This window comes from Arvicanthis niloticus, chromosome 5, assembly GCF_011762505.2.
Source record: "Arvicanthis niloticus isolate mArvNil1 chromosome 5, mArvNil1.pat.X, whole genome shotgun sequence".
In the NCBI taxonomy this organism is placed as follows: domain Eukaryota; kingdom Metazoa; phylum Chordata; class Mammalia; order Rodentia; family Muridae; genus Arvicanthis; species Arvicanthis niloticus.
In genome coordinates, this window is record NC_047662.1 from 13,159,957 (window position 1) to 13,271,761 (window position 111,805).

Sequence of the window (111,805 nt, forward strand, 5' to 3'; positions counted from 1 at the left end):
TTTTTGAGTTTTAGAGCAGAGCTTTCTGTGTAATAGCCCTGGCTGTTCTGGACTCAAATTATAGACCAGGTTAGCTTCAAAGTCACATAGTTCCGCCTGGTTGCAGTCATTTCTAGTCATGTATAAAACTTGTAAAATTGGACAGACCAGCTCTGTTCTCTTGTTTCTGGAAGGAGTCAGTTTTGAAGAATGACCTCTTGCCCCTATCACCACAGACTTGGGAGCAGAATGACAGTGAATGGTCAGAGTGGCTTGTGTAAATGCTGTCAGTATGGTCACTCTGTGCCCAGGAACTTTGCTAAGAGCGTGTGGATGGATCGGGGAGGCCTGGTGGTAGGGCTCAGTGGTAGACAGGCTGCCTACCAGGTACAAGGCCCTGGGCTTAGCGTGGAAAAAGAACTAGAAGGGACATCTGTTGTGATCAGTCCTGGTGGCCTGCTGGACACAAGAAATTTGACTCTTGGCCCACCTAGTGACAGGGCCCCTCCCAGAGTTCCTGGCTGAGTTAATACCCAGCTCAGGTTGCTCAGTTAGCTTGTGGCCCAATGCAGACTCTGCTCAGGGAACAAGCTGTGGCTCAGGCCCCAGTCTGCTCTGTGGACTACATGATGGCATAGCGACCACCTCACATCACAGCCTTATGTGGCTAAGTCGGTGTACTGCTCTGTGTTCTGTCTCTTCTCCCTGTTCTGCTGTTGTGTTAGACATAAAGTATTTCTGTTAATAGTACTTAGCTCACATGTTTTCTTTCCTATTTATATTTCGTTCACAAGCACGAGAGCAGAAAGTCTTTAGGGATGAAGAGAAAGGCCTGCGATACGAATGTGCATCTCACCTAAGTGCTACCATGGTTAGGGGTTGTTGTTAGTTTTTTTTTTTTTTTTTTTTTTTTTTTTTTTAAAGATTTATTTATTTATTTATTTATTTCATGTATGTGAGTATACTGTAGCACTCTTCAGACATACTGTAAGAGGGCATCAGATTCCATTACAGATGGTTGTGAGCCACCATGTGGTTGCTGGGAATTGAACTCAGGACCTCTGGAAGAGCAGTCAGTGCTCTTAACTGCTGAGCCATCTCTCCAGTCTGGGTTGGTTGTTTTTCAGTTGAAAAACACGATTATCTTTTAATTCTGAATTTATAATCCTTTGTCAGATGCTTTGTTTTTTAATTAATTAATTAATTAATTTATTTATTTATTGAGAACTTGATCCTTGAGTACTGTGCTTCATCATTTCTTTCCCCTCCACAATTCATGACCTGTTTTATAATTATTGTTATTGTATGTGTACTGCATTTTAGTAGCTGTGCCTGGCCTAGTATGTTTTTCTGCCTTGGCCTCCTAGTATTGCATGTTCCTTCATGGGTAGTTCACCTTGTAGTGAACATACCCAGAATATGTCATTCCTGTTTTCCTGGTTGCTCAGAATGAAAGCTAAGTAAGATTACCTGAGAAGACTTCTGGACATTCCTTCTATAGCCCTCTCTGATGGGCGGCTGAACCCAATTTTGGTTCCATGCAGCCTACATTTCAGTTGAGCAGAGAGACTAAGAAGCTTGTAGCATATTAGATGAAAAAAGTAGAGTTTGCTTCAAAGTACCTTGTGTTGTTAGGGATGGAACCCAGGGTTTGGGTGTAAGAGAAACGCTGTGTCATTGAACAGCACCCACAGCCCATGTCCAGGGCACACTTTACATGTGGCTTTAAAGAAGAGCACTTAAGGGTAATGCTTAACTAGAGACCTAAACAAAGTGACAGGAGAAAGAAACAAACCACCTGAGAGAATGTGTGTCTCATTGGGACAACAGTAGGTTGAGGTCAGAAGCAGTTATCAGCCAGATCCTTTGGGTTTAGTGGAAGGAAGACCTCAGATTCAGACAGCATGCAAAGAAAGACAAAGAGTGTTTATTCTGCAGAAACAACCAGCATGGGGGGTGGGGGGGAGCTTTCAACCATTCTTGGAAGTAGCAACCCCAGACAAAGGCCTGAAGTCTTTCTTATAGGGAACAGGGGTTGGGGGTGGGCATGGGGCCTGCAGGGGGAACACTCTAGAGGGATTAGGTAATCTAAAATTTAATTGATGGGTGCTAGGGGGTCAGAGGTAGTCAGTGGTCAGCATTCCTATGTCATACACGTTTAACCATAGGATGAGATGGGGCTGCCCACCACAGATGGCCCATTCTGAGATAAGATATTTCCCCAGTTTTGTGATTACCCCCAGGCTGTTCATTGAGAGGGGTTTTTATGATCTTGTTCTGGATTTTATGGTCTGTCCCTAGAGCTGATGTCTTATGGCCTAGTTTCTGGGACTTATGGTCTGTTCCTGGAACTGGTGCTTTACAGCCTTTCCTTAAATGGAGACAAATGGGGTTTATGTTGTCATTTCATAGTAGGAGACGGGCAGGACTTTGAATTTCCTTCTAGGCATGATCGGAACCCAGGAGAGGGTCTTGCACAGGAAACATGATGAAAAGGAAAAGTGTTGCCATGTTACTTCTCCATACTTGATACTGCTGGATCTTCCCTTGCAGATTGTCTACGCAGAAAGACCTCTCACCGACAACCACAGATCACTGGCTTCTTACGGTTTAAAAGATGGTGATGTTGTAATTCTACGACAGAAGGAGAATGCAGACCCTCGACCTGCAGTGCAATTCTCAAGTAAGAGCAATACTCGCCACATTCTTTCTAATACAAACATCAGTAGGTAGAGCAGAGAGGTTCTCTGTGTTAGAATCAGACTAACAGTGTAGACCTGACTGACTGACTGCCTGTTGTGTAGCCTTGGGCAAGTCATTGGACTTCTCAATCAATCACTTCTGTAGTAAAGTAGCTGTCATGATTAACTTAGAGCTGGCACATTGTAAGCCCTTAGTCAAGATTAGCCTATGCTGTCCTCAGTGATGGTTCCATGGTAACATTTGTCCCCAGGAAGATCTTGGAGGCTTGGGTTATTAGCCTGTGCTTCTTGACTGACTTACAACAGTGTATCAGCCACTTGGGCCCATATGTCACTGGTCTCCTTCCTTGGTTGTGGGGAATGTAATTCATTCCTCTTTACCTCAGCAAGTTTAAGTGATGTCATCAGTTATACAACTATACAGCGATTGAAATGTTGCTTTCTGTTAGTCTTTTCTTTTTTTAAGCTCCACCTATCTATCTATTTGTCTATCTATCTATCTATCTATCTATCTATCCATCCATCCATCTATCTATCTATCGTGTATGAGTTCACTGTCTTCAGACACATCAGAAGGCATTGGATCCCATTACAAATGGTTGTGAGCCACCATGTGGTTGCTGGGAATTGAACTTAGGTGATCTTAACCGCTGAGCCATCTCTCCAGCCCTCTTTCTGTTATTTCAAACTTGGCAGATTTAAGTGGTTGGAATACCATGTTTGGGACTCTCCTCCTGATACTACTAATCTTGGGTGCACCATTCATATTGGAGAATTTCCTTCCCTTTGTAAAGGTTTTTTTTTTTTTTTTTTTTTTTTGGCTTTTCGAGACAGGGTTTCTCTGTGTAGCCCTGGCTGTCCTGGAACTCACTCTGTAGACCAGGCTGGCCTCGAACTCAGAAATCCGCCTGCCTCTGCCTCCCAAGTGCTGGATTAAAGGTGTGCGCCACCATTGTCCAGTGAGATTTTTTTTTAATGATTTTTTTTTGCATGGATGTTTTGCTTCTTGTTATGTATACTGTGTGCATTCAGTTCCTGTGGAGGCCAGAAGGGGTATCAGTTCTTCTAGAATTAGATTTATTAGTTTTAATTATGTGTGTGTGTGTGTTTGGAGGTTTGTAATCATGGGTGTAGGTGCCCACAGAGATCAGAGGTATCAGTGCCCCACAGAATTGGAGTTATAGGTGGTTATGAACTTATGTGGCCTGGAAGCATCAGGAATCATTCTTAACCACTGAGCTACTGCTCCAGACCCCCTGTTTTGTTTTGTTTTGTTTTAAAGACAGGTTTCCATAAACCAGTGTGGCCTAGGAGCTTCCCCTGACATCTTTTTGTGAAAAATTTCAAATAGTATTTAGGTCTCCTGCCTTTTAAAGTTTATGGTAAGAGGCTGATGGGTGTGTTAGGTGATCCATACTGTGTGTCCTAGAGCACAGTGCTTCCATTCAGACAACATGACCTTCTTCAGGCAGTCACTGTATTCGTTCTGGATTTTGATCCATCCCATGGGCTCCTGCTTTAGAAAGAGTAGCCATTTGAGTTTGTCAGTCCGTAAAACCAAATACTCCCTGTGTACCTTGTGAGGTGGTGCTTGAGAGTCTGTGTTAGCTTTGTTTTGTTTGTATGTTGGTTTTAGTTTTTGTTTTGTTGTTTCTGTATGGACAACATAGTCAGTAGTTGCTGTGAGGGGAATAATTTATGTGGAGATCTGGTTTATTAAGTAAACAATTTTCCAGAATTACTCTGAAGTGACTGGACTGTCAAGATGGATGTTTGGGTAGAGCTAAGTCTCTCTACCTGCAGAGACCTCCCCACCCATGTGCTTTTGGCAGTTGGTAAAGGCAGCAGTTCCCCAGGGAGCTTGCTGTTCACTGGTCTTTCCCTTGTTTGACTGTTTTGTCCTATTCTTGTCTCCATCTCCTGAGACCAGGTTACAGATGTCCAGTATCACACATGGTTGATGTGGTGCCTCGTATTGCAGGGTATATGATCACACTGTGAAACTGTGTCATTTACTGTTGTGTGGCTCAGCCTTTAGTGCACACCTTTAATCCCAAACAATGAAGGGAAAGTTAGTTGGTAGAAAGAAACCCATGTTTGAAAGTGATGGGTAAAAAGAAATGAGAAAAGAAAAAAGAAAAAAAAAGGAAAAAAACAACAAAAAAAACAACAATTAAAAAAAAAGTTAAAAAAAGTGATGGAAAGTGATGGATAATTGAGTGGCAGACAAAGTGATGAATCAGAGAAAGACTTGACAGAGTAAGATCTGCCTAACTCTAACGAGAAGAGAGAGGAAAGGGAAACTACTTGAGGGGCAGTGCAGAGACAGAGAGAAGAGGCAGTTTTACTGGAAAAATTGTACAGAGACGGGTTGGAGAGAATAAGCTAAACACAGGTGAAGATAGAAGGAGCCAGAAGATTAGAACAGATTGTTAAAGTTCGTATGAGGCCAAGCAGAAGAATTCAGTAAGAAACTGAGAGAAGCTAGATTGAACCAAGAGAAGCTCGGAGAGAAGTTGGAGCCAGAACAGCTGTGTTGAACAGCCAGCAAGAGCTTAGAACTAGAGCTAGAAAGGGTGTTTATTCAGCAGTGAGTCTCAGAGGCTGAAAACATTCTAGGCCTAGATTAGATTGTACAGTGGCTAGAAGCTTTCAGGATTAGGCCTGGGCTAGCAGACTGAGGCAGTAAGCCTCAGAGATGACAATTATTCAGGTGAATAGAAGTTATATTAACAGCTGCAGAGTGAATCCAGGGCTTTGGCATTCTGGGCAGCCTGACCACCCAAGTTAGACCCAGAAGCTAGCATGATGGGGGGGGGGGGGAGGCAGGGCGAGAACTGACTCTTACAGTTGCCCTCTGACTTCACAGCCCCTTCCCAACACAAATCAAATACATGTGATTTACAGTTTTGTCTCCTTTTCCTTTCCTTTCCCTTCCCTTCCCTTCCTTTCCCTTCCCTTTCTCCTTCCCCCTTCCCCCTTTTCGTCCCCTTCCCCCTTCTCCCTTTCCCCTTCCCCTTCCCCCTATCTTCTTCCCCCTTCCCCATGGTCAGCCTAGAACTCAGGATGTAGACCAGGTTGGCCTGGAATTCATGGAAATCTATCTTTTTACCTCCCAAGTACTGGGGTTAAAGAGATGCACTACCGCATCCAGCTAAATTTTTTTCAGAAACCCTTCATTTGTTCTGGAACATTTTGTAGATTCAAACTTGGAATTACCATTGCCTGATACTGAATTCTTTGTAAATTTTTTAAAAAGAATTATTTATTTTATATATATGAATGGGTACACTGTAGCTGCCCTCAGACACACCAGAAGAAGGCATCGAAATCCATTACAGATGGTTGTGAGCCACCATGTGGTTGCTGGAAATTGAACTCAGGACCTCTGGAAGAGCAGTCAGTGCTTCTAACTACTGAGCCATCTCTCCAGCTCCCTCGTTTTATTTTTTTTATTTTTTTATTTTTTTTAAGATTTAGAAAAATAATTAATGTGTGCGACTGTTTTGCTTGTTTTAGTGATTTGTATGTGCGCTGTCTGTGTGCCTGTTGCTGATGGAGGTCAGAAGACGGTATGGGTGCTCTGGAACTGGAGTTACAGGTCGTTGTGAGCCACCATATGGGTACTGAGAACTGAATCCTGGTCCTCTGCAAGAGCAGCCAGTGTTTCAGTCTCTGAGCCATCTCTCCAGTGTACCCCTTCCCTCTCACATTCTTTTTATCAGCCTCCTCTTGGGATACCATCTTGGAGGAAGAGCAAGGGGAGCCACACAATGTCTATAGCTATCGTTCACTGCTTCTCTGTGATGGATGAGTGTGCGTTTCTTTCCGTGCTTGTTTTTATGGCATGCATCATTTGGAACATTTTGATTGATTGATCTCAACAGACTTACCCCGGATTGACTTCAGTAGCATAGCTGTGCCTGGCACATCAAACCCCCAACAGCGCCAGCTGCCCAGAACACAGGCTCAGCACTCACCTGCTGGGGAAGTAGCATCATCTCCTCAAGGCTTGGACAACCCAGCCCTGCTCCGAGACATGCTGCTGGCCAACCCGCATGAGTTGTCCTTGCTGAAGGAGCGTAATCCACCCTTGGCAGAAGCTCTGCTCAGTGGAGATCTTGGTAAGCTCACCCATGTGCAGGCATGTCAGGCTGACCTGAGGGGAAGTAGTTGTGTCAGAGCAAATGTACAAGACCTAGGCAACTGTCTCAGGCCATTGGCTCTCTGTGGTGATTCTTGGATGGTCTACTTGTTGATGAGAGCTGAATTAACACAATCTCAAAGACTGGGTTGATTGGCAATAGTGTTTGTATTTAATTGAGATCATATTAATTCTGGGAGAGGGATCTTTTAGATCACCAGGGCTTCTGGCCTCCCAAGTACTGTCATTAAGGGCATGTGCCCAGCTTCTTATTTAAATTTTAAAATTTTCTGTGTATCTGCACATGTGGCCACAGCTTACATATAGAGGTCAAAGGACAGCCTCGGGGTTGGTCCCCATCTTCCACCTTGTTCTTTAGAGCAGCATCTCTGAATGTGCCAGTGTCGTCGATACACCAAGCTAGCTGCTGTGTGAGCATCTGGGGACTCTCTCACCGTAGGAGCACTGGCATAGTGTGTGACTGTCCCAGCTTCTACATGGGCTCTGGAAGTCTCCACAGCACACACCATAGCCATAGTGAAGACAGCTCTTCAAGAGCTGCTTCTCCCCTGTCCCCTTCTGTGAGCAAGAGACTGAGTTCAGATAATCAGACTGGTTCACAAATCCCTCTTCTTCCTGAGTGCTGGTATTAAAAGCTTATGCCACCAAGACCATATGGCAGCCTAGGGTATCACCATGAAGAATGTCATCCACCTATTATTGCTGTCTCTCCCTGTTTGTTCAGCAGTTAGGGTAGGCGAGCTGGCCAAGAGGCCCCAGAGAGCCTCTGTCTATCTCCTAGGCACTGCAATACAAGTATACACTGTCCTTTACAGCAGGTTCATTTCGGTTCTGGGTTTCAAACTTTACTTCTCATGCTTGCAAGTTCAGCATGTTGGCCATTGAAGCCATCTCAGCAGAAAGTTCCCTGTGCTTCTTGCACTCAGTGTCCTGTGATAGTCTAGCGCTGTCCTGGCAGTCACAGAGCACACTCTATGTCAGGATTCCTTTCAATTCACCTTTAGGCACATAGTGTTGGGAAGGTAGTCCACCTGACATGGCTTTGCTATCCCTCGTTTCTTTTCTTTTGAGACGGTCAATATTAAAGCCTTGACAGCCTCAGACCTACAGAGATCTTCCTGCCACCACCTCCTAACTTTTTTTATGTGTACACAAATAAATACATATTTATTTATTTATTTTTCTTTTTTCTTTTTTTTATATTTTATTTACATTTCAGATACCATCCCCTTTCCCCATTTCCCCTCCCTAGAAAACCCCTATCTCATGCCCCCTTTTCCTTTTTGCTTTTATACATTTTTTTAAAATGTTAATCAAAGGCTTTATAAGTCTGGTAATGCTCAGTCAGAAGTGTAACCCAATACCCAACCTAGATATATAAAACATCTTTCACTGGTGGAGACACGTGAACATTTGCTTCCATGCCCCCCCCCTCCTAACTTTAAAGGTGTGCACAACCAGTAGTTTGGATGTATCTACATACATTTAAGATTGATTTATTTTATTTATATAAGTACACTGCAGCTGTCTTCAGACACACCAGAAGACGGCATCGGGTCCCCTTGCAGATGTTGTGAGCCACCATGTGGTTGCTGGGAATTGAACTCAGGACCTCTGGAAGAGCAGTCAGTGAGTGTTCTTAACTGCTGAGCCACCCTTCCAGCCTTCTATACTGGTTTTTGTTGTAATTGCATCCTATAGTAATAGCAGCCAGTGCTCTCTGTCACCTTTCCTGCATGCTTTCCATCAAGACCATGACAGTTTGGCAGACTGTCATTTATACCTAATAACAAAGGGAGTGAGCCCAGGTGAGAAAGGGATGGCACACTGCTCCACTTGGTTCCTGGTGGGTAATAAATGTCAAAGGGGAGTGGAGAAGAGGCCTCTCTGCTATACATGGCCTTGCCACACTTGGCCATAGAGGGAAGCTGTTGACTGACTAGAAACGACGTAATGGGGACTTCTGATAATAGTAGACGGTGGCTGCTCTGGCGAGGATGAGGGGGCAGATTTGAACCAAGTCTGACAATCCAGGTTCAGCTCTTGGAACCCCATAGAGTAGAAGGAGGGAGCTAACTCTCACAGATGACCTCTTCTCACCACCACTTGCTGGACATGCTGCACAGACTTATACATTGCTACACACACACACAAATGTATAAGGAGAAAACCATTAAGCTCACTGTTGTGGTCCACACCAGTTACTCTTAGCACTAAGGAAGCTGGAGCAGAAGTTTGAGGTCAGAATGTTAAGAAATGGAGACTCATTCTTGTCTTCTGACTTTTAAGCTAAGGAGTACAAGGTTGTGGCTGTGAAGAATTTGTTCATGTATACGTCTAAAATAAAAGGTTTTTGTATTTGTTGATTTTGGAGTCTGTTGAAAAAAAGCTTTTTTAAAATTATGAATTAAAAAAAAGAAAGTGTAAAACTTAATATGTGCCCCTTCACCCCCTATTTTTGTAGAGAAATTCTCTAGGGTCCTGGTGGAGCAGCAGCAGGACAGAGCCCGGAGAGAGCAAGAACGGATTCGTCTGTTTTCTGCTGACCCCTTTGACCTTGAAGCTCAGGCTAAGATAGAAGAAGATATAAGGTAAGATTGTCGATCTAATGAGGGAGCTCACAGCGTCCAGGTCGTCAGGCTTTAGCTGGGCATCGGCTTGAAGTAGGTTCCCTGTCTCCAAGTTGAGATAATAACCTCAGTCTTTTCAGGTAGCTCTCTGCTTTGTTGTCCCCTCATTTTGTTCCAGTATTTCAAAAATACTTATGGCTTCCTGCTCTCAAGTTTTGTGAACTCTTCTGGTTAGCAGACAAAACAGCTTGTTCGAGGCCGGATGGAGGAGAAACCCCATCTGCTGAAATCAGTACACTGGCTATGACAGCTGATTTCAATCCTGATTAAACCAGAGCTTGAAGATTATGATTGGATTAGAGAGCTCTGCACAAGTGGCGTCTGGTAGTCCAGAGTCTGATGTCTTTCTGCTCTCCTTTGCTGTCTCAGTTGGTGGATAAGCTCTTTGCATGGCCCGTTTCTGACTCTGAGCCTCTGATGCAGTGGTTCTCTGCTGGGGCTGTATTAAAAGCATGCAGTACGCTTTTAAAACTGCAGATGCTTGAGTCAGGATCTCCTAGGCAAGTGTGGTGGTGCTGACAGCAGGGCTGGCCACATCACTAGTCATTAGCAAGATGCTGTCTGAGTAAAATGGCATCTGTTCCCCAACCCCAAGTCATGTTTAGTTGCTGATTGTGAAAACCCTGTAACTAAAAGGAGCAGTTCTTTCATTATGAGTAGGGCAGGAGCTGTACCTGTAGCTACCTAATTTGCTTGCTTTATTATACTCACTGGCTCTCCCCACCCTATTGCTTCCATTTTGAACCTTGTCATTCATCTCTGCATCTCTGACCCTCTGACTGTATCAAAATCGAAGAAATACAAATTATATTCTAGAATTAATTGAAAGCCCTAAGCTGTTTGCTCATGCCTGTGGTTAAGTGTTCTCTTTACTTGCATCAAATATTGGTGTTTCCCTCCCACCTCCTTTCTTACACAGTTAGGCAAGTGTTCTGTCTCTGAGTCACAGCTCAGCTCTGCTTTTACACTTTATTTTGAGACTGGATCTCAATAAGTTGCCAAGCTGGCCTTGAACTCAAGTTTCTTGCTTTGGTCTCGATACTAGCTGGGACTGCAGGCCCTAATCAGACACTTTTGACTGTCTGTGGTCCCTAACTAGCTGAGTCTGCCCAGTTTGTTCTCACTGTGTCACATTGCAGCTGTAAAGGAGCCTGCCGTTGATTTGAAGCACAGTTGCATTCATCCTGGGAAAAGAGGTGGGAAGGTGCCATAGACAGACTCTGGAAGTGGAGTGTAGCATATCCAAGCAGGGTCCTTTCCTACAGGGGTGCCCTAAAGGACACTGGGAAGTGTGAGGAAAGCGGATCACCAGATTACTCCATACCCCAAGCTGGCTGGACATTGCTGTGAATCTGGGGCTGCCCTGAAGCTCTGTTCGTTGGTTTGGTTGGTTGCCTCATTGGATTTATTGTTCTTTTGAGATGGGGTCTCACTGTGTAGCCCTGGTTAGCCTTGAACTCAGAGATCCACCTATCTGTGTGTGTGTCACCGTGCATGGTAAATGTTTATTTTAATTTTATTGGTGTGTGTGTGTGTGATATGAGTGTTGGTAGCCTGCTGTATTACCTGGAGCTGGAATCACAGGCAGCTGTGAACTGCCTTATGTGGATGCTGGGAACCAAACTCAGGTCCTCTGGGAAACAGTAGCCACCAAGACCACCAAGTCATCTTTCCAACCCCAGAAATGTAGTCAAGTCTATCTAGAGTTAAAACACAGTTTCATTACATTTATATGTTGGTGTGTGTGTGCAGTGACATATGTGTAACAATCAGAAGACAACTTGCTTAAGTTAGATCTCTCCTTTTTCCTTGGTAGAACCTGGGGACAGAACTCAGGTGTTTAAGCTTAGAGGCCTTTCTTTACGCACTGAGCTGTCTCATAGGCCCATTACCCCAGACAGTTGGTTCTCATTATGGGAGTCAAGACCCCTTTCACAGGGGTCACACACTTACATTACGATCCACAACGGTAGCAAAATTGCACTTGAGACGTATCAGCAGAACAGCTTCATGGCGGGGAAGGTTGAAGCCGCTCTTAAACCCTGTCCAGCTGCCGCCGCCTCTTAAGGTTAAGATTACGAGGGGCACCATCCAGCAATGCAGTGTTTAAAAGAAAATATCAGCTGTGAGTTCTGACACATTTCTTTAATTTCAGAACTCAGAAGGTAGAGGCAGGTATACCTCATGAGTTTGAAGCTAGCCTGGTATTCAGAGCAAGTTCAGAACAGCCAGAGCTATACAGAGAAACCCTGGTTCAAAAAACAAACAAACAAACAAACAAACAAACAAACAAAAAACAAAAACAAAAACAACAACTAAACCAAAACAGCAACAACAACAAAAATCCAGAAATAAAGGAGCATTCTTGCAGGGCATAGTGACATGTATATAATCCCAGCACTGGAGAGGCTGAGATGAGAGGGTCACAAGTTCAAGTACAGCCTGGGCTGTATAGTAAGAACCTGTTTCAAGTAGTATTCATGAAATTTCAATGTTTGGTAAGATACACAGGGCTGTGGCCTTGCTTTCTAGGAGTTTTTCCATTTCTGAGCTTTTTAAAGGAGCATGATTCTTTTACACGAGGATGATTTTATGCTGTCTTAGGTCTTCTCCAGGCCTGTGTCTCATTGTCTACTGCGGAATCACCTAGTCACCTATTGGGAACATAGAACCAATTTTCATTCTGTGACTCTGCTGTTTTAGTTAGTGCAAAACCCATTTACAAATGTGGTCTTGGTGTTCTTTCCTGGAAACGGAACTTTCAGTGTCCTGCTCTGGCTTGTCACAGGCAGCAGAACATCGAGGAGAACATGACCATAGCTATGGAGGAGGCCCCGGAGAGCTTCGGCCAGGTCGCCATGCTCTACATCAACTGCAGAGTGAATGGGCATCCTGTGAAAGCCTTCGTTGACTCAGGTGACAGCGGGGGATGGGAGGCCAGTGACTTAGACACTGGCCCTGTGCTGTGCTGCTGGGGCTGCAGGTTATTCTCATTTTTCAGTCTATGTGTGGATAAAAGAGTCCTTTTCCCAGTCATTTTTTAGCTGGGTTTGTATTTGAGTATCTCTGTCTTCTGCTGTTACTGGTGGTCAGGGTATTTCCAGGTTCTTGGCCACTTAACCAAAGAACTGAAAATAGAGGCTTAAACATTGTTGCAGTTGGGTTGGGTGGGAGAGTGGGCTTAGAGTGAGTACTGCTCTTACAGAGGTGTGGGTTCAGTTCCCAGCACCCACATCACACAGCTGATACCTCTTAATTCCAGCTCTAGGGAATATGGGATCCTCTTCTGGCTTTTGCCTGCACCTGTACTTACATTTCATTCCCCCTCCCCGACATGTAAATATAATTAAAAAGTAAAATCTTTTAAAATAATAAAGTTAGAAGGTTGATAGCAAGTCAAATGTGGAAGTTGGAGTTTGGGCCCCAGTTGTTGCTGGCGGCTACTTTTTGTGAGGCTCCAGAGAAGGAAGGGCTGTGTACTAAGGGGTGGTCTGAGTGCCTCTCTGTTATCATTGAGAAATTATGTTATTTGTGGCTCACAACTGTCTAATCTCAGGATTTGATGCTCTCTTCTGCCTTTTGGTGGGCACCAGGCTTACATGTGTTGCACAGACACGCATGCAAGCAGAACACATAACGTTGAAAAAGACAAGGATGGACCAGAAAGATGAACGTGGTTTGCTACTTAAGCTTCAGGTGGCCCATGTGTTAACTGGCACCATTTTTATTTACTTTTGTTTAGATCTTTTTTTGTTGTTGTTTTTGTTGTTGTTTTGTTTGTTTGGTTGTTTTTGGGGGGTGGGGTTCCGAGACAGAGTTTCTCTGTGTAGCCCTGGCTGTCCTGGAACTCACTCTGTAGACCAGGCTGGCCTCAAACTCAGAAATCCGCCTGCCTCTGCCTCCCAAGTGCTGGGATTAAAGGCCTGCACCACCACTGCCCGGCCAGATTTTTTTTTAAACTATTAATTTATTATGTTTTGCCTACAAGTATATGTAGGCCCACAGAGGCCAGAAGACGGCGTCAGAATCCTAGAGCTGGAATTACAGTAGTAGTGAGCCACACTGTAGTGCTGGGTATTGTGCCTCTGTCCTGCCTGAGAGCAACAAATAACTGAACTGTGGAGCCTCTCTCCAGCCCCGAGGCTGCTTTTTTTTTTTTTTTTTTTTTTTTTTTTTTTTTTTTAACTTATTTATGTAACTGAGTGCTGTGTTTGCACATATGCCTGCATGGCAGAAGAAGGCATCAGATCCCATTAGAGATGGTTGTGAGCCACCATGTAGGTGTTGAGAATTGAACCCAGGTCCTCTGGGAGAGCAGCCTGTGCTCTCCACTGAGCCATCTCTTTAGCTCCCAACTCTGCTTTTTAAATCCTCCAGTGTCATGCCCATCAGTCTGGCCATCTCTCTGAGACTGTGAGCAGCTCGAGTTGCTGGGTGTTGGGAACCTAACATCACAGTCTCAAGGTACAAAGTGAACGTGTGTTCAAGTGTTTGTGGATGTAGTTAGGGAGGTGCCACATTTGAGCACATGTTTAGTTTGTGTCTTGAGACTATGACATTCTCGGAAGTAAATGTGCTCATGAGTCTGTTTAAACAATGTCTACCAAGTGGCTAGAGATGGATGACACAGTGGTTAACACTTGCTGCTGTTCTAGAGAACCAGAGTTAGGTTCCCAGCACCCATTTTAAGCCGCTCACAACTGCCTGTAACTCTAGCTCCAGAGAGCTCCAGTGTCCTCCTCTGGCTTCTTCAGACACCTGAATGTGTTTAACATACATACATACATACATACATACATACAAACAAATATGTCTTCTTTTTTTAAAGTTGTTTATCTAGTTGTATAGCCTTGGGCTGAGTGCTTAATGGTAAATCTTCCTGTTGAGAGCTTCAGGATGTAAATGTGAGAGACAGACAGACGGCTCTTGCTGTACATCAAGCACCATGCTAGATGCTTAGTACATCTTACTGCATTGTTTTTAGTTTTTTGGTTTTTTTTTTTTCCCTGCCCCTCCCCCCCAGACAGGGTTTCTCTCTATAGCCCTGTAGACCAGTCTGGCCTCAAACTCAGAATTCTGCCTGCCTCTGCCTCCCAAGTGCTGGGATTAAAGGTGTGTGCCACCACCGCCTGGCCATCTTACTGCGTTGTGTTTAACCTCAGACCATCACTTTGTGCCATGGTGTGTTCCTGTTTTGTGGGTAAGGACATGAAGGCCTAGAGAAATCAAGTCTTTGGTGCAGTGCCCACAAGGTGCGGGTGCTTCATGCAGTGAAATCTGACAGCAGGATTGGTTGGCAAGTCTCCAGCCAAGCCTAAGCACAGCTGGAACTCAGAAAACAAGAGCAGGGAAGGGATGCTTTCTGGGAGGCTAGAGGGAATAGAGCTTCCTCCCACCTGGAAATGCTGCGTAGATGTGATAAGACTATAAGAGTGGAATGGGGTGTGGGCGGATGTATTGGTAGAGAGGGCCTGGGTTTGATTTAGTACTCTGTAAATTAAGAGATGGCACAGACCTTAATCCCAGCACTTGGGAGGTAGAGGCAGGACAATTAGAAATTTAAGGGTCATCCACATCTTTCAGTGAGTTTGAAGCTAGTCTGGGTACTGAGACCCTGTCTGAAAAAGAGATGTGAATGTAAGGTTGCAGATGGACAGGATGCAGTGGCCTGACACTGGGGCACTGTGGCTCGACAGTCTTATACAGAGTGGGAACCTTTGAGGGTTCTAGAGCAGGTAAGGAAATGGTCTAAAGGTGCTAGTTTGGGATTACTGCAGGCAGAGGCAGAGCTGGAAGAATTCAGTAACTCAGTGGCACACTTGCTTTAAATTACACATGCATGGGACAGATTCAGAGCCAGAGGAGAATCTGCTTAGGAGGGGAGAGGGTTGCAAGACAGACCCACAGCTGTGGTGAGAAGGATGGTCAGACATTACAGAGACAGTGAGGGAAGAGTGAAGATAGCAGGAGTCAACACTGAATTGTGCTCACCACAGTTAGAATGGAGAGAAGTGAGGCTGGGCCTCCATGGAGATTACAGTGTCAGCCGGATACAGCCTAGGACATATCCCCCCAGATAGAAAGTGATCTCAAGGCTAGGAGTGGCCTACTTGTAGCATGCTTGTGTAGCATGCAGCGCCCTGAGTCTGACACCCAGCACTGCATAAAACTTAATAGAGCATAGAGCATAGTGGGCCATGTTTGTAATCCAGCACCTAAGCAAGTAGAAACAAGAGAGTCCTGAGCTGTATGTGAATTTTAGGCTTGAACTGCACTGAGACCTTGTGTCAAAAACAAGAAAAACTATTCTACATGGTCTCAACTTTCAAGGGAAGGGGACTCGTGTGTGTGGGTTCATTTTTTCCTTCCTTCCTTCCTTCCTTCCTTCCTTCCCTCCCTCCCTCCCTCCCTCCCTCCCTCCCTCCCTCCCTCTTTTCTTTTCTTTTCTTTTCTTTTCTTTTTTTCTTTTTTCTTTTTTCTTTTTTTTTGAGACAGGGTTTCTCTGTGTAGCCTGGCTGTCCAGGAATTCACTTTTCTATAGACCAGGCTGGCCTCAAACTCAGAAATCCGCCTGCCTCTGCCTCCCAAGTGCTGGGATTAAAGACATGCGCCACCACTGCCCGGCTGGTTCATTTCTTATTTTAGGGAAAAAAATAAAGGACATTAGATTATTTTTATGTTCTTTTTTAGGGGTGGGGTGTGTTATTTGTTTGTTTGGGATAGGGTCTCATATGTAGCTGTAGATTGTTTTGAGCTAGCTAGCTTTATAGAATATGCTGGCCTCACACTTCACAGAAGGCTTCCTGACTCTGTCTCCTGAGAGCTGGGATGAAGGGTATATGCCATCGCACCTAGCTTTTTTTTCTAAAGTGGTTCTGGTCCCTGTCTGTGTTACGTTAGGTAAGTGGTCTCCCACTGAGCTATAGTGTCCAACACTGGAACAAGAGGATCACATGATCAAGATTACTGTGGACTACACAGGGAGTACAGTAAGATCCTGACTCAACTCACAAACAGATGAAGTGTTCTGAGTGTAAGGTGCTGTGTGACACATTTCTGTCTGTGGACACAGTGGCAACATTGGGATTTAGAAGGCTGCTCCCAGATGGGTTTGTTTCCTGTTGGTGAAGTTTGTAAGTGACCTTCAGTTACTCCATAAACAACACGCTCTTTTCTTTCAGTCATATTTCTGTACTTTGTTAGATTCTGGCGTGGAAACGAAAAGTGAATATAAATATCAGGGCCATCGCTGCACATCTGTCATCCCCGAGTGTGAGGATGGATGCAGGAGGAACAGTCGGAGCTTTACAAAACAAACAAAGAAAAAGCCAAGCAGGACGATGTTACGTGGCTTATGTCTTACAGTCTGGTATTCCTCTCTCCCTCCAGGTGCCCAGATGACTATCATGAGCCAGGCCTGTGCAGAAAGGTGTAACATCATGAGACTGGTGGATCGTCGCTGGGCTGGCATTGCCAAAGGAGTAGGCACACAGAAAATTATTGGAAGGGTTCATCTAGGTGAGTGAAGGTGGGCAGGTTACTGCTTTTTTAAATAAGGATTTTATAGGGTAGTGAGTTCTACAGTTTTTTTCACAGTACCTGATTGACATGGCATGTACCTGAGAGCAAGTGAGTATGTCTTTGGGTACACCTGCTCCTGTGCAGGTCAGAGGACAACGTTGGGATCTGGTGCTCGCCCTTCCACAAGTTCCTGGACTTGATTTCAAGTTGCCAGGCTTTTATGGCAAGAATTTTTTTTTCCTGAGGCATCTTGCTGACTCTGGAGTGTGGCTTCTTTCTCTGTAGCTTGGATTGGTCAAAGGTCATTTCCTTCACAGTGTTAGGTTAGGTACTGCATTTTGATTTCCCTGTGGTCATCGTAGCTGTGTGGATGCTTAGTGTTCTTGGGCTATGTAGCCCCCCTCTCAGCTCCCTGGTAGGTTGGTCCATGTGCTCTCTTTAGTTCTTGTACTTAATCAAGTGTTGGTGGCTTTTTCATTCTGGAAAAGCACCCTTCACTTCCATGATGGAAGCCAGTGCCTTAGCACATGCTAAGTACACTCCACAACCGGGCTGTCCTCCAGCCCCTTGATGGACTCCAATGTGATTCAGTCAAAAGATTCTCCTGTGCTAGGTTTATCTTTCACATTCTGAGGGGTGTCTGCGTGTGAACGAGAAGGGGGCAAGATATTGGTGGATCCTCAGAATGGGTATTCTCTAGAAATAAAAGATCTTTCTAGAAACACTGTAGAGATATAGCAGGTATACTTATTTCCATAGTGATTCTAAAGCCCATCAAGTAGGCTGTAAGACTAACTTCATAGACCTTTTATTGCACAAACTGGCAAGACACAGCAAGGGTAGTTTCCAGCACACAGACTATATGTATTGCAGGGACCCAACTCAAAATGGCAGACTTGCCTACAATGTAAGATATGTCTGTCTGTCTGTCTCTGTCTCTCTGTCTCTGTCTCTGTCTCTCTCTCTCTCTCTGTGTGTGTGTAGTTCTTGCTACTCTTGTTTGTTGTAACTCAACTTTGTGGTTTTGTGTTTTAAAATTTTATTTGTTATATTTTATGTATATGACTGGGTTTTTTAAAAGATATATTTATTTATTTTATGTATGAGTACACTGTAGCTGTCTTCAGACACACCAGAAGAGGGTGTTGGATTCCACTACAGATGGTTGTGAGCCACAATGTGGTTGCTGGGAATTGAACTCAGGACCTCTGGAAGAGCATCCAGTGCTCTTAACCACTGAGCCATCTCTCCAGCCCCTGTTTGTTTGTTTGTTTGTTTGTTTGTTTTTAATACTACTTGTGTCTGATGCTTTTGCAGTTCAGAAGAGTGCATCAGATCCTTTGTAATTAGAATTATGGGTGGTTGTGATCCTCATATAGGTACTAGGACCTAATCTGGGTCCTCTGAAAGAGAAGCAATGTTTAAAAGCTGAACACCCAGGCAGGTCACAGTTAATTGCCTTTTCCAGCTATCATCACCAAATGGGTGATTTCTATGGAAATGAATGTGGAAATCTTAGAGCAAGAGAGGTTTGAGGTGTTCCGGGATAGCTGCATATCTACATAGAGAGAGGAGTTGCAAGTCAGACCAGCTTCACAGCACACATACGTAAATTGTCCAGGTTACAGCCCACATGTGGGTCAGAGGGCGATTGAATTGCCAGAGTGCTGCTGTACAAGTGTAAGACTAGACTGGAAGATCTGGGAGGCTGGTCAGCTGTCCAGCCCAGTGCTGTGAGACCCTGTCTCACAGACTACAGTAGAGAACAAGAGAGAAAAGGGCACTAAGCGTCAACCTCCAGCCTCCACAGGCATGTCTGCCCATGCACACAGCACCTGCACTGCTCTTCAGGCAGATCTTCTCAGCTGGACGTGGTATCACAAACTCCTGTAAGCTACGCATTTGGCAGGTGGAAGCTACACACTTAGGATTTCAAAGCAAGCCTGAATGGACTGCATGAGATTTATTCAAAAATCATTTAAATAAAGAGGTGGCAATCAAGACCAGAAAAGGAAAGATTAAAACTTGCTTCTGTTTTGTTTTTTCTTTTTTCAAGACAGGATCTTTTAAAGTAGCCCTGGACCTTTTTACATAAATCAGGCTAAACTTGGACTCAGCTACATGATACCTAAGAGAGCTAGGCCTGGTGACTCACGCCTTTAATCTCCACACTTGGGAAACGGAGGCAGAGGAATCCCAGTGTTAGAGGCCAGCCTACAGAGCAAGTTCCAGGCCAGCCAGGGCTACACAGAGAAACCCTATCTTTGGAAAAAAGATGTTCGTCTTGAGCCTACGGGGTTGTGTACATCTATAGTTTCAGTTCTTGAAAAGACAGTACTTTAAAGAACAAAATAGATAGTAATGTTTGCTAGAAATGTAAGTGTATACCATGTGTGTGCACATGCCCTTAGAGGCTAACTTGAGTTATAGGCAGTTGTGAACTGCCTGACGTGAGTCCTGAGAACTGAGCTCAGGTTCTTGGGAGAGCAACAAGTAAGTGCTCCCCCCCCCAGGTTTATTTGTTTATCTATTTTATGTTTATGAATGATCATGTCTTTATGTACATCATAAGAGGACATCAAATCACAGATGGCTGTAAGCTACCATGTGGCTGCTGGGAATTGAACTTAGGACCTCTGGAAGACCAGGCAGTTGTTCTTAACCACTGGGCTGTCCCTCATCACTCTTTGGTTTTCTATTTCTTCATTTGGAAACTAAGCACATGATTATTTGGTATGGTTTATTATATTGGGCACATATTTCACACTCTCCAGCCTATATATAAAAACCAGTGGTAACTGCTAGAGAATTAACTTCATTGCTACTGTTTTCTTAATCCTCATAGTGTTTGCTCTTTTCACCTGCTGAGCATGGGTCCTGATCATGTTCATAACGGTAGCTCTGTCCTGTCCACTTCATTTGCTTTTCCGCCTGTCTAATTGTTATGCCTTCCTAGGTTGAGTGAGTCCCAGAAGGCCAGGCAAAGCTCGCCTTGGGCTTGTGAAGCCAATACCAGTAATACCTTTTCTTTGTGTTTTAGCTCAGGTTCAGATTGAAGGTGATTTTCTGGCATGTTCCTTCTCAATTCTGGAAGAACAGCCTATGGACATGCTTCTGGGTCTGGACATGCTTAAACGGCATCAGGTAATTAAGAGCTTTTGTATGTGTGTGTGTATATACATGGACACGTGTGTGAAGGCTAGAGGTTGACAACAGGTGATCTCCTCAGTCTCCACCTACTTGTTTCAGAGAGAGCGTCTCTCACTGAACCCAGAATTCACCAGTTTTGCTACACTGGCTGGGCAGCACCTCCAGGGAGCCTCCTATGTCCATCTCCACAGTGCTAAGGTTATAAATGGGCACTGTTGTACCAGGCTTCCTACATGAGTGTTGGGAAATCTAAACTTAGGTCCTCATGCCTGCACAATAAAGACTACCAAGTAAGACCGCACCCCAGCACTCCCCAGCCTGTTGTTTCATTTTGTGTTTTGTTGTGGTTGTTGTTAAGTTATGTAGCCCTGGCTGGCCTGGAGCTTGCTGTGTAAAGCAGAGTCCCTAGAACTTGCAGTAATACTCTTCCCTCTGCCTCTTGTGCCTGGGTTGACAGGCGTGTACCATCAGGCCTGGGTTGACAGGCGTATATTGTCAGGCCTGAGCGCTCTAGTGTTGCTGTGTCTCTAGGACTCACATCAGTTCTGTCAGTTACATGTATCACAAACCAAGAACCATGGAAATGTCCTTGGTAGGTTCTGTTGTCATAGAGTTGAAACAATTTGTCATTACAAATAGAGTCTGCCAGTTGGGTATGGTGGTGCGTTTATTAATCCAAGCACTTGGAACAGAGAGGTATCAGGCATCTCTGAGACCCTGAGGACAACCAGAGTCACATAGTGAAACCCAGCCTCAAAACAACACCAGGTCGTCTTTGTTAATCCAGCAGTTGGGAAGGAGAGGCAGACAGGTCTTTGAGTTTGAGGACAGCCAGGGCTACACAAAAAATCCCTCTCTGGAAAACAAACAAAAAACCAACAGCACAAATCTCTTTGTAAAACCTCTAGGAATAAGTTAAAGCTTGTCTGCTTTGACATTATTTCAGTTTTATTATTTGTTTTAATCTTTATTTATTTATTTGTTTGTTTGGTTGGTTGGTTTTTCGAGACAAGGTTTCTCTGTGTAGCCCTGGCTGTCCTGGAACTCACTCTGTAGACCAGGCTGGCCTCGAACTCAGAGATCCACCTGCCTCTGCCTCCCAAGTGCTGGGATTAAAGGCGTGCACCACCACTGCCTGGCCTTGTTTTAATCTTTAAAGAATTGGATTTATTTTTATTTTTGTATGTATTTTACTTGTAAGAATGTCTGAGTACTACATGCATGCCTGGTTCACTTCAAGGTAAAAAGAGAGCGTTGAATCCCCTGGGCCTTAGGTTCAGACTGTTAGGAGCCACCTGTTGGAGATAGAAGGTCCTCTGCAAGGACAAGTGTGCCTATTTTTTCTTTTCCATTTACTGAAAATGGTTTTTTTCTCACATAATATATATCCTGATTATGGTTCCCCTTTCTCTACTCTCTCAGTCCCTTCCCATTACCCCCCCATCCAGATCCACCTTTGCGTCTCCTTAGAAAACAAACGGGATTATGATATGATAAGATAAGCTAAAACAAGAGTAGAAAAGCAGACGAGGCACAAGGAACAGAGCTCACTGGTTTGCACACTCAGGAATCCTATAAAACCACTAAACCCAAAGCCATAATATATATGCAAAGGCCCTGGTACAGACCTGTGCAGGTCCTGTGCTTGTCTGTGAGTTCCTGTGAGCTGTAGTCTTAGCACGCCTAGCCCGAGGTAGGGCATGGAGGCAGAGTTGCTTGGAAAGTCCTGGGCCGCTGGCTCGGAGTCCACAACAACAGAAACAGCAGACCAAAAGAGGCAAGAGTCAGAGGTTTAAAACCAGAAAAGTCTAGGGAGATGTAGTAGCACACACCTGGAGACAGGTGGGAGGAGGCCAAGTTGAAGCCTGTTTTAGGTTATGAAGTGCATTGGTGGCCATCCTGGATTACATAGCAAGACTTTGTGTCCAAAGCCAGAAGTATAAAACTGATGCTTTCAGCATGTGCTAACATAACGTTATGTCAGTTTTTATTTTTAAACCATCTCTTTTCCTAGTAGTGTTCTTTACTGGTTGAATGTGGAACCAAGAATTTGTTTCTCTGTAGGATGCTTCATCTGCTGTTGTTCTTTGCTTTTCTCTTCTAAAGTGTTCTATTGACTTGAAGAAAAATGTTCTGGTGATTGGCACCACAGGCTCACAGACTACCTTCCTTCCTGAGGGGGAGTTACCAGAGTGTGCTCGCTTGGCATATGGAACCGGGCGAGAGGACATACGGCCAGAGGAAATTGCAGACCAAGAATTAGCAGAAGCCATTCAAAAATCAGCCGAGGATGCAGGTATTAAACGGACCATTTGTGTAGAGCTGTGTGCTTAGTGAGGGGAAGGCCTTTCTGGTTTATACATAGCTTCACTGGTCAGCAGTAGGCATGTTCACCGTCTTCTCACCTCCTCCCTCATCTCTTGATACCACTGGACAGGAAATACAACTCAATAGTAGAGTGCTTGTTAACACACTCGAAGGAAGCGCTGGGCTTAGTCCCCAGTACCATAGACTGGGTGTGGTGCTGCACACCTGGAATCCAGCACTCAGGAGGACATAATCAGAATGCAAGGCTAGCTTGCAATATTTGAGATGCTGTCTCAAAGAGGAGGAGAGAGAGAGTGGACAGGGCTTTGCATTGCCCTGACTCAGCAGGTAAAGGCGCTTGCCACAGAAGCCTAGAAACCAGAGCCCATGTAAAAGTAGTAGGACAGCACCGACTCCACGGTCACCTTCTGACCAAGGTGTTGCCCACAACATACATACCATCATAATAAAAACTTTAAAGGACTCGTATTGGAACAAATCAAGAAAAAAGGTGTAGTGACACACACCTGTAAAGCAGCATCTGAGACCAAGGCAGAAGGATCCCAAGTTCAGACCCAGCCTAGGCTGAATTTGGAGGTCCAGGCTGGACTGTGTAGACACACCCTGTCCAAAAGGGAAAGAAAAAAAAGGAGCCTGGAATGACTGCACACATCATAATTCCAGCACTCAGTGGACCTCTGTGACTTGAGGCCAGGCTGGTCTACACAGTAATTCCAGGGCACTGGGGCTACACAGTGAGACCTTGTTTCTAACAAACAGAACAAGAGGAACAAGAGGCCAGTGCTATGCTCAGGAGAAGGTTGTTAACTTGCTTGGATGCTTCTACAACATCCTGTCTTCTTCATAAAGAAAACTACAGTAAGCACACACTTTCAAGTCCGGCAGTATTTACCTGGAAATGTTTCGTTTTCTCAGCCTGGATATTGATTTGAAGGAAGGCATTATCACTGTGACTTCATAAGTAAAAATATTTTGGGAAAGGGCCGCCCACGGAGAAGAGTCAGTGGTGAGGGTAGCTTCACATTAATCGAATACAGTGTTTGTGTTCCCTGAGGTAGGAACCTCTGAAAGCAGGCTCCTTAACACGGTCTTCTGAGAGAAATAAATGAAAACAGCTTTGCTGAAACCCCCATCTGTTACAGAACAGGGACTCTGGGGTGCATCTTCTACCAACTGAAAAAATACTAACTTGTAAATGAGTTCTCATGAAATCTTGTTCCAGGATTATTCATCAATGTGACAGTCTCATGCTTTGCTCTTTCTGCTAAAGTGTCTTAGAGAACGAGCTCTTGGGGTAGCTTTCTCCTCAAGACAAAAGACAATATATTTGAATAGCAAACTACAGGGTTTTGTTAGGTTTTTTTGGAGACCCCGCAGGTGTGGCACCCTGAAACTCTGGAATGTGAGCGAGTAGCATCAGCTGTTCAGGTTGCATTTCATGTAATACAGAGTTTTGGTTCTAACTGGGGTGATTTTTTAAAAGGGAGAGTTTTGAATTAGCAGCGATCATTTTAATCTTCTCAAAAGTCAGCTTGAGTAAACTCGTTCACCTCCTGAGCCTGCAGGCGGGGATTCGGCAGCTTAGAAGGATGCCAGTGTTCTGGGATATCTCCCACCACCACCACCCCTCCCATAGCTGTGGCTGACGGCAGCAGTGTTACTAACCCAGTAACAGCTTCCCTCATTGCACAGCTTAAACAAAGTGCAGGTGCTAAGGCGGGAGCAGCAAATGGCCTGGCCAGTTCTCCTGTGGACTTCTGCTGTGGACGTGGGGACCCGTGCTGACGTTTAGTAGTCCAATGAGTCTGCATCAGTAGTGTTTGTTATTTGAGAACTCACTGCTTGGGATCATGAAAATTACACAATTCTGGACATACTATGAAAGTATTTTCAAAAAATTATTTCTTTGGCTAATTAGGGTATCTTCACCCTTTGTATTTGTCTAAAGTCAGTAGTAACACTGTCAACATGTCTGTTGGCTGGCTAACTGTGAAGAAGGCAGCAGCTGGAACTTAAAGGAATCTTTAGATGGTCAGTAGTGACACATACCTTAAATCCCAGCATTCGAGAGACAGAGATGGGCAAATAGATCTCTGAATTCAAGGCCAGCCTGGTCAATAGAACGAGTTCCAGGATAGCCAGGGCTGCACAGAAAGACCCTGTCTTGAAAAACGAAAGAAAGAAGGAAGGAAGGAGGGAAGGAATAAGCCACAAGCTCACATTTGCCTTCAGTATCTGTGCAGAGCTATGGAATACTTCCTTTCCAAGTACAGAAACCTTGCTTGTTATATCTGGAGAGAATGGAAGCACCAAAAAGTCTTTGGGATGCCCACACTGTGGAAACTCCTGGTTTTACGGATGGGAAGAAGCGAGGACTACAGCCCTGCATGCTGTGTGGTTTGGCATTGTTAACCCACGTTTGCTTGTCTGTTTCCTAATCCAAACAGAGCGTCAGAAGCCATGATGCATGTAGTGTGTGTGTGCTGCAGCTGGAGTGGCCCAGACCAGGTATTTATTGACACCACACTAACCTTCCGTCCCGTTGTCATCTGTGCTCTGAAAAATCTATCTGGGATCATTCTGGAAACTTTCTCCCTGTTTAATCTGGTTACAACTAGTCTGTATGTACATTTATATGTATGTTGCCATATACACACATAGGCATAAATTCTTGTTAAAAACTTGACTGGTTATGGGAATGGTCCAAGAAAAAGTCTTAGTAAAAAGTATTATACCTGCTACCTCTGAGAGTTGAAAATACTGGAGAAGAAGAAGAAGAAAAGAATAAATTAAGACTATTGGTGTCGCAGCAATTTGTTGTAGATAACTGAATTTTTTAAGCCTTTTTTCTTTTTTTAAAGCTGGAAGTCCTCATATGTTTGAAGTTTATAAAAGGATAGAATTTTCATTTTATTGAGCAGAAACGGAAAGTTGAACCAAATGGCTTCCCCAGAACCAGTAACAGGCGGGCTGGCGTGTGCGTGTGTTCCTCCAAGCCCACTCAGACGATGACATACAAGGATCCAAGGTTTGAGACCAGGCTGAACTGGAGAGTGAAACTGTCTTTAAAATAAGTATTGCTGACTTTATCTGGCGGTCTGACAAAGGGCGTTAGTAAGGGTCAGAGGCTGGCTGTAATTAAACCTGCAGCATGCCATTCATACTCACTGATGTCCTTTAGTTTAGCTTTTTTTCTAGCCCCCTGTGGTACTAGTATTTTAGTTTCAGAAGGATGACATGCATGCCGCTCTAATAGTAAGTACAAAGTCGACCAGGGCGCCTGCATGTCCCCTGCTTCTTTGGGGTGCGCAGGTCCTTGACAGTGAACCCCAGGTGGTACTTATTCCCTTATGGTGCTAACATGGATATTCCTTTGCAGTATGTTTTTTTATGTTAGCATTAGTCCAAAATTGAACTTATTTCAAAGTCAGCTGATTGATTAGATGGATAAAGCTAAGGATTTTCTAGATTTACAGGGTGTAGTTTAAACAGAGACAAAACATAATCCTGCTTGCCACCAACTATAAGATAAGGTAGTTCTTAAGAAGTCAGTCACTGCACTGGGAAACAGCAGGTGCATCTCTGAGTTCAAGGCCAGCCTGGTCTACACAGTGAGTTCCAGAACAGCCAAAGAAGCTCTCCAAAAACAGAAAGAACATAGGGTACATGAGATCCCATCTCAACCCAAAAAAGGAAAAGCCAACAACTTCCAGCAGGCCCATCCTCTCATGCAACTTAGCAGGGTCTGATTAATTAGAGTGATTTTTACATCATAACTTTTGCTCTTCATGACTCCGCCGGTGGAAATCCAGTGCTCACACTGATGTTAATGCTCAGCATGGAGCATCTGATTTGAATTTAATAACCCAGGAGCCTGTGCTTCCAGCCTTGATAGCAGTCTGTGCCTTTTAATTAAAGACATTATGGGTGGTTACAGGCTGGTTTCTAATAGTGCCAGAGGAGTTGGACCACTTTGGCATCTGCACTGATGCCCCCATCATGTTTGAAGGGCAGTCAGGTTAGGGTACGTCTAAGTTATTGATGCCTATCAAAAAACGATTACACTATTCCTCTACCCTCCCTCTGCTGTATTCAGTAAAGTACTTAAACGTCTTGTTAGTTTTGTTGTACTGTATCAGAGTTACAGCATTGGGAAGCTGGGTATGCGTCTTCATGTTGTAATCCCAGCACTCAGACTAAGGCAGGAAACTCGCCACAAGTTTCAGGCTGAGCAGAGCTGCATTACAGAGCTAGCGATGTGGTTGGATTAGCAGAGCACCTTCTGGTGTATGGTAAGCCCAGGTGTGTTCAGTCCAGAGCACTACAGAACTGAGAACAGTGATACACACTCATTGTCCTTATACATGAAGCCAGCCCGCGGACAGGAGAGGTTGCTGCAGATATGAATACATAATTACAGTGGCTGAGCAGATAAATAAAATTCTGTCTGCTTCATTTTTTGGTTTGTTTTGTTCTTTGAATTGGGTGCTTAGTTTTGTCATGGTTTTTGAAAAGCTTGGCTAGAAATAAAATCCACTGTTTACTTGTCTATCTTCTAGAGATCTCCAGGCATGTAAACCCCACCTCTCTTGGTTGCCCTGCTCTATCCCCAACATGCTTGCTTTGGGACTTCTATGCTCATACTGACACATGAAAAGCGTACTGGAGCCGGGCGGTGGTGGCACACACCTTTAATCCCAGCACTTGGGAGGCAGAGGCAGGCGGATTTCTGAGTTCAAGGCCAGCCTGGTCTACAGAGTGAGTTCCAGGACAGCCAGGACTACACAGAGAAACCCTGTCTCAAAAAAAAAGAAAAAAAAAGAAAAGCGCACTGGAGCCAGCAGTGGTGTCTCATGCTGTAATGCCAGGGCTTAGGAGGCTGACGTACAAGGATTGCTGATAGTTAAAGGATTAGCTGGCCTTACTACAGTGAGTTGGCCAGCCTAGGCTACAGAGTGAGAACCTGTTGTTTTGTTTTGTTTTGTTTTGTTTTGAAGAGGGAGGGAAAAAAAGCCTTGTGAGACTTATCCAGCGAAGATGCAAAAATTCACCAGAAAGTAGCTGCTTGGTGTGCTGTTATGCTCTCACAGTTCAGCATTCAAGAAGCTAGGCAGGAGCCTCCTGACTTTAGGGCCAGCTCTGGCTATGTAGTGAGAGCCTTTCTGGTGTAAATAAATACATCAATAAGTATCTTTTAAATGTTGACCCAACAATTGTGAAGTTCACATTAATAGTGCTTTCTTTACATACGGGATTTTAATGTTTATTAAGGACACACCCATTTCAGCTTCAGTGACAGGTGCTACCTTGTCTACCACAATGAGAAAGATTCTTGTATTTTTTAACATGTTTTCAAGAGAGACCCTAAATAAAAGGCCTGTTTTTATTCTATTGAGAATTCAACTCTATGATAAGTTAGTGGTCTGCTAACTAGTCTTTTTTTCTTTTCCTTTTATTACAGAGAAAAGCAGTAAAGAATCTACCTCACTGGGAATGTCATCATTGCTGACTTCTGATGGATTCAACCATCCAGCTCCTTCAGGGCAGAGTCCTGAGGTTGGTAGCCCTACGAGTCTCGCTCGCTCTGTTTCTGCTTCCGTCTGCGCCATCAAGCCCAGTGACCCCAATAGCATTGAATCTCTAGCTATGGAGGCTATGAAGGCTTCAGCTGAATTTCAGACAAACTCTAAGAAAAAAGACCCTCCTCCTCTGCAGGTTCTTCCTGATCTTGCTTCCTCAGCAGAACAGAATCTAGCTATGCCTTTGCATAATTCATCGGAAGAAGCATTTGTTACAGATAATCTGGAGAAATCTGCTGAAAAAAGAACCCAGGGCCTCAGAGTTTATCTTCATACAAGACAAGATGCTAGTTTATCTCTCACAACTACTGGGATGCAGGAGCCACAGGTATCTGTGGAGGAAAAGAGTTGGCATCCAGAAAATCAGACCCCAAGTCAAGTGAGCAGCCTTCAGCAGCACAGAGAAACAGAGAGAGTGCAGTATGAGTCTGGACCACAGAGAGTTCCACATGACCAGGAGTGTCTTTGTGACACAGAAGACCTTGAGCTTCATGAAGAAGTTGTCAGTTTGGAAGCTGTAATGAAAGTTGATGAGCTACAGAGAAATTCTCATCTTCCCAGTGCAGAAAAAGGTCTTCCAGCTTCAGGACTCTGTAGCTGCTCATGCTCAGAAGCCCTGATGGAAGTAGATATAGCTGAACAGTCTCTGGTTGCTGTGTGCAGCTCAACAGGCAGGAAGGATGCTATCACCAAGAGCCCTGGCGTATCACATCTCGCTTCAGATAATCCCTCTATGGAAGTGGAGACATCACGGTGTAACCCCTCCTGTGACCATGTGGAACATTCCATCTTGACTCGGGATTTGCAGCTCCCAGAAGATAATGTTGAAATGTCTCCAGTGGATAACAAAGATGACAGTTCCTCTTCCCGTCTGAGTGGCCGTAGTCAGCCCTCTCTGGAGTCAGCAGGAGAGTTTTGTTCATCTGTCACAGTGGCCTTGAAAGAGCTGCATGAGCTTCTGGTCATCAGCTGTGAGCCGGCCTCAGAAGATTCTCCTGTGGGTATCGCTTGTCAGTCAGAATTAGGAGCTGAGAGCCAAACAGGCGGGTCAGACCTTACAGAAAGGAGGGCCCAAAGCGAGCATTTGACCCCTAGTGACCAGGCCATCTCTGAATCAGAAAAGACAGAAATCGTAGGACCCACACCTTGTGCTGCAATAGAAGATGAAACATCCACTAGCTTTGGAGGTCTGGGTGATGGCTTGTCACCTGGCCGAGGTCTCCCCAGACCAACAGAATCAGTCAGGAAGAGCTGTTCTGTCACCATAACCTCAGCTAAACTGTCTGAGCAGTTGTCCTGTACCTCAAGTGTAGAAATTTCACCTGAACTTGCCGCAAGTGAGGAGGGTACCAGCAGTCAGCCTTCTGAGCATGTGCAGAATCCAGGCCCAGATAGGCCAGAGACCAGCAATGTCTGCCCTGGAGCTGGGTTGCCCTGCAGTGGATTGGACCAACCTACCACACAGTCCTTGTCCATCCCCTCCGCTCTTCCATCGTTTAACTTCCCTGCGGCAGATGTTGACAGGATTCTGGGTGCCGGCTTCACTCTGCAGGAAGCCCTCGGGGCTCTGCATCGAGTTGGTGGGAATGCAGACCTTGCCCTTCTTGTCTTGTTAGCGAAGAACATTGTGGTCCCTACATAATTGTGGGAAAGTGGGCTAGGCCGCACTTCATTCCTTTTGGAAAAGCCCTTTTCACACAAATATACTCAATACACACACACACACAGAAAATATGTGTAGAAAATCTGCAAGCAAAATGTTGAGCCAGGTTTTTGTTTTTGTTTTTTTTTTGGCCAAAGTAATTTATGATCTTTTGTCTGATGAATTTGTCTATTCTACTTGTTAAAATTTGGGCCTTTTAAATGTATTGGTAGTGTGTGCATACAAAAGCTTTTTATTCTCATTAAGATGATGTACTCCGGAATAAAGCGGATGGTTTTGTGTATAGCATACCATTTTAGAATGAGTGAATGCTTTGAAAGGAGGAGTCATGAGGAGCCTGCTATCTATGGAGCTAGGACAGATCAGCTACCCTTTGTGGCTCTGGCTGTGCTGTGTGCAGGGTATGGCTTATAACAGGAAGCTGGAGAAGATAATAACTTCTAGAGTTGTATGTTTTGATTTGTGTGCTCAGGGTTGACATTTAAATAGAGTGAGCGGGAGGGCTTGAACCTTGGGCTATCTTGTGCATCATAGGCTGCTGCATGGACTGATTGCCAAATACCTTCATGACCATGGGTAGGGTATGGGGAAGTTCACATTAGAGTAAAACACGGTGCTACTTGTATTTAAAAGGGAAGGGAAAAAATCGATCATAATTCCATTTGTAAATGTCAAGATGATGGCTTAGACAAACACTAGCGTGTACTAGAGACAGGGTCGATGTGTCTCGCTGACAACCTGACCCTTGCAGTGGTCACGGGCTGACCACCAGGAGCCTCCTGGCTTTGTAAACTCATCTGTTAGGAAGTTCTTCCCATGCTCAGTCTGAGCCGTGTAAGACAGCACCAGAGAGCCTTTGTCCCTGTCCTCTCAGAGCTTGGACTGATGAGTCTGTGAGCGTCCCTCGTGACAGAGGAAGTATAATGGAAGTTCTGACAACAGTGGCCTTGGTACAGTCTTCATCCCTTTCTTTCCTCAGGAGTTTCTTTTCTAAGCAGGATCCATGTTTGTGTTCATCAGGCTGAGCTGGAGCAAGGCAACTGTGTAACTGCATTTCCTGTGGCCTTTTTAGTGTGAGCTCTCGCCTTGCGAGTTGCTGTCCTGCGGGCCCCACTGTGCAATAATTACTCCAGATAGGTTTGAAAGCATCCTTTCCTGGAACATAAACTCTTGTCTTAGGTGCCTGGCAGGAATCTGGAATCTTGCTTTTCTTGAAAAGGATTTTGAGGATAATTCCTGGTTCCAGGTTGAGAGTTTGCAGTTTATTAAAATGAAAGTGTTGAAATTGAATTCTGAACTTAGCATTAACTGATTTTGTTTAAAAATCACTGCACTACCCATCTCTATCTCTCTGTCTGTCTCTCAAAGCTTGGTCTTATCCATCAAAATTGAAGTCATCAAGCACAGATGGGTTCATATCTCAGGAGTTTTTGAAACTTTGGGGGCACTTACAGGGTTTTCTGTTCTTTTTGCCGCATTGTTTGTGTGCCGAGACTCACTTCAGTGACATGGTGGCAGGTCACACCGCGTATCATGGTCCTTTCTGGAGTTAGGGAATGGTTGCTGGATGGCCGTGTGGTTTCCTGCTCTCCATCAGGTCCTCAGAACACCAGGCTAGCCGAACTGTCCTTGAGAAACTCTTTGTTTCAGATGGGCATGGCCTGTCCACCTTTTGCCTGTTCTACACCAAAGATGTATGTGTGATTCACCAGGAAACTGTTCACAGGACACTGTCACCCAACTTAGAGCAGTGCCTGGGGCATGAGCAGGCAGTGCAGGGAAGCCAGGTATTGGCTTGAAGGGCGGCAAGGTGGGGGTGAATTTGGGGGCCACAAGGTAGGGTGGATAGAAGAAAGTACTGATGACAGACTCCTTCCAGAATGCCTGTGTGAGCAGAAGAAACTGAAAGGCAGAGTCTGGCTGACCACTGAGTTTAAGCTGTGGGTATGTGGGAGGTGGCCCTAGCTGGAGTGTAGAATACCAGTCTGGAAAAGATTTCATTACAATAGCTTTTAATGTATGTGCTTGTATGTTTATTTTTAGAAGCAGCCTGATATGTCGATGATTATACAGGTATTCTTAAGGAATGCTTCGAGCTTGACTCACTTGCCAAATACTTTGTTCCTTTGGTGGTTATTTTCTTTGCAACAGTAATTGCTTTTGATTTTTAAGATCTGTCAAAAATAAATGAAATCAAAGGCCAGGCAAGGTGACATACCTTTCATTCTAGAAGGCAGGTGGATGTCTGAGTTCAAGGACAGCCAGAGCTACATTAGTGAGACCCTGTCTTTTAAACAGTAAATAAAAAATCTTTTGTCTGAAGTTTGGATGATGTTAGGAATTGATTGGCTTAAACTGGGCAAATCTAGAACAGAGGACCTTGAGGAATGTCATTAGTGGGACATCAGAGTCAGCTTCCACTTAGTCATATCGTTGGAAAACCTTGTGTTGAGCCTGTTGGGTCACAACTGTAACAGCAAGAGGCGGCTCCTTCACCAGACTGCTTTCAGGGGGTTCTGTGGCGCCTGCTTACCTCCAGCGGTGGTCTCTATTTGTACACCAAAGGATTTTCTCACACTCAAGCTGAAGGGCTGGAGATAGGGCCCTTTGATTCTATAAAGGGCTGTTTCCAGATGTGCTAGTTCAGCCATCTGCAGCAGCAGAAGCCTTCCTCTGAGCTGAGCATCAGATGTTGACAGGTGAAGATGAGAGTAGGTACTCGGCAAAGGAGGCTTTAGTAAGTGGTCAGTGGTGTGTGAGAACTTCTGCCTTGAGGCCTATTCCCTCTGATCATCTCTAGATGAAGGTGACTACCCAAAACATTTCTTTGGCAAGAGGGTGCCTAGGAATGAGGTAGGGGACCTGGTGTCCTGGATTTTATCTTGTACAGCATCTGCCTTTTCTTTCCTCTCTACAGCTTTCTATCTTTAGCGAAAGCCATAAGAATTTGTTTCAACTTTTCAGCTCATGTCTATAAATAAATACTAAGCTATCTCAAATATAAGGTTATTGATAAATGTTTTACATAGGTTGAAAAGCAGCTTTTATGTCTAAAGAGACCTGCACGTCCGGTGGCTTTTCTTCCTACTATGTATATAATAAACTGCCTTGCAAATAGCAGTACAAGAGTGTCAAGGCAAATTTTTTTTGTTTGTTTTTTGTTTTTGTTTTGTTTTTTTGTTTTGTTTTGTTTTAAGACAGGATCTCGCCATAGCCCAGGATGGCCTCAAACTCATGGCAGTTTTCCAGCCTCAGCCTTTAGAATACAAGGATTACAGGCGCACACACCTATGCCCAGTTCACCCAGCACGGTTCCAGTTCCTGCCTGTGGGGAGCATAGACAAAACTGGCTGGTGTATGTATCACTAGCAATGCCACAGGGCAGAGGGGCATGGTTTGGTGGAACGCCTGCATAGCATTTGAGGTCCTGGGTTTAATCCTTACCATCAAAAAATAAAAGCCAGTCTGTGGCTGACTAGAACCGAGTCATAGCATTTGGTGTTTCCTGTATCCCCTCAGGGCTGGCACTGAGCCCCCATAAGTTACCTGACTCCCCGAGTGTTGGTAGAGCCGCAGTAAGGACTTTGGGTTGAGCCTTCGATGTACTTGCTTTTCTTTCGTGCCTTAATTTTTTTGAATAGCAGAAGCATCACATCTTGGGAGTATCGGGGAAGGTTAGAGGGCGGCGCTCCTGGAGAGGACTGCCACCTGGTGTGGCCCTTGGCTCCTTACCACTTTGACTCACTCTCACCTGCTTCAAACGTTAGGTTCACCGGGATAGGGGTTTCTGCATCCTGTATACCAAAAATGGTTTCTAGATGTTTCTTAGGTTTTCTGTTGCACCTTGTGTGCTGTGGTGGGAAGAGCTAACTTCAGAGCTATGCAGTAGGAGCAAGAAGTCATTGGTTTGTTCATCAGACTTGGGGCACCCCTGAAGCCCGGGAGTTCAGCAGCAGCTAAAGCAGACAGGAGCCTGGCTTTAGCCGCCTTCAGTCTAGGGAAGACGGGGGCAAGTTTTAACTGAGATCTGTTTTTACCTGTTAGCATGCTACCCCACCCCTACCCCAGCATGCTTTTGTTTTTGAGGAGATCTCTTACAGCCCAAGCTGGCCTTGAACTAGCAATCCTAAAGTGGCTGGGTGTATGAAGTTATAGGCACACTCTATAATGTCTGAATAGCATGCTTTCGTTTGGTTGCAGTTTAGAACTGACTATGGGGGAAAAAATCAGGCCGGTGATTTTTTTCAACACTGTAAACCTAGAATTCAACACTGTAAACCTAGAGTTACACTTTAAAGTGTTTAGTTTAAACAACTGGGGGCTGGCGTGTTGGCACACACCTTTCAACCGTAAGTGCAAGGCCAGTCAGGGCTACAGAGAGGAACTGTCTTAAATAGACTTGAAAAAAGTTGAGGGTGTAGGGAAATAGCACAGTGGGAGGCAGACAGCTTGCCTAGCTGCAGGAAGCCCTCAGTCCAGCCCCCAGCACTGTGTAAGCCAGGTGTGGTGTGCATGTGATCCCAGCACTGGAGACCAAGGGGAGAGGATCAGAAGTTCAAGGTCATTCTTGGCTACATAGGGAGTTTCAGGTCAGCTTGGGTTACATTGCCACCCTGCCTCCAAAAGAGTGGATGGAGGGTTACCCACATAGCTCAGTGGTAGTAGAACACTTGCCTGACATGTACAAGGCCCTGGGGTTGACCCCCAACACTGCACACACACACACAAAAAAAAGAATTTTAAATAAAAAGATTTAGTAGAAATAACTGAACAGATCTTGATGAATTGATGTGTAAAGCTGTGGACCAGAAAGGGACAGGCAGAATAGACATCCCGATGAAGAGAAGGGACAGGCAGAATAGACATCCCGGTGAAGAGAGGAGGGACAAGCAGAATAGACATCCCGGTGAAGAGAGGAGGGACAGCTGTTTCCCTTCAGGATGCAGGGTCACATGTGAGTGTGTCCCCTCCACCCTCTGGGGAGCAGAGCTCAGCAGAGGCCTCTGCAGGATGTGCAGTGTGTGGACAAGAGAATCCAGAGCAGAAGTGATTGATGTTGGGATGGGCAGACAGGATTGCTTTGCAGAACTCTGCCCCCTCCACAAGACATTCTTCAATCCTCCATTTAAGATAGAGCCGGGTGTATGCACTCCTGAAGCATAGAAGGAAAATAGGTTCTTAGTGATTTGAGGTTAGGAAATACGTTTAAAAGTTGATCAGTAATTAGATTCGCGGGTCAGGGGCTTGTGAAATGGGGTAAGGGGGCTGCTAAGACAAATTTACCAAGAAAAAAAAAAAATGGCTCAGCACGGGAGTTTGTTTACCTGCCAAGTTTGAACCCCAAATCAGGAGGCCTGTAACATGAGATCAGATTGCTTCTTACAGAGCTGTGTCAGAATAAGCAACTGAAAAAGGTTTTGATTGGCTAACTTGGGTAAGGGGCGTTTCCCCTTCTGCCCTGTCAGGTGATGGGCAGTGATTTGTACTTAAGAGTTTGGTTGCCCGAATCCTGCAAACCTGAATGAGTGTGTCTGTGACCTTCAGAATAGACTTGTGTTCCTACAGTAGCCAGTCAGATGTGTGTCCACAGGCTCCTTGAGCAGTTCTTACAGCCCTGAAGACATGTGGCCTCACTCTCTTCCACCCAAGTACCGAGGCTTGTGTTCTCTCCTCCTCATCCCCTGGGCGTCTGTTCATTCTGGGGAGACATCAGAGGGAATATGTTCTGTTGAGTGAATCTCTACGTGCACCTTCCATGGGAAACTATTAGTGCATCTTTATCCAGATTTCTTCATGGCGAGCTGGGCCCGATGAAAGGCTTCAACCCCCAGTAAAGGTCCCCTGGCTTTCTAGCTGCAGGTGGCAGATCTTAACTAGGAAGCCCTCCCTCTTAGGCTTCCTGAAGTTGCCCGGGTGTCGAGGGTTTCTGGCTTCTCTTTAAGCTTTGACTCAACTTCATCTTTTGAGATCCAGTCTAGTTATCAACATCTGCTTGCCAGTGGCCCGCCCAGGCATGCCCAGATGCTTTGAGAGTTGGGGAAACTGAGGACTGGGAAGCTGCACTCAGGAATCCGAAGTCCGTGGCTTTGTGTGCTGGTTAGGACTGTCTGCAGCTGAATGCACTAGATGCCTTTGAGTTTGATTTTTTTTGTTTTGTTTTGTTTCTTGTCGTATTTTGAAATGTAAGTCAGCCCTGAATAATCCAAACACTTTATTTTATTTTTCTTCTTTAATAGGAACTTTCTGAAGAAAACGTGATGTGTAAAACCTTTGATATTTAAGACAATAAAGTTTTTATCATAAGACTTTCATTTGATCTGCTTCTTCTAACTTAAGATGATTACTTCCTTCAGTTCTTGTTTCTGACTCCCTGGCCCTTTAAATTACTTCTGCCCAGGTATTGGGGCAGCATTGCCTATGTGCCTGAACCCAGAAGGGATGAACACAGCCATGAAACTTGACTTCCAGGTTGCTGGAGACCTCCCTGCAGATGTAAGAGGAACAACACTGGCAGCGAAGCACAGCAGTTAAAGCTGGCCTCTAGAGCCAAGCAGATCTCTGAATCCAAGGCCAGCCTTGTCAACAAAGTGAGTTCTGGAATAGAGCAGCACTTCCCGACTTGTGCGTCTCAACCCCTTTAGGACCAAACAACCCGCCCTTCCACAGGGGTTACCTAAAATCACCAGCAAACACACATACTTACATAATGATCCATGGCGGCAGCAAAATAGCAGTTATGAAGTAACAATGTTATGGTTGGGGTCACCACATGAACTGTAGTAAAAGGTCACAGCATTAGGGAAGTTGAGAGTCACTGCTCTGGAGCCAGGCTTCTGGGTACAGCCCAGCTTTGCCACTGAATAGACTGTCAAGTTTCTTCCTGTGTAAAGTGAGGAAGATCCCGGGGCTGAGGAGATGGCTCCATTTGGTAAAGTGCCGGCCTCACAAGCATGAGACCGGAACAGGTCCCCAGGACCCATCTATTCAGGTGCATGGCATTCAGCAGGGGAGAGACTGGCCAGTCCCCAGAACTCACTGGCTTACCAGACTAACCAGCTGGTGAGGGCTGGCTCCAATGAGAATCTGTCTCATTGTAAAAGATGAGGTAGAGATGGATGAAGGAAGTGTGGATCTCCGTCCTGTACATGCGTGTTCATATGTACACATACCATACAGAAAGTTAGGCAAGGTGAGGCTGACCAGCCAGGTCAGCTCTTCCAGCACGTGGCTCTTCCAGAAGCTGGTGACTTCTTTCAGACTGATACATAGTTATTTCAAGCCAGACTAGAATCTTCTGGAACTGGGTCATATGGCCACACCAGACTCTAAGAGGGGTTATGAAGTATAATTTACTTGTTTGCTTGGTTTGTATGGGGTACAGTCTCTTTAATTCTTCGATTACATTTATTCTGTGTGGTGTGTGTGCTGTGCATTCCAGGGTAAATTACCTGCCACTGCCTCTAAATCCTGGGATTAAAGGCAAGCATGCACCCCCACTGCCTGGCTCACCTTTCTGGCTTTTTCTAATTTCCCTCAGATCTTTATACAAATGTAACCCTTGGCCTGAGACTATGTCAGATTCCTAGCTGCCTCCTCTTCCTGTGCCGTTTCCTTTGCTCTCCTTAGGCCTGACCACTTCTCACACATTCTACAGTCCACTCCTGAATCTTGCTCAGGATGGTTTATTGTTTTTCGAGACAGGGTCTCTCTGTGTAATCCTGAGTGTCCTAGAGTTTGCCTTGTAGATCAGGTTGACCTCAAACTCACAGAGATCCTTCTGCCTCTGCCTTCCGAGTGCTGGAACTGAAGGCCACTGGGCCTAGCCACATTGCCTATGACCTTTTACTCAGAAGCTCTGAGAAGGGAGCACCTACAACCATCCTCCTCACCACAACCCCACGGGCTACAAATGTGCCCCTCCAGTTTTAGCTTTGGTTTCTGAGAGAAGCCAAGAGAGCCTCAAACTTACTATGTAGCTAAGGATGACCTTAAATTATATCCTTCTACCCACCCCCCAAGTGCTGGAATTACAGGTGTGTACCACCACACTCCATTATAGAGGGGGCTGGGGAATCAAACCCAGGGCTTTGCACACAATAAACAAGCACTCTGACCATCTGAACTACATGTTCCGCCCCTGACTGCTGTGTTCCAATGAATAAATTCATGAGCACAGGTATGCTGCCTCATACCTCCTCTCAGAGGCTCCATGGCTTGTGCCATAAGTGGGATGACAAAGCCATTTACAGAAAGGCACCTGTTTGAGATCCTGCCAGGGCTTGGTGTGCAGGTCTAGATATGAGCTCTGGGGAAAAAAAAAGAAAAAAAGAGAAAAGTGTGTGTGTGTGTGTGTGTGTGTGTGTGTGTGTGTGTGTATCAGTCAGGGTTTCTGTTCCTGCACAAACAACATGACCAAGAAGCAAGTTGGAGAGGAAAGGGTTTATTCAACTTACACTTCACATTGTTGTTCATCAGCAAGGAGGTCAGGACAGGAACTCAAGCAGGGCAGGAAGCAGGAGCTGATGCAAAGGCCATGGAGGGATGTTACTGGCTTGCTCAGCTTGCTTTCTTATCGAACCTAAGACTACCAGCCCAGGGATGGCACCACCCACAATGGTCCCACCCACCCTTGATCACTGATTGAGAAGATGCCTTACAGCTGGATCTCATGGAGGCTTCCTCAAGGAAGGCTCCTTTCTCTGTGATAACTCCAGTTTGTGTCAAGTTGACACACAAAACCAGCCAGTACAATTGACCCCTTGTCAATTTGACACACAAACACATCACTATTAAGCCCCAACCCTTACTTGATTATTCAGCCCCAAAATCTAAGTAACTTTAAAAGCCCCACAGTCTTTACAAATTCTTTCATATTAAAATTTCAATTCCTTTAAAATATCCAACCTCAGAGGGTTCGAGGTACTGAGTAACAGAGTTCAGGTTAGCCCAGTGGCCTGGGGCCTGGAATAAACAGATTGTATTGTTCTTTTCTTTTCTTTTCTTTTCTTTTTTTCTTTCTTTCTTTCTTCCTCTTCCTCTTCCTCTTCTTCTTCTCCTCCTCTTCCTCCTCCTCTTCTTCCTCCCCCTCCTCCTCTTCTTTTTCCTCTTCCTCCCCCTCCTCCTCTTCTTTTTCCTCTTCCTCCCTCCTCCTCCTCCTCTTTTTCCTCTTCCTCCCCCTCCTCCTCCTCTTCTTCCTCCTCCTCCTCTTCTTCTTCTTCCTCCCCCCTCCTCCTCTTCTTCCTCTTCTTCCTCCTCCTCCTTCCCCTCCTCTTCTTCCTCCTCTTCTTCCTCTTCCTCCTCCTCCTTCCCTTCCTCCTCCTCTTCTTCCTCCTTTTCTTCCTCTTCCTTCTCCTCCTCCTCCTCTTCTTCCTCCTTCTCTTCTTCTTCCTTCTCCTCCTCCAACTCCCCTTCCTCCTCCTCCTCCTCCTCCTCTTCTTCTCCTCCTCTTCCTTCTCTTGCTCCTCCTCCTCTTCCTCCTTCTCCTCCTCCTCCTCCTCTTCTCCTCCTCTTCCTTCTCTTCCTCCTCCTCCTCTTCCTCCTTCTCCTCCTCTTCCTCCTCCCCTTCCTCCTCCTCCTCCCCTTCCTCCTCTTCCTCCTCCTCTTCCTCCTTCCCCACCCTCCTCCTCCTGCTGGAATTCATTTATGTAGACCAGGCTGGTTTCAAACTCAGAGGTCAGCCAACCTCTGGGATGTGTGTCACCACTACCCAGTGGCTATTTTTTTTTTGTTTGTTTAAGTAGTTTTGCTGTCAGATATTTATTAATAGTGCCACTTAATTTGCCATAAACAGTGATTCTTTAGCAAATATATGTGGCTCTTGTAGGAGAGAACTGTTTGGTCATGTTGTCTGGAATGTAATAGGTAACTTTTTTAATAAAAATTCTTTTTATTGCAAAAAAAAAATCCAACCTCTTTTAAAATTCCAAGTCTTTTTTACAATTCAAAGTCTCTTAATTGTGGGCTCCACTAAAACATTTTTTTTTTCTTCAAGAGGGAAAAATAATCAGGGCACAGTCACAATCAAAATCAAAATCAAAGCCGGGCGGTGGTGGCGCACCCCTTTAATCCCAGCACTTGGGAGGCAGAGGCAGGCGGATTTCTGAGTTCGAGGCCAGCCTGGTCTATTGAGTGAGTTCCAGGACAGCCAAGGCTATACAGAGAAACCCTGTCTCGAAAAACCAAAATAAATAAATAAATAAATAAATAAATAAATAAATCAAAATCAATGTCTGAGATCCACTCACAATCTTCTGTGCTTCTCCAAAGGGCTGTCGTCACTTCTCCAGCTCTGCCCTCTGTAGCACTCTAAGCTCAGGTTGATCCACTCCACTGATGTGGCTGTTCCTGGTGACCATCCCATGGTACTGGCATCTCCGATGTGCCAGGGTCTTCCACTGCAACTAGGCTTCACCAATAGCCTCTCATAGGCTCTCTTCATGGTGCCAAGCCTCAAATCCTTTACAGGACCTTCAGTCCTAGGCTGTCAACTGGAACTGAGGCTGCACCTTCACCATTGCCTTCCTTGGCCTCTCACAGTGCTGAGCCTCAGCTGCTCTTCATGACCCTTTCATGCCTTCAAATCCAGTACCACTTGGGGGGCTCTTACCCGTTACCAAGTCCAGGTGCAGCATAAGGTACACCCTTGACTATCTCTAGAACACAGCATCTTTGTGCTCTCAGAAAACACTTCCCAGAAGATTTCACCTCAGTGATGCCGGTCTCTTCTTAATCACTGCTAATTTCTTAGCTCCAGCTAACCAGCATCAATTGTTACAGTATTCCTTTCTATTCTGGACTCTAAAGCCAGAGTCATGTGGTCAAATCTGCCGAGTTCTGCTGCTTGCAGGAGCTGGATACATGGCCCCTTGTTATATTACATCATCATCAGCTTTCTGTTTTCCAACTCCTTCACTGCCTAAGCTTGGCTGTCCTGGAACTTGCTCTGTAGACTGACTGAACTCAGAGATCTGGATGCCTGTCTCCTAAACACTGGGACTAAAGGTGTGTTTCACCAAGCCTGGATTTAAGTTTTTCTTCACCTAGAACTTGCTTTGTTCTAGGCTAGCCTTGAACTCAGAGATCTGTTTGTCTTTGCCTCCTGGGATTAAAGGCTTATACTACCATGCCTGGACCTAAATTTAGCTGGGTGGGATCTTGCCCCATTTAAAGCATTCCATGGCTTTCCAAATCCAAAACCCCCAAATCCTCATTTTTCCAAATTTTTAAAAGCATGGTCAGTGCTATCACAGCAATACCGTAGTCCCTGGTACCAACTTCTGTCTTAATTAGGATTTTACTGGTGTGAATAGACACCATGACCAAGGCAACTCTTATAAGGACAACATTTAATTGGGACTGTCTTACAGGTTCAGAGGTTCAGTCCACTATCATCAAGGTGGGAACATGGCAGCATACAGGCAGGCATGGTGCAGGAGGAGCTGGGAGTTCTACATTTTTATCTGAAGGCAGCTAGGAGAAGACCGACTTCCAAGCAGCTAGTGTGAGGGTCTTAAAGCTCACACCTACAGTGACACACCCACTCCAATAAGGCCACACCCACTCCAATAAGGCCACACCCACTCCAACAAGACCACGCCTCCTAATAGTTCTAGTCCCTGGGCCAAGGATATACAAACCATCACACCCTGTGTTAAAAAAAAAAAAAAAAGGAAAGAAAGAAAGCCGGGCAGTGGTGGCGTACACCTTTAATCCCAGCACTTAGGAGGCAGAGGCAGGTGGATTTCTGAGTTTGAGGCCAGCCTGGTCTATAGAGTGAGTTCCAGAACAGCCAGGACTACACAGAGAAACCCTGTCTTGAAAAACAAAAAACAAAACAGAAACTAAAATAAAATAAAGTCAAATGCTCCAGATAAAGCTGCCTTGTTTCAGCTTGAACCATCCATGTCTGGGACTTGCGGTACGGTAGATACACAAAACCAGCCCCTCCTGTTGGCTCTCAGATGGGGCTCAACAGTTTCACCTGCCTGCCTGCCGGCCAAGGAAGGAATTCCTCTAAACACAAATATAACTGGCTTGACAGGGGGAGAAAGGGAAGAATTCATCTCTCTCTGTCTCTTAACTTTGTTTATATGGGTGTTTTATCTGCATGTATGTCTGTGTATCACTTGCATGCCTGGTACTTAAAGAGGCCAGAAGAAGGCAGCAGATCCCCTGGGGCTAAAGTTACCTATAGCTATGCTTCTCCATGGGGGGTCCTGTGGGATGGAACCTAGACTGCCAGTGCTCTTAATCTTTGAGCCGTCTTTCCTGCAACCGCACCCCCCACCCCACCACCTTTTTCTTTTTTTTTTTTTTTTCTTTTTTTTTTTTTTTTTGGCTTTTTGGCTTTTTGAGACAGAGTCTTGCCTATCTCAAGTGAACCTCCAATGCTATGTAGCTAAGGATGACCTTGAACTTCCAGACCTTCCCCATCCTGCTTCACAAGTGCTGGGACCACAGACTTGTGTCACTACACCTGGCTTTAAAATCCCTTTTTTTTTTTTCTTTTTCTGTGCCACCAATTAAGAAACCAGCACAAGTGACTTGCCTGAGGGCCTGGCATGAATCAGCAGAGGCTTTTGACTCTTGATGTCTTTTGACTCAGAGTCTCATGAGCGAGTGTCCCACATGATGGGAAGTGTTGCACAATAGACGAATGGCTTTTGACTTCCAGCTTCCTAACTCCCAGCAGTAGAACCGACCCCTGAGTTTCACAGTCACTGTTCTTTACATTGATTTTTGTTTTGTTTTGTTTTGTTTTGTTTTGTTTTGTTTTTCAAGACAGGGTTTCTCTGTGTAGCTCTGGCTGTCCTGGAACTCACTCTTTAGACCAAGCTAGCCTCAAACTCAGAAATCCGCCTGCCTCTGCCTCCCAAGTGCTGGGATTAAAGGGGTGCGCCACCACTGCCCGGCTTGATTTTTTTTTTTTTTTTTAATAATCTTTATATATGTGAATGTTTTGCCTATGTGAATGTTTGTACACTGAGTGCATGCTTGCCGCCCCCAGGGACTAGAAGATGTCAGCTACAGATGTTTGTGAACTACCATGTCAGTGCTGGGATTTGAACCCAGGTCCTCTGGAAGAGCAGTCAGTGATAAGCCATCTCTCCAGGCTTTCACCCTATTTTGACAAACTAGAACCTGCGTTTAAACTCCAAGTGTGATGCAACAGCCTACAAATGGATCCCCCTTCTCGGCAGTAGCTCTTGTCAGACTGAGCGTGTTCCCCTCCCCCTAGACACACACATACTCCTGTACACCTTCGGAAGCTGGTAGGTACTGAAGACATATGTTCCTCCATAAGTTGTAAAAAGGTGATTGGGACCATTATTTCTAACAGGTGCGGATGCAATAACATGGAGGAACAGTCGCCACCTTCCAAATAACAGGAAGTGGACATTCACAGCACATAGCCAAAGAATACAAAACCTGTTGAGAGCTGAATATGGAACTCAGTTGGTAGGATACCTCTGTAGCCTACAAAACCCTGGTTGCTTTGTGTGTTTGTTTGTTGTTTTCTGGAACTCACTCTATAGACCAGGCTGGCCGTGAACTCACAGAGATCCACTTGCCTCTGTGTCCTCTGTGCTGGGATTAAAGGCATAGGCCACCCCTCCTAGTTGGGTTTTGTTTTGTCTTGTTTTTAATTAGTTGTATAGGGGGAGGCCAGAAGAGAGTGTCAGACCTCCTGGAGCTGACATAACCGGAGACTGTAAGCAAATATGGATGCTGGGAACCTGACTCTAGTCCTCTAAGAGAAGTAAGTACTCCTAACTCCTGAACATCTCTCCAGCCCAAAGACTCTCACACATAGTAGCATATAAATTAGATGGTGATGGCGTGTGTCTGCCATCCAGCCCTCCGGAAGATCAGAAGTTAGACGTATTCTGCGGCAACATAGGAAGTTGGAGGAGAGCTTGGGCTGTCAGAAATACTGTTTTCAAACAAACAAAAGGAGGTGGAGCTTGTGGGATGGTGTGGTCAGCCAAGCGCTTGCCTTGTATAGGGACTCTGACCCCTCCCGACCCCCAGTCCCACGATGCATGCTTCCTATCCCAGAGTTGGGAGGCAGAAGTACTTTAGACAATAGGTGAGCACAGGCCAATGAGAGATCTTGCCTCAATCGAGGTGGATAGCATTCCTAAGCATGGCATGGTAAATTGTCTTCACATGCTTGTGTGTACACTTACACACACGCACACACACACACACACACACACACACACACACACACACACACACTTTTTTCTTCATTAATGTGTTTATTCATTTTACATCATGATCAAAACCCACTCTTCCTCCCAGTCCCTGCCTCACATAGCCCTTCCTTTAAGCCCCCTTCCCTTCCTTCTCAAAGGAGAAGGGGGAGCCCCCCTGGGTATCATCCCACCCTGCAGGACTAGGCACATCCTCTCCCACTGAAGCCAGAGTTGGGGGAAGAATTGAAGGACCCAAAGGGGACAGGGACTCCACAAGAAGACCAACAGAGTCAACTAATCTGGACTGAAGCACCTACCAAAAAGCAAGCATGGGCTGGACCCAGCCGCCCCTGGACGCTCACCCACACACATATGTAGCAGATGTGCAGCTTGGTCTTCATGCAGGTCCCCCTACAACTGGAGCAGGGGCTGCCCCTGACGCTTGCCTGCCTGTGGATCCTGTTCCCCTAAGGCACACACACATTTTGAAAAGTTGAATCGGCTTTTAATCCAAAACATGAAGTGGCGTTTGTTAGAACCACGCAGTGCTGAGCAGGCGGCTTGATGTTCAGGAGCAGCAAGTAACCATGTGGCTTGTTGGTTTTATTCGGGGTCTGAGTGTTTGAGCCAGGACTGCATCTCACAGATTGGGGTCTTGTAGGAACCCTGGCTGGGAGGGACTGGGAAGGAAGTCCTTCATTCAGACTGATCTTCCTCCTTGCCACAAACAGCTCCAGGCATATCTCTCTCTCTCTCTCTCTCTCTCTCTCTCTCTCTCTCTCTCTCTCTCTCCCTCTCTCCCTCTCCCTCTCTCTCTCTCTCTCTCTCTCTCTCTCTCTCTCTCGCTCATCATTTAATGCAATGTGTCCTCTGCCCTCAATCTTTTCTTTATCTGGGCAACAAAGGCGACCTTGATCCCCAGCCTCCCTCCCCATACCCTCTACCACAGTTCCATGGTGACTCTTATTTTTCCTGAATTCAATATAAATTGTAAATTAATGGCTTCACTTGCCATAGAGACTCTGCTTTTCTCCCTAAAGGTCAGCTCAAGTCCTTAGGGTGCCCTGCTAGAACAGTCTAGAAAACATAAAATGGGTCCTGGGTTCAGAAGAACCCACGGGCAATTCCTGCAATCGTATGCTGGAGTCTGTGGAGAACACTTGGGTCAAGTTGATCCTGGTGGTGCCTGTCTCAGTACTTGGAGTCTGAGGCAGGAGGATCGCCTCAACTTCAAGGCCAGGAAGGGCTAGAATGAGATCCTGTTTCAAAAACTAGTATGAGACCTAGTGGTGTGATTATACACAGCCTTACTGGGGAAGCCGAGGCAAGCAGATCTCTGTTAAGGCCAACCTGGTCTACATAGTGAGTTCCAGGCCAACCAGGGTCATAGAGTGAGAATTATCTCAAAATAAAATAAAGCAAAGCAAGGCAAAACAAAAACTACTGAAATTATAGGCATGGCTTAATGTTTTTGCTTGGGTTTTGTTGTTGTTTTTTGAGACCAGGGTCTCAGTAGCCCAGGCTGGCCTACAACTCACTGTGTAGCTGAGAATGGCTTGTAAGTCCTCCTGCCTCCACTTCCCAAGTACACTGACTGGCTAACACTTGGCTGTGGTGTGAAGTCCTATGGCCGTTAGGCCCACGTGGTAAGGAATGCAGGAACCCCAGATTCTCTTTCCTTTTCCAGAGTTTGTTTTGTCCCTTATCCAGTCCTAGAGGAACAAAACTTAAAAACTATCAGAGGTCAGGGAAGGGGTGGGATCCTCTGTTCCGTAGGCTGTTAGACAGAATTAGTGCTTCCACGGGGGTGGGGGGGTGGGGAGGACTTCAGATGAGTTCACCTGAGCAGACACAATTGAAGACTAGGGAGCCAGAAGGGAGACTTTTGGTGTCTGAGAATTAAAGACTGGACTTCTTGCTCTGTGCGGTTCTGTTTATTTTGGAAGCAAACTTAGAGAAGTGACCCAGGTAGGAGACTGACCCCCAAGTGTATAGCTGGAGCATTTGGGCAGGGCATGTGTCCAGTGAATTGTTATGCTGGACTTCGGGCTGATGCTAGGATAGGGTGGAGGAAGGTGTGTCTTAGTTGCCTTCCTATCCTTGTGATGAAACGCCATGACCGAAGCCACTTGGGCGTGGGGGAAGGGTTTATTTGGCTTGCACATCCCGAATTACAGTCCATAGAAGGATGCTAAGTCAGGAACTCAAACCAGGCAAGATCCTGGAGGCAGGAGCTGGTGCTCAGACCATGGAGGATGCTGCTTACTGGCCTGCTTTCTTATAGAACCCAGGACCACCAGCCAAGGGATGGCACCATAATAGATACCCCATCAATCACTAAATTAAGAAAATGTCCTACAGTCTTATCTTATGAAGGCATTTTAATCTTAACTGAGTTTCTCTCCTCTCAGATGTGTCCCTGGGTCGAGCTGACACAAAACTAGCCAGGACAGAAGGGTGTGAGGGCCGATAGAGAACAGGGCTTGTTTGGAGGTAGAAGAGGCACCAGGGGTTTGCAATGGCCTGAAGTTAAGGACAGGACGTTGAGAATGGTGGATTGGAGTGTTGGGGGTGGGGGGATGGAGGGCTGAGCTCTGGCATTAGGGCACCTTTGGGTGCTGGAGTCTCTAGGCTCTCCAAACCTCTGAACCCTGGGGTGTGTGTGGAGCGGCTGGATACGAATAGGTAGGTGTCTCTGCCATGCCAGGCCTTGTCTCCAGAGTCTCTCGAGTATTCAGGTATATCTGGGATCCCTCGTGGGCAAGGGTGAGGAATGTCAGATTTGGAATGAGGGAGGGGCCCCGTCTGTCCTGGTCCTGAGTGGGAATGGGGGTCTTTAAAGAGTTTGACAAGTCCTGGACGGAGGGTCTTCGAATATTACAGGAAAACAGCAAAGGGGACTGTGGGCAAGGAGAGAGTGGGCAATGTCTAGGGAGTTGGGCCGTTTTTTTTCAGGCTTGTGCAGGGCCTTGCTGCAAGGGGCTGGGGGACACGGTGTCTCCGAGGAGTTGGGAGGGGGGCCGGGGTCTGTGAGGTTCCGGGGGTCTTTGAGCAGGGTGGCTCTGGAGAGCTATGAAATCCCAGGGTCTCATGAGTTGTTGTGCTGGGCTGGGGAGTGTGGGGCGAAGTCTCTGAATCCCAGGGTGTTTGAGGTCCCGAGGCTCTGCAGCGCCGGATCTACGCGATCCCAGCCGGCTCTGTGAGGTCCCCGGGTCTATGCGATCCGGGCAGTGTGAGTCCCCGGGTCTGCAGGTCCCCGGAGCTCCGGATCTCTGAGCTCACAGGTCTCCGCGGCCCCAGGTCTCCACCGCCCGGGTCTCGGAGGAGGCGGGCCCGCCGGGTCCCCGCCGTCCCTCCCGGCCGGTGCTGGCGCCGCCCCGCCTGACATCAGTTCCTGCGGCCGCGCACGGCCCGCGTCTCCTTCCCGGCTCGGCGCTCGGGAGGCGCCGGCGGCGGCGGCGGAGCGAGGCCCGGGCGAGGCGAGGTGAGGGCGGCGGGCGCCGGGGCCCGCGGCCGGCACGACGGAGCCCCCGCACGGCCGGCGGCAGCGGTTGGCGGCGGCCCCGGGCGCCCGGCGTGGGAAGCGGCGACGGGGCGGCGGCGGAGGCGCCATGGAGCCGCGGGAGGTGAAGGACCGAATCCTGGAGAACATCTCGTTGTCGGTGAAGAAGGTGAGCGGCCTCCTTCGGCCCGGGCCCCCTCCCCGGTCCCCGTCGCTCGCCATCCCTCGGGTCGCCTCTGTGGCCCGGACCCCGGGCCACCGTCCTCCCGGCGACCCCGAGCCTTGCTGGGGAAGCGGGCGGCTCCCGGGAGCGCCGCGGCCTCTGAGCTATTTTTAAAGAACAAAGTTGAGGTCAGCGTCCTCGGAGCTCCCGGTGCCCGACCCGGCCTTGCCTTCCCGAGACTGGCCGGTGACACCTCGGGAAGGCTCCGGGTAGGACCGGGCAGAGAGAGCATCCCTGAGGAATCCACAGCATCCATCCTCCCTCCCTCTCTCGGGGCAAAGGCCGAGGACCAGCACTTGCTGGTCACTCCAGCTGTGCTCAGCGACATTGCCTGGGGACCCGCGGAGTCCCCAAGTCGTCCTATTCCAGGATGGCAGTTTAGAAAAGGCTATTTACAGAGTTCTGATGGAGGACCTGAGGTGTCTAGGGTTGTATTTTTGGATGGTGAGCCGTGGGACAGTGACACTATGACACTTTGTGTTGGGGCTTGTTAGTATTGGTCATTGCCCCAATTCCTGGTGGAAATGATTACCTGTCAAGGGCATGCACAGGGGTGAGGAGACAGGCCAGCCTCAAAAGGCTGGGTGTGGTGATGCATGCCTGTCATCCCAGCACACAGGAGGCCAGAGCAGAATCCTGAGGTAGGTCCAGGCTAGCCTGGCCTACATAGTGAGACCCTGTCTCAAAAACCAAAAACAGAGGTGTGGGAAAGATTGACTAGCCTTCCTTCATGTTCTTTCATGTGTGTGTGTGTGTGTGTGTGTGTGTGTGTGTGTGTGTGAATGGGAGAGTGGAGGTCAGAGGTCAAGTTTTGAGAATTGGTTCTCTCCTACCTTGTGAATTCCAGGAATCAAACTCAGTTTGTAAGTCTAAGCCATTTCTCTGACTTACTTCCTTCCTTCCTTCCTTCCTTCCTTCCTTCCTTCCTTCCTTCCTTCCTTTCTCTCTCTCTCTCTCTCTCTCTCTCTCTCTCTCTCTCTCTCTCTTTCTTTCTAACAGTCTCACTATGTAGACAAGGCTAGCCTCCCTCCAGAGTGCTGGCATGAAAGGTGAGTACCACTATCTGCCTCCTTTAAGATTCGTTGTGCTTCTAACTGGTTATTGAGGGACATGACTTTGATCTCAGCATTTTGAAGGCAGAATCAAATAGATTTCTATGAGTATTAGGCCAGCCTGGTCTACATAGTTCCAGGTTAGCCAGAGCTACACAGTGAGACTCTATCTTGAAAGGAAACAAACAAACAAACAAAAAAGAAAAGAAAAAACAAAAAGGTTTCTGCTTCTAATAAGACTTACTCTGAGACAGGAAGTTAGTTGTGGCTACTTAGTTGGAAGGAAGCTACACAGTACTAATTCTCTCTCAGAATGACTAGCCGGGTGGTGGCTCACACCTTTAATCCCAGCATTCAGGAGCTAGAGGCAAGAGGATCTTTGTGAGTTCAAGGCCAGCCTGGTCTGCAGAGGTGTGTTTCACCACAGTCAGGGAGGGCTAAATGAAGAAACACTGTCTCAACAAAATAAAACCAAACAAAACAAACCACAAAACAACAGCTAGAAAGTTCAGCTCCCACCATAGACACCCAGGCTGAAACAGCCACGGGCTGGTAAGATGGCCGTAGCAGGTAACCTGGATAACAAGCCAAAGTTGGTGTGCAAGCTGGATGACCCAGGTTCAATCCCCAGAACTCATGATGGAAAAAGACAATTAAAGAAAGAAAGAAAGTCGGGCGGTGGTGGCGCATGCCTTTAATCCCAGCACGCAGGAGTTAGAGGCAGGCAGATTGCTGAGTTCGAGGCCAGCCTGGTCTACAAAGTGAGTTTCAGGACAGCCAGGGCTACACAGAGAAACCCTGTCTCGAAAAAAACAAAAAACAAAACAAAACAAACAAACAAACAAAAACCAGCGGTCGTGGTCCTCTGAAAGACTCTGTGTTGGTAGACAGGGAGGCCCTAACTAAGCTTTGACAAACCGAAAAGTGTTCTCAGAGAGAGAAGGCAGCATCCATGCTAGCAGGAACAGCTTTTAACCGAGCGCCCCACCCCCAGGTAGTTTTCTGGAGGTGAGTATCAAGGGCTCTGCTAGATGTGACTAGAATGTGCTCCCCGGGAGAGCCTGGCACAGAGGCCAGTAATGCACAGGCCCAGGCTGGGCTTTAGATTCTGGATCCGTCACTGGTCGTAATGATCCTAGCAGCCAGCAGGGCCTCTGTTGACTTCACCAGACTCTGCTCATAACGTCGTATGAAAATTCGGCTCCGTGAAGAGAGTATACCTACACTGCTCCACACAGTCCCTGCCACACACTTAGGCCCTGTCGCAGCTGCCACGGTCACCTGCACTGTTCTCATGTTCTCCCTGAGGTGGGGCTGGCACCCAGGGCCCTGTCCATGTGCTGTGAGCACTCTACCATGACTCACAACCACGGGCCTTTTTTATTTCATTATTTTATCTTACTTTATTCTTTTAGATAGCCCAGGCTAACAAAATGATCTCTGGGTGATTTTTGATCTCCCCCTCCACCTTGCAAGCGCTGGAGTTACAGGCATGCACCACCACCTCTGGCTTCTGTATGTTGCTAGGGATTGAACCCAGGGCCCCTTGCGTGCTGGGCAGACACTTCACCCACTGAGCTACATCCTGAGTGTCCTGTTTTACTTCTTTTTCTTTTTCTGGTTTTGCAAGGCCAGTGTCTCTCCGTGTAGCCCTGGCTGTCCTGGAACTCTCTCTGTAGACCAGGCTGGCCTCAAACTCACAGAGATCCATCTGCCTCTACCCCCAGATCAAAAGCATTGGACACTCTGCCCTGCCGTTTTTTAGTTTTCTGAGACAGTGTCTAACTTTGTTACCCAGGCTGGTCTTGAACTTATATCCTTTTGCCTTAGCCTCCGAAGTAAGCAAATTATAGACCTGAGGCACCATGCCCTCCTTCCTGAAAACCTTTTCTTAAAGGATCAGGTGGAGAATATTTTTAAGCCATTACAGCCTTGGCTGAAATTAGCCACTTCTTTCCTTTGTACTCCAAAGCAACCACACATTTGTGGGTAACGCTCTAGTCTAGCAAACCTTCATAAACATAGAGTAAACTTTGGCCCAGAGGTAGTAGTTTATATATGGACATCTGGGTACACCCAAAAAAGTTCCTGTCAAGGTGGGCTAGGAGCCCTTTCAGAGAAATGAGGGTGACTAGCCCTGTGGAGAGCCCAGCATGCATGGCAGCTGCATCTTCGTTATATCAGGCTTGGGGGTGAATGTGGGCCCCGTGAATCATAACCAGGGACTCAGTTTCCTGAGTATCCTCCCCAGGTCCTAGGAAGGTGACATGGGACAGGGATAAGGTCGCCGCCCTCCTGGAGGAAGTGTCGGAGTAGAAGATGAGAGATGAGAAATGATGTAATCAGATCTCACCTCCACTCGTTTCACACACTGGCCGTTTCACACACTGGCCGCCCCGCACAGGCTTTAGGCGGAATGTGATGAAGACACAGCGGGGGGCAGGGGGGGTAGCTTCAGCCAAGGACCGCTCCTGAGGAGGAGAAAACCCAAGAGTTATTCTAAGAAAACACATCTTGGGTGAGGAAGAGAGACAGGGTGTCACTCTGTAGCCTGAGCTGGCCTCGAACTCACTGTAGCCTAGGAGGCCAGCCTAGGCTACAGTGCCTCCCTAGAATGACAAACCTGTGACATTATGCTAAACAACAAGGTCTGAAAACCCACACATGTCACACACATACAACCACATGATGATACAAACATGTACCACACATACACAGACTGCACATACATGTACATACATACCATATACTCTCCCTATACACACACATATATACCACACATACATATGCATTGCATACACACCACACATGCACCATACACCACATACACACACACACACACACACACACACACCGCACACACACTACATACATGCACCACACACATACACATACGCTATACATACACCAGTAAACACAAATATAGACAGGGTGTGGCTCCATGGTAGACTGCTTGCCTTAGCATGCACAAGGTCCTGGGCTAGATCTTCAGCATTACATCGGGGTGTTCACCTGTATTCCCAGTGCTAGAAGGTAGAAGCTGTGATCCGGAATTCAAGATCATCCTTGGCTACATTAGAGCGTTCCAAGAAACAAGAGCTGGAGAGACACTCACCAGTTAAGAGCACTAACTGCTCTTCCAGAGGTCCTGAGTTCAGTTCCCAGCAACCATATGATGGCTCACAACCATCTGTAATGGGATCCGATGTCCTCTTCTGGTGTGGCTGAAGACAGCTACAGGGTACTCACATACAATAGATAGATAGATAGATAGATAGATAGATAGATAGATAGATGAAACCAAAACACAAAAAAAGAAACAACAAAAATACGCAAACAGTAGTCAGAAGGCTGGGTAAGAGAATTGTCATACGGTTAAGGCTAGCCTAGGCTTCATAGCCACACTCTGCCTTCAAAAAACCTTATCATTATAATTATTATTAATAATAACAAAGCCACAGGTATCTCAAAAGCTTGCAGGATAAAAAGCAACCATCCTGTGTCGTAGAGGTCGACACTGTCTCCTGCTGAATGAGCCTCAGAGAGGGTCTGTTTCCAGTGCATGGGCCCCGTCAGCCGGAGGCCACCCCCTTCTGGCTCTGGATCCAGAGGCTCCCAGGATCAGGCTGCAGCTGTTGCCCCTCCCAGCTACACATGGCTGCTTCCAAGGCTGTCCTGGGGAGTGGGCTTTTGTTCTTTCAGACAGGCCTCTGATAGCCCTGGTTGTTCTGGTTGCTAAGTAGATCAGGCTGGCCTGGAACTTACAGAGATCCACCTGCCTCTGCCACCTGAGTGCTAGGGTTAAAGGTGTGTGCAGCTATGCCTGGCCTCTCCTTTCAGCTCCTTCAGAGAGCTTAGCCCTGGCAGTGTATTATAAATTAGTGAAAGTCCAGACCCTTTGCCTTTACCTCATTAGTTTTTATTCTCTCTGCTTTCTGGGAAAACATTCTGGAAAAAACCCCAAGGCCTTGAGTCACTGGGGCAAAGATCTAATTAAAATAATAGCCACACACGTATTTTATGAACTAAGGTGCTTCCTTCTTCCTTCTGCTGGGTCGTGGTGGTAATGGCCATGGCTCTTTCTGTTGGGTTTCAGAAGTGGCTGTGAAGGACCCAAGGGCTCCCAAGCAGGAATCACAGTGTGTGTGGCACTGCAGGCTCCGACCCTGCAGGTCACCCCACTGACACGCAGGAACAGGTGTGAGACAAGTGTTGCCTGCTTCTGAGCTCTGCCTGTCTGGCTTACAAAATGCTTCTCTTTTTATACAATGCTTCTCTGACATCATGTCTCTGTTAGAAGCCTCATAACACTGTGGCCTAGTCCAGGCTTGGCTCTAGCTTAGAGCCATTCCCATCGAAAGGCTCTGGGTGATGGTTTGAAGCCAGGCAGAAATTTACCCGATCCTGGGTTGGGCTTAGAGACACAGCCACCCGCTGGCTATCAAGGAGGACCAAGTCTGACTCCCTGTAGCCACAGCTCACACTCAAGGTTGGGTGACTCAGTGGTGACTCTCTGATCTTCCTCAAAACTCAACTCCCTGGAGTCCAGTGTCAAAAGGAGGTCATGAAAAAACTGAAACGTTCTGCTGTCAGCTGTTGGGTCTAGACGCATACTAAATGAAGGTGCAGCCGTCAGGATGCTAAGACAGGAGCCGGGTGTGAGGGTGGTGGGGAAGAGAGGGCTGGCTATCTTAGGTAGCTCGCTGCCCCCATTTCCGGGCAGATCCTTTGTCCTGCTGGCGGGCTTGTCTTGGCCTCAGGAGTCATCACCTTGGTCCGTGTGTGTTGTCCTCAGAGCTGACAGTACCCTGAATTCACAGGAAACACTGGGGCTTTCCTGTGGCAAAGTTCACCCAGGTGGCCTCTTTGGTGGCAAAGGGGCTTCCCAGGATGCTCTGCAGTGTGGATGGAGCAACCCTTGCCCTGAGCTGGCTTCCTGGAGTGTCCAGTCTAGGGAGCACTCCTGGTTGATGTGAACAAATGCTCCCCGTCTGCCCATCAGTCCTCCCACTCAGCCTCTTGGTTGCCTGCTAGGTAGGAGTGTCATGAACTCCCAGATGAGGCAGAAGAGTGATCAGGTTTTAAGCTGGGGCTGGAGGCTCACTGATCTGTTGGGGTTCATAGGCCCTTGGGGTCCTGAGTGCACCTCCTCTCCTGCAGCCAAGTGGTCTTGCTTTCATCTTTTCCGTGTTGTATGTTGTATGATTTCTCTTCTCCCATGCTTGAAAGTGTTAAACATTACAGAAGCACACGGGGAAGCACATCTGTTTCTTATGGTCCATTCTCTTCCCCAGGCAGCTGTTGGGAACTAACAGACTCTAAGTAACCCAGTGGCTTGGGAGAACAAGGAAGGGACGGTGTCCATGTGAAATCCACAAGATCCCCCACCCGAGTTTTTGGAAGTCATAGATCCCTGATCAATCTCAGCACAAGTTGTCTGGGTTTGCTTTTTTTTTTTTTTTTTTTTTCTCCCCTAAGATGGCCTCGAGCTCACTTCCTAGCCAAGGATGACTTTGAACTTCTGATCATCCTGCATCCACATGGAACACCTCAGCCAGTTTCCAGTGTTGCTGGGGATGGAACCCAAGGCTTTGCATATGCTAGGCCAGCTCCCTACCCACGAAGCCACACCCCCCAGCCTCACTCAAACCCTTCATTTCTGGTGTTCCACTGGCTGCCCAGGCTTGAAGCACTGAGAGGAAGCAAGCGGCAGTTCCACAACTGAACTCCTTACTTTTAATCTTCCAGAGCCAGCTCCTACCTCCATAACTTTCCCAGTCAGTAACACTGCACACTGCAGGACAGCCCGTGCAGAGAGGGTAGCTCGGGGAGGCAGCTTGTCCAAAACCGTTAACCTCAGAAGGAGCAAGGTTGACCTTGAAACCATCCTTCTGGCTCCTGCTCTTTCCCTTTCTCCATGGCACCTGCCTTAAGATGATAATCCCATCTCTATAGGTGGATTTTTTAATGTGTACAACACTGGGTTTCATCCCTCCCCCCTTTCCCCTTGGGTCAGCCTATCCATATTTTAGTATTTTAGGCATTTGTTGAGGGACTGCTTTGTGCTGAACGCTCTCGCTAGGAATCAGCCGTGAGCAGATCCTGGGAACGGGGTTCCATTCTAGAGACAAACATGATGCAGACAGCAATGGGGAGTCTGTGGAAGTGGGGGGGGGGTCATCAGAAAAGTGCACAGGGACCTGTGTGCTTGATCACTGGAACCCACTTTAGAAAGCTGCCCATAGCGAACCGTGCTTGGTGACCACGAGACGGTGACAAGCAGGATTCCTGGGGCTTGATGGCCTGCCAGCCTTAGCCCATTCAGTGAATCCCAGGTCAACTGTGAGACCTTATCTCAAAAAACCCAAGGTGGACAGTATTTCTGAGGAACGACATTGGAGGTTGTCCCCCTGTAACATGTCGGCATGTAACACACACACAAACATAAACAGATAAGAATCACAGTGGATAGATGTGTAACTTAAGCCCTCCTTCCTGGCTTTAAGTAGCCATGATTTGGAATCCAGAATGTTCCAGGCAGACTTCCTCACCCTTTGCATTTTCAGCCTGTAATGGATCTGACTGGACCATGGCATTGCATGGGCCACGTCTTCCAGACTGATACTGTATTAGGCGATGACCTTGGTGGCCATTTTCCTTTATCGGCACACTGCTTGGGTGGGGGAAGGACTCGTGAGGTCAAGCAGGCGCTGTGGACTGGGGAAAAGGGAACTAAAAGAGACACAGAGGCAATGAAGGTGCAGCTTGGAAGCCCGGGTTAAAGTTTTGAGCAACCCCTCACCCACACAAGTGTGCCACACAGCACCGGTGACTGAGAAACGGTGACTGGGCAGGGTTCTGCCAGCTCCAGCCTAGAAGGATGGCAGGGAATCTGCTCAGTGTGTTCTTCTAGGCCAGTGCCTGCCTTCTGGGCCTCTGGTGTTTGTCCAGGGCTCCTGGCAGTTTTTCTTACCACTCTGAAAGGCACCCTTGGTTCCTCCAAAAGGGGTCAAGGCCTGCTCCCAAGGCTGAGGAGTACCTTGAGGCTTGGGCAATCTCCTTCCTGGAAGGACAAGTATTTACCTACTTTTAAAAAAAATGTTTTTAGGGCTAGAGAGACCTCACTCGGCTGTTAAGAGCACTGGCTGCTCTTGCAGAGGACTCTCAGCTTGGGTTCCCAGAGGGACGTGGTGGCTCACAACCATCTGTAACTCCAGTTCAAGGGACCCCAATGACCTCTATTGTCCCTGCAGGCTTTCAGCGTGATTATGGCCATATACACAGAAGCAGGTCAAGCAGTTCATGTATAAAACATAACTTTAAAAAAAGAGTAAAAATTTAAATCACATGTAATTATTAGTGGGGAGACAAGCCTGCTAACAGTGCGTATGTGGAGGTCAGAGGACAACTTTCGAGAATCAGTTCTCTCCTTCCACCCTGCGGGACAGAGGAACTGAACTCAGATCATCAGGCTTAGTGGCAAGCCCCTGTACCTGCTAAGCCATCTTGCTGGCCCTTAACAACTTTACAGTTTATTTTTTTAAATTAAAATTTTAGATTTATGCCTCTAATCCCAGCACTTGGGAGGCAGAGGGAGGCCAGCCTGGTCTACAGAGTGAGTTCCAGGATAGCCAGGGCTACCCAGAGAAACCCTGTCTCAAAACAAATAAACAAAAATTTAAATTAAAAAAAAATCAATTTTGCTGGGTGGTGGTGGCACACACCTTAATCCCAGCACTTGGGAGGCAGAGGCAGGCGGATTTCTGAGTTCGAGGCCAGCCTGGTCTACAGAGTGAGTTCCAGGACAGCCAGGGCTACAAAGAAACCCTGTCTCGAAAAAAAAACAAAAACAAAACAAAACAAATCAATTTTATGTATATGGGTGTTTTGCCTGGATGTATGTCTGTGTACCGTGTACATGCCTGGCGCCCCTAGAGGCCAGAAGAGGACATAGGGTCTCCTAGAACAAGAGCTACAGATATTCGTGAGTTACCACGTGCATGCTGGGAACTTAACCTAGGTCCTCTGGAAGAGCGGTCACCCTTAACCACTGACCTGGCTCCAGCCTTTCTGGCCCTTAATTTTTCTTTCTTTCCCTTCCCTTCTCTTCTTTCTTTCTTTGAGATAGGGTCCCATGTAGCCCTGATGTCCTCAGACTCCCCGTGCTGCTGAGAATGACCGAACTTTTGTCCCTGACCACTGTGATTACAGGCGTGTCCTTCTCTCCCGTACCTGGTATCGGAAGTGAAGCCATTGCCTCCTGCATGCTCACCAGATGCTCTACCAACTGAGCCACGTCCCCTCCCAGGGCTTTTAAACCGCATGCTGTCAAATTACTTAAGAGGTCTGTCCTCCTCGCCCACCCAAAGAAGGCACATAGAGAACAACAGAACCTGTTTTCGTTTTTCCTATGGAAGCTTCTTAGTAGATCTGCTATCCCAGTGTGATGTCTGCCACTGTCCTGGGGCTGTCGGCCCTGATTGGGAGGCAGTGGACAGCTGTGGGATCCACTGATGGAGGTCATAGGCTTTAATGTCAGCAGTGTTGAATCATGGATAGTGCAGGCCACAGCAAACAGACTCTGGGACACCTCAGGGACTAGGTAGTGACTGCCGCGCAGAGACGGCCAGAGCTCAAGGATGAGAAAGTCAAGTCCATGAGGGAATGGGTCCAGGTCTCTGTGCTTCATCTCAGGTTGGACGGAGGCAGGGGAGTGCCTCTGGGGACTGAGCAAATATGGTTAAGTGGTATGGGAAATAATGCCTTTGCCTCTCTCGGCCATAAAATGAGGATTTTTTTTTCTGACTTTCCAGCGTGCTTGTGGTTTGCTTGCTGCCACACGCTGCCCCGACTCTCCTGGTCTCTCTCCCTTCATATGCCATTCTGTGCTGACATTCTTACCGAGACCGTGGGAAACTGCTTGATGGTTGTCTTAGAAACACTCAGCTCGGGCAGCATCCGGTCCCGACTGAGATCTTGCTGGGGATTCTCTCCAGAAATGCTGTTGGCACTGTGGTTCTGCTCCTTGGATCACGTGACACGGGCGTTCTTGTTCTTAAGCTTTGTGGGACTGGAGATGCAGCCTGGTTGGTAGACTGCTTGCTTAGCATGCACGAGGCTAGGATTTTGATTTCCAGCACTGCATAAAACCAGATATGATGGTGGATACCTCTAACTTTAGCACTTGGGAGGCTGAGACAGGAGGACCAGAAGTTGAAGGTCACCTTTGGCTATGTAGATAGCCTGGACTACTTGAGACACCCCCTGTCACACAAAAGAAGCTTCGTTAAAATGTATATTTACTATGCACCTATATATGTTTGTTTTTGAGGGAGTAGTGTTTTTGTGGGCACAAGCCTTTCCCGTCAGGTCTCTGGCATCTGTGCCTAAAGATGGTACAGACTTCTGAGCAGTATGAAGCTGGGCCTGGTTGCAAAAGTTTGTCATGCAACTCTTTGGGAAACTGAGGCAGGAGGATCTCAAGTTCAAGGCCGACTTGGGTAATCTAAGTCATCCCATTGCTGTGAAGCGACACCATGACCAAGGCAGCTCTTATAAAGGAAAGTATCTCACTGGGAGCTGGCTTACAGTGTCAGGGCCTTAGTTGGCTGTCATCCTGCTAAGGAGTTCGGTGGCAGGGAGCATGGTGCTGGAGAAGTAGCTGAGAGCTGCATCCTGATCCATAAGCAAAGAGAGAGACTTTTGAAACCTCTAAGCCCTCCCCACAGTGACACACGCCTCCAAGAGGCCACACCTTCTAACCCTTGTAATCCTATCAAGGCGTACCACTCCTGAGCAACCAAACATTCACATATGGGAGCCTGCGGGGGACATTCTTATTCAAACCTCCATATAGTAAAACCTTGTCTCAAGATGAAAAGTTTAAAAGGGGCCAGAATTATGGAGACCCTCCTGAAGGGACATAGTTGTACTGGCTCTTCTTCATTTGTCACTGATTGGACGTGTCATCTTTCGGCCTCTTCCTGAGACATTGACGAATCAGAATTTGAAGATGTCCTGATTCCCAAGTTAATAAATGGTGTCCTGTGTTTCAGTCTCGGCTGTCCCTCCGAGGACCAGCCTCAGATGAGTGTCTGGGGAGGCCTGAGGGGTTGCCTGGGCATGGTGGCATACACAGCAATCCCAGCATTTGAGAGGCTGAGGCAGGAAGATTGCAGATCTGAGGCCAGCCTGGGCTACACAGTGAGTCACCTTGACTCAAAATTATACTAAGTCCAGCATCCTGTCCTGTCAGTGGCCATGCCTGGACTAGAATTCCAACCTACAAGGCAGACATTGCCCTGTCACTTCTGGGACACCTGCAAGGCAGACATTGCCCTGTCACTTCTCCTGGGACATGAGATGGCTCATTCTTCCCTGCTGCCGTTTCTGAGGGAAGCTTCATTTGCTGACCAAGTGAGGATGCTGTGTCTGCTCCATTTATTTGAGCTCACTTAAGTGTGGCGAGTCAACTTAATTATTTAAAGGACTGACTTGAGTGAGCCCATCCTTCCTTTGCTTCGGAGCCTGGACTCCTGAGGGCTTCCTTGGCCATCAGGCATCTGAATACTCCTGTGAGACCAACAGGAGGCTGCTGTTACCAGGTAACCTCTACTCCAGGCAACAGAAGAGAGGCTTGCCTGCCTTCCATGTTGCCAGGCCGTTTCTTTTAGGTTTTAGGTCTGTACATTCTCTGAGTGAGCAGGGCTAAGCACAAGGATGAGACAGGAATAGGGACCAGTCTGCACTGTGACCGGCAGGTGTGGGGATGGGCGTGGGCTACTGTGGCGCCTCGGAGCAGCCAGCTGGTTACAACAGCCATTCACAGCCCTGGATCCATCTTGCCGTGTACACTCTCCTGATATTGTGTACAAAGTGGGATTTATCCTGCCCCGTGAAGACAGGAGTATGACCCACCTTTCCCCCAGGACAGCCTCAGTCAGCAGCAGAGTCTCTATGGTCTGGACAGCATGTGGACAGCAGTCTTCCTGACTGGCCAGGGTAAAACAGAAGATGTCATCTGTCCCCTTCTTTGCATTTGGCCATTTATAATCTCGCACAACCACGTTTAAGTTACCACAGAGGGACCAATTCAGAAGGGCTGATGGGAGCTGCCGTGGGATTAAGTGTTGTTTTGGGTCGCTCGTCCATAGGGGAGACAAGAGCAGCTCTCAGAACAGAGCCTGGGACCAGCCCTGGTCAGAATGGTTTGCGTCAGACATTTCTTGGCTTGGTGGTGAGTGCCACCCACGTTTCCCTGAAGTCACAGGGCTGGTGCAGTCACATGATGGCTAGTCTCCCGGGGCACTTAAGGAGTGAGTGCATCCTCCTGGCTTTAAGGGAGTGGCAAGCTCTTCCTGGGCCTGATACCTAAGCAGGCCCCCCAAAATGGGGGACAAAGTATCAGTTTAGCCAGTCCAGGGTGTGATCTTGGAATAGGCAGACTTTAAAAAAATAAAATAAAAAACAACAAAAAACCAGCTTTACAGAATATTATAATATTCGGGCCCTTTCTTGTCCAGAAGATCTGGATTTTTTCTTTGGTCTTGTTTGTTTTTTTGTTTTTTTCTGTTTTTTTGAGACAGGGTTTCTCTGTGTAGTCCTGGCTGTCCTGGAACTCACTCTGTAGACCAGGCTGGCCTTGAACTCAGAAATCTGTCTGCCTCTGCCTCCCAAGTGTTGGGATTAGATCTTTTGTTTTTGTATTGTTTTATTTCTGCATATGTGTCTATGAGTGTATGGCAGTATGTGCAGGCACCTGCAGAGGTTGCAGTAGTGAGGTTGGATTCCCCTGGAGCTGGAGTTACAGACAATGGTGAGTCGCCTGATGTGGGCACCGTGGATTGAGCTTGGGTCCTCTGGAAGAGCAGCCAGTGCTCTTAGCCACCACGCCCCTTACTCCGATGCTTTTAGATGTCTTCCGATGGGAACTTTCACATCCTTCTGTAGTCAAGCATACCAGCCCACCTGTGTCACAGTGGTTGCCCACCACTCCTGAAACAAGCCTGGCTTTCCTGTTCTACCTGTTTTCCCCAACATCCTTTTAGCAAGCTGGTTAAAGGAGTTTTTAGTATTTGTTCTCTCTCTCTCTCTCTCTCTCTCTCTCTCTCTCTCTCTTTCTCTCTCTCTCTTTTGGTCTTGTCTTTTCCTGGGGCTCCATCTTGCCTTCCTCTCTACCTTTTCTTATGATTCTTTTGAGTATATTCTACTGAGTATACTCTGGCCATCCATAGCTACTTCAGTGGACATATAGACAATTCTTCCTGTGGGACCCAATACCACCGCTACTGTTACCTTTACAATTTAGTGATATAGTGAAGGGGGGGGTGCTGTGGGGAGAGGCACACTACTAATCCCACCACTCAGGGGATGGAGGTGGGCAGATATGAGGCCAGCCTGGTCTACAGAATGAGTTCTAGGACAGCCTGGGCTACACAGAGAAACCATGTCTCACAAGAGGAAAAAAAAAATAGTGATAAATTTCCTTGATGTCATCAGGGCTGACTTGTAGCTCAGCTGGTAGAGTGCATGCTTAGCCCACATGACGCCCTGGCACCGGGTAAGCCAGGCATGGTGGTACATGCCTGTAATCTCAGCACCTGGGAGTTGGAAGCAGGAGGATCAGACGTTTGAGGTCATTCTGTGCTATATAGCAAGTTCAGGGCCAGCCTAGGTTTTACAAGAGACTGTGACTCAATCTGAAGAGATCAAGAATCTTCTGAGTTTCAAGTTCCAGTTATTACAGCCATTTAAAAAAAAATGCCTCACTTCCACTATGTGTTCCATAGAACGTCCCTGCCTTGCGCCCAGGGGCTTCTGTCAAGGTCCTATTGCATCCTTTTAGGTCCTTGGCCACTGTGACCCTAGTAACCCATGGTGCCCTCTCTCTCTGGAAACTCTTACATGGCTTCTGTGACATACACTGTCCTACGTGACTCTCAGCTGCCCTCCTGACCTCATCCTGTATCACCAACCCCTCATCCTCTGGGCTCCAGCCACAGCGGATTGCTTAGTGGTGGCCCTGACTCTGGACCACACCTGCCGATCCCCTAGCATGCTGGCCATGCATGGGGTTTCCTGGGAATGCTGAAAGTAAGGTAGTGTCTGGCCCACACGTGGACTCTGCTGTGTTAGTCTGGGAAGAGGCCTGGGCATGGTTATGGTTCTCAAATACTGTGAGGGCTCCTGTGGAGTCCTTGGTCAAAGGCACTACCTCCTGGGCAGCACTTAGAGGCCCTCTTCCTGACCTCAGCATCCAGCGTCACTGCCTGCTGAGCCTCTCAGCTCATCGCCCCACCACCTCCTGGACAGCAACCCTTTAATGTCTCCTGGCAGAGTGCCGCCTGATCTATAAACGGGACGATTCAGTGGCTGGGACCTGAAAGCCTAGACGCACCACTACTTCCATTTTCTTACACATAGCCTCTCTCTCACTGAAGAACCCCCGACGCTGTTTTCAGATCTGCAGTCTGACCCCCTGTCACTTCCTCCAGCACCACGGCTGCCCTGGAGCCATTGCCCCAGCTCCCCATCTGCACGCACGATTGGGATTCTCCCAACCAAGCTTTCTGCCTCCACTTGGCATCCACAGTCTGGACGTGACACACAAAAGCCTGTGACGTGCACCTGGCCATGCTAGCTCCTGGTGGTTAAACCTTTAGCGGGTTCCTGTTAAACTGGAATGAAGTGTGGAGTCTTTACACGGCCTTACATGGTTTGGCCCTCACCTCCCTTCACGGCCTGTCTTGCTCACATCCTTACGCCTGCGCTCAGCCTTCTCACTGTTGGTCCTGCCTCAGGGCCTTTGCACCTATTCTGAGACACGAACACCCATCCCTGAGAAACCTCCGTAATCATCCTGGGATGGCTCGTCCCTGGCCCAGAGCTGATAGCAGGCCCACGCCCTTCTTTGCTTTAAAATAACACTTATCATCCCTGGTGCCATATCAGATGCGTAGTTGGATATAGTTTATCGCTAGCACTGGAATGTAAGTGTTACAAGCGCCAGGACTATGTAGATTTCTGCGAAGAATGGCAGCGGAGGCGAGGGGCATACTCAGGGTAGTCTGGTTGTTTGGCACACACAAGGCTCTGGGTTTAAGCCCTAAGACTACCAGGCTGAGACACAGAGAGACTTCATACCCATACATACTAGGAGGTTCAGAATATTAATTGAACTATGTAACTCCTGAAGACTTGAACCACCTGCTTCTGGCTTCTGCTGAACTGACCTTAGGAGACACTGCTCCCAGCTCAGCTGTCACAGTGTGCCATTCGCCACCTCTCTTGGGACCTTAGGCCATGGGCCAGCATCCTTTCTCAATACAGAGCCAGATAGAATCTACTTAACTCTGTCACTGTGGCACCAAGGCAGTGTAGATAACACAAGCAGAATGGTGTGTTCTGCCAACTCTGAAATCTGCCTTTTCCCAGAGGCCATCTGAGAAAGTGGGAAAGAAGTGGGTTGCTCCTCTGTGAGTCTCAAAAGGAAAGGCACAAGGAGAGAGTGTCATGGGTCCATCATCTGAGAAATGGGTTCAAATCTAAAGGCTTTTTTTTGTTTGTTTGTTTTTCGAGACAGGGTTTCTCTATGTAGCCCTGGCTGTCTTGGAACTCACTCTGTAGACCAGGCTGGCCTTGAATTCAGAAATCCACCTGCCTCTGCCTCCCAAGTGCTGGGATTAAAGGCGTGTGCCACCACTGCCCAGCAATCTAAAGGCTTTTAAATTTTTATTTTTTTTTTAAAGATTTTTGTGTATACAGTATTTTGCCTGCATATATGCCTGCAGGCCAGAAGGGGGCACCAGATCTCATTATAGATGGTTGTGAGCCACCATGTGGTTGCTGGGAATTGAACTCAGGACCTCTGGAAGAGCAGTCAGTGCTCTTAACTTCTGAGCCACCTCTCCAGCCCTGATTTACTTATTATTGCTTTGTGTGTATGTGAATGTTTTGCCTGCATGCATGTGTGTGGACCATGTGTGAGCCAGGTGCTCTCAGAGGCTAGAAAAGGGCACTGGGTCCCCTGGTACTGGAGTTACAGTTACTAAGTGGGTGCTGGGAACTGAACCTTGGTCCTCAGCAAGAGCCGTCAGTGTTCTCAACCACCGTCAGTGGTCTCAACCACCGAGCCATCTCTCAGGGCCTGCTGTGAACTTTTAAATCTTGCTTGGGAGACACTAAGTGTTTCATTCTTGGTCTCTCCTAAAACATATTAAAAAATAATTTAAACAGTCTAACTTTTGTTGTTGTTCTGTGTTAGTTTTTGAGGTAAGGGCTGGCTATATACCCTAGGCTAGCCTCCTTCCTCAGCCGCTAGAACGCTGGAATTAGAGACGTGCACCATCACATCTGGTAACCCTGACATTCATTCAGGGATTTTGAACCCAGGCATTATAAAAATATTTATTTTTAAAATCTGGCTGTGCCAAATGCTAGCTGTGTGGCCTGAGTCATGGTGTGGCTGTGGCAGTTTAACAGACTCTGAGTGGCATCGCAGCTGCTCAAGCCTTGCAAAGTGTTTATGAGGCCTTTGATTCTTTGTTTAGGTTTTCAAGATGAGGTCTCCCTAGGTAGCTCTGGCTGTCCTGAAACTCACTATGTAGATCACTCTGGCCTTGAACTCATAAAACCTTCCTGCCTCTGCCTCCCAGAGTGGCTGGCCCTTTGATGAATAAGATGTTAACATTACCCAAAGCCTCCTGGAAGCCTTGTGGACACCATGTTTGGAGCAGCTGGGTGACTTGCCCCTGGTCTCCCAGTGAGTAGCAGAGTCAGCATCCAACCCGTGTCTGATCCCAGGACCCACATCTGAGGCACTCGGCAGCCTTCCTGATGCACATGACAAGCACTCAGCATGTGACGGATCTGATCGTAGGTATTAGTGCTATCGGCAGATATCGAATGCAGCCAGCGAGTCATTGGCGTAAAAGATGCTAACCGCACTTCCGGGCTGTGCCCGTTGCATCCTGTCTGCCGGTTTTGTCACTCTGGACTTCTCATCCACCGTTAGCTCTCCCAGTCCTGCGGCTGTGGGAGGTGGCACAGCCTCTCTGTGGCTTACCTCTGCCGTTAGTTTACCTCGATGCCATGGTTTCTGTCCATGCAGCTCCTTGAGCAGAGTCAGGCACATCTCTGGAGCTAGGTCAGCTAGCTTAGCCAATTGGTGGGGTCTCGGTTCAGAGACTGTCTTAGCACAAGCCTTTAATCCTAGCACTTGGGAATCAAATGAATCTCCTTGAGTTTGAGGCCAGCTTGGTCTATATAGCAAGTTTCAGGCCAGTCAGGGCTATACAACAAGGCCCTGTTTCAGAACAAGAAAGGTTTTTTTTTGTTTGTTTGTTTGTTTTTTTTTTGTTTTGTTTTGTTTTTTTTTGTTTTTTTTTTTGGTCTAGAGAAGCAACAATTAAAAAAACTCAGTGTCAAGCTCTGCCTTCCTCCCCATGGACACAGATGAATGTGCATACACATGCACTATGCACACACATGAATATGCACGTACATATACCATGCACATGCACGAATATATACACACATACACCATGCACACACATTCTGCGATAGTTCCTTTTAACTGTCAGTGTAACAGTCTGGAATGACCTGGAAATAGTTTCAGCAAGGGATTTTTCTAGATCAAGGTTGGCCCGTGGGCACATCTGGCTGATTGATTGTTTTGGTTATGTTAATTGATATGGGAAGTCCTAGCCCACCCTGGGCAGCACCATTCCCTAAGCAGGAGGTCCTGGGCTATGTAAGTGTAAAGGGTGGGCTAAGGACACATTAAGACACACACTCATTTGGATCTGCTTGTGACTCTGGATGTGACGTCCCAACTTCCCACTGTTTTTGGTTTCTCCCACCTTGATGGGTTGCCACCTGGAATTATGAGGGAGAACAAACCCTTTCTTCCAAGTTGATTTTCGTCGGGATATTTTATTACAATAACAGAAATGAAACTGGGACACGTGCACACAAATGTAATTGTAAAGGGGTGGGGGGTAGGAACCACTGCTAGTGAAATGTTAGCTACTGAGAGCAGAGTTCACCCTCTTCGCACTGCTGGGTGTCTTCTGCCACAGGCTATGGTGGTGTGCCTGAGGATGCAGGCTTGTGGCTCATCCTCTCCGCTGATGGTTATCTGCTTGATGGTTGGCAGCTCTGCTGAGCTCTCGGATACTTTCTATTACCTGATCCCCTAAACCAGCAGCACCCAGCAGGACAGCCTGCCTGCTGGCAGCGCCCTGTGTCCACACTGCTCAGGACAGAGCTGCTAGCCCCAGGTGGCTGTTTCATTTAAGTTAGTTTAAATTTCCTTTTGTTTTAAAAATGTGCATTGTCTATGGTACTGGGGATTGAGCTCCCGCAGTGTGTGTGTGTGTGTGTGTGTGTGTGTGTGTGTGTGTGTCTATGTGTGCACGCGCACGCTAAGTAAGTACTCCATCACTGCAGACATATCTCCAACCCTAAGTTAACGTCAGATAGTCACTTAAGGCCAGCAGGTACTGGATTGGACTGCCCAGCTCTTTAAAAAACCCTTTCACTATCCCCCACCCCCACCCCACCCAGAGATGGGGTTTTGTTTCAAGATATGGTTTCTCTGGCTGTTTTGGAACTCACTCTGTAGACCAACCAGGCTGGCCTTGAACTCACAGGTACACCTGCCTCTGTCTCCTGAGTTCTGAGATTAAAAGTGTGGGCCACTGGCACCCGACTTCCCCTTTAAGTCATTTTAAAGGAGAGGACAAAATGAGCAGGGAGTCAAGTAACTCTCTGAGGTGTGCCGCTGGCTGTGCGGCAGTGCCAGGCTTACCTCCTGCTTCCTGCCTCAGCCCCCTGCGCCATTGCTGTTATGCTGCCCTGCAATTTCTTAGTTACATGTTTTTATGTATTTTGTAAGTAGGGGAGGGGTATATACATTGCCGTGGCACACATCTAGAGCTCAAAGAACAACTTAAGAGAGTCTGTTCTCTCCACCTACCTTGTGGGTATGGAGGATTGAACTCAGGTCATCAGGCTTGGCTGCAATCTCCTTTGATGCTGAGCCATGGTGTGCTTCCCCTCCAGGCACCCCCCCAAAAATGGTTTTGTGTTGTAGATTGCTCTCTGAGTCATAAAATCAAGTGTAGACTTGCAACTATGTATCTTGGCAATATTTGCATATTTACGGTGTATAGATGTGTGTAAGACATATCTAAAGATTCCTGTCAGATTTCCCAGGAGGTCTCAAGGAAGACCTAACCAAATGGGGACAGGGCTGGGGTTCCTGGGCAGGAAGACTAGATACTGTGAGACATCGTCTCTCCACGTGAATAGTCTCTGGACTCAGCATAATTCTATAATAAATCCAAGATGGGGCTGGAGGGATGGCTCAGCAGTTAAAAGCACTGGTGGCGCCGGGCAGTGGTGGCGCATGCCTTTAATCCCCGCACTTGGGAGGCAGAGGCAGGCGGATTTCTGAGTTCAAGGACAGCCTGGTCTACCGAGTGAGTTTCAGGACAGCCAAGGCTATACAGAGAAACCCTGTCTCGAAAAACCAAAAAAAAAAAAAAAAAAAAAAAAAAAAAAGCACTGGTGACTCTTCCAGAGGGCCCGGGTTCCATTCCCAGTACCCACATGGCATCTCACAACTGTCCGTGTAACTGACATACATGCAGGCAAAACACCCATACACATAAAATAAATTAAAAAAAAAAAAAAACCCAAAATGGAATGGTGATAAACTTTGATGGTGAAAGAATGGCTTGGGGTGAGCAAAGTGGCTCAGGACATAAAGGTGCTTGCCACCAAACCAAGTGACCCGAGTTCAATTCCCCTTATTGGATCCGTAAGGTAAAAGGAGAGAACCAGCTCTAGCAAGTTGGAGATGTGTGCACACGTGTGCCTAGTACGTAAAATGTAAAATGGTGGCTGGAATAACAATTTTGTAAAAGACTAGCTGGGTGGGGGCTAAGTGGACTTCTGCCCATATCCAAGAGCTGAGGAAAGTGGAGATAATTAAATGGGGGTTGATATGAAAACAGACAGCAGACGAACAACACAGAATAATCTAGAAAAGACTTGTGGATCGGATGGAAAGAGGCTGAGCCATTAATAAATATGAAAAAAAAAATGGCTCAGCCATTCAGAACTAGTACAGATGACTCTTAACTCCATACTCAAAGACCTAAACACAGAAGACGAAGGGCTGGAGGGGTGGGGTAGCCTGCAACAGAGCCTCTCAAGTGGCTGTGTCTTGCCTAGCGTGCACTCAGCTTCAGCACCTCTCAATAATAAATGAAAGAGGCTGGAAGAGCGGCTGAGCTGAGCAGCCATGACACCCTGAGCTCAGATCCCAACATCCACTTAATGGGCTGGGCACAGCTGCATGCCACTGTAACCACTGCTGTAAGGACCGGAGGCAGGAGGATGGCTGCCAGCCCAGCCTGAAAACATGAGCGAGGGTTCAGGGAGGGAAAAGGCAGATCGTGGTAGAGGGGAAAACCTCTGTACAGGGGCACTGGCACCCATGTACACCACACCTCCACACACAAAGTAAAACCCCAAATATAACACATGCGGCAGAGCAGGGAAAGGGACAGAACCTTTAAAAGCTACTGACAAATTTGACAGTGTGAAAATGAAGGCTTCCTCAATATGGAAAGAAAGACACTAGAGACATTAAAACGTAATATCAAAGAAGAACAAGAAATCCATCAAAAAGCTGGTGTGGGGTACACACCATTAATCCCAGCACTAGGGGACAGAGGCAGGCTGGGCTCTGTGAGTTCGAAGCCAGGCCAGTCAGAGCTACACCTCCAGACCCTGTCAGTAGTAGCAATATAATAAATGGCAAAACCAGGCAGACCAAGCGTGGCGCTGCACATCCTCAGTCCTAGCACTGGGCAAGCTGAAGCAGGAGGATCACGAGTTTGAGGCTAGCCTAGCTATAGAGTGATACCATGTCTGGGGGTGGAGAGGGAGAGAAGGCACCAAGAGACCAGAACTTGGCACTGGTGTGACAATATGATGTAACACTAACGTGGGCAAAAATGCCTTCAGGGGCTGGAGAGCCGGCTGGGGGCCAGGAGCACTGGCTGCTCTTGCAGAGGCCCTTGGTTTGGTTCCCAGCACCAACATGGTAGCCCACAGCCATCTGTAACTTTGGTTCCAGGGGATCCAACCCCCTCTCCTGTCCACTTTATAGATAAAACGGTCATATATGTTAAATAAATACTAATAAAAAAAATTTTTAAGTAGCCAATTGGGACTCATTTAAAACAAAACAAGACAAAAACCACCTTCAGCCACTGCCAATGTGCCGCACTGTAAATTAGTTCATCCACCCTCTGCCCTTCTGCCTGCCTGAGAGCCGGGCAGACCCTTTGGGACTGAATTCTTTTCCCGTCAGCCGGGCTGCTGTGCTTGTTCCGGGTCCTAGAGAAGAGGCTGCTTTTGTTGTGGAAGTCCAGTGGTTGGCCTCCCTCCAAGAGCATGTGCTCCCTGCTTTGGCCGATCCATCACGGCTGCTGCTTCCAAAAAACATTTGAGAATGGAGCGGTCCCAGGGGCTCAAACCCACCCCACTGTGCGGGGACCTCTGCTCTTTTCTTGCATTTTCTGTCTGGGCCACTGGGAAGGAGACAGGAGTGGACGGCTCTGTTCTGGCTGCACAGAACCCAGGCTCCATGCAGTCTTGCCCATTAGGCTAACCCCTCCCCCACCTGCATCAGCCTCGTGGGCTGGGGTGCTTCAGAGCCCCTTGTCTGCAATTGCAATCTCTTCTCCCTCCCCTTCTTTCTCTCTTTCTCCCTGTCTCTCTTTTCCCCTCCCTCCCACCCTCTCTCTGCCACCCTCTCCAGCCCTGGGAACAGAGTCCTTCTTGGCACAGGGCTTGACACGAATCTGGCACACACCTAGATGTGACCATGTTCCTCGGGTACATCTAATGTCCATGTCAGCCTCTGGCAGGAAAGCCATCAAAGCAGGTGACCCAGCCTTTCAGACCTTGGTGTGTACAGAGGGCAGCTCCTAGCAGGGCCTACACATTAAATAAATGATATATTTTTTAAAGCGATTGGGAATCTTTTTAAAATGCCTTCAGGTATTACCGACAGGCGCTCTGTGTGTGTTTGTGTGTGTGTGTGTCTATGTGTCTATGTGTCTATGTGTATCTGTGTCTGTTTGTTTGACTTATATAGGAACCACTGTGTATGGTGCCAGGCCTATGCCCCTACCCCAAAGCTATCTATGCAAAGCCCTCCTGAGCCCTTGGGAACCTCCTGGGCAAGATCAGCCCTGAGCAGGACAGTTGCAGGCCGACTCTGCTGGCTATCCAGGACACCGAATGCCATGCCTGGAGCCCTCCTCATCAGCACCGTTTTCATCATTTCAGCTGCAGAGCTACTTTGCAGCGTGTGAGGACGAAACGCCTGCCATCCGGAACCACGACAAGGTCCTGCAACGCCTGTGTGAGCACCTGGACCACGCCCTGCTGTACGGGTGAGTGCAGGCTGCTCCGGGTGCTGGGGGAGCCGGGTACTGGGAGGCTTGTCTCACTCAGGCGGGCTGCAGTAAAGCACCTGATTGCCCGAGGCAGCCCAACTCAGGCCCAGCACTGCTGTTCCGTCCTCACAGATTGCAAGACCTGTCCTCTGGCTACTGGGTGCTCGTGGTCCATTTCACCCGCAGAGAGGCCATCAGGCAAATCGAGGTGCTACAGCATGTGGCCACCAACCTGGGGCGAAGTGAGTAGAACCAAGGGCCAGATGTGCTCTCCCTGTGGGGAGCGTGAGGCTCAGGTCCTGCCTGGGTCAGCCTGAGGCAGCTGTCTGCCTTGTAGCAGCGACAGTGGGGACTGACATGTGAACGCCTTCTGCAGAGCCTCATTTTTTCCCCTGCACATGACAGTTTGTGGGCGGATCACTGATGAAGTGAAGGGAAACATGATACATAAGGAAACCTTTGGAGTCCCAGGCCGAGCGTACATGTCAGAAACCATGCTAGCCTGCAGGGTCGGGGCAGCATCCTTGACTCTCTCAGACCATGCTAGCCTGCAGGGTCGGGGCAGTATCTTTGACTCTCTCAGAAAGACACTGACCGCCACCACCACCTCTGCCACCACCAGCGCTCTGACTTTCCCGGCCAACCAACCCCTGGCTGTTGGGTTCCCTAGTTCCTTGCTGGCCTTTCTCTTGCAAATGAAAAGCAGCTGCCCAGCTGCTGAGTCACTCCTGGCTTCTCTGCAGGCCGCGCCTGGCTCTACCTAGCTCTCAATGAGAACTCCTTGGAAAGCTACCTGCGTCTGTTCCAGGAGAACCTGGGCCTGCTACAGAAGTACTATGTCAGGTAAGTGTCTGGACTGCCTGGTCCCCAGGTCCCTAAGCCTCTACCCAAAGCCTCCTGTCACATAGAGGCAGAGGCCTGGTGTCACCCACTGAGGGCAGTGTCTTGCTGGCAGTCTGAGGCCTCCTCCAGAGTCCCAGCAAGGCTCTGAAGAGTCTGGTGTCTGCCCTGGCCTCAGACCATGCCATCGCTTGTCTACCCATTTGCTGGGGACACTTGAGGGACGGAGTGTTGATAGCAGCCACTGAGAACCTGGCAAGCCTTATGCTCTAGGCCCATCTCTGGAGACATCTGCAGGCTTCACAGCCAGTAAGAGAACAGGAGAGACAGAGAGGAATGGGGTGTAGCTGAATGAACTGGGTACCATCCAGGGGTGGGCTGTCATATGTCCAACTTCAACACCGTGGGCTTTCTGGTGAGCGTGAGCCAGGCTGGTGACCAGACTCTGAAGCCCCTGGGTTGTTGTTTTCTGTCTGGCAGGAATGCCCTGGTCTGCAGCCACGATCATCTGACTCTCTTCCTGACCTTGGTGTCTGGGCTGGAGTTCATTCGGTTCGACCTGGATCTGGTGAGATGCCTGTGGGAGATGGGAGGGAGCACAGAACTCCATTTCTAGTCTGGAGCTTGCCCGGTGTGGCTAAGCTTGGCTACACCTGCGTGTTCAGATAAAGAAAGCCTTTAGGACTGGCAGGATTGGATGGAAGAGGGACTCTCTCTTGGCTTACTCTTGGTCTTGCTTCAGTGTCTTCCTGCCACCTGAGCAAATGGCACACTGTCTGAAGTGTCTCACCTCAGAGGGACTTCACTTTTGTGTCTAAGAGGTGAGGACAAGTGTCCTTGGCTCTGTGCTTCTCCACAGAGTGGCCTGAAATACATGGAAATCAAGCAACAGCAGCAACAGAACCAGGGGTCAGGGATCCGACTCAGCAAGGAAAGACACTTGCAACATAAACCTGTCCCCTCAGGGTTTCCTCCCAGAACCCACATAAAAGTGAAAGGAGGGAACCAACTCCACAAAGTTGCCCTCTGACCTCCCCACAAATCCTGTAGCATACGCAGGGCCCCTCCCCCTGCAGCCATCACCACACATACATCATACACACAAAGTAAAAACAAACAAATAAATTTTATTGAGCTAGGATCTTACTAAGTAGCCCAGGCTAGCCTGGAACTCACAGAGACACCTGTCACTACCTCCCAACAGCTGGAATTAAAGGCTTGTACTACATGTTGGAGCGATGGCTCAGTGGTTAAAAGCACTGACTGCTCTTCCAGAGGTCCTGAGTTCAATTCCCAGCAACCACATGGTGGCTCACAACCATCTGTAATGGGATCTGATGCCCTCTTCTGTTGTGTCTGAAGATAGCTACACTGTATTCACATACATAAGATAAGTAATTTCTTTAAAAAAAAAAGTGTCCTACTATGCATGTCTACCTTCCAATTTTTTGAAAACGTATCCATTATTTATTTCTGGAAGTTTCCCTTAAGTATTTCCAGACTACAGTAACAAATCGTAGCAAGCGAGACTGCAAGCCTGAGATGACTTTGAAGACAATGCCGACCCCAAAAAGGCCAGAGCATCTCAGGGACCTGGGTTCCATGATCAGCGTAGAGGCCTTATTCCAGCACACCCCTCCCCGATCCCCATGGCGGGATTCGATAGAAAGCCAAGAGCTATCAAGGGAGTGGTGCTGGCCTAGAGGCTCTCTTTTTTGTGCTGTGATGGTAGAGTCCCCGCCTTGCACACATTCAGGCAGGCAGTGCACTGCTGACACATCAGACACATCTGTGGGACACACCCGTGGCTTTAGGGCTGTTTCTTTATTCCTTGGGGACGGTTATTTTCTAATTAACTCCTGAAGCACATTGATTTCTCTAAGAGCATGGGATATCTGTGTGTGTGTGTATGTGTGGTATGTAGGTGTGTGTGTGTTGTGTGTGTGTGTTGTGTGTGTCTGTCTGTGTGTATGTTGTGTGTATGTGTCTGTGGTGTGTGTGTCTGTGTGTATCATGTGTCTCTGTGAGTGTTTGTATGTCTGTATATGTTGTGTGTGTGGGTTTTTTTTTGTTTTGTTTTTTTTGTTTTTTTGAGACAGGGTTTCTCTGTGTAGCCCTGGCTGTCCTGGAACTCACTCTGTAGATCAGGCTGACCTCGAATTCAGAAATTCACCTGCCTCTGCCTCCCAAGTGCTGGGATTAAAGGCGTGCGCCACCACTATCCAGCTGTTGTGTGTGTTTTATCTGTATATCTGTGTGTGTGGTACATAGGTGTGTGTGTATGTATGCGTCTGTGGTGTCTGTGTGTGTGTCTTTCGTGTGTGTGTGTTTGTGTGTTTTATAAGTCTGTGTGTCTGTGTGGTGCGTAGGGGTATGTGTGTGTCTGGTGTGTATATAGTGCATATGGATTTATGTGTTTCTGTGGTATGTGTTTATCATGTGTATTTCTGTGTATGTTGTGTGTTTTATAAGTCTGTGTGTGTAGTGCATAGGGGTATATGTGTGTCTGTGGTATGTGTATAATGTGTATTTGTGTGCGTGTGTCCATGTCTGTGTGGTTTGTATATATCTCTATGTGTGTTGTCTGTCTATCTGTGTCATATATGTGTGTGTGTCTTGTATGTCTGTTTATGTCATATGTGTGTGTATGTCATATGTATGTCTGTGTGTCTGTATGTGTGTGGTACGTAGAAGTGTGTGTGTCTGGTGTGGTGTATCATGTGTATTTGTGTGTGTGTGTGTCTGTGTGGTATGTACATGTCTGTGTGTATGTATGTCAGGTGTGTGTGTTTACGTTGGGTGTATGTGTGTATGTGTCTGTGTATGTCTCTGTGTGATCCCCATTTCCAATCCTGGTTCTGGTGACTGCTTACTGAGCCTTGTTTGCTGCCTGTCCCCTGGGTTCTAACATCCCTCTCTTCCTCTGTTCTCTCCCAAGGACGCCCCGTACTTAGACCTGGCCCCGTACATGCCTGACTACTATAAACCTCAGTACCTGCTGGACTTTGAAGACCGCCTTCCTAGCTCAGTCCACGGTTCAGACAGCCTGTCTCTTAACTCCTTCAACTCTGTCACCTCCACCAACCTGGAATGGGATGATAGTGCAATTGCCCCATCTAGCGAGGGTAAGCGGCTCCAGGGCGAAGGAACCAGGCCCGTGCCCTGAAGCATACTCTGGACTCTCCTGAGCCTGACTGGGCGTGATGTTTCCCTCCCAGTTGAACAGAGCTGGCCATTTCCAGTATCTTCATTTCCTCAGTTTCTGTGGTAGCTTAAAAAAAGAAAAAGCAGAAATCAGGCTTTATGAACCTTACTACCTTTTCTAGAAGTTTCTAACCTCATGCAAGGAGGGGCAAGGAGAGATTCATAGCAATGTGTCCTGGAACTCTTGCCTGAGCCCCGGCGGAGCATCAGCTGCCTGGGGAGGGTTGTCCTGCTGCAGGTTCTACAGAGAGGCTGTGCAAGCTCAGGGGAGACAGACAGGTGGTCTAAGGGGTCCAGAGTCAGCACAGTTTCTTGGGCAGTCCCTGCTAGTGCCCCCCATGGGTCGGAGAGGGCAACACCTGTCCTGAGACTGAGGAGCCATAGGTGGGTCCCTTCATCTCAGATCAGTTGCTAGAAAACCCTGGCTTTCCTCAGACCTTAGGCCTTGGCCCTTACAGAACTAGCCTTTGCCCCACTTTGATGAGATCAATGACGCCCTTATTCACTCAGCCTCACCTCTGGGGTCGGGGGGGGGGGGGTCAGGTACTCACTCAGTTCCTCTGGACTTGCTCCTCCTGAGACCTGACCTTCCCCGTCCTTTGTTATGCTTGTGCTATGGGTCATATGCCCGACTTTGAGGCTTGCTGATAGTGAGAGCTGCATTGCAGGAGCTAGCAGTATAGCTCAGTGGGTAGAACGCTGGTCTAGTGTGTATGAAGCTTTGGGGTCAACCCCCAGAACTGCAGAAACCCAAGCTTGGGGCCAGTGAGATGGCCTAGTGGCTAAAAGCAAACCAGGCAAGCCTGACCACATGACATTGGTCCTGGGAACCCACCGTGTAAGAAGAGGACTGACTTTTGAAGCTTGTTCTCTGATTTCCACACACACACACACACACACACACACACACACACACACACACACTGTGCTATATACATCCTGTGCTTACACACACACACACACACACACACACGTACACACACACATATATACACACATACACACACATATACATACATACACATACATACACATACACACACAGAGACACACAATACATACACACAGAGACACACACACACATGCACACACATGCACACCAGGCATGATATTGGGGGAAACCTGCCATGCCAGCATTTGGAAGGTAGAATCAGGAGGATCAGAAGTTCTAGGTCTTTCTCTATTATGTAGCAAGTTCAAGATCAGCCTGTACTACATGAAAACATGTTTCAAAAAATTAGTGATAAGAAGACTTGCACTACTTACTTGCCTATGGTACAAGTGAAGGGGCCACCAGACTCTTTGGCTGGGCCTCATGGGCTAGCCTAGAGGAGGAGCCAGAGGGACAGACCTTGAAGAAGCAACCAGACCATCCATGAATGGAGGTGCCACCCCTCCGCTCTCCCCCACCCCCCATAAGCCCAGCAATTTATACTGTCTTAACTCAAGGCAGGGCAGGACCTCATTACCTCAAGAGCCACAGAGGGAAGGAAGGTAAGGAGTAGAAGCCCAGGTTAGTCCAAAGAAACTCAGGTTCTTTTCTACCAGAGCAGGCTCTGAGTTGGGAAGGAGTGGCCCTCAGGGCAGCCGAGGTCATAGTTGCATGTTAGAGAACACGTACTGAGATCTACTCTGTCTCTTCTCCCGTGTCTCCCACCCTGTCCCGATGTCCCTCCACTGCCTGTTTCTAACCCTGAGTTTTATCCCTCGTTTTTATAGATTATGATTTTGGAGATGTGTTTCCAGCAGTGCCGTCTGTACCCAGCACAGACTGGGAAGGTGGGACAGAGTCCTCTGTGACCCTCTTTTCCTGTTTGCAACGTTTCCACGCCAAGCTTGCTGCATGTTTCAGAATCAGCTCCTTATTACTTATAACATTGTCCGTGGTCATAACGACGCCACAGCTGGTGTTGGAGTAGGTGGGATTCTGCAGTAGGCAACTTGGCCCTTAGCCCAGGAACTCTTCTCCCAGGGAGCGTTTCTGCCTTCCCATGGGGGCCTCGGGAGTCACTAGTGAGTGTGGCACACACACCAGGCCACCCGCCTGATTCCAGTCCCGGCCATTATAAAATGATGTATGTCACTGGCCTGCCTCAGTGCATGGAAACCTGTTCTAGAAAAGTCATGCTTTGAGATACAGGGACTGTGAGTTCCCATCTACCCCAGGGGGATCCAGGAGGAAGATGGAGGCTTGATCCTTTTGGGCTATCCCTAGTCGGCTGAGGAAACTGCCCAGCAGTAGCTAAAACACCCGACAGGGAGAGCCAGCAAGATGGCTTGGCAAGCAAAGGCACTTGGCATCAAACATGGCCGCAAGAATTCTGTCCCTGGAAGCCACATGGTAGGAGGAGAGACCTGACTTCCCCAAGTTAGCCATTCTGTACACACACACACACACACACACACACACACACACACAGAGCATCCTCTGACCCCTGCACACACACAAGCACAGCATCCTCTGACCCCTTGCACACACACAAGCACAGCATCCTCTGACCTCTGCTCGCATGTACACACAGACACACACACAGACACACACACACACATGCTCACCATCCTCTGACTTCTACATACACACATAGCATGGCCTGCCCCATTAATAAGTCAATGTGGAGGTTCTCGTTCGACTTTTAAAGCAGCTTAGCCTCCTCCACTATCCACTGAGCATCAATATTGTGCGGACATTTTTCTACCTGGGACCCAGGGGTGGGCTGAGACAAATTCACACTCCGAGGCTGTACGACTTACTCAGAGCATGGTCTGTGTTTGATATGGGAAATGTGTGCTCTTTGCATCTGAGGCTTCCCCAGACTTCCTTCCTAAAGAGCTCCTGCCCCGGGGACCCCTTCTTGCCTGAGGCGGGGCTCCTCTGAGCAGTAGGAGAGAGCTGAGTTCCCATGTGATGTAAAGTGTGAACCAGCTTCACTTTGAGAGACATGGGGTCCAACACTGAGGTAAACTGTGCCTCTCAGCCGAGAAGGCAGCCTTGAGGAGTGTGTGTTTGAGTGCAGGTAGCATGAGACCCGGAATTCCACCTTAACATCTTTTCTCCTTTTAGCTTCTTCTGAAGCCCAATGTCACTGTTGGCTTTTCCCTCTGAATTCTAACCACTAACCCTTTCCTGACACATTTTACAGTCACCTGACAGGCAAGGCTCGACCTTCTGACCATCCTCTGGAGCCCTTAGATCCTCCTTAGATCTTGTCCAGGAGCTAATGCCCCAGCTTGCTCAGGCTGGGCAGGCCCAGTTTGATTCACTGTAACAGTGACTTCCCAAGTTCCTGAGCACTCAAGAGTTCCCTGGCCCACTGTGGCAGCTCACCTAGCCGAGGCCCCGCTGCCTCCTGGAGTCTGGAGGAAAGCAGGACTTGGGGATAATTCCAAACTTGGGGCCCTGAGCAAGGCTAGATAGGGTGATCCATGGTCTTAAGCTTTTTTTTTTTATAGGATTGCTAGGCATCCAGGCTTAACACCTACTGGGGTCGTTTGTTGGCCTCTCATGACCCCTCCACAAGCAGCTCCAAGAGCTAAGGGGAACGGAGGAGTAGACAAACTCTGTCCCTGCGGGAGCCTCTGTGCAGTCTGAAGGCATGGCTTCCTTCCTCTGAGAGCGAGGCTCCAATCTCAGGGAAGCTGCAGATTATCTCTAGTGTGCTCGTGACAGAGCTGTGGTTTAACTGGTCCTGAAGCAAGAGGACTGCTGGTTGTTCCAGACCAGTCAGCACTACATAGTGAGAAGTGAGGTCCCACATCTTTAAAAAAAAAAAAAAAAAAAAGAGGAAAGGCAGCCACTTAAGAGAAATGAAGTGCGGCGTCAGCCAGCAGGCACTGGCCCTTCCAGTGGGCTTAGGGAAGTGTGTTCCTTCCACTCCTGCAGAGAGAACAGCCAGGAAGATGTGCTCGCACTAACCACTAGAGTGTGTGTGGCCATTAGCGCTCACCCAGGCTGTCCCACTGGCTGGTCTCAGCTCTCTGCCTGGACACCTCCCATCTGCCACCAGTACTTGCCACCTAGGACGGTGCTCCCTGCCTACCCGTTCCAGTGAGTTAGGATAGAAGGGTTTGGAGGGGATCGCTTAGAACAGCTCCTCACTGGAAGACAGAATCCTCTACCTCACCCTAAGAGAGGTCCCTGGCTCTGCTCCCCAGGAGTGCTGGTAGATTTAGAGGAGAAAAGCCAAAATCCTCTGAAGAGCCTGAAGTGTCTTGGGGGCAGCCCCTTGTACCCCTTCCTCTCTGTATCTCATTTTGTTGCCCCTGATCTGTCACGTTGGGTCCTGTGTCCCCTCCCCAGCATCCCCTCCCCGCCCTGTGCTCCCCAGCCCATGCTTCCATGTTCTCTGTCTCTTCTGTTCATCCTGTGTCCTTTGTTCCTGTTGTCTGTGGCGGAGTGGGGCTTGCAGAGGACTTTGGGTATCACTTTCTGAAGGGAGTGGTGTTGAGGGGCTGCTGGGCATCCCTAATCCTTGTGAGAGAGGGGACTCTGAGGTTATCTTAGGTATGCAACCTGTCTCCTCCTGGCGGCCCAGCCACCCTGGGAAGCATCAAAGCCACCCTGTCTGGCTGGGGCTTAGGCCTAGATGCTGTTTGACATTGTGGACCCTTAACTGAACTTGGCTAAGTAACTAAGGGTTCCCAGTGACAGACAAGAGGGTGTCCCCATCAATTGGCTCCAAAAGAATCAATGCCATGGCCTGTGGGTTGGGACCTCTGCTCTTGAACTGGGGCCATTGTGATGAGGCTTCCCTGGGAGGAACTTGCCCACCTTCCCTGAGATAAGGCATTCTCTGGGGTCCAGCTGGTGGCTGACAGGCTGTCTGTGTCCTGTCTCCTTGTCCTTGCAGATGGAGACCTCACAGACACCATCAGTGGTCCCCGCTCCACTGCTTCAGACCTGACCAGTAGCAAGGCCTCCACCAAGAGTCCCACCCAGCGCCATAACCCCTTCAATGAGGAGCAGGCGGAGACTGCATCATCTGACACCACCCCTGTGCACACTACCTCTCAGGAGAAGGAAGAAGCCCAGACCCCAGACCAGCCAGACGCTTGTACAGAGCTTGAAGTTATCAGGTCAGCAGGGAGTGGGCCTGGGAGAAGGTGGACAGGCGCCTGGTGCCCAGTGTCCACCCCTGGACTTATGTGTAGTCCAGGGCAGACGGAGGCTTCCCCAAGGGCAGGGGATATTTCTGAGACTTGAGCAACCCCTCCACACCTGTGCAGTTCTTTGGTGTAGTGTAATTTATGAAAACTATGATCCAGCCAGTTCCCCCCAAAATGGAGACTGAGTCCTGTCAATTTATTTAATAAGCTTAGCACAGTTACTGGGCTGTTATTCCTATACACTAGACTGGCTGGTCCCCAGCTCTGCTCCCCAAGTTCCTTGCTGTTTGAGTATTGCCAGGGCTCCTTCTGCTCCATCAGCCTGTCCTCAGGATGCATTTTCGTTGGCCTCACGTCCACAGTCTATCCTGTCTAATGGAGACCTCCTGTTCCTCCATCTTTTTTATCCTCCCTCTCCTTCTCTCTCACCTGGTGGTCTCTACCTGTGACCCCCAGCCCTACAGCCTACGCCCCGCCTACCTCTTCCCATAATTGGCTGTAGCTGCTTTTATTTACCCAGTCAGGGAAGATTGACGAGCAAAGTTTATACAACATCATTTAGTGTACGTGAGAATGTGTTCATGGGACTGCAGCCAGATTTTGCAGCCACGGGGATCAGAAGTCTGTCCCATGCAGGATGCTGTAACTAAGTACAAAGATAGGTGACAGAAACAGAACACTGGAGTCCCCTCCCTCCCCCCCCCCCATACACAAACACATCCTCGAAAAAAATAGTATTTCTCTGTATGTAGCCCTGGCTGATCTAGAACTCACTGTGTAGACCAGGCTGGCTTCGACTCACAGAGATCCTGAGAGCTGGGATTAAAGGCTTACGACATCTCACCAGGCCACATCAAGCCTTTATTCTGGTGGCTGAGGTGAGGATGTCGTACCCATAGTTCCTGTAAGGACCTTTCCAAGTTCTCACACGTCCGTCTTCCGTGTGTTCCATGTCAGGGTGGGATCCTCTCTCAGTATGTTTTTCTTTTTTTTTTTCTTTTCTTTTTTTTTTTTTTTTTTTTTTTTGGTTTTTTCGAGACAGGGTTTCCCTGGCTGTCCTGGAACTCACTCTGTAGACCAGGCTGGCCTCGAACTCAGAAATCCGCCTGCCTCTGCCTCCCAAGTGCTGGGATTAAAGGTGTGCGCCACCACCGCCCGGCATCAGTATGCTTTTCTAAGGGCCATGCCCCCACTGATGGCTTCACCCTCTTGACCTCAGCCCCTCCCACAGGCCCCTCCTGATAGCATTGCTGGTGGGGTAGGGTTTCTCTGCATGAATTGAGAGGGGCACAAGCATCCAGTCTGGAACAAGGTGCAAGTTCTGGGGGAGCTGGTTGAGGCAGCCGCCATAGCTGACACTGGGCCATTATGTCTAACCCATTCAGGGCCAGAACCCACCTGCAGGTCAGACTTTGTCCCAGGAGTATTTGTTTTGTTGTTTGTTTTGTAAGAAAGGGTCTCACTGTACATGTGTGAAGCCCAGGCTAGCCTTAAACTTGCTGTCCTCTTGCCCCAGCCTCCTAGTGCTGGGAAGTTGGTGGACATTCTGCGATCTCTTTAGTTTTAGTTCTAGTTGAGCCTGCTTCATGGTTCATGTCTCTGACACACTGACAGGAGGGTACAAAGGATAGTGGAGGGACTCTCGGTCAGAGCCACTCAGCTCTCTGACCTCCCTTGGGCCTGCTCTGAGAACTTTCCAAACCAATTGAAGAGACACCCCTTATCCTGTCATACCTACTTGTCTGAGGCAGGAGCATTACTCTCTAGGGTCTGGGCCTGGGTCACACATAAACACACACTCTCTTTCTTCTTTCTCTCTCAAACACACACACACATATCCATACTTGGTCTCTCTCTCACACACACACATACATATATCCACACTTGGTCTCTCTCTCTCTCTCTCTCTCTCTCACACACACACACACACACACACACACATCCACACTTGGTCTCTCTCTCACACACACACACACACATCCACACTTGGTCTCTCTCTCTCTCTCTCTCTCTCTCTCTCTCTCTCTCTCTCTCTCTCTCTCACACACACACACACACACACACACACACATCCATACTTGGTCTCTCTCTCTCTCTCACACACACACACACATTCACACTTGGTCTCTCTCTTACACACACACACATCCACACTTGGTCACACACACTCACTCTCTCTCAGGCTGGTTAAAGTTCACACAACTGTACCAACTCGGACCTGAGGTGGCTCAGCCAGGCCCATCCCAGCCATCTTGGAACCAAAGAGTAGAGGGCCAAGATGATGAGCCCAGAAACTCTGAGGCGTTTCTGGGCATATCAGTTATTCACAATGATACCTCACAGAAAGGAGCTGTTGCTCAGAACCTGAGGGGAGCATGGCGTCGAGAGCCATCGATCCAGCTAACAGTGGCCTAGGTTTGATTCCTGGACAAGGGCAGCTGCTCAGTTAGCTTTCTTTTACTCTGTTTTGTTTTCTGAGACAACGTCTCATTGTGTAGCCCTGGTTAGCCTGGAACTTGTTATGTAGACCAGGCTTGCCTCAAATGTCCTCCTGCTTCTGACTTCCGAGTGCTAGTATTGTAAGTTTATGCCACCAGACCTAGATTAGCTCATATTTTTTTTTCTCCTTTTATTTTTGCAATGGGGTCTGGCTTGGTAGCCCAGGCTGGCCTTGTATTCACAATCCTCCTGCCTCTGCCTCCTGAGTGCTGGGACTATTAAGTTTACACCAGCGGGTCTGTCTGCTCTCTTGGTTCTATCACCTAGAATTTGTAGGTCTGCTCGGGAGTCATCCATGACTGTCCCTCCCCTGCTCTGCCAGCAGCAGACCACCTTAGGCCCACCTTGCACTGCCAGGGACCACACCCCCTCGGGATTGCCTCTCTGACCCAGCCTGTTTCCCTCAGTGGGTACTCAAGTGTTACCTCCCTCCCTGTCCCTGCGATTGCAGGGTGACCAAGAAGAAGAAGACTGGCAAGAAGAAAAAGACCAAGCCGGACGAGGAAGCAAGCCCGCTGCACCCCCCCTCTAGCCAGCAGAAATGTGGCCGGCAAGGGGAAGGTGACAGACTTGAGGGCACCCCAGGCCTGGCGAGGGACTCTTCAGACACTGTGCCTGCCTCCCCACTGGAGCAAGGGGAAGGGCCCAGCAGTACAACCGGAAGCAGCGAGCACTCAGAACTCAGCCAGATGGGCTTGCTGATCCCCGAGATGAAGGACACCTCCATGGAGTGCCTAGGACAGCCCCTGAGCAAGGTCATCGACAAGCTCCATGGCCAGCTGGACCCTAGCACCTGGTGCTCCCATGTCGATCCCCCGGATCAGTCCTTTCGGACCGGCTCTCCCGGGGAGGCCCCGGAGAAACCACCATTTTGCGACTTTAGTGAGGGGCTTGCAGCCCCCATGGACTTCTACCGGTTTACAGTCGAGAGTCCAAGTGCTGTTGCACCAGGTGGCGGCCACCATGACCCTCCAGGGCCTGGCCAACCGCTGCATGTTCCTGGTAGCCCTGCGGCTGCTCTCCAAGAAGAAGAGGGAGGAGGAGAGAGACAGACATCTCAGCCCCTAGAGGACCAGCGAGGGGAGGAGATTCAGGAGCCAGAGCCTCAGGAACCGGACAGCCAGCTGCCGCTGGTCAGCCGGGAGCCTGTGTCTGAACCCGTGTCCCAGCCTGAACCTGGAACCCAGGAGGCTCTCTGCAAGCCCAAGCAAGACCAGCCCAGTCCTTGTCTGAGCAGTGCTGAGGACTCTGGGGTAGACGAGGGCCAGGGTAGCCCTTCAGAGATGACGCACCCCTCAGAGTTCAGGTGAGGGCTGTGCAGGATCTGCCAGTCCAGCAGGGATGGCAGGTCTAACCTGCTGTGGGGGATGGAAAGAAGGGTGACCTCCTGCCTGACCTGACCCCTGCTCCTCTCTACCCTTGTTCCTGACACAGAGTAGACAACAACCACTTGCTTCTACTCATGATCCACGTCTTTCGAGAAAACGAAGAGCAGTTGTTCAAAGTAAGTCCCCGAACTGGGGAACCATCGAGCGGCACAGAAGGGCGGGTTGGGTCACCCACACTGTTCCGTGTGCACGCGGGCCCCACAGGGCGGGGAACTCAAGCTGACCGCGGTTTGCCTCGGCCCTTAGATGATCCGAATGACCACAGGGCACATGGAGGGTAATCTGCAGCTGCTCTACGTGCTACTCACAGACTGCTATGTCTACCTGCTTCGGAAAGGTGCCTGCCGCCCCAGGCCAGGGTGGGTGGGGCTGGGCTCCTTCTCAACCCCCACTGTAGGCTTGAACTAATGACGAAGTGTCCCGAGGGAAGTATTGCTAGCTGGACTGAGCACCCTGTCTGTCATTCTGCTACACTGTCACTGTTGCAGGGCTGGGTCTTCGGAAATGGGGCTGGGGGAGGGGAAAGAGGCCAGCCCGGGTAATAGGCATTCCGGTCTCCTCTCTCAGGAGCCACAGAGAAGCCATACCTCGTGGAAGAGGCTGTGTCTTACAATGAACTTGACTATGTGTCGGTAAGTGCAGGCTCTGCCGTTGGTGTACCCGCTTAAGTACGGGGCTTCTCAGGCTACCCCTGTCCAGAGCTGTGGAGCATAGGCAACGGGTGCCAACATCCAGAGGCCTCTGCGCATGCGCTGGAGACGGGCCTCAAGGGCAAGCCACCTCTTCCCACACCAGATCTCTGACCATCTTCCCTAACTCGTCCAGACCCCAGTCTTGGTCAGAGGCTTTCTTAGTAATGACCCCAAACCTGCGGCTTCTCCCTTCCCAGTCTCAGCCAACCCTTAGTACGCCCCTTATGCCAGGCAGTGGCCAAGTCCTGTGTGTTTTCTGGCAGGTTGGCCTCGACCAACAGACTGTCAAGCTGGTGTGCACCAACCGCAGGAAGCAGTTTCTGCTGGACACCGCTGACGTGGCCCTGGCTGAGTGAGTGTCAGCCCCCGCCCCTCAACAGGACAGGAGACTCAGCATCTGCCATGGGCATGGCCCTGGCTGGGGGTAGAAGGAGACAGCAATCTGTTCCCCCAAGAGCCTGCGGTCTGCTCAGAGAGGCAGGGAAGTGGACAGTCACTGACCGACTGACTCACGTCAGCTCAGGTGACCTCAGGACCCACGGAGAGGACGGGGGCTGGTGTGAGGTCCGATGGGAGGGGAGGCACAAGAGCCAGGCTGCTGTCCCGGCTGTGTCCTGGACGACAGCCATGGGAATTCCATGTACTAAGGTCATTTCTGTAGGGATGGAGTGGTCAGATCATACTGTCCCGCAGTCTGGGTAGGCGACTGTCAGAATCCAAAGCCACCTGGACACTAGCAATGGTCGGGCCTTTTCTGGGCACCATCCAGTGACGCAGGGCTCTGACCCCATCATTGCCTACTGCAGCCCAGCACCTCAGCCCTTACCTCCTGTGAGGTCTCTGGGCCAGGCATTCCCAGGACAAAGCCCTATCTGCCAAGGTCCTGTCCCCAGGCCTCTGACAGCAAACTGCACTCCCTGAACAGGCTCTTCCTGGCGTCTCTGAAGTCAGCCATGATCAAAGGTTGCCGGGAGCCACCCTACCCCAGCATCCTGACCGATGCCACCATGGAAAAGCTGGCGCTGGCGAAATTTGTCGCCCAGGAATCCAAATGTGAGGTTAGTGGCTGGGAGGAGACGCCAGTGGCACGCCATTGGCCTGCCGGGGGCATTTCCAAGTCACCTGGTAGGAGGGAGGGGCTGTCCTCCTCCTGTCCACTTGGCTTATGTCCTGAGGTCACCTTGTTCTCACGGTGATCCAGGCCATTCCTGGGGCTGGGTTCTGGGTAAGCTGAGGCCAGCCTCAGCTCTGGCAAGGCCGCATCTGCTTTGTCTGCTGCCTCCACCCCCAGGCATCCACCGTGACCGTGCATTTCTACGGACTTGTGCACTGGGAGGATCCCATGGAAGAGGCCCTGGGCCCCGTCCCCTGCCAGTGCTCACCCACCGAGGGCACCATCACCAAAGAAGGCATGCTGCACTACAAGGCCAGCACCTCCTACCTGGGCAAGGAACACTGGAAGGCCTGCTTTGTGGTGCTCAGGTGAGAGCCCCAGCAGCTGTGGGCCCAGGCATATGTCAAGTCCCTAGCGGGAAAGGCCCAAGGGCAGGTGCTCCCTTTTCCTCCGTGCTGAGGGCTCACCCAGGGATATAGAGCTTCTCTAGCCGGCCAGCTCTCTGGGCCCAGGATTCCCAGGTGCCTGAGCCAGCCCTGGTGACAGACCTTCAGCTGTGCCTAGGACTTCCAGGGGCAGTGGTCTTCATAGCCACGCTCAGATTCCTTCTTCACCCCCTCCATAGAGAGCAAGTCCCTCCCTGGTTCCTAGCCAGTATGTGGGGAATTCCTGGGATCTTAGCCAGGCCTCACCTCACTGTAACTGTGACCTTGCAGCAATGGAATCCTCTACCAGTATCCTGACCGCACTGATGTCATCCCCCTGCTCTCGGTGAACATGGGGTAAGTGTCCCAGGGAAAGAGAACTGTGCAGGTGTCATGGCTAGGTGTCCTGCCTGGCGGCCAGCAGTGGCCGAGTCTAAAGCCTGGAGTCCACTGTCCTTCTGTCTCCCTCCTCACCTTATCCGTAACCCTGACTGGTGCCTTAGGCTTTGCAAGCTGTGTGGAGGCTGTGGAGGCAGGAGGCACGAGGAGGCACCTTTTGCCTAGAGATGGGAACCCAGGAATTCCAGCCAATGAGAGGCGGGCGGCAGAGGAAGTGGGTGGGCGGGCACTGGTTCTGAGCAGGCCCAGTGAGTGGCTTTGTAGTCTTTCCTCGCCATTTTTTTTTTGGGGGGGGGCTTGGTGATTCTGGAGATAAGGCATGCCAGATAGAGTGGCTCACTTCAAATCCATTCTGGGAGATAGAGGCAAGAGGATCGGAAGTTCCGGGTCATCCTCTGCATAACATAACACGTTATCAGGCCAGCCTGGGCTACATCAGACCCTGTCTTAAAAGAAAAAGAAAAAGAAAAAGAAAAAGAAAAAAAGCTGTTACACAAAAACCGGTAGGCTAGCCAAGCATATGCAAGTGGCCTTAGAGCCCGAGGCCCAGTATCTGCACACCTCAGCTCACCTCAGGGTCTTCCACCCCTGCCTCCGCCCTCCCATTTCACCCTCTTCCTCTGGTCCAGTGGGGAGCAGTGCGGTGGCTGCCGGAGATCCAACACCACGGATCGGCCCCACGCCTTCCAGGTCATTCTGGCTGACCGGCCCTGCCTGGAGCTAAGCGCCGACAGCGAGGCCGAGATGGCTGACTGGATGCAACATCTCTGCCAGGCCGTGTCCAAAGGAGTAAGTCTGCCTGTGCCCACCATCATCCACCCAGCCTGGTCCATCCCTCTGCCTCACCCCCACCCCCTTACACTACTAAAGTAGAGTCTACAGGGGATTCCTGGTGCAGGCCACCCTAGAGGAACAAGCTGCCTCGCTCACCTTCTGCCAATGTCCAGGTCATACCCCAGGGCGTTGCTCCCAGCCCCTGCATCCCTTGCTGCCTGGTGATCACGGGGGACCGCCTCTTCACATGCCACGAGGATTGCCAGACCAGCTTCTTTCGCTCCCTGGGCACAGCCAGGCTGGCAGACATCACTGCCATCTCCACAGAGCTTGGCAAGGAGTACTGTGTCCTGGTGAGTAGGCAGGAATGGGGGCACAGGCTTTGCCCAGGGAAATCCATGCATATTCACCTGGAACCTGCTGCCCCCAGGAGTTCTCCCAGGATAGCCCACAGCTGCTCCAGCCCTGGGTCATCTACCTGAGCTGCACTTCTGAGTTGGACCGGTTCCTGACTGCCCTGAGCTCTGGGTGGAAAGCCATCTATCAGGTACCTGGCCGTTCTTGGGGTGGGGCCTGGCCTGACATGAAGGGTTCTGGGGATAGCAATTTGCCAACAACTCTAGACAGAAACTTAGAGCCAAAGAGGCAAGCCCCCATTGTCAAAGTGTCTGTCAAAACTAAAAATACCACCAGGAGCTGCCATTCCTGACCTGAACTCCAGTCACTGTGGGGCTCTTGGTGGGCCTGGTGAGATGCACAAGTGGCCCTCCCCCACCCCAGAGCTGGAGGAGCTCCCAGCCCTGGAGAGGTAGTGACTTTTGGGTTTTTTGGTTGGTTGGTTGGTTTTGTTTTTGAGACAAGGTCTTACTATGCCGCTCTGGCCAGCCTGGAACTCGCAGGGAAAAATCTGCCTCTGGCTCCTGGGATTAAAGTCATGTGCCACCACACCCAGGGAGAGGTACCGTTTTATGCACGGTGCTCCCTGCACCCTGTCATTCTGGGGCAGCTCTAAGCTGAGTGAGAGACGGAAAACAGTCAGGAACAGATCCCCTCACCCAGTGAATTCCAGATAGACCTGAGAGCTGAGCTCTCAGGGGTCTGTGTGCCGAGCAGGAGGAGAACTTGCAACATGGAAGGTGTTCCCAAAGCGGTGTGCAGGGCCCTGGCGGCCTTCCATGGCTCCCGGGAGAGTAGCCTGTAGTCCTTGCTCTTTCTGCTTGTCCAAACACAGGTAGACCTTCCCCACAAGGCGATCCAGGAAGCTTCCATCAAGCAGAAATTTGAGGATGCCCTGAGCCTCATCCATAGCGCCTGGCAGCGGAGCGACAGCCTGTGCCGCGGCAGGGCCTCCCGGGACCCCTGGTGCTGAGGCATGGCTGAGCAACACTGTGGGCCGACAGGAAGGAGGCTTCTGCACTGTGGTGTGCCACCATGGTGTTTTGGAGCCAGGGGTTGACAGTCCACTCCTGCCTTGGGATAGCAGAACCACTTAGTGTGGCTTGAGACAGGAATTCAGAGTCAGTGCCTGGCACCATAGGCATCCTGCCCGACGGCAGTGACTAGAGGTCACTGAGGCAGAAGGTCTGAGCCCTGTGGGCTCTGTAGACACTTGGTGTCCCCTGGCCACCACTTTAGTCCTCACCATCTGCTCAGGGTGACGGAGAGAACGATAGCCTCCATTTAAGCGGGAGCAAAGAGATAAGTGGGTTGGTGTGCCATCTTCCGCTCCTGGGTCAGGGGCCTGGGCGGATGGTCAGGGCCCCCTGAGGGTCCTGAGTGCCCAGCCACCCTTGTTCATTTTTGAACACTGTCCCCACCGCACAGGGAAAGGTGAACACTAGGAGTCTGTGCATGCCCCCTCTCACAAATCCACCCCATGCACAGCGGCCTGCCTCGCACAGCCTGGGCCCAGCCGGCAGTCCTCCATGGCTGCCAGGAGGCCCTGCATGTCCACAGCCCTGCCTCTCCTCTTTCTCAAATGCAGCAGAGCTTGTAGGACCAGGGGTCAGTTGGCTCCTCTTGCCAGGAGCAAAGGAGAAAGGCTGAGAGGGGAGCAGAGCCCATGGGCCTGGCGGCTTCTGACAGCTGACGACTGACCGACCCCTGCTGGGCTGGAGCTGGCCCTTCCCTGAGGTCTCTTACTAGGTTCCTTGAGGGACAGGTCAGATGGATTGGGTTTTGTTTTTTAAAATAAAATTGACGTTATATTGCTGAGATTTGTCACTGACCCTCTTTCAGTGTGAGATGGGTGGAGTGTGCCCCACCCCCTATCTTCATTGTCTGTTGTCACACCACACACGTGGGCGGGCGAAGAATCAGCCCCAGATTGGCCTTGCTGCTTGGAAGTCCCCACTGTGCCTTCCAGTTTCCTGCATGGCCACCACAAGAGGGAGCCTGGTGGCCTGGTTGTTAAAGAAAATGGCTAGAACCACCAGGATTATTCCTCATGGGGCCCTCAGTATTCCACGCCACCCCACACAGGGACTCTGCAGTTTTGGGTGCGCACAGCTGAGGCACTAGAAGTTGGGGATACAGGACGGGTGTGGACCACCTTTCACTGAGTGAAGCAGACTTTTCACATGTCAGTCTCCCAGAGGCCTTTCTAGATCCACCCTCCCCTCCTGGGCAACACCATCTCCATGCTCTGGTTACCGGCCATCATGAGAGGTGAAACTAGGAAGTGGAAAATTCTAGAAATACGCAGTTGTACAGTTTTTAAATACACGCACTGGTTTGCATACTGTGTGCAAGCTGCACAGATGTGGCTCGTCCCGTTGTCCAGCGTGTCTGTGCTGTGCACACCGTCAGGCACCCGGTTTTCACGTCAACTGGTGATGGAACATGATTTGTTCTCAGTAACCCTTTTTTTAAAATAATGGTCCCCAAAGTTGCCCTCTGGGTCATGTGTGTATGCCCTCACACGCCTGTGCACGCTTATAGGATAACCTAGGCTACATAGTGAGACCTTGTCTTTTTAAAAAAGACATTGACATCAGTGGTGTTTTCTGGGTAGTGGTGGTGCACGCCTTTAATCCCAGCACTTGGGAAGCAGAGGCAGCCAGATCTCTGTGAGTTCCGGGCCAGTCTGGTCTCCATAGTTCCAGGACAAAGCTACACAGAACAACCCTGTCCTAAAATAGAATAAAAGTAACGGGATTGGAGAAACTGTTCAGTGGTTAGAGAGCACTGAACTAGGTGCCAAAGGGCCAGGGTTCAATTCCCAGCACCCACCCACATGGTAGCTCAGACCCAAGTGTAACTCCAGTTCCAGAGTATACAGCACCCTCTCTGGCCTCCATGGGCACCAGGCACACACATGCATGTGGGCAAAACACCCACGTACATTAAAAAGTAAGAGACAAAGTTGGCATGGATCTGCATGCTCGTGCTGCCAGCACGTGGGGGGGAGGGTGGGGTTGACGTGGGGGGAGGGTGGGGTTGAGGCAGATGGAGCCAGCCATGAGTTTGGAGGCGGCCTGGGCAGCACAGTGAGTCCTTGAGAATGAGACACCACCTCACACGAAACTAAACCGTTACCTCACCACTGGCTCCACAGGGCTCTGGGGTCCTCCCTCATGTTCATTCTTGTTGAAATGGAACTATAAAACTGGGCGTGGTGGGGCACACCTTTAATCCCAGCACTTGGGAGGCAGAGGCAGGTGGATCTCTGTGAGTCAAACAAAAAGATATTAAGTGAATAAACCTTTGAGAGAGAGAGAGAGAGAGAGAGAGAGAGAGAGAGAGAGAGAGAGAGAGAGAGAGAGAGAGAATGGGGCTATAATCTGGCAGCTGTAGAAATGGCACAGTTGTAGATTGGCCATGCTTAGGGCCAAGTGACCACAAGCCCAGGGCTTTAGCTGGAGCTGAACAGGGACCAGAGATGGCACAGGAAGTCTAGAGGACAAGGAGGAGTGCCCTCCCCTGCTTAGCTTGGCTCTTCCTGCCCACTGTCCTTCCAGTCACAAGTGACCTTTCCTCCAGATCCCAGGGCCCAGGCCCGCCCTGGCCGGCAGCAGCTGGGATTGGTCTGAGCCAGAGGAGGTGTGTCCAGATTCCCATAGCCCTGCCCGATGAACAGCAGGTGGAGTTCCAAGACAACCAGGGACCTGCCTCTAGCCAGTGGCAGGATCTCTGTCCTCTAGACATGGCTCTGGCTTCCTTTGATCCCCAGCCCTGTGGCCATGCAGGGGTGCAGACTGCCTAGACACTACCACCTGTAGCCTGTGCTACATGACGCTGACCCGGGCACAGATGGCTCCTGCCATGGATGCAAGGGAGATGGTGTCCCCGGCTGTGGACCTGGTGCTGGGTGCTTCAGCCTGCTGCCTTGCTTGTGTATTCACCAATCCTCTGGAAGTGGTAAAGACCCGTCTACAACTGCAGGGGGAACTGCAGGCCCCAGGCACCTACCCACGGCCCTACCGGGGTTTTGTGTCTTCTGTTGTAGCTGTTGCCCGGGCAGACGGGCTGTGGGGCCTGCAGAAGGGGCTGGCCGCTGGCCTTCTCTACCAGGGCCTCATGAATGGTGTCCGTTTCTACTGCTATAGCCTGGCATGTCAGGCTGGCCTCACCCAGCAACCAGGTGGCACTGTGATCGCAGGCGCTGTGGCTGGGGCACTGGGAGCCTTTGTGGGGAGTCCTGCTTACCTGGTAAGTGTCTTCTCCCTCCTGTACAACTCCGTGACCAACATGACCAGTGGACTTTATGGCCCTGGGTTGGGCGGGTCTGTTTGGGAGGGGACTGTTCGCTGGGAATATCTGGCTCAGACCTGGAATCTGCCCTCTGACCCTTGCTTCTTTGGGGGCCATGCCCACTAATCTTAGCTGGGAGAGGAAACAGGTTATAAAGTACATTCTAGTCCCCGCTTGCCTGTGGTTGCACCTAGGGAGCCTGGCATACGGTAAGAATAAAAGCTGTCACAGAGCAGAGGGCGGTTGTGTCGTGGTCTAGGCACTGAACAATCACTTTACTCTGTCCTTGAGAGTAGCAACACAGAGTCCCAAAGATCTCCTTAAGAAACCCGAGCTACCAAGATGCGTGCCCAGACCTCAGGATGAGGCTTGCCTAGCATGTACTAAGCCCTGGGTTTGTTCCCAAGTACAACATAAGCCAGGCGTGGCACAGCCTGCCTACCCATAATTCCTGCATTTGAAAGGTGGAGGCAGGAAAATCAGAATTAAGGTCATGGTGACACAATTCATTTGGGGCAATTCACAATTCACAGTACATGAGGCACTGTCTCAAATTTTTAAAACAATAAAAGTAAACTCTGGCCAACCAAGACTGTCTCCGAGCTTCAGATGTGGGGTCAGGGATACCATGCAGGAGAGGGGCTCAGACGTTCTCAGCTCAGTTCCCAGACTCTATCCTAGAGCTCTCGTCTGCTCTGTACTTGCAGGTCAAGACACAGCTGCAGGCCCAGACGGTGGCTGCCGTGGCCGTGGGGCATCAGCACCAGCATCAGGTAAGACAACTTCCCCAGAACCTGGGGCTCCAGGCTGTGCAGGCGCTTCGACTGTCTAGTGACCCAAACCATCTCCTCCCTGCAGGGTGTCCTGAGTGCCCTGGAGACCATCTGGCGCCAACAGGGCGTGCTGGGGCTGTGGCGGGGTGTGGGTGGGGCTGTGCCCCGAGTCACAGTAGGTTCAGCTGCCCAGCTGGCCACCTTTACCTCTGCCAAGGCATGGGTACAAGATCGACAGGTAAGGGGCTGGGAACACAGACACACACAGGGAGTGGGAGGTTTCTTGCCTCTTTCACACAGGATTGGTGACAGATGGGGCCCAAAACAAAACCTGGTCTTGCTGAACTTGGTGAGGTGGTGAGATGCACTTACATTCCTAACATGTAGGATGTTGAGGCGGAGGAGAGGGTGTCAAGAAGCTTAAGTGGTCATCGGCTACACAGAGTTCAAAGTAGGCCCAGGCTACCTACATGAGAAAGAGAAAAAGAAAGACAGGGGAAATGGGAAAGAAAAAAGGAGGGAGGGGTGGAGAGGAGGGAGAAGACAAGGAAGGAGAGACAGAAGGAAAGAAGAAGTGGAGGAAGGGGTTGCAGCCAGGATAGCGATTCTCACCTGTGATCTCAGAATTTAGAAGGTGGAGGCAGGGGGATTACAAGTTGGAGAACACCCTGCTGCATAGCAAGACCTGCCTCAACCAAGAGAGAATAAGCATGCTTGAGGAAGAATGGGATGGAGGGAGGGAGAAAATAAAGTCGTTGGGTCTGCCATTATAGTTGTACCCAGCCTTTGTGTCCAACAGGAGTTTGGGGGGTCATCAGTGACCCCTAGAATCATGGAGGAATGCAGGGTTAGCATCGAGAATTGGAAATGGCTGGAGAGGTCTGATTTGCTCGCCCACGCCAGCCCTTCCAGCCCTCATGGGCTTGGAGCAGGGGGGAGAACACAGTAGGGGGGGGGGTAAAGGCAGTGGGCAAGAGTCAACAGCCTGTGCCATCCCCTGCAGTGGTTTTTGGAGGACAGCTGGCTGGTGACCCTGGCTGGAGGCATGATCAGCAGTATAGCCGTGGTTGCAGTCATGACACCACTCGATGTCGTCAGCACTCGGCTGTACAATCAGCCGGCGGACAGAGCTGGCAGGGTGAGCAGGGGACGAGGGGAATGGGAGACGTGGGGACAAGGGACACACACACAGAGCCACCAGGGGACAGAGACCATATTCACAACACATTAATAGGCGAGTCCCAAGCCCTTTGACTGGATTTTATTCTGTTTCCTGATGAAATCAACTCAGAGACATCAAGTGACCTGGCCGAGGTGGCCCAGATGATCAGTAGAAAAGACAGGGCTGGAATCGTGGCCTTCTGGTTATAACGCCTACAGGAAGTGTGAGGACAAAGATGTGTGCCGATATCCAAGCTGTACCCCTGAAAGAGGTTATCTGCCTGCAGGCAATGGCTTCTTTTTATTAGTGTCACAGTCTATAATCCTCTCAGATGGGAACAGACGCTGCTTCTGACACCACCAGACACACTTGGCTGTGTCATCCGGGACCTTCAACTCTCTCCCATGTTTGTCCCCAGGGCCAGCTGTACAGGGGCCTTGCTGATTGCCTGGTGAAGACCTGTCAACAGGAGGGACCCCTGGCACTCTACAAGGGCCTGGGCCCTGCCTACCTGCGCTTGGGTCCCCACACCATCCTTAGCCTGTTCTTCTGGGATGAACTGCGGAAACTGGCAGCGAGGGCCCAGCACCAGGACACCTAGAGTCGCTCTTCATCCCACCGCCCACCGCCAAGCTTGGCATCTGGTGGAAGTGATGGCCTGCTTCAGAGCCAGCTTGAGTCAGGCCCTGCCACAGGTCGGGGGAGGGGTGGGAAATGGACCACAGGGATCCATCGAGCCCCAGGACCAGTGTGCCCCGAGTCACCACCCCTTTGCTTCCTGTCTCTCCCCTGAGTTACCGTGCCTTAGCTCAGTCATTGCCACAGTAATGCCTGCGTATAAAGATTCCCCATTAGGAGAGCCACTCGGTTGTACAGGCTCCTCAGTCCTCTAGTGTGTGACCACACAAGTCTCTCTCAGCATAAGGAAACTGAGGCTGAGGGAAGCCATCTCTCTGGCTGGAGCCACATACCTTTGCCATGACATAGCCAGGACTGGAGTTCAACTCTGCCTATCCTATCCCCATATGGTGCTCTCAACAAGGACATCAGGGTTATTGGGGTTCATGTCTCTCAGAGGCAACATGTGAGGATATCCATGGCGGTTCCACAAAAGAGTCTTTGGTGTCCCCAGAGTCTAGTTGGCCAAGGCCAGTTATCAAACCAAATTCTGAAGCCTCGATGGCTTAACAAAACAAACAAAAAATTCTGTTTTCCTACCTTCTGAAGCCGGAAGCCCAAGAAGGTATTGGCAGTGTTAGCATCTCTCTCTGATTTTCTTTCAGTTATTTGTGGTGCTGTGGTGGAGCCAGGGCCTTGGCATGTTAGTCACGTGATCTGCCACTGGTCTACACCCCCAGCCAAGGCCTATCTTCCTTGACTTTAAAATGAGCAGCTTCCTCTGGTCGGCTCAGAATCAGAGTCAAATCCGCTTTCCTCAGGCTGGGGACATAGATCAGTCTGCAGACTGCCCATCCACTGCTCAGGAGGCTCCGGGTTCCATCCCCAGCACCGAATGAACTGATGGCACACGCCTGTAATCTCAGCCCTGGGGAGGTAGAGGCAGGAGGATCTGGAGTTCAGAGTCAACAGCTCCATAGTGAGTCTGAAGTCAGCCTGGATTCCATGAAAGCCAGAGGAGAGAGCGGGAAGGAGGAGGAGAGAGGGGGCTAGGGATGGAGGAGGGGGAGACAGGGAAACCCAGTTCTGTTGGACAGGGACCGCATATTAGAGGGAGTCTCCCTCTACAGTCACACGTGGTTGAGGGACTAGATCAGGGCTTCAGCAGACCCCTTGGAACATTTGAGTTCAGGCTTCCGGTTTGTGTACATCCAGAGGAGCCCAGGCCTAGGGAAGATGTCCACGTGGGTCACAGAGCAGAGCCACTGCAGGGCCAACGACAGACTCTGGGCCCTCTCTCCAGACTGCAGCCACCTCAGGAACAGGTGTGTGAGGCACCCAGTAGTCTTTCTACTATGAAAGTGGATGCTCTTGGTCAGACAACTTCAATCACCTTCTCCAAACCACATCCCAAGTGGGAAAAACTAGTTCGGATGAACACTCCAATAAAGTTTTATATTTTGTGTACTTTGGCGACTCCCCTTTGCTTCCCTGTCCCTGCCCCACCACCCCAAACCCTCAGCCCTCTCTAGGAAGGACCCAGAAAGCAGCCCCCACCTGCCCAGACGAAGCCTGCCACCTAGTGGACCCAAGGGGAACAGTGTGACCCCGAGGCAGACTGCACTCAACCTTAAGAGGATTCTAAACCCTTCTTTCCCTGTGGCCTGTAGAAACTGAACTACTAATTTTTAGAAGCCTGAAGAGACCGTGGCGCTGTGGGGAGAACCCCTGCTTTGGGAACTTGAAAGAGGGCCAATTCACACTTCAGGATGAGTGCGGGCCACACCCGAGAGGGGGAAGGACAGGTGAGCTGGCCGAGGAGGGACTTCCGGAAGGCATGGTGCCCTTGAAGTCTAACAGGGACAGACTAGAACCAGTTAACTGCTTTGCCCTTGAGACCTAAATGGGAAGCCACCAGCAGCTGCGGGCTGACCGCGCTGCTGAATCCCGCAACCTGGAGGATCAGGGGCGGCTGGCTCTCCTGCCCCGCCCCCAGGCCTTTGACCCTTTCCTAGTCCCTCCCCAGCCCTCTAGAGACACCTTTGACCGGTGATATCATTGGGTCTGTCCCAGCGCAGACCCGGCCCGAGGCTGAGGCTGGGATTCCAGGAGGCTGCCATGTTCTCCCTGCCTTCCCTCTCCTCCTGGCTCCCCAACCTCCCTTCCTTTGAGTGGGGTTCCAATCTCTTCGACAGCTTCCTGCAAGGTGAGCACCTCCGGGATGCACACTTGGGCCCCATCCTTCCCTCAGGTGGGCGGAGTGCGAGGTGGGCCCCACCACCCACGTGGGGGCCTCGGCTCCTGGCTGCACCGAGCGCTCCTCTGGCCTCCGCCCCGATGATCCTAACGCCCCCTTCACCCTCTCCTTTGGCTCAGGCCTGATCGGGGCCCTTGGAGTCTCGGTTCTCAACAGTCTCCTGAAAGTTTACTTCTTCGTGGCCTGTGTCAAGTGAGTGCCCACGGCTGTCCCACCCAGCCCTGCCCAGGCAGATGGTCCCTGAGCGGAGTCTGGTCTCTCTTGGAGAGGGCTGCGAGTCGAGCTGGAGCCCTGGCTACCTTCCCAGAACAGGCCCCCGTGATTCTGCCTCTCAGCCCGCACCCATTCTGCCCCCACAGTGACCCCCAGCGGCAGCCCCAAAAGCAGCGGCTGCGAGCGCAATGGGCCTCATTGGAGATGGTGCATCTGGCTGGTCTGGCTCTGTTCCTGACCGTGATAGGGGCCCGGGTCTCCGCCCTCGTGGTCTTGGAGTTCTCCCTCCGGGCTGTATCCACGCTGCTGTCCCTGGGCAAGGTGAGACGACAGCGTGGGGACACTCTGGGCACTTTCATCTCCTGGATTGGGAAGTAGACCTAGTGAGCCCCGCCCCCTTTCCTTCAGATGGAAAATAGAAATTGCAGTTTGTTACCTGGCAGCACGAGACGAACCCAAACCCCCCCCCCCACCCCATGTAAATGTCACACGCACAAAGCCCTGGATTTGATCCCCGTCACTGTGTAAACCCAGGCATGGTGATAACTCAGGCCTGAAGGATGAGAAATTCAGGGTCATCCTTAACTATTGGGTTTGAGGCCAGCCTGGGACACATGAAGTCTTCCCTCCACCCCCCCACCCTCCCCAAAAAAAACAAGTCTTGTATTGCTGAACTTTTCTCACAGCCTTGGCTAAGTCCCCTGAGGGCTTTGGCCCATTTTGTCCTGACAGCCATAACGATTAAGGGTCTTCTTGGGTACCCACAAGTGTGCCAACTGAGGCTCAAAGGAGAACACGGTTTGTCTGGAAAGATGGGTCTTCAAGGCCTAGAACTATTACCTTCCAGCCAATCGGATGAGCAAGAGAAACCACCCTTCAGATGCCAGGCTCCTGCAATAGGGTCTCCCCTGGGCTCCCTTCCCTTGCAGGGCTCCCAGGACAAGGAGCGTCTCCAGCTCTTCCTGGTGTGTCAGTTCTCCCTGGGCTGTGGGCTAAGTTGTGGCCTGAGCTTCCTCCAGGAAGGCGCCCCACACCGCTCCCTGAACCTGCTGCTGAGCCTGGGACTGGCTGTACTTCTCCGCCTGGGTGCCCGGCGCCTAAACCTCCATATCTGCAGCCTCTACGAACTGCACAGCAGCCAGCGCTACTGTGGCGTCTGCTTGGGCCTACTGGCCAGCCAGCACGCCATGCCCAGGTTCCTGGGCCGCGCTCTGGGAGTGGCCTTCGCTGTGAGTGATCTAGCAGCTGTGGCCCTCATCAACAAGGACTTCCTGAGCACATCAGAGGCCGTGCGATTCTGGACCCCACTCACCATTTGCTACACGCTGCTGGTTATCTACATGCAGGGTGAGAGCCCCAGAGCTGGGGTCCCTTTGATTGGCCACCCATCCCAGCCACCCAGTCCGGGGAGGGACTTATAGTCTACTGTGGGGGTACTGTGGGTTTCTCAGAGCAGTGATGTCATACCAGAAGACCTGGTACCTAGGTTGGTCTTCAGGACTAGGTGAGGTGAAAGGGATTGTGGGCCAAAACACAGAGTAAAGGCGTGGCCATGCAGAACCACTACCTGTGGTTCAGAGTTGTTTCCCCTAAGGACCACAGGGATTAGGGTCAAGGCTGGCCAAGTTCAGAAAGGCCCATCCCAGAGCCCTGGCCAACCAAGCTGGGCAGGGTTTTAAGCAGGAGGGAGTAGCTGGTCAGATCTGGGCTCTAAAGCGCCCCCTGGCTGCAGAATGGGAGTTAGTTGAAAGTGGCAGAGCTGGGAAGGGTGGTCCAAGCGGTGGGAACCGTAAGTGTGAAGACCCTGTGGTGGGAATAAGCTTAGCAGGCTCCATGTACGAATTGATTCTAAGTAAGGGGAACGCAGGTCGGATGAGGATGGGGAGATGGGGCCAAGTCAAGTCTCACCGCGGAAGACCAGGCTTCCATTAGCGTCTTCTCTAAAAGCCGTAGTCAGTCCTGGGAGTATTCTAGGCAGAGGGATGATGTCATCTTATTGACATGTTTAGGTTGCTTTGGATGGTCAGTGGTGCTTGGTCGAGAACAAAAGTCATGAGCCCCACTGAGTGAGCTTAGGCGAGAGGGGAAGGTGGCTGGGACCAGGGTGGGATGACGACGAGAGAGAGAGAGAGAGAGAGAGAGAGAGAGAGAGAGAGAGAGAGAGAGAGAGAGAGAGAGAGAGACAGGCTGGCACGTGCTGGGCAGAAGTGAACTGGGCTGTGGATGAATCAAACAGACAAGCAGAAAGAGGGAGAACCTTAGATTCCTGCCATCGACTGGCAGGGCTCTGTCCTCCTCAACCAGTGCGAAACTTAAGGGTGGGCAAGAAGTCCTATAGGTGCCCAGAGAGGGAAGCAAGGCTGCTGGAAGGCAGTCAGGGAAGCTGACAAAATCCCTGGGGAAAGCAGCTGAGAAGTGGAACAGGCTGGCCCCAGCTGACCTCCAGACGGTGCCGGCCGAGATAGTGATGAGTGCATCCCACAGAGGAGCAGCGGCAACATCGCTTCAGCCTACAGGGCCAGATCCAGACGGTACTGGTGCGCATGGGTGGCCTCTTTGTTCTGTTGATGACCGTGGGTCGCTGGCTGGACCTCCTGGGTGTCTTTGTCTCCCTTTTGGGTGAGCTGTGGTGTTTAGCAGGTATTCGCGCCTTAATCGACCTCTGCCAGATACAGGTAGGTACCTTTATGAAGCCCCAACTTTCCACCCTGTTCCCAAGGGTCCTAGCACCCCCAGAGGCCTAATTTTGACAAGAGGAGGGAGGGCAGGGCACCCAGTTATCATTGAGATCACTAGGAGTGGGGAGCTGGGTGCCAGGGACCACTCCAGCTGGCAACCCAGGGGTCCCAGAGGGTAGGAAGGTCTTGATGGTAAAAGACCTGAGACTAGCTAAGGGATGTGTCCCTTCTGACCCTCCCCCAGGGCTTTCCACCCCAGAGGCCTACAGTAACAGCAGCAGTAACAGCAGAAGGAGAATGAAGACGGACAGGTCCATGCGAGCCCCAGCCTTCCACACCTGCCCCAGCCAGAAGCGCGGTCCCCTTCTGACTTGCCCTGCAGAGGATGTGAAGTCAGTTTCAGGCCTACACGGGCTAACCAGCAAGGTCTTGACCACAAGATGTGGCCTGAAGACTGAGTAGCAGAGCTGGTCCCCACCTAGACTTTCAAGCAGGCCATGGGGGCTCTGGAGAAAGGGGATGGCCAGGGCTGGGGACCTAGAGAGATGGGAACATGAAGGCCTCTGAGTGAATCCCTCTCTTGAAGATGGGCAGCTTCATCAGACTCACTTTTCCTGGCCTTGCAAGAGGGCAGAGGACAATTGTGACCTCAGAATGACCCCTGTCCTCTGACCACCCCTCCCCCACCTTGCTCTCTCAGAGGACAATAAAGGTGACTTTTCTCAACCTGCGTTGAGGATCACAGTGGCGCAGGAAGAAAAAGAGGCTTCCGGAGGCTGTCGGCTTTTTTGACAGGGTTCTTGAATATGAGCCTCAGACCTGGCCCTGCCCTGAGTGTCCTGGGGCACAAAGGACACAGGCTGAAGTTACCAGGTTCTTGTGTCCCAGGACAAAAAACTGCACTGGAAACATGCGGTTATCCAGATGGTTGGGAGCTGGAGAAGTTGCTCCGGGTTACGAGCATGGAACACTCTAATTGGGGATCTGAGTGTCATCCCTACGTGTGGGTCTCCTTGTCCTCGTGGATCCTTGGCCAATTTGACCAACATTGAATAGGGGGTTCAGAAGCCCTGAGAGTACTTACTGTGAGGGACCACACCGGGACCCGCAGTCAGCAGGCAGATCATCTTTACTTAGGGTGACTGAAGGCTTATAACATTTTGGGGGACTGAGCGCAGGGACATCCAAGATATGCAGAGGTCATCGGCTGGGGGCTTTAGGGTACCTGGAATGCCTCGTTAGCCGTGGGGAGCACTTCAGGATTCTCAGGTGATGGCTGGACAAATTTTGTAGGAGGAAGGAAATTGGTCCTATAAATTAATTGAGGCTATGTGACATTCCTCAGGTAGAGACAAGTGTCGAGGGCTTAGAATACCCCAGTCAAGGTCAGAGGAGGAGAAACTCTGTTAACAAAGGGAGTCCCCCATTATGCGCCAGGCCCCAGGAGGCTATGCAGTCAGTGATAGACTCTGACCTTAATTACCAGGTTTCCCACATCTGGCGGGGCTCACAACTGTAGGAGGGTCTACGAGATATGACGATGCCTCCAGCCTCCTTGAGCACGTGTATGCATGCCCACAGACACATACATCGAATTAAAACTGAAAAAGAAGAGACAGCTTGTTAAGAAAAGAGCACCCAGGGCTGGAGAAGACGGCTCAGTGGTTAAGAGCACTGACTGCTCCACAAGTCCTGAGTTCAATACCCAGGAACCGCACTCACAACCATCCGTAGTAGGATCCAATGTCCTCTTCTGGTGTCTCTGAAGACAGCTACTTTTAAAATAAATTAATTAATCTTTTTAAAAATAGCCAGGTGGTGGCGACACACACCTTTAGTCCCAGCACTGTGAACCTGGTCTACGGAGCTAGTTCCAGGACAGACAGTGCTACGCAGAGACACTGTCTCCAACAAACAAGAAAAGAAAGAAAAAGAGTAAACACTCCGGAGATGGCAGTGAGCTAGTGACCTGAGAAAGGTATAGGCTCAAAAGTTCTCAGGCTAGCCAAGCCTGGTAGCACATATCCACACCTTTAATCCCAGCATTAGGTAGGCAGAGACAAATAGAGTTCAAGGCCAGCCTGATCTACATAGAGTTCCAGGCTAGTCAGGGCTTCCTAATAAGACCCCATCTCAAAAAAAAAAAAAAAAAAAAAAAAAAAAAAAAAAAAAAAAGTACCAGGTCTCATGTGTAGCAGTGAATTGTTAATCTGCTCCAAGCTCCTGTCAGGTGATCACACTATTTGTCACCCACCAGAGTTCTCTGGAGTCACTAATGAAACACACACACATACCACACAACCTTTAGCCTTGACTAGTTCAGTGGCTGGGCACTTCCAAACCTCCCCACGGCTGACACACATTGCCCTTTGGTATTCCTGAGTTAACATTTTCTAAATCTCTATTTTATCTTTGCTGCCCTGCTTCCTTCTGGGCAGTCCTCCCATGAGGCCACTTTCCCTTTGCACCTACACTGGCTGGATGATTTCTCTCCTGAAGCTCTTGAACCCTCTCTCTCTGCTTCCCCATGATGGTGATTCTGTTCCTTCTCTCCTCTGCATTTCGTGCTTGGGAAATCCTAAAAGTCCCGCCTCTTTCACCCTGCCCAGCCATTGGCTGTTGGCTCTTTATTGATTGATCAAAAACCAATTGGGAGGCTGGAGAGATGGCTCAGTGGTTAAGAGCACTGACTGCTCTTCCAGAGGTCCTGGGTTCAATTCCCAGCAACCACATGGTGGCTCACAACCATTTGTAATGGGGTCCGATGCCCTCTTCTGGTGTGTCTGAAGAGAGCAATGGTGAATACAATAAATAAGTCTTTTTAAAAAAAAACAATTGGGGGCAGGGAGTCTCGGTGTCTGGACATGCAGCTTCCCGTGTGATTTTGGGAGCTGAATTAAGACAATGGCTCATGACCATCGCAGTCCCAGGCTGTCTCCTCTCTTTTTCCATAAACACGCTGTTTGTTGTGTGTGACCCAGAGGGGGAAGGGTTCCTAGTCAGCTGTGCCAACTGACTTCTTGCATCGCTTACGCTTGCTGCTCCAGCCTTTAGTCTGGGATATGGTGCAGAGGTGTCACACTGAGGTGGCCAAGGAGGTGCGGTAGAGTGGCAGAGACATAGTGCCCACCTGCGACCAAGATGTCCTGTCGAATTCCAGGTTGGAACTGCTCTCGGGTCCCCAGCCCCTGATCCTAACTTATTCAAGGCAATGAGGGTCCTTTTCATCTCAGCCCTGTCCAGGGCCAAGCTCAGGGACAAAAAGGGCTGGGTACCCATCCATCTACCTTCTGTGTGACTATGGACAAGCTACTGCCCCTCTCTGAGCCCATCTAAAGAATTACTAAAGCATTACTAACATTTTAATCCCAGTACTCGGGAGTCAGAGGCAAGAGATCTGTGTGAGTTCAAGGCCAGTCTGGTCTACAGAGCAAGTTCCAAGACAGACAGGGCTACACAGAAATCCCTGTCTAGAAACAAACAAACAAACAAACAAATACTACCTCTAGGAGTGATGGTTCATGCTTATAATCCTAGCACTGGGAAACAGAAGCAGGCAGATCTCTTGTGAGTTCAAAGCCAGCCTGGCTTACATAGCAAACCCCAGGCCAGCCACAGCCACATAGTAAGACCCTATCTCAAAAAAAAAAAAAAAAAATTAATACCTTATGTTGGGTGCTTACCAAGTATTGAAGTACTGAACATTTATTAATCTATTTTGACCCTCTGATTCCCCCTACCCCTTCCTTTTCTGATTCTCTTCTTTGTTTCTGACATGGGGGTTTCACTATGGCTGGTCTGAAACTCACTATGTAGACCAGGCTGGCCTCAAATCCACAGAGATCTGCCTGCCTCTGCCTGCTAACTACTGGGATTAAAGGTGTGTGCCACCACGTCCAGCTGTCTGATATTTTTGAAATGGCCTGGATATGTAGCCCAGGCTGGTCTTGAACTCATGGCCATAAACTCCTCTTGCCTCAACCTCCCAATTGCTGAAATTATAGGACCACTGTGTACCGGTCCTGGAGGTTACATCCTATACTTAAGGACACACAAAAAGTGTGTGTGTGTGTGTGTGTGTGTGTGTGTGAGAGAGAGAGAGAGAGAGAGAGAGAGAGAGAGAGAGAGAGAGAGAGAGAGAGAGTGAGGGTGGTGGGGGGTTGTCGATTCTAGAGTTGTCAGAGACCAGGCAGGAGAGGACATCAGATCTCCTGGAGCAGGAGTTACAGGTGTTTGTGAGCTACTTCTTATGGGTGTTGGGAAGCACGCTGCAGTCCTCTGCAGAGAAGCACATACTCTTAACCACTGAGCCATCCTTCCAGCTCAGGCAGGATTTGAACACAGGCAGCCTGCTCCTCACCCCATTCCACCCAACAGCTCCTATTTTGCATGCCCCTTGCTCCCTTTTCTTAGAAGTTAGGTCCAGGGGACGAACAGGACTGCATAGGAAAAACAGGCAGGTCCATCCTAGGAGGCTCTGGAATGTGTTTCTGCCCACCGTGTTTCTGCCAGAGGCTCCTTTCTGGTCTGTTCTAGACCCAGCATTGAGCAGTTTGGTTCTGTGGGGATTTTACTAGGGAAGACACACAGAGCAGAGATGCCTGATCCACTAAGAGGCCTCCCTGGGGCCACAGAACTGGCCTGTGAGGGAGCAGCAAGGATACAGTGAGTCCTGGAGATGACTCTTGAGGACCATAGACTCTGTTGACATCCTCTCTCCAAATTTTCTCCATTATAGGCTGAGTGTGATGAGAACATAACTTGGTTAGTACAGGGCTTGCACGAAGCCCTGGGTTCAGTCCCCAGTACTGCATAAACAGGGTATGATGGTTTACACCTACAATCCCAGTACTTGTGATGTGCAGGCAGAAATATCAGGAGTTGGAGGTTATCCTCTGCTACATCCCAACTTCATGGCTAGCCTGGGCTACATACATGAGACCCTGTCTCCAACCCCAAAACAAAACAAAAAGACCACCATTGCCACTTGAGAACTATTGGCCTCTGGTCTTCTCCTTCCCAACCAAGGCAGGGCTGTGACCAGGACAAGTAGAAGCCAAGGGGACCTGGTGGTATCAGGGACAGCTTGAGGGCAGCAAAAGCCCTGCTCAGTACAATATCAATGCCCCTGCTGTGTGATCTGGCTTCCACCCCTCAACTTGCCCTATCAGGAGGAAACGACTCATCTGGTGGGCAAAGAGCCAGTATCCGCCAGACCCAGACTGGCTCTGGGTTCCAACAAAACCCGCTGTTTGTGCTGGAAGGCATTCTGGTCTCAGCCCACGGCCTGGCTGGGAATATACAGGCAACATCTGGGCGAGAACTGGACTCAGCTGTCCTTTCCTTTTTATGGGCACAGGGACCATTATCCAAACAAGAATTGGCACATGCAGGCTGGGAGAGAATTCTCTTCTTATCACATTATTTTTCTGAAACTTATTTTGTGTCTGGCAAGAGTCTTAAACATTTGGTCACCCAGCTTTGGGGGTTTGGTATAGCTCAGTGGTAAGTGCTTGCCTCTAACGTATGAGGGCCCCCCAACTCCCTGCAAAAAAACAAAAAGGGCTAGGGATGGGACTCAGTTGGTAGACTGTTTGCCTACCACAAAGAAGGTCCTGGGTTCGATTCCCAGCATTGTTTAAACTAGGGATGGGTTTGCATACCTGTCATCCCAGCATTTGGGAGATGGAGGCAGGTAGATCAGAAGTTCAAGGTTATTCTCTAGGTACATAGTGAGTTGAGCAAATTCAAGGCCAGACTGGGATGCAAGAGACCCTGTCTCTAAAAAGAAGAAGAAAAAGAGGAGGAAGAAGGGGAGGAGGAGGGGGAGGAAGAGAAGGAAGAACAAGAAGAAAGACAGAAAGAAAGAAAGAAAGAAAGAAAGAAAGAAAGACAGACAGAAACAAAGAGGAAGGAAGCAAGGAAGCCACGACCGACGGAAGCACGGAAGGAAGCCAAAGGGTTGGAGAGATGGCTCAGTGGTTAAGAGCACTGACTGCTCTTCCAGAGGTCCTGAGTTCAATTTCCAGCAACCCCATAGTTGCTCACAAACACCTGTAATGGGGTCTGATGCCCTCTTCTGGTGTGTCTGAGGGCAGTCACAGTGCACTCATATACATAAAACAAACAAAGAAATAAACCATGCAAGTGTATGGTCCAGTGACAGAAACTCTGTAGTACCAGGCTCTGGGTCCCAGCCAGAGCACCACAATAGCAATAAAAACAAACATAAATATATAAAAGAAGTGAAAGACCAGGGTCTTCAGTGTCTGTGTGGTGAGCAGGGACACTCCTAGGGCAGCTGGGACTGGAGTGAGTACCCCTCCCCTCCTGAAGATCCTTTCTGGCTTCTCTTTCTTCCTTCCTTTCTTTTTTTTTTTTTTTTTTTTTTCTTTTTTCTTTTGTTCATTTGTTTCGTGTGCTGGATAGCTTTATGTCAACTTGACACAGACTAAAGTCACCTGAGAGGAAGAATCCTCAATTAAGAAAATGCCTCCAGGTCAGGCAATGGTGGCCCAGGCTTATAATCCCAGAACTCAGGAAGCAGAGCAAGGTGGATCTCTGAGAGTTGGAGGCCAGCCTGGTCTACAGAGTAAATTCCAGGACAGCTAGGGCTACACAGAGAAACCCTCTCAGGAAAAAAAGAAGAAGAAAGGAGAGAGAGAGAGAGAGAGAGAGAGAGAGAGAGAGAGAGAGAGAGAGAGAGAGAGAAGCTGAGCAAGCCTCGAGGACAAACCAGTAAGCAGCACCCCTCCATGGCTTCTGCATTAGCTCCTACCTCCAGGTCCCTGCTCTGAGTTCCTGTCCACGCTTCCTTCAGTGGTGGACTATGGTGTGGAAGTGTGGGCCAGATTAACCCTTTTCTCCCCAGCTTACTTTTGGTCCTGGTGTCCATCACAGTGACAGCACCTCTGATCAAGACAGTTTTGGTTTTTTTTGTTTGTTTTTGTTTGTCTATCGAGATGGGGTATCTCAAGAGTAGCTACTGGCTGTCTTGGAACTTGTTCTGTAGACCAGGCTGGCCTTGAACTCAAGAATCAGTCTGCTTCTGTCTCACATGTGCTGGGATTAGAGGCGTGGTTTCTGCGTCTGTAACCAGTAGATCAGCCCAGAGTACCTGTAAGGAGTCAGCCTCTGTTGGAGCTGGAGGGGGGCTGTAATGAGCCCGTTCCTCTCACTTCAGGGAGGTCATCCTCCATAGAGAAGGACAAGCCAGTATGGTACCACGTGACAATTAGTGCGGCTGAGGAAAGGGGAGCTGGTTTAGAGGATGGTGATTGACAGGTGGGTTTAAGGTGTATCTGTCAGCTGCCGCTGTGTAACAGATCCCCCCCCCAAGTATGTAGTTGCCTAAGACAGTAGATATTTGTCAGTTCACGCCCTCCATGAGTCAGGCATTCCGTGCAGCTCAGCCATGTTCTCTCGCTCCGAGCCTGTAGTCAAGAGGTCAGTTGTGACTCAGAGACTTCCTAAATCTGAGCGCCTCCCTCAAGCTCCTGCTACATGGACTTCACCACAAACCAGCAGCTCCTTCCCTTCAGAGTCAGGGAGGGACAGGGAGGGAGGCAGAGGGAGGGGGACGTGGAAGGCTAGAAGCCTCCAACTTTACATAATCCAAGAGTGAAAATAACATCTCTGGCTTTGCCAGATGCTATTCTAAGCAAGTCACAGGGTCCCACACACTTCAAATGAGGGTGTTACAGCGGGGGTGGGGGGATGGTCACCTAAGAGTCCTTGGAGCATCAAAGAGAGGCCTTCCATAGTGCTTTCATTGAGGAAGGGGATATCTGAGCAAAGAATTAAGTGCAAAAGCAGAAGCCATGGGAAGGGCACTCCAGCCTTGACGGTGGCATGGTCAGATGTCTGTGATGAGAAAGAGCTGGGAGAGGAGAAACCTCACAGACCATGGAGTTGACAGACAGCCACAGAGGAGGGCAGGGCCCTGGACACTCAAGTTCAGGGTCTTCGTTCCCTGATGGGAGGTGGTGGTGGGATGAGCAGAGGGAAGTAATGAATTGAAGCTCCTTGTCAACGGATTCCTCTCCTTGATGTTTCAGGGACACGGAAGCATCTGGAATAACAGCTCCACCAGAGAAGAAAAGATCTCAGGCCAATGGCTGGGTGTGGCCAAGAGCTCTGGCCTTAGGGCTCTAGTGGGGTCTGAGGAACTGGTGAGCAGGGACTGGGTCACACCGGTGCAGTAAAGGGCTCAGGGTATCTATCCTCAAGAGCAGTAGAGAGCCACAGAAGACTATGCTGAGAGGGAGATGGTCAGACACCAGCAGTGTTAGCCTGTCCGGGCCGTGGACTGTAAGGCATAGGGACAAGGCGAAACTGAGCTTTAGCAGACAGTAGACTAAGGGTCAACACAGCTGTGCACAGCTGTAATCTCAATGCTGAGAGAATTGCTACTTAACGAGCTCCAGGCCAGAGGGGAGGTCTGGAGAGACGGCTCAGTAGTTAAAGAGCGTACTTTGGTTCCCATCCATGGCAGGTGGCTCACAAAGGCCTGGAGCTCCAGTTCCAGGGAATCTGATGCCTACTGTCAGGAACCCTCATGCACCTGGCACACACACACCCTTGAAACACCCATACACATGGATAAAAAATATGAATAAAAATAAGTCTTTTTAAAGATTTATTTATCATGTGTACACTGTTCTGCTTGGATGTACACCTACGTGCCAGAGGAGGGCATTAGACCCCATTACAGATGGTTGTGAGCCACCATGTGGTTGCTGGGAATTGAACTCAGGACCTCTGGAAGAGCAGTCAGTGCTCTTAACCGCTGAGCCATCTCTCCAGACTTAGAAATAAGCCTTAAAGTATAAACCTGACATTAAAAAAAAAAAAAAAAAAAAGGTAAGTGGGGCAGTGGTGGCGCACACCTTTAATCCCAGCACTTAGGAGACAGAGGCAGGCAGATCTGTCTCAAAGAACAAAAAACTAGTGTGGGGGGGTTGGGGGGGGTGGCCAACAGGGACAACCCTGGAGGGGGACAGTGAGCAGGATGTAAAGTGAATAAGAAAAAAACAAAAGAAAACCAAGACAAGCCGGGCGGTGGTGGAGCACGCCTTTAATCCCAGCACTTGGGAGGCAGAGGCAGGCAGATTTCTGAGTTCGAGGCCAGCCTGGTCTACAGAGTGAGTTCCAGGACAGCCAAGGCTATACAGAGAAACCCTGTCTCGAAAAAAAAAAAAAAAGAAAGAAAAGAAAACCAAGACAATAAAAACTAAGATGAGGGAAATGGTGTCTAAGGAATGACACTGTGGGTTAACCTCTGGCCTCCCTTTACCCAAAAGCCCACACACATCCACATGCACACACACATGCATATGCACACACACATGCATATGCACATACACATGCACACACATATGAACACACACATGCACACCCATCCACATGCACACACATATGAACACACACATGCACACCCATCCACATGCACACACATATGAACACACACATGCACACCCATCCACATGCACACACATATGAACACACACATGCACACCCATCCACATGCACACACATATGAACACACACATGCACACCCATCCACATGCATACCCATCCACATGCACACACATGTACATGCACACATACATGCATATGCACACACACGCACATGCATGCTCATGTTTGAAAGGGAAAAGAATGTGAACTTCTTACAAAAGGGTAATTTTTATTTAGAGAAAGGAAAGCACATTTAATTATTATAGACAGGGTGCCGGGGTCCATTCGTCTGACATCTTTCTGGGCTGTGGGCCAGGAATGCTTACTGGCATTGCTTCCTGCCTACAACCTGGCTGCCCTCTCTGTCCACAATCCTCCATAATCCCTACGCAACCCTCAGTCCCTCTGGGGAGCTCACCCAAGTGAGCATAGCCTGACGTGAGCGTGCTTACCTTCTCACTGAGTTTGCCCAGGGCTCAGAGAGCTGGGGAGGCCAGCAAGGCCATGTCAGGTACAGGCTACAGAACTGTGAACACTAGTGTTGGTATGCCATGGAGGGAAGGATAATTCCCGGTAAGAGAGGGCCCGGGATGGCTTTAGTGAGGGGACAGGGTCTCAGCGCAAGAAAACAGATGAGGATCCTTTTGAGAAACTGAGGCCAGGATTGCCTCCCTGCTGTTGGCAGAGGGGCTCTGGCTGGCAAGGCCTAGGGCCAGAGAGGAAGGCTTGAGGCTCAAGGACCCATCCCCCACTTCCCCCCTCCGTCTAGAGTCCTGTTCACCCACTCAGCAGCTGTGGGAAATGGCAGGCTTGGGCAAGCTTGGCCAGAATCAGCTCAGGCCCCCAAAGCAGAAGATTAAGTTTGTTTTCATAGTCAAGACACAGGAAGATGGTCCTCCCTGCCTGGTGAGGCAGATACACCATAGGCTTGCATGAAGTCCCAGTGTCAGTCCACAAGCCTCCTAAATCCCAGGCTTTGGGTGGGGTAGGGTAGGGTGTGAAGACAGGGTTTCTTTGTGTAGCTCTGGCTGTTCTGGAACTAGCTCTGTAGACTAGGCTGGCCTCAAACTCACAGAGATCCAGATGTGCACCACCACCACTGGGCAATTCCAGGCTCTTTTGTTTCTATACCTTTCTATGACCAGACAAGTTGTGTCAATCCAACTAAAACCTCAGACACTGAGAGTAAAAGGGAGGGTCCCCCCCAAAAGAAGGCAGGTGCTGTGCCAACACTAAGGAAGACAAACCTGGGGGGCCCTATAAACCCACATCCCTACCTTTAGCTCTCTTCAGACACACCTGAAGAAGGCATCAGATCCCATTACAGATGGTTGTGAGCCACCATGTGATTGCTGGGAACTGAACTCAGGACCTCTGAAAGAGCAGTCAGTGCTTTTAACCACTGAGCCATTTCTCTGGCCCCCTATTTACTTTATCTGTGGTTCTTCAAGACCTGGCTGTCCTAGAACTCACTCTAGATCAAGCTGGCCTTGAACTCAGAAATCCACCTGCCTCTGCTTCCCGAGTGCTGGGATTAAAGATGTGCGCTACCACTGGCTGGCTGGCTCCTCAGCCTGTCTTCTTCTTTTTTTTAAAGGGTTTATTTTATTTTATTTTTTATTTTATTTTATTTATTTATTTACGCTGTAGCTGTCTTCAGACACACCAGAAGAGGGCATCCGATCTCATTGCAGATGGTTGTGAGCCACCATGTGGTTGCTGGGAATTGAACTCAGGACCTTTGGAAGAGCAGTCCGTGCTCTTAACCACTGAGCCATCTCTCCAGCCCAACCTGTCTTCTTATAGAACCCAGAACCACCATCTTAGGAATGGCATTACCCACAATGGGCTGGGCTGTCCCCCACCAATCACTGATTTAAAAAAATGTCCTACAGGATTCTCTACAGCTTGATCCTATGGAGGCTTTTTTTTTTTTTTTTTTTTTTTTTTTTCAATTAAGGTTCCTTTCTCAGATGAATTTAGTTTGTGTCCAGTTGACATCAATCCACCCAGCGCACTCTCTACCTACAATTTCCCCATCGCCTACAAGAGACCATAAAATGACCATATTCCAGAGAGGAGGACACTGCCTTCCTGCCCTCCAATCAGTTGGTCCAAGTACTTGGATTTTGCTGGACTGTAGATGCAGTGGACAGAATGCTCCATGGACATGACTTACAAGAGAGGAGCGTGAGGTCCAGAGAATCAATTTGCTCAAGGTCAAGCAGGGTGCCAGGGTCACTCAGGAGTGATGATACTGGGTACAGCTCTGCTCCAGTTCATCTCTGCCACCATCTGGGACCCCTCAAGCCCAGCCTACTGCAGTCCCACCCTGGCCCACGAGGGCATTTGTGAAACTGTGGGAAATCTGGCCTCCTTCAACTTCAGGCATACAAGCGGGAAGAAGAGGAGACAGGAATCTTCCTGTGACTACTGTCAAGGACTAGAGCCTCACACTTCACGAATGTGCGCATGTGTTACCATACCTGACCCAGAAATGTAATTTTAACTGGTTTGGCAGGAACAAGCTGAGGCCAGGCAGTTGGATCTGGGTTAGTCCAACAAGCTCACCAAGGAGAGACAGCTGAAGGGGCATTCTCTCGAGTTTCCAGGCCCAGGGTCCCTGATGTGGCTCAGGGAGCTTGGGAGCGTATGACCATATTCCCAGGGAGGAGGACACTGCCTTCCTGCCCTCCAATCAGTTGGTCCAAGTACTTGGATCTTGCTGGACTGTAGATGCAGTGGACAGAATGCTCCAGAAACCAGGCAAGAATGATGTGGGAATCCCAGGCCTTCCATGGAAGGGTGCCAATGATAAACAGACTCTCAGTGTGCTCTCTTGGTGTCTGGGCCTCTGACATTCCTACTGAGGGAAGACTGTCCCTCCCTCTGCTGTATGCTGGCAGACCCCTTTAATCTCAGCACTCGGGGGGCAGAAGCAAGTGGGTCTCTGTGAGTTCTAGGTCAGCCTGTGTTCAGTCCAGCCACGGCTCCATAGGAAGATCCTATCCAAAATCAAATTGGGAGGTGGTGCTTGCTCAAGGTCAGTCAGTACCAGATGACTAAGGGTTGGTTTGGCCCGTGCTTCTGTGGTCCCTCATCACAAGGTAACTATGACTTCAGGGATGCCTTCCCACCAGACACCTCTCCGTCTCCACCCCTTGACCATCCATCCTAGCACACACTACTACCTAACTAACTGTTGCCCTAATTTGTCTCCACCCCCACACCATTTGTGTCTCTGTTCAGTCCTAGTACAAACCATTCATAATCTCCCCATATAGACTAGGATTAATGGCCAGGCTTGGTTCCTATTGGCTCCTGACTTTCCCTACCAGGTAGCC

At 49.2% G+C, this 111,805-nt stretch overlaps 4 protein-coding genes across 15 annotated transcripts in view; all 4 read left to right on the forward strand.

Annotated features, from left to right (window-relative positions):
- The window catches only part of LOC117708249 (DDI proteasomal shuttling factor 2), a 42,540-nt gene extending 6,518 nt beyond the window's left edge, over positions 1-36,022 (forward strand). The window contains exons 2-10 of one of the 3 annotated variants that reach the window (XM_034501724.2): positions 2,533-2,662; positions 6,569-6,805; positions 9,311-9,437; positions 12,265-12,392; positions 16,866-16,994; positions 20,038-20,141; positions 22,254-22,443; positions 24,923-24,983; positions 27,937-36,022. In XM_034501724.2, the coding sequence (XP_034357615.1) occupies positions 2,533-2,662; positions 6,569-6,805; positions 9,311-9,437; positions 12,265-12,392; positions 16,866-16,994; positions 20,038-20,141; positions 22,254-22,443; positions 24,923-24,939 (1,062 nt within the window). In that variant the 3' untranslated portion in view covers positions 24,940-24,983; positions 27,937-36,022. Of the gene's footprint in view, positions 1-2,532; positions 2,663-6,568; positions 6,806-9,310; positions 9,438-12,264; positions 12,393-16,865; positions 16,995-20,037; positions 20,142-22,253; positions 22,444-24,922; positions 24,984-27,936 lie in introns of those variants that run through there. The other 2 variants (XM_034501720.2, XM_034501723.2) reach the window with 2 other exon arrangements.
- Positions 36,023-47,403: 11,381 nt separating this feature from the next.
- On the forward strand, positions 47,404-88,823 carry Plekhm2 (pleckstrin homology and RUN domain containing M2). Of its 2 annotated transcripts, XM_034502316.2 has the most exons (20): positions 47,404-47,586; positions 70,062-70,168; positions 70,304-70,413; positions 70,915-71,014; positions 71,492-71,579; positions 73,950-74,136; positions 75,935-75,994; positions 79,063-79,288; positions 82,269-83,123; positions 83,252-83,321; positions 83,452-83,542; positions 83,773-83,837; positions 84,161-84,249; positions 84,823-84,955; positions 85,189-85,379; positions 85,728-85,793; positions 86,465-86,624; positions 86,783-86,962; positions 87,040-87,156; positions 87,841-88,823. In XM_034502316.2, exons 1-20 carry the CDS (start codon positions 47,527-47,529, stop codon positions 87,976-87,978), a joined length of 3,093 nt encoding a protein of 1,030 aa, XP_034358207.1. In that variant the 5' UTR covers positions 47,404-47,526; the 3' UTR covers positions 87,979-88,823. The 2 variants fall into 2 exon arrangements, with proteins under 2 accessions (XP_034358207.1, XP_034358208.1); XM_034502317.2 differs by lacking the exon at positions 75,935-75,994.
- A 1,530-nt stretch (positions 88,824-90,353) lies between these two features.
- Slc25a34 (solute carrier family 25 member 34) lies at positions 90,354-95,321 on the forward strand. The gene is made up of 5 exons (XM_034502907.2): positions 90,354-91,259; positions 92,009-92,074; positions 92,160-92,312; positions 93,078-93,212; positions 93,655-95,321. The coding sequence occupies exons 1-5, from the start codon at positions 90,840-90,842 to the stop codon at positions 93,835-93,837; spliced, it is 957 nt and encodes a 318-aa protein (XP_034358798.1). The 5' UTR covers positions 90,354-90,839; the 3' UTR covers positions 93,838-95,321.
- A 154-nt stretch (positions 95,322-95,475) lies between these two features.
- Tmem82 (transmembrane protein 82) lies at positions 95,476-99,728 on the forward strand. Of its 9 annotated transcripts, none has more exons than XM_076933818.1 (6): positions 95,476-96,060; positions 96,231-96,303; positions 96,471-96,645; positions 97,254-97,671; positions 98,733-98,861; positions 99,247-99,728. In XM_076933818.1, exons 1-6 carry the CDS (start codon positions 95,973-95,975, stop codon positions 99,462-99,464), a joined length of 1,101 nt encoding a protein of 366 aa, XP_076789933.1. In that variant the 5' UTR covers positions 95,476-95,972; the 3' UTR covers positions 99,465-99,728. The 9 variants fall into 9 exon arrangements, with proteins under 9 accessions (XP_076789933.1, XP_076789935.1, XP_076789931.1 ...); XM_076933820.1 differs by having other exon boundaries at positions 98,733-98,855; XM_076933816.1 differs by having other exon boundaries at positions 98,809-98,964.
- The last annotated feature ends 12,077 nt before the right edge of the window (positions 99,729-111,805 follow it).

Excerpts from the sequence above, each read along its gene's own strand:
- Slc25a34 (XM_034502907.2), top strand. The coding sequence starts at position 90,840 with ATGACGCTGACCCGGGCACAGATGGCTCCTGCCATGGATGCAAGGGAG. Across the intron at positions 91,260-92,008 it reads TGGGGAGTCCTGCTTACCTG|GTCAAGACACAGCTGCAGGC; the intron begins GTAAGTGTCTTC and ends CTGTACTTGCAG. Across the intron at positions 92,313-93,077 it reads CATGGGTACAAGATCGACAG|TGGTTTTTGGAGGACAGCTG; the intron begins GTAAGGGGCTGG and ends CATCCCCTGCAG.
- Tmem82 (XM_076933816.1), top strand. The coding sequence starts at position 95,973 with ATGTTCTCCCTGCCTTCCCTCTCCTCCTGGCTCCCCAACCTCCCTTCC. Across the intron at positions 96,061-96,230 it reads CTTCGACAGCTTCCTGCAAG|GCCTGATCGGGGCCCTTGGA; the intron begins GTGAGCACCTCC and ends CCTTTGGCTCAG. Across the intron at positions 98,965-99,246 it reads TGAGCTGTGGTGTTTAGCAG|GGCTTTCCACCCCAGAGGCC; the intron begins GTATTCGCGCCT and ends ACCCTCCCCCAG.
- Plekhm2 (XM_034502316.2), top strand. The coding sequence starts at position 47,527 with ATGGAGCCGCGGGAGGTGAAGGACCGAATCCTGGAGAACATCTCGTTG. Across the intron at positions 85,794-86,464 it reads CTGCTCTCGGTGAACATGGG|TGGGGAGCAGTGCGGTGGCT; the intron begins GTAAGTGTCCCA and ends CCTCTGGTCCAG. Across the intron at positions 87,157-87,840 it reads GGTGGAAAGCCATCTATCAG|GTAGACCTTCCCCACAAGGC; the intron begins GTACCTGGCCGT and ends GTCCAAACACAG.